At 41.4% G+C, this 144,179-nt stretch overlaps 1 protein-coding gene and 1 long non-coding RNA gene across 2 annotated transcripts; both read right to left on the bottom strand.

Annotated features, from left to right (window-relative positions):
- Nucleotides 1-33,320: 33,320 nt before the first annotated feature.
- GPR157 (G protein-coupled receptor 157) lies at nt 33,321-80,284 on the bottom strand. Its single transcript, XM_003765511.4, has 4 exons — nt 79,310-80,284; nt 55,379-55,592; nt 37,458-37,652; nt 33,321-35,840 (listed from the first exon to the last, which is right to left on the bottom strand). Exons 1-4 carry the CDS (start codon nt 79,702-79,704, stop codon nt 35,649-35,651), a joined length of 996 nt encoding a protein of 331 aa, XP_003765559.2. The 5' UTR covers nt 79,705-80,284; the 3' UTR covers nt 33,321-35,648.
- Nucleotides 80,285-100,417: 20,133 nt separating this feature from the next.
- LOC116422854 lies at nt 100,418-142,904 on the bottom strand. The gene is made up of 3 exons (XR_004233390.1): nt 142,654-142,904; nt 131,038-131,282; nt 100,418-100,657 (listed from the first exon to the last, which is right to left on the bottom strand). It is a non-coding gene; the product is annotated as an uncharacterized LOC116422854 (long non-coding RNA).
- Between the last annotated feature and the right edge of the window lie 1,275 nt (nt 142,905-144,179).

Genomic DNA, 144,179 nt, shown 5'->3' with positions numbered 1-144,179 from the left:
GTTAGAACCCATGGTCCCTGACTCTAAACACAGTGTTCTTTTCCTACTTGGGGGCAGAGGGAGTATAGATACACAATACACAAACAAGGAAAACAGAAAGCATGTCCTAATCACTTATTTTTATTAGAACTATCAATACCCAGGCTGGGCAGGTGCTGCAGCCTCAAGGTAACTCACTGTTCAGGGCTAAGTGGAAAGAGGAGTAGGGAGGAAGGACAAAAACATGATTGCAGTTGACCTTTCCTTTCCACCTGATTTTTATGTCCTTGGTAGTTTGGATAAAACAGAAACTGCTGTGCTGGGAATGTAAGGTCCTCCATAATCTGGCTCTAATTTATCTTTCCAGAGTGATTTCAGATTACTCCCCTTCAAGGATTAAACAGTCCAGCTAATCAACCTGCTGCTGCTCCTCCAATGGAATATGTCACCTCTCACCTCTGCACCTTTGCACTGCCTGTGCACAGGCCTTCAACTCCCTCCCTCCTCACTTTCAATTTGGAGAATCCCTGATTTAATCCACTCAGTGGAAGTGCTATGAAGCCTTTTCCAGAGCCCTTGGGTCTTGGTACCCCATCCCCACCTCTCATCAACCTATTTACTCTCCTCAATAGATTATAAGATCTTTGAGGGCAGGATCCCATTTTTATTTTTGTACTTTCAGTGCTTGGCACATAGTGGGAGTTTTGTTGGTTGTTTCATTAGCATGTTTGACCATCTTTTTTTTGGGGGGAAGGGGGTGAACATTGTAGGATTAGATGAGATCATGTGGGTAAGGAATGGGGCACTAGAGAAAGCCAAGAACAGAGTTTTTTGGAAGATGCTGGAACTTGGGAAGAGATCAGGCTGATCACAAGGGAGGACTTGCATGATGTAGTATCAGAAGCCAGACAATTCTTCAGCCATTCAATTAACTAACATTCATTAAGCTATTATTATGTGACAGGAGTAGTGCTGGGGAAAGAAGGAAAGGCAAAAATATAATTCCTGCTTTCAAGGAGCATGAATTCTAATAGCGGAGACAACATGCAAATAACTACAAACAGGCAACTTATACACAGAAGGGAAAGAGAGAGGGAGGAAGGGGGAGAAAGAGAGAGATTCAGAGACACACAGAGAGGGAGAGACACAGAGAGAGACAGAGACAGAGAGAGGAAGAGACAGAGACAGAGCGGGGAGGGAGTGAGTGAGGGAAGGAAAAGGGAAGAAAGAGAGGGAGAAGGAAAGGGAGAGGGGAAAAGGGGGAAGAGGAGAGAGAGACACACACACGAGAGAGAGAGAGAGAGAGAGAAAGAGAGAGAGAGAGAGAGAAAGAGAAGGAGGGAAGGAGGAAAGGAAAGAAAGACAGAGGGAGGAAGGAGAGAGAGAATGGAGACAGAGAAACAGAAATAGAGACGGAGAGACAAAGAGATATGACTCCTAGGATGACTAGGAAGATGGTGATGTCCTCAACAAAAATAGGAAACCTTAAAAGAGGGGAACAGTTGAGAGCAATAAAGAGTTTCTTTCATAGATTTAGAACTTCATAGAAGGGACTTCATAGATTCTGGTCCAATCCATCCCATTTTGCCGATGTTGAAATGAGGCCTTAAGAGCTGAAATGACTAACCCATGGTCACACACACACACACACACACACACACACACACACACACAGAATGGTAAAAGCAGAAGTAGGATTTGAATCTTGGTCTTTTGACACCAAACCCAAGATTCTTGTCACTATAGCACTGCCGCCCAATAAAGGGGGCACTAGCCATGGGACGCCACACCTGCTGCGTAAATCCCCAAAGGCCATTAAAAGCCCAACAGCCTTTTCTGACAGGTACAGAGTTTGACCTCACTATCAGGCAGTGAATCAGCAAGGAAAGGGTGTGTTGGGAGGAATCACGGTCTGGAGGAGTGAGGTACCTCATGGGTGCTCAGTCCAGGCCAAGGGAGCAGTGCCCATTGGTTACACATTAGCTGATGTACCTACAGCTAGCTTTTATCACGGAGAAGGAGGCAAGGCAGGCAAGAAACCACATCAACAAAGATGCGGCCACTGAAGAAGGTGAAAGTACTGGCCCAGGGGGCATGTAGGCACATAGTGAAGCACATGTGAGACCAAGCCACTCCCCAACTGGTCTAAAAGCCCATGACTGTCTCGCTCTAAGCTGTCTCTCCAGGCTGATTTTACTTCATTTCCCTTCACCCGATGTAAGATTCAGCCAGCCTAGCCTAATGTTCTTTCCCCTACACAATATCCCATCTCCCACCTCCATGCTTGAAAAACTCTCCCTTTCTCTTTTTCCCTCTTGAAGTGCCTTCAGTATTTCAGTTCAAGGTCCCCTTCTACAGGAGACTTTTTCATATTACTCCTCCTCAAAATTATTTTATATATACTGTATTGACATCCCTTTGTGTATAAATTATATTGATTTATACTTTTGTGTACACATTGTATTGACTTATCCTTTTATGTATACATTGTATTATTATCCCTTTGTATGTATATCTCATGTTCATTTGTATGAATATTGTATGTACATTGCATTGACATCCCTGTATGTATACATTGTATTAACATCCCTTTAAATATGTATATTGCATTGATTTATCCTTTTGTGTATACATTGCCTTTACTTATCCGAACACATCCATTCTCCCAGTATAATGGAAATACTTTGAGGACTGAGTCAATTGGTGGCTTTTCGCCTTTGCATTCCAGCAGCCAGATAGCCCCGAACTGAATTGAATTCCATTCTTTGGCTTGTTTTAGGAATGGGAAAGATATTCACTTTCCCAAATGATTTTTTTTTCCATCAAAGATCTTACGTTATTCAGTCATCTCTCTATATCTTTGCTCAGGCGCCCCCCACTCCCACCCCAGCCTTTCTCATTGCTGCCTCATCTAAATGTTAAGGACCACGTCCTCTTCACTCCCTACAGGACTGGTCATTGACCCAAAGCAAGAAGAAAACTCCAGAAGACAGTTAGTCAAAATTCTCTTTACATTTCAGATGAGGAAACAGAAGCTCAGAAGTTATTTTTTCAAGGTCACCTGAGGAGTAAGTAACAGGGATAGAATTTGAAACCAGATCCTCTGACTCCAAAGCCAATATTCTTTCTTTCTTTTTTTATTATAGCTTTTTATTTACAAGTTATATGCATGGGTAATTTTACAGCATTGACAATCGCCAAACCTTTTGTTCCAACTTTTCCCCTCCTTCCTCCCACCCCCTTCCCCAGATGGCAGGTTGACCAATACATTAAATGTGTTAAAGTATAAGTTAAATACAATATATGTATACATATCCATACAGTTATTTTGCTGCACAAAAAGAATCGGACTTTGAAATAGTGTACAATTAACCTGTGAAGGAAATCAAAAATGCAAGCGGACAAAAATAGAGGGATTGGGAATTCTACGTAGTGGTTCATAGTCATCTCCCAGAGTTCTTTCGCTGGGTGTAGCTGGTTCATTTCATTGCTACTCTAGCCAATATTCTTTCTATGGTACCATACTGCCATTAGCTTCCAGTCAATAACATAGGTAGTAACCAGGTAGTACAAAGACTTGAGTGCTAGACTTGGAGTCAGGAACATCAGAGTTCAAATTCAGTCTCAGATATTCCCTAGCTATGTGACCCTTAATTGTTCTGTGAATCCTAATCTTCCTTAACCTCTCATATTCTAAAAACCTGTTGGTCAGTGGTACCCACTATCCCACACTACCTCAAAACTTGCAACACTGTGGAAACCCAACTTTTCAGCATTTCTCACCACAATGTACCTTGTATTATATTTATATACATATGTGTGTATGTTCTAACTTCTTTCTCATTCATTCTCAACTTCCACACGTGCAAGGCCTTTATTGCTTTTAATTTTTGCCTCCTAAGTGACTATGACTACTATTACTACTGCTACTAAGGCTTTAAATTTTGAAAAACACTTCCTTAAGTTATTTTACTTGAGCATCATAACTCTGTGAGGTAATTGCTATTTGTATTATACCCATTTTAAAGATGAGAAAATTAAGACTCAGGGAAGTTAAGTGACTTGCCCAGGATTGGACAGTACCTGCTTTTACTTTTGTATATGTGTTTCCAGTGACACAATCTGGCTGGTGGTAAATTACTGATAAATGGTTTTTTCATTCATCCATTCATTCATTCAATCTAGTTCCTCCCAAATTCTGCTAATAGTAAAACCATCAGTCATTTCCCAAAGTGTGTTGTGAATTGAATGTTGACATCAAGCCAGAATTTTTTTTTTATTATAGCTTTTTATTGAAAAAACATATGCATGGGAAATTTTTCAACATTGACCCTTGCAAAAACTTCTGTTCCAACTTTTCCCCTCTTTCCCTCCCTTGCTCCTTTAGATGGCAGGCAGTCCCATACATGTTAAATATGTTAAAGTATATATTAAATACAGGATATGTATACATATTTATACAGTTGTCTTGCTACACAAGAAAAATTAGATTAGAAGGAAGGTAAAAATAACTTGGGAAGAAAAACAAAAATGCAAACAGACAATAACAGAAAAAGTATAAATGCTATGTTGTGGCTCACACTCATTTCCCAGTATTCTTTCACTCGGTGTAGCTGGTTTTCTTCATTATTTTTCAATTGGAATTGGTTTGAATTCTCTTATTGTTGAAGAGAGCTACTTCCATCAGAATTGATCATCATATAGTATTGTTGTTGAAGTATAGAATGATCTCCTGGTTCTGCTCATTTCACTCAGCATCAGTTCATGTAAGTTTTTCTAAGCCTCTCTGTATTCCTCCTGCTGGTCATTTCTTACAGAACAATAATATTCCATAACATTTATATACCACAATTTACCCAACCATTTTCCAATTGATGGGCATCCACTCAATTTCCAGGGCTGCCACAAACATTCTTGCACATACAGGTCCCTTTCTCTTCTTTAAGATCTCTGTGGGATAGAAGCACAGTAGTAACACTGCTGGGTCAAAGGGTATGCAGAGTTTGATAATTTTTTGAACATAGTTCCAAATCGCTCTCCAGAATGATTGGATCTGTTAACAATTTCACCAACAATGCATCAGTGTCCCAGTTTTCCCACATCCCCTCCAACATTTATCATGATTTTTTCCTGTCGCCTTAGCCAATCTGATGGGTGAATAGTGGTATCTCAGAGTTGTCTTAATTTGCATTTCTCTGATCAATAATGCTTTGAGACATCTTTTCATATGAATAAAAATAGTTTCAATTTCATCATCTGAAAATTGTCTGTTCATATCCTTTGACCATTTATCAATTGGAGAATGGCATCAAGCCAGAATTCTTTAAAGTCAAGTTTAATATGACTATCTTCTAGATAATTTAGTTTCTCTTAATTACCTCCTTTAACAAACTTTTGAATTATTGAATAGCTGATACTAATTTATATTTATTTATTATTGTGGAGATTGCTAACAAGATTAATTAATTATCCCCTTCAACAAGCTTTTGAATTATTGATTAGCTGATATTATTTTATATTTATTATTTTACATGTATATATTTTATATAAAACATATAAATGTAATTATTTATAAATGTTATCTATTTATATATTATGTACATTATTTCTACATTATATACTACTTTTAGATGTGAAAAGCACTTCAGAAACAGGTGGTGCAATGGATAATGTATCAGGGTCAGGAATGAGGAAGATCCAGATACAAATCTGGTCTCAAATACTTCCTAGCTGTGTGACTCTAGGCAAGTCACTTCACCCTGGACTCAAATTCCTCATCTGTAAAATCAGCAGGAGGAAAAAAACCCACAAAACCACTCCAGCACCTTTGCAAAGAAAACCCCAAATGGAGACACCTGAAAATGACCAAAGAATAACAGCATCGCAAATAATCTCTCATTTACCCTCACAACCATCCATTTGATGTGGAACAGGGTTAAATCAACTTTCCTTTATCAGTGGGGATGGACTAGTCCCACTGGAGATTTATTTCTCTAAAATCTGACTCACCTTATCTGATGAGACCTCTCTTTCCTGATCAAATCTTCTGTCTCATCCTTGACTGAGCCTGGCTTTCTTTATCAGGAAAATTGCAGGACCCCTTTCTTGACCCAGTTCTTCACAATTATTCTGATGAGGACACTTTTTTTTCTTCTCTTTTTCTCTGTGTGCCTCATTGTTTAAACAAGTAAATGCATATCTTGTTATGGACAGTGAGTTCTCTGGCAAGGCACACCTCTGTGTACCTTGCAGTTTAAACTAGTAAATACATGTCCAGTCATAGATTGTGAGTTTTATAAATGCATATTCAGCTATGAACTGTTTCCCTTCCCCCATTTGTATCTGTCTTGTTTATGACTGTTTGTAAAATGCAGAATGTCTGTGTTGGGTTGGTGCTGTGAGCTAGATTGTGTTATCTTGACAGATTTAAAATGAAGTCATACAGAAAAATTTCTAAGCGTTGTAGTTAGGGAGAAAACTAGGAATGATTTGTTAACCTTACTAACTTTCATCTTAGGCTTTCATAGGCCTGTTTTCTTATAAACAGGGCAAGCCTTTAAGATTTCTTTCTGTGGTCCCAATATTAGCTGTGTTGGATTAAAGTTAGATTATTAAAGTAGTAGAACTGCTCAAAACATCCTAGCAGATTCTGGAAATTTTGAGATGAATCATTAAGTAGTTTAGCAATTAGTCATTTTTAAGACTGCAGGAGAAAATTCCTGAGACTTTAGGGGTAATTCTAGGAACTTATCCCTTTCCAAAACATCTTAGTAAATTTTCCTGTATCACTCTGGAGAATTTATTTAAGGAAAAGTAAGGATAAAAACCTTAGAAAAGTTTTAAAGTAATTGACAAAATTAATAGCTTCATTTTTCTAGGGCAGTGAAAGAAAGTTAGTTGGCAGAAAGCTCAGAAATGAAGAGAGTGGGAAAAAATAAGTAAGTAGCAACCTCTTATTAACCCTTCCTTGACATCATATTTTGTCCCTGGGTTCTCTTCTGCACTATTAGGAAAGGAGAATATGCCCCCCCCCCCCCTTCAAACAAAGGTTAAGGAAGATGGTGGAAAAGGTGAAAGCACCTCAAGTTATGGTAATGTGGAGGACCTTCCCCCACAACCCCAAACATTTAGCATGTCTTCTTCCCTTCCCTCAGAGTCATGGTTGTGTCTCAGTTGTGAAGATTGCTAACAAGATCATTACAACCCATGTCTCTCTATTAATCTTTCTCATATGTAAAAGGGAATACTGGAAACTTGAATTCTGCTCCAACTGGTAGAAAGAGGGGGCAGCAACAACAGCAGCTCCCCAACTCCAGTACCTGTAGTTGTGGGGGTTGGGGTGGGATCAGGCCTCATGGCTAGCATTTCCTGAGCCTTGCCATCAGGAATTATCACCAGTGGGAAGGTCCCAGCACTACCCACTCCAGCCCTTTGATAGGGTGCTATCAGGTGGCTAGAATCCTCAAAGCCTCTTTGGCGGGCTCCAAGTGTCTCTAAGGCAGGTAGGTCCTTGGCAGGCCCCATACAGCTACTGCTTGGGAGAAGCCAGGTGATCTTGGCAGTACCTAACATGACAGTATGAGGTGGAGAAACCATACAGCTTCTGCCTTCTCTGTTCCAGTTGCAGAAATTTATTAGGTGTGAAATGTATGGCAAATTGTTTTTAATCTCTGTTTGCTCCAATATCCTGATTTGTAAAGAGAAAAATAATGATTGTTGCTGTAAGATCAAAATGATATGATTGTAAAATGCTTAACACAGTGACTAACATATGCTAAGCACTGCATTATTATAATTTCTCTAATTGTTTCACTTTTGATGACTTTAAAGTGTTTTTTTTAAATGTCAAAGGTAATACGATTAATGATTTATATATATGTATATATATAATATATATATGTATATGTATTATTTGGCAATCTAATTGATGTCATCTGAAGTTTATTGCTTGCCTTATTATTGTATTTTTAATTTATATCATTAAATTTGTGAGACCCATTATAAACAGAAATGCTTAGATAAAACTTCTTTTAATTTAAATATTGTTATATGTGAATTGGGTGTTAAAAGGATGGGATTTTTAAAAATTGAATATTTGAAAACAAATATTTAATGAGGTATATTTAGTTATAAACAGGTAATAATAACAATTACTGTAATAACACATTTTCCATGTGAAAATCTTGACTATTAAGAAAGCATATATTGTAGTTTTAAGATGTAACTTCAACATATTAATGATGAATCAAATATCAGGTATTTGCTGAATGTCTGAAGCCCCAGAATATGGATAGCTTTAATTTATAAGTAAAAGATTAATGAAATATTAACTGTTAGGGAAACATCAGGAAAGATTCAAACCCAAAATTGTAGTTAGTGAAATTCTGCTATTTAAGGTAAAAATTTCTGGAACCTGTGACTTATTGTTTTGAGGTTTGATTACTAGAATAGTTATTTGAATTGTCATAAAACCAATAGTAGAAAACGGCATGTGAAGCAATCTAAGGACTGCTAAGGTGGATGTTTGTGCCTGTGAGGATGACTAAGACATGGCCCAGGTAGTATCCTCCTGACTCTATTTCTCCATTGTGCTATTTACTTTCTGGAAAAGGAAATAGCTAATTCTGAGCCTTGCCTTTGACACTATGATTATATGATTGGCTGTCTTATATGATTCATGCTTGGAATCAAACAGAGGTAAGGGATCTTTTCCCCCAAGAGAGCTAAAGGAATCTTCTCCCTGCTATGATATAACTATGTCCCTCTTTTTCCTTTTATAGCAAAATTCTATAATCAAGAAGTTTTGTAAGTACAACATTAAAGCTATTAAATACTGTGTATTATATTGGAACATCTGAGTTATTATAATAGGATTCAAGTATGAAAACTTTATAATTTTAACCTATATTTGTAATATAGGAATGATATCATCCTAAGGGGGGAATGATTAGACAAAGATGTAATGAAAAAGTTTAAATAAATGGAATGTAAAATTTGAAAAATAAAACAGAATTACTGTTCTCTAAGAACTATATATATATGTATATGATTGGCTTCCAAAATTTAGCGATCATGGAAATTTAGTATGTACTGAATTTTAAGTATGTATTGGTAATAAATTCTAAGGTTTTCTTAATTGAGGATTAGTTGAATTTTTACTTATATTTTATTGATAATGATAAAGAAGAGGAAATTATTTTTTTCCCACCTTTTAGTATCTTCAGATAGTTTTAAAAGATAGAACAGGTCACAAATGCACTTCCTAAAGAAGCACTTGAACCAGACATATTTACAAGAGAATTCTATCAACCATCATATCAAATACAGTATTTAGATAAGGATAGAAGAAGAAAATGATATATAAACTGAAATGCTCTGAAGTGTCAAAATTGAAGAACCAAATTTACATGATTGTATTAGATTAAATCAGAACCTATGGATTTGGAACCAGAGAAATAAAGACCCTTTTAGAGTAGTCCTAAGAATAAAGTATATTGTCACATGTAAATATCTCTTCTCAGAACTAGTCCATTGTGTAATGTGATCTGTGCCTGACAATGTAATTATATAATTATGGGAACTGGGAGAAAAATTTTTATTGCATTGTTTAAACCTGGATCATCTGAAGAAAGCTCCTGCTCCCAAGTGGATGCATCCAGAAGTAATCAATGTCCAGATGAGACAGTTGTCCCAAGATTTTGGACAAGCACTGAATCTATTGTCCTCGGTTTTTTTCCTCATCCTTTTTGCTATGTACCAACCACCAAGTCCCTGATTCAAGCACGTGCTGGCATTTTCTCACTCTTGACCCCGTTTTCAATAAATTACTTGGGACACACTTTCCTGGCAGGTCCCCTCAAGGAACTAACCCTCTGGGCAATATCTTGTGGTATATAACTCCCTCTCCTTCATTGGTCATAAGGGTAGGGGTTCTTTCAGATCCTCGCCCTTTGGTCAAAAGGGGGAAATATCAAAATATTTTGGAGACATTCTGTTTCTCAGAGCTAAGACCCAGCAAGCAGGCTGGCATAACAATAATCCTTTGCATTCTGGAAAGATATCACCCTCTGACAAAGTTTATTGCTTGGACCAGCAGCCGTGTTTACTGAGGAATTTAGCTTCTCCTATTTCCCAAAGCTGTTCATCACATATTCACAATCCCTCTTTCTTGTCACTGATAAGTACTAAAACTCCTATTCTTGTCACAGAACTCTGGTTCTATGCCCTACAGGGTAGGCACAATCCCTAAGACTTGAGATAATATTGTTCCCACAGACTCATGAGAATAATTTGAGAGCTGAAAATGATTGTTACAATCCAGTCCACTTGTAGTTTATAAGACCTGTCTTTGGCCCAGAATGTTAAGCCTTCCTTCTTAGGAAAGTGTTCCCTTTTGTAAGCACCATTTTCTTCATTCTGAAATTAATTAAATTTCCTGTCTCCAGCCTGCCACCTACAGGTTAGGGGCCACTCCTGTATGGTTAACAGAGTTTGTGGATTAGATTTTCTTCTTTATGGACCATGCTCATCACTCTGGCTCTCATTTATTGGTCAACAATAGATCCCAACTCAAGACTCACTTGGTCATTGTTTGGATTCTGAAGGCTCAGAGTGAATGTATTGTTCAGAATGTATTCAGAGTGAAACAATTGTTTCTGTTTGGGCCAGAAATTCTGAAAATCTTCCCCTTCCAAATTGATTTCTTTTTTGTTCCCAAAGTAGGCACTTAATATAATGCTCATTCCCTTCCCTAAATTCTTTGAGAGCCTGGACTATCTTCCTATTCCAGTAGTGCCTGACTCATAATAGATCTAATAGGTATTAAATGTCACTTGATTGATTAAATGATTGGTTCACAGAGTAAGTGGTTGTTTAGACCTGTCCTGATCTGTAACTGGCCACTGGACCCAGACTTCAGAAGAGCAAGTAAGGCTGGTGACTGCGCACAGCCCTCCCTCATTTAAATTTAATTTCTCTGCATGTCACAGCATCACCTCCCTGATGTCATGGTCATTTTTGAGAATGAAGGACAAACAACAACAACAACAACAGTCTTAAAATGAAGAGAAGGATTTCAGAAGGTTGAGATGAGGAGGCAATGGGATTATAGGCCTAAGAGACAACCATTATAAATCCAATTTCCACTGCATATAGAAGGCAAGGAAGGGATTTGTGTGAAATAAGACTGAAAAGAGGTTCACCCAACTGTGATAGCTAACAGAACTTGCATTTTGTCCTTTAAGCAATAGGAATCATTGAAGATTTTTGAGTAGGAAAAGAATATGATGTGTACATGATGAAGAGAAATTTTGGTAACTATGCCAATGGCTTGGGTAAGAGACCAGTAATGACCATTCATTCTTTTTTCTTTTTTCTTTTTCTTTTCTTTTTTTTTTTTTTTGCTGATGCATTTGGGATTAATTGACTTGCCCAGGGTCACACAGCTAGGAAGTATTAAGTGTCTGAGATCAGATTTGAACTCAGGTCCTCCTGAGTTTAGGGCTGATGCTTTATTCACTGTACCACCTAGCTGCCTGATAATTCATACTTGAAAAGGATTAAAATGACATCACTATGTTAGAATCAAGTTACAGTGTGTCCAATTGGCTGATAGACCAATCCAAGCTCAGAATGCTCTACTAAAGGTCGGACACAAATAATCCATGTGAACATTTGGGGTAAATTCATTAAATTTGCTCATCTCATATTCCTTTTGAACTTCTTCCATTCTACTTTGCTCACAGAGCACACACTATTCTGGGGGCTCCTGTGCCTGAGTCTCTTTAGAATCAATTTCTTCAGAGAGAACTTGAGAATGTTGGTTTCACTTCTTCTGACTTCCCTATCTTGTGTGAGTTCTCTGTAAAATAGTCTTTTAGAAAAACAGATGCTTGACATTTAAACAACATGACCTGCCCATCAGTGTTGAACTTGGCAGTTCAGCTTAAGAAAGGATTTCGGCATCCAGTACCTTAACTTGACAGATGAGCTTCAGAATCTTCCAAAGATAATTCAAATAGAAGCCATTCACTTTCCTGGCATGGCTCTGGTGGAGTGAGTAAGGTTCACAGATATACAACAATGAGATCATCACAATGACCCCTGTAGACCTTCAGTTTGGTAAGCAGTCCAATACCTCTTTTCCTCTATAGTCTTCTGCCAGAATGGTAACTGTGAAGACTATAGCTTCTTGGAGCCACAGTGGATCAGGTAGATAAAGGGGAAAGCAGCCCTAAAAAGGGCTCAGCAGCCATAGCACCAGAGGTACTAATCTTCCCTGAACATACTTTATACCCATATTATGACAATGGTAAAGGGTAACAATTGATGAGAGTTTGAACTATGACTGTGTAGATAGAGGGACCAGATATGAAAAATTATGAAAGAAGGATTAAGAGATTTAGCAACTGACTGGTTTAAGGAGACAGCAACGAGAGGTGAGTATCAAAGCTGATGTTATCTGGAAAAGAGTGAGGGGAATTGTCAAATAGAGTAGGTGTACCATATACAGCAGTAAACAATCATAGTTGATTGGTTTGTTGTTGACTTTCTTGAAGAAGACCAAAATGACATCATTATGTCAAATAAACATGGCTGACTATGGCTGATCAGACCAATATAAACTCAGGATGCTCTGCCCCAGGTTGGACACAAATAATCCCTATGAGCATTTGGGGTGCATTTGCTAACTTTGCACATCTCATTTGCACATTTCTTCTGAGCTAAATCAATTCTGCTTTACTCAGAGCCCAGTAGCTTCTCTGATAAGGGCATGCCATGTTGGGTGATCCTTTGTCAGTGTTTCCCATGTCATACAATCAATTCTAAAGTTCTTAAGAAATATCTTGAGAGTATGTGTATCAAAGGCCTTGATTAGATCTACAAATGTTGCGTACAGATATTTCTTCTGCTCCTGGCACTTTTCCTGGAGTTGTTGGTCAGCAAACACTATATTAAATGTTTCTCAGCCCCTTCTGAAGCCACACTGGCTCTCAGATAGATGACCTTCTTCTGGGTACAGGACCAGCTGGAAAATAGTCTGGCATAAACTAGGTACAGATCAATATTTTACACCATTTTCTGAGATAACGTCAAAATGAATACATGACCTAAACATAAAGAGAAATGTAAGTTAGAAGAGCATAGGACATATTACCTGTTAGATTTATAGGTAGAAGAATTTGTGGGTAAACAAAAGATAGAAAAGATTAAACTGAGAACATAAAAATAGATCATCTTGGTTATATTAAATTAAACAGTTTTTTGTAGAAATAAAACAATGTAGCTGAGATTATGTAGAAGGCAAGTAGAAAATGGAAGAAGTTTATAAGTGGTTTCTCAGATAAAGGCCTCATATCTCAAATATATGGAGAATTAAATCAAATTTATAAGAATATGAGTCATCCCCCAATTGATAAATAGCCAAAGGATATGAAGGAACAGTTTTTTGAAGAAGAAATCAAAGTTATTTATAGTCATTTAAAAATACTCTAAATTATTGACTGAGAAATTCAAATTAAAACAGCTCTGAAGTACCACCTCACACCTATCAGAGTGGCTAATATAACCCAAAAAGAAAAAGGCAAATGTTGGAGGGAATGTGGAAAATTGGGACACTAATGCATCATGTTGGTACAGTTGTGATTTGATCCAACCATTCTGGCTGTACCACCTAGTACCCCTGGACTGTACAATCGTTAAAGTTGCTCCCAGTTCTAAATCTTGTTTGTTTGTTGTTGTCCTTCCATTCTCAAAGAGGACCAAAATGATATCACTATGTTAGAGTCGAGTTACAGTATGTCCAGCTGTGGCTGATCAGACTAATATGATATCATTATGTTAGAGTCAAATTAGTATGGCTGACTATGGCTGATCAGAACAATATGTGCTTAGAATATTCTAACACAAATAGTCTCTCTAAACATTTGGGGTGTATTTTCTAACTTTGCACATTTCACATTTCTTCTAAGCTAATTCAATTCTGCTTTATTCACAGAGCATAGCACCTTCTGAGGGCACGCCATGCTGGTCATACAACCAATTCTAAAGTTTTGTTTTGTTTTGTTTTTAAAGCTTTTTATTTTTCAAAATATATGTGTAGACAATTCTTTAACATTAATCCTTGCAAAACCTTGTGTTCCAATTTTCCCTCCCTTCCCCATGTCCTTCCCTAGATGGCAAATAGTCCAATATATGTTAAACATGGTAGAAATATATGTTAAATCCAATATATGCATACATATTTATATAATTATCTTGCTGCACAAGAAAAATAAAATCAAACCAGTAAAAAAAGGAAAAAGTGAAGCAAAATAAAATGCAAGCAAACAACAAGTGAATGGGAATGCTCAGTTCCCACAGAAGGAACACAGAAGGAACATTTCAAGGCCACCACCAGAGTTTGAGATTCCAAATTCAGCCTCTTTTCTACTGGAAAGATTTCCCTTTAAGAGACTATTATCCCCAAATAATTAATAGTATTTAGTAAGTGTTAGCTATTTATGGAGACAAAAAGGCAAAACCAGTTTCTGTCCCTTAAGTGCTTAAACTATGGAAGAGGGAAGAAATTGGGAAACGCAAAACTGATTGGAAAGGAACAAGAAAAGATTACAGCTGTGAGAATCAGATTATAAGGAAAGGTTTTGCGAGCCCCTTGGCTAGCAGGAAGATCAAATCAGTCAATATTTAAAGAAATTAATTTAGTCTATTCACTGAAAGTTCAAATACTGAAGCTGAAGCTGACATACTTTGGTTACATAAATGAGAAGGGACTTATTGGAAAATTTTGGGAAATATTAGAGGCAAAAAGGAAAGGGGGACAGCGGAGGATGAAATGAATAGATAGTATTATGGAATCAGTGAACATGAACTTGAACCTATATCAGATTGCTTGCTCTCTTGGGGAGGGGGGGGCACGAGAACGGGGGCCACGAGAACAGGGGCCACAAAGTCTGATCTGAGTTTAAGGCTTTAGTTTAAGTTAGAGAAGTAAAATTTAAGAGTATGTATTAAAATTACCGTTATAGAAAAGGTTATAAAAAGAACTAATAATCTGTAAAATACATGAAAGAAAAAAAATTGTTGATGAGACTGCTGCAGGACTTTAAAACCAGCAGGAATCATTGCATTCCCTGACACATGAAGTAATGGACAATTGATTGGTTTTGGACTATCTCTTGGCTGCTGAAGGAGGTATATGTGTGATTGTTATTTATACACCCTCCTTCTAGGACTTAGACATGTATAATTCCTCATATTGATTCATGGTTTTTGTTACATCACTACTAGCCTGTATTATATTACTATGTGCTTGTATAATACCTCCCATGCTGATGGATTTATATATAACTGTTTCAAAAAAGACCCTTCAACCCACAATGGACCTCCTAACAATATCTGGCTTGACTTCCCATTTCCCTTTGGTGTTTTCACCTCCCTTCTTGAGAAGTCAGGAAGGGCATGACCACCTGTGTTCTAAAACAAAAGAATGCAGGAGATGTAGTGTGCCTGGAACTCTGGAAGGGTATATTTGAATCAAGGACAGCAAGGTACCTATAATTAAGCACCTGCTCAGTGTGATTGATGGGATAATGGTTCTATACTTAATGTGATGTAATGATGTAATCATTTTAGTTGGCATATAGTGATATGGTCATGTAATGGACAGTTGGCACATGTTCAGTTGTTGTAGTGATGTAATCATACTGAGGTATTTAACGGCTGAGAGGACTGGGAACTGAGAGCCTCTCAAGCCACAGACACTCCATCTTTGACCAGCCTTGTGATGACTCTCCTGTCTTCATTACTTCTCTATCTTGGTCTACAGACTAAGGCCTGTCCAGAGATCCTCCAGAAAGCTATACTGGACATTACACTAAACATTTATGCCCCAAGTGGTATGGCATCCAAATTCTTAAAGAAAAAGTTAATAGAGTTGGCAAGAAAAAATAAGACAACAAAAATATGCTAGTGGGGGATCTCAATCTCTTTCTATTAGAACTACATAAATTGAACCACAAAATAAACAAGAAGTTAAGGAGGTGAATAGAATTTTAGAAAAATTAGGTATAGTAAGTAGCCCTTTGGAGAAAATTGAATGGACAGAAAGGAATATTCTTTTTTCCTCAGAAGTACATGAAACCCTCCCCAAAATTGACCATGCATTAGGATATAAAAATCTCACAAATGCAAAAAGACAGAAAGAACATTTAAAAAAATCATCATACATTAAAAATTCTATAATAAAGGGCTGTGGGAAAATAGATGAAATATTAATTGGAAACTAAATAACCAATGTTAAAGAATGAGTAAGTGAAACAATAAACCATAGGAACAATTAATAATTTCATCCATGAGAATGACAATAACGAGATAACATACAAAAATTTATGGGATGCAGCAAAAGCAGTTCTTGGGGGAAATTTTATTTCTCTAAATGCTTACTCGGATAAAATAGAAAAAAAGAAAATTAATGAATTGGGCATGCAACTAAACAATCTAGGGAAAGAACACATTTTAAAAACCCAATTAAATATCAAATTAGAAATTCTGAAAAAGCAATTTCTTGGAATTTTGATTGATATGGCAAAATAAAATAAAATATCTGTAGATAATATAAAATATTTGAAATTCTACCTGCCAGGATAAAGCCAGAACTATATGCACAGAATTAAAAAACTCTTTTCACACAAGTAAAGTTAGATCTAAACTACTGGAAGTCTATAAAGTGCTCATAGGTAGACCAAGTTAAAATAATAAAAATGAGATTTCTACCTAAATTAATCTACTTAGTTGGTGCCATACCAATCAAACTGCCAAGAAATTATTATACAGAGCTAGAAAAAATAACAACAAAGTTCATCTGGAAGCACAAAAAGTGTAGAATCTCAAGGGAATTGGTGAAAAAAAATGCAAATGAAGATGGCCGAGCTATACCAGACCTAAAACTATATTATAAAGTAGCAGTCATCAAAACCATTTGGTATTGATTAAGAAATAGAATAGTTGATCAGCGGAATAAGTTAGGTTCACAAGACAAAATAGTAAATAACTATAATAATCTAGTGTTTGATAAATCCAGAATCCAGGTTTTGGGAAAAGAATTCACTATTTGTCAAAAATTGCTGGGAAAACTGGAAAATAGCATGACAGAAAGACAAAGATAAGATTGAAGTGGATTCATGATTTAGACACAAAAAGTAATACTATATATAGCAATACTATAAGCAGATCTGTGGAAAAGAATGGAATTTGTCACCAAATACAAATTAGAGAACTTTATGAAATTCACAATGGATAATTTTGATTATATTAAACTCAAAAGGGTTTGTACAAACAAAACCAATGCAGCCAAGATTAAAAGGGAAGCAGAAAAATGGAAAAGCATTTTTTTTTTATCAATAAAGGTTCTGATAAAGTCCTCATTACTAAAAAGAATTGACTCAAATATAGAAATACAAGCCATTCTCCAGTTAATAAATAATCAAAAGATATGAACAGAATTTTCAGGTGAAGAAATTAAAGTCATTGCCAGTCAAATGAAAAAATTATCTAAATCACTATTGATTAGAGAAATGCAAATTAAGACAACTCTGAGGTACCACTTCACATCTCTCAGGTTGGCTAAGATGAGAGGAAAAGATGATGATAAATGTTGGAGGGGATGTGGGATATGGGACAAAAATACAACTAAGATAGAAAGATAGAGATTGGAAGAGGAAGCTTTGAAAACTTATAAATTTGATAAGTTGTATGGACAGATGAGAATATAAAATAATTTAACAATGTTGTCTTTATGCAGGAAGTCATAATCAGTGACTAAACTAAAGAAATGAATATGAGAAAACATTCTTTTTAGTTAAAATCCAGAATAAAGCTTGAAAATCCAGGCCAGATTAAAAAAAAAAAAACTCAAGGTGTCCTCAGCTGTTCTTCCTTATCTCTATCCTCCAAGGATACTGTTTAAATTTCACATACCTCTATTCTTGGTAACCTGCAAAAGTTTCTCAAGTAGTTCCCAACCGTATTTTTAAAAATTATTTTAATTCATAATCATAATTAATTAGTAATTTTTGATAGATGTATCATCACCAATCAACAAAAATAGCAGCTGATATTTTCTATGTGGAACAAATTTCAAGCCTTTGGTGACACTCTTGAGATTCCATGAAGTCAACACTACTTGTCTTCTTTCTGAAATGATCATCTGATAATCACATCTCTAAGGGAAGAGAGAATCTTGAATCTATAACAACTTATGTCTGCAGTGCTTGAGTAGATAGGATCTGCAACAAATATAAACCTTTCAAAAGGAGAAGAGGACTGTGGCCAGGACAAGAATTCAAGTCTCTCATCAGTCTCCTGGCTCAGCCCTTTGATGTGTTGGCCTATTTAATTATCCTGAATAAAAATTCTTACCGGGACTCTTCTTCCTTAATTCTGGAAGGATCCTTTTCACAAACAGCTCTGGTTCTTCTTGTAATTCTTGCCCCACATTCAGATGCCATATGTTGGACTACATGGGAGAGCTGCTGGGATACACGGGAGCCACCTGACAGTGGCTGCTGGAGAGCCAACCTAGAATGGATCTTATCTTGTGAGAAGATCATACAAGGAGACTGAGAGGCCAGTTATCAAACTGTGCATACCCTTTGATCCAGCAGTGTTTCTACTAGGCTTATACCCCAAGGAGATACTAAAGAAGGGAAAGGGACCAGTATGTGCCAAAATGTTTGTGGCAGCCCTGTTTGTAGTGGCTAGAAGCTGGAAACTGAGTGGATGCCCATCAATTGGAGAATGGTTGGGTAAATTGTGGTATATGAATGTTATGGAATATTATTGTTCTGTAAGAAATGACCAGCAAGATGAATACAGAGAAGCTTGGAGAGAATTACATGAACTGATGCTAAGTGAAATGAGCAGAACCAAGAGATCATTATATACGTCAACAACGATACTGTATGAAGATGTAATCTGATGGAAGTGGATTTCTTTGACAAAGAGACCTAATTCAGTTTCAATTGATCAATGATGGACAGAAGCAGCTACACCCAAAGAAAAAAAAAACACTGGGAAATGAATGTAAACTGTTTGCATTTTTGTTTTTCTTCCCGGGTTATTTCTACCTTCTGAATCCAATTCTTCCTGTGCAACAAGAAAACTGTTTGGATCTGCACACATACATTGTATCTAGGATACACTAGGACATATTCAATATATATAGGACTGCTTGCCATCTAGGGGAGGGGGTGGAGGGTGGGAGGGAAAAATCGGAACAGAAATGAATGCAAGGGATAATGTAAAAAAAAAAAATTACCCTGGCATGAATTCTGTCAATAAAAAGTTACTATAATAAAATTAAAAAAAAAAAAAAAGAGACTGAGAGGCCGTTGCTGTTCTCTGACCTCCGCAATGAGAGGCCATTGCCTTGTCTGACCTCCCTCCTGATACCTCTGCCTCCAATTTATTTCATTCCCAATCCACAAGGAACACCTGTGTCAGCAAAGGCTGCCCTGCAACTCCTTCAGATGCTATGATCCACAGCTGTGGAGACTCTTGGAGAATTTACCTGTCCTTTAACAACTTTCCAATCCAAGAATATGTCTTTCTTTAAGTAGAAATTGGGCCCCAATAATCAGCCCTTTTAGAGAAGGATACATAGCCAATGAGCAGTATTAGATAAAGATTCTGTTCCAATATTAATATCTTTCAAAGTAGGGAAAACCAAAGCAGGGGGAAGGTTTTAGCCAGCCATTTGATGTTCAGAAAGCAAAATAATACCTCTAGGAAATACAATAATCTTTGTTTAAAGAAAGAAATGGAAAAGTGAACATTTAACTCCAGTTAGGAGATTGAATTAATGGATGAGATTCTACCTTGTTTCTCCTGGAACCATAATTAAAATTTCTCCAAAAATTTAGAAATGAGATGACTACAACTTTCCTGAGGTCACAGAGTGATGGAAAGGAAACCAGCACACTGGAGTGGAATCACAAAGGTAACGTTTTTTATTCCTATGAGACTTCCCTGCTTCGGTTTGTGTAGAATAGAGAGATGAGGTGTGTGTTTAAGATTTGGGATGGAAACTGTTAAATTGTGCAATTATTGCTGTTATGGATGTATGGGAACTTTATATGTGGTATGGCTATTTGATACTTTAGCTTAGAAATCCCTTATTCTGTTGGAATTGCTCTGGCAGACTGTTTTCTGATTGCCTGTTTTTAGAAAATCTCCAAGATATAGACACCCATCTTGGGACTGGCAGTCTCCAGCCCTGTAACCCCAGTCTCTTAATTGGTATCTCAGCATTTTCAGAGGACACGGCAGTGTTGCAATCAAGCCTCTAAAGTTCGGGGTTTGCCTGCCTTCATGATCTAACTGTGCATAATCTGCTCAGAATTCCTTTCTAGATCCTGGTACCAGCTCTTGTTCTATCAGAGGGGACAGGTAGAGCTCCTCCAGGCCCCCACTCTTTCCCTCCTTTGGAATCCCTGACAGACTTGGGGTGCCCCTCCTACCATGGGGCTGTCCTGAGCATCAGAAAGAATACCCAGAGCTGAGAGATGGAGTGTTTTTTCTTTCTTTCTTTCTTTTTAATAACTTTTTATTGACAGAACCCATGCCAGGGTAATTTTTTACAACATTATCCCTTGCACTCACTTCTGTTCCGATTTTTCCCCTCCCTTCCTCCACCCGCTCCTCCAGATGGCAAGCAGTCCTATACATGTTAAATATGTTACAGTATATCCTAGATACAATATATGTGTGCAGAACCAAACAGTTCTCTTGTTGCTCAGGGAGAATTGGATTCAGAAGGTATAAATAACCTGGGAGGAAAAACAAAAATGCAAGCAGTTTACATTCATTTCCTAGTATTCTTTCTTTGGGTGTAGCTGCTTCTGTCCATCCTTGATCAATTGAAACTGGGTTAGATCTTCTCTTTGTCGAAGAAATCTACTTCCATCAGAATACATTCTCATACAGTATCGTTGTTGAGGTATATAATGATCTCCTGGTTCTGCTCATTTCACTCAGCATCAGTTCATGTAAGTCTCGCCAATCCTCTCTGTATTCATCCTGCTGGTCATTTCTTACAGAACAATAATATTCCATAACATTCATATGCCACAATTTACCCAACCATTCTCCAATTGATAGGCATCCATTCATTTTCCAGTTTCTAGCCACTATAAACAGGGCTGCCACAAACATTCGTGTTGTGGGTCCCTTTCCCTTCTTTAGTATCTCTTTGGGGTATAAGCCCAGTAGAAACACTGCTGGATCAAAGGGTATGCACAGTTTGAGAACTTTTGGGGCCTAATTCCAAATTGCTCTCCAGAATGGCTGGATGTGTTCACAATTCCACCAACAATGTATCAGTGTCCCTGTTTTCCCACATCCCCTCCAACATTCTGCATTATCTTTTCCTGTCATTCTAGCCAATCTGACAGGTGTGTAGTGGTATCTCAGAGTTGTCTTAATTTGCATTTCTCTGATTAATAATGATTTGGAGCATATTTTCATAAGGCTAGAAATAGTTTTAATTTCTTCATCTGAGAATTGTCTGTTCATATCTTTGACCATTTATCAATTGGAGAATGGCTTGATTTCTTATAAATTAGAGTCAATTTTCTATATATTTTGGAAATGAGGCCTTTATCAGAACCTTTGACTGTAAAAATGTTTTCCCAGTTTATGGCTTCCCTTCTAATCTTGCCTGCATTAGTTTTGTTTGTACAAAAACTTTTCAATTTGATATAATCAAAATTTTCTATTTTGTAGTCAATAGTGATCTCTAGTTCTTCTTTGGTCATAAATTCCTTCCTCTTCCACAGGTCTGAGAGGTAAACTATCCTATGCTCTTCCAATTTATTTATAATCTCATTCTTTATGCCTAGATCATGAACCCATTTTGACCTTATCTTGGTGTACAGTGTTAAGTGTGGGTCAATGCCTAGTTTCTGCCATACTAATTTCTAATTTTCCCAGCAATTTTTGTCAAATAATGCATTCTTATCCCCAAAACTGGGTCTTTGGGTTTGTCAAAGACTAGATAATTAAAGTTATTGGCTGTTTTGTCCTTTGAATCTAACTATTCCATTGATCAACTAGTCTATTTCTTAGCTAATACCAGATGGTTTTAGTAACCTCTGCTTTATAATATAATTTTAGATCTAGTACAGGTAGGCCACCTTCATTTGATTTTTTTTCATTAATTCCCTTGAAATTCTTGACCTTTTGTTTTTCCTTATGAACTTTGTTGTTATTTTTTCTAGGTCATCAAAATAGTTTTTGGGAGTCTGATTGGTATAGCGCTAAATAAATAGATTAGTTTAGGTAGTATTGTCATCTTTATTATATTTGCTCACCCAATCCAAGAGCATTTAATATTTTTCCAATTGGTTAGATCAGACTTAAATTGTGTGGAAAGTGTTTTGTAGTTTTGCTCATAAAGTTTCTGATTGGGAATGGGTCACTTTTAGAAATCCATCTCATCTTCTCTGTTCTTGCCTCAAGGAAGTTAACTGACCATATGAGATGAGTGTGAACTCACCAGTTCTAATGTCTTTATACCACCAACCTTTCCTTCAAGGATTTCTTGGTTTTTATGGTTTTTATGCAGCTGGACTCTCAGAAATAAAGGAGGAGGTTGTTGCCGAACACTATTACCAAATTTCCAATCAATCACAAGAAGCCTCAGCTCTGCAACCAGTCATGTTGCTATAAACTATATGAAGTCTCAATCATGTTCTGTTCTTTCTTTTGAACTCTTCCAAACCAATAAAAGCAGAAATATCTTTTTATTCTGAAGTTTTGGCATAATTGGAGGCAAGCCACTGACCTATTTCCCAGGCAGCATACCCCCCTTCTATTATTAAAATCTTTTATTTTCAAAACACCTGCCTAGATAATTTTCATCATTTACTCCTGCGAAACTTTGTGTTCCAAAATTTTTCCTTCCCTTCCCCTAACCCCTTCCCTAGATGGCAAGTAATCAATATATGTTAAACACATGAATTTCTTCTATACATATTTCCACAATTATGCTGCACAAGAAAAATTAGATCAAAAGGGAACAAAACGAGAAAGAAAACAAAATGAAAGCAGATAACAATAAAAAAGTGAAAATACTATGTTGTGATTCAAACTCAGTCCCCACAGTTTGCTCTCTGGGTACAGATGGCTCTCTTTATCCCAAGACCATTGGAACTGGCCTGAATCATGTCATTGTTAAAAACATCCATCAGAATTGATCATCATATCATCTTGCCGTTGCCAGGTACAATGATCTGGTTCTGTTCACTTCACTCAGCATCAGTTCATGTAAGTCTCTTCAGGCCTCTCTGAAAACATCCTACTGATCGTTTCTTATAGAACAATAATATCCCATAACATTCATATACCATAACTTATTCAGTCATTCTCCAACTGATGGCCATCCCTTCAGTTTCCAGTTTCTTGCCACCACCAAAAGGGCTACGGCAAACATTTTTGCACATGTGATCCTTTCCACCACCTTTAGATCTTTTTGGAATATAAGCCCTACAGTAAAGCCACTGATGAAACAAAGGATATGCACAGTTTGATAGCCATTTGGGTATAGTTCCTAATTGCTCTCCAGAATGGTTGAATCCGTTTACAACTCAACCGGCAATGTATTAGTCACCCAGTTTTCCCATATCCCCTCCAACATTCATCATTATCTTTTCCTGTCATGTTAACCAATCTTAGAGATGTGTAGTGGTACCTTAGATTGCATTTCTCTGATCCATAGTGATTTAGAGCTAGAAATGGTTTTAATTATTTCATCTGAAAATTATCTGTTCTTATCATTTGACCATTTATCAGTTGGAGAATGGCTTGAATTTTTATAAATTTGAGTCAATTTTCTATATATTTTAGAAATGAGGCCTTTATCAGAACCCTGGTTTGTAAAAAAAAAAATTTCCCAGTTTATTGCTTCCCTATTAATCTTGACTATATGGGTTTTGTTTGTAGAAAAATTTTGACTTTATATAATCAAAATTATCCATTTTGCATTCAAGAATGCACTCCACTTCTTCTTTGGTCATCAATTATTTCCTTCACAGATCTGAGTGTCCTTTGTTCTTCTAATTTGCTTATAATATCATTCTTTATGACTAAATCTTGAATGCATTTCAACCTTATCTTGGTATATGATGGTAGAAAGTTTCTGCCATATTAATTTCCAATTTTCCCAGAAATTTTTATCAAGTGCTGAGTTCTTATTCCAAAAGCTGGAGTCTTTTGGTTTGTCAAGCCCTGAATTACTATAGTCATCGAGTATTATGTATTGTGAACCTTACTTATTCCAGTGATGGACCACTCTATTTCTTAGCCAGTACCAAATGGTGTTGATGACATCAGCTTTATAACATAGTGTTAGGTCTGGTACAACTAGGGTACCTTCATTTGCATTTTTTTCATTAATTCCCTCCCTTTAAATTCTTGATCTTTTGTTCTTCCAGATAAACTTTAGTATTATTTTGCTAGTTCTATAAAATAATTTCTGGCATTGAATAAGTAGATTAATTTAGGTAGTATTGTCATTTTTATTATATTAGCTCAGCCTACCCATGAACATTTTCTATTACTGATACTTATTATAAATGAAATTTCTCTTTGTATTGCTTGCAGCTAAACTTTGTCGGTGATATATGAAAATGCTTATGATTTATGTGAATTTATTTTGTATACTGCAACTTTGCTAAATTAGTATAGTATAATATCGTACAATATACTATATATTATACAATTATATACTATACAATATAGTATATATATATATATATATACAGTATAATGTAGGATAGTATAACAAAATGTAGTATAACGTGGTATAACATAGTACAGTATAATATAGTGTACTATGGTATAGTATAGTATAATATAGTAAAATATAATATAGTAGTATAATATAGCACAGTATAATGTAATATAACATAATATAGTAAATATAATATAACGTAGTATAGTATAGTATACTAAGTAGTATAGTACAGTATAATTATATAGTACAATATAATGTAGTATAATATAGTATAGTTATATATATTTTATATTATTTATATTTTATTATTATATTAATTAATATAATTGATTAATATCATAAAATATAGTACAGAATAATGTAGTATAACAGTATATAATATGATAATATAATATATGATATGATATGATATGTAGTATGGTATAGTGTATAATGTAGTATAACATAGCATAATACAAATGAACTTACAAAGTACTTAGTGAATATTTCCTCCCTTTCATCAGAAACCTCTCTTCAATAAACACTGAATTTCCCACAAATGGTTGCTTCCCATTTTTACTGAATTTCTGACCTTGGAGTCCACCCAGATCTCAGAAGGATTCTCTTTCTAACAGTGCCTTCTAGTGGTTGTCTTTCCTTTCCTTACTAACTTCCAGCCTGAGGACTCCACTTCTGCAGAGCTTTCACTGTGAGACAGCTTGGACTCCAAGCTCTCTTCTGGTTCTAGCCCTAGAACCCAGAATCCTCTTCTCCTAATGACTAGGAAGATTTTCAGGTCTGCATTGGCCAGTCTGCTGCTCCTACCCATTGTTCCTGGGGCCAAGTAATAGATGGCTTATTCTTCTTTCATAGGAAGGGTTTCTTTTTTGGACAAGCTATTTTCCCCCTACTAGTTAATTAAGCTTTAATTTCTTTTTTGAAGTGGGGGAAGGGACAGAGAGAAAAAGGAGAGGGTAAGGAGGAGAAGAGAGAAGAGAAAGAGGAGAGGAGGGAGATGAGACAGAGGGAGAGGAAAGGAAGAGGGAGAAAGGAGAGGGGGGAGAGGGGAGAGAGGGAGAAAAGGGAGGGAGAGATAGAGACAGAGAAAAAGAAAAGACCAAGGGAGAGGGACAGACAGACAGAGACAAAGAAAGACAGAGACAGAGAGAGACATACAGAGGGGGGGAGGAAAAAAGGAAGGAAAGAGGGGCAAGAGGAGAAAAATAGGGGAAAGGGAAAGGGGAAAGGGAAAAGAGAGGGAGAGAGAGGGAAAGGGATAGAAAGAAATGAAGGGAGGGAAGGAGGGAGGATGTAACAGATTTTATGAAAGCCAAGAATGCAGTGTCTCAGATGGTGACAAAGGACTTTAAAAATTATTTATATATACTCTAAGAAGGAATGATTTTGCTAGAGTGGGTCCTCCCTGTGCAGATGTAGAGTTCAAGATTTCCCTCAGCTTCCCCATGCCCTGAACTCAGAAGGCACATCTGTTGCACATCTGCACTGCTGCCCCTCCTACTCTGTCACTGGTCACTGGCCCCAGAACAAAGGTTCTTCTGGGCCTCCTTCAACTTTGGAAAGAGCCTTGGGCCTTGAGGGTGAGTGCTTTAGACATGCCTCAGCCTTCCTATACCCAGCCAAGCTCCAGGACGCCACTGTCCCCTTCCCTGACCATTGGGAAGGACCAAAGACTAGACATCATCTTTGCCAAAGCTTTTCTCACTTGCTTGGCACTGATCACTGAAGCCACATCTTCTGCCAAGTGTGCCAGTCTGCAGCCCTGTGGTTCCACCCAGGAAGCTACCTAGGCCCAAGGACCCTCCTCTGAGGAACCTTCCACTTTCTGCTTCCTCAAACCCATCAGTGACAGCCCCAACCCCTTTGTGTTCTTATCCTGCTCTTCCTGACCTCTAGAACCTCCTGTTCTACACCCAACAACCTGCCCTTCATACTAGAACATACCCCTCAACATACATACTGTGTATAAGCTATCAAAGTTTAACACTGCACTGAGACTTTTGGGTCACCCTGTACCTTGTACTTCCCTCTACGTTTCAGGGATGAGCAATAACATCTGCAAATACAGAGAGCAGGAAACTGAGGTCCAAGAAGCTGCAGCATGCACAGTGGCCGGCCATACCCTGGTAAAACTCTCCCAGTATACAGGCTAAACCAGGTTGAGGGCCACTGACAGACTTCCAACCTGTAGGTGAGTTAGGCGGGTGCCTGCCCTGAGCAGGTGAGGACATCCCCTGGCAGAATGGGCAAATGAGAATGGTTTGTTTGAAGAAGGCTGAAGCGGGCACCGTGGAGAACTTTGACCTTGCTCAGACATCCAAGATGTCTGCATCCTGGGCCATCCTCAGTCACCCTGATGTTCATTCTGTCCCTGAATTCTGATAATTCTAGAAGAGAGAGTGAGGTGGATCACTTAAATCTAATTCATGCATAAGTCAAGACATCACCCTATGATATCACTGATCCTCTCCAAAAATGAAGGACGAACAACAACCCTTGTTGATGTTTTGAAGGCTCCTTGAGGAGAGGAACTATTTTATTTTGTAACCTTAGTGCCTATTTAACACGACACATAGTAACTGCTTAATCAATGATGATTGATTGACCAATGTGTCTGAAATAATAAATTAATAAATATAAGTAAATGTTCAGAGAATTGAATAGGATTTATAGCTAGGAGGGGATTTTAAACATCATTCATTTTACAGAAGAAGAGACTCAGATCCAGAGAAGTCAAATGATTTTCCCAAGTTCGTTAAATAATAAGCAGCAGCAGGATTTGAACTCAGATCTACCTTGCCAAATCCGGCACTCTTTTCTTTCTTTCTTTCTTTTTTTTTTTTTTTATTACAGCTTTTTATTTACAAGATATATGCATGGGTAATTTTGCAGCATTGACAATTGCAAAACCTTTTGTTTCAACTTTTCCCCTCCTTCTCCCTACCCCTGGCACTCTTTTCTATGGGACCCCTTTTGTTCTGGCATCCTCAGCAGAGTATATTGGATAGAGCTGAATCTGGAGTTAGGAAGTTCTGAGTTCAAAACTGGGACAGTTCCTTAGCTAAGTGATCCTGAGCAAACTCTTTCTTGGTGTGGAAAAAGGAGGGATTAGGAAGGAGCAAGATGATGCAGTGGAGAGTAACAGCATTCCTGAGTCAGGAGGACGCGAGTTCAAATTTGGCTTCAGATACTCACTAACTGTATGATTATGGACAAGTCATCTAATCCCATTGCTTTAAAAAAAAAGTGGGAGTTAGGACCAGACAACTGCTGGCCCTTTTTCTTCCTTCCTTCCTTCCTTCCTTCCTTCCTTCCTTCCTTCCTTCCTTCCTTCCTTCCTTCCTTCCTTCCTTCCTTCCTTCCTTCCTTCCTTCCTTCCTTCCTTCCTTCCTTCTTTCCAAGGCAATTGGGCTCAAATGACTTGCCTAGGGTCACACAGCTAGTAAGTTTTAAGTGTATGAATACAGATTTGAATTCCAGTCCTCCTGACTCCAGAGCCTGACTCCTGACTCTATTCTGCTGATCCTTTTTCAAATTTCAAATTATATATCAGTTCCACCCAGGGAGAAAATTTCATTAGATTTTAAAGATAAACAACTACTCAATACCCACTCATTTTCTTTAAGGCATAGGATGACCCCTGGGTAATAAAAATTCAGGAAACAAGAAAATTAAGTCCTGAATCTGCCACCCACAAATGAATGAATCACCGGTTTTTTAAAATCATTAACTTTTTAAGTCTATGTGTCTAACTTTTCACGACCCCATTTGGAGGTTTCTTAGCAGAGATACTGGAGTGGCTGGCCATTTCCTTCTCCAGTATAGTTTTACAGATGAGGAAACAGAGGCAAACAGGGTGAAGGGACTTGCCCAGGGTTTGAGGAAGTGTCTGAGGCTGGATTTGAACTCAGTAAGATGAGTCTTGCTAGGCCCAGCGCTCTATGCATTATGGCACCCCTTATTTGCCCATAAGCCTATGAGGTACCCAAAATGGTTTTAGTAACCCAAGATGAAACTTAAGGAGGAAGCAACATGAGGACAAGTAGTGTTATATAATGGAGACAGAACTAGACTTGGAGCCAGGAGAGACCCAAATGCAATGTGAGCCCTCCCCAAAATTCTGGGGGCTCCATCTTTGCTCCCATCTCCCCTGCACTGCTCACAGTGTAAGTACCACAGTGGATGAATTTTATTTAGGAGAAACAAGCCAAGCTTGGTAGAGTGTATGGGTATGTGTGTGCATTTGCTTGCCCTTGTGTGGATGTGAGTGGTCCGGTGGAAGCCACAGGTCTGTGACTCTACTGTGGAAAGGCCCTGCCCGGCTCTGATGTTCTCTGCAGAGAAAGCTGTGCTGGTTCCACATCTGTACCACACGTGCTCTCTGCAGACACCTGGGAAGAGCGCCCACCAGAGGGGCTGAGCACTTGAGCCCTATATATATCCCTACAAACAATGCTGCACACCCCATGGGAAGAGCTCTCCGTTGTCCCATCTCATATGGTTAAGCCTATGTTTCCCCTGTCTAGAACAGGCCGCAAAGAAGACTAGAAGGCAGATTCAGACTCCAGAGGACCTGGATTTAAATCTAGGCCCAGAACCCTAGATCCCAGTGTCCTTTCTTATAAGATAAACTGTAAATCTACGATTCTGTGAACAGAGATTACCAAAGCAGCTTCATTAGGGGAAGATGAGAGGGGGGAAGAACATGGCAGAGGGATGGGATGGCAAGTAGACAGAGTTTTGGCTGGATAGAGTTGTAATCCCAAAAGGAGAAGCTGGCAATGATGGATCTTTTGGGCTCAGTTCTGAGTTTCAGTAGGTTAAGCCTATCTAGAGTCCACATTAACTTCTACATTAATATGGTAAGCAGCTGGAGAGCAGAGGGGGGCATCAAGTCAGGAACAGAGTAAGTCTAAATACCCATGCTGACAATGATAGTAATAGTAATAACAGCTACTATTAATATATCACTTAAAGGTTTTCAAACGTTTTATTTTATCCTTAAAAAATCCTGTGAGAAAGAGACTATTATCCCTATTTTACAAATCAGGAAACTGAGGCAAACAGGGTAATGTGACTTTCCAGGACCACTCAGCTAGTAAGTGTAAGAGGCTGGATTTGAACTTGGCTACTTCAGATTTCAGGACTAGGGAGCTATCTAGTTCTCCACTTAGATGCCATCATTAAGGAATCCAGCATTGAGTGGTCTTTTCATTCCTTTCCAGTCTTAGCAAATTAGAGAGAACAAAGGGAAAGGAAGAAGGAAGAAAAGAACTTATATGGTGTAGTATCACACATGAGGCTTGTAGCAGAACCCAATGCAAATATAATTGGGAAATATTTAACAAAACAAAGCTAATAAAACAAATAACAAAATGAACAAAATAAAAAAACAATAGAACACAGATCATATTAATATGTGGTTTTCTTAAATCAATAAAGATTCACAACAAAATGGTAGAAAAACATTTCATTATTTGAGTTAACTTTTTTCCTTGATTTGAAAAGATAGCTCCAAATACTTCAATATTTTTAAAAGTTCAAAGACTAGATGAGGATATTATTGTTTGAGAAAAAAAGAAAGGTGCTCTTCAAACATCTCTCAATGACTTTTTAAAAAAAAGTTTCACAGGCAACTGCTAGTGATAAAATCGATGTGCTCTGAGTGAGGAAGGGGCAACAAATTGTAACGTAGATTAACTTTAAAATAAAAAACTTTATCATAAACTTTACCTTTCATAATTTTGATTATCATGGTATAGCATTTAACATGTGCGCATTTAAGTCCATCTTATGACTTGCATAAAAGTATTTTTTGGATATGCCTTTGGTTTATAGACTATAAAATGAGCTAGAGAAGGAAATGACAAATTATTCCACTTATCTCTGCCAAAAAAATAATCCCACATGGGGTCACAAAGAGTCAAGACACTGTTCAACGACTCTGTAGGCTAAGTGAAGTAGGTGAGCAAGGGCAAATTCACATTAAGTAAAAATCGCTTTAAGTAGAGGTCCACTTTGTAACAACCCAGATGGGTCAGTATTACCTATTAGATTTTTGTTTATTTTGTTAAATATTCCCCAGTTATATTTTAGTTTGGTGCTTAATGTCTCTTCTTTAGGGGAAAGGTTTGAATCCATTAAAAGTCATTTCACCTCTGGGTCCTCAGTTTCCCTTTTCTGTAAAATGAACAAGTTAGTTCATTTCTTCCTTCTCCTTCCCTTCCCTTTATTCTCTCTAACTTGCACAGGCTTGAAGTGAGTTGAGAGACTACTGTGGTGGGTTCCTCTGTGATGGCAGCTAGATGAAGAATTAAATTCCTCCCTGAAATCCGTTTCCAAACCCCAAATTCTCTGTGTTTCCTGATCTCCCTTCCTACCTGGAATCAGTGTGGCTGTTTCACCAACAAATACAGCAAGCAAATACATCAACACCCATGAACACATAGCAATTTATTAAGTTACAACAAGGACTTTATAAAAATGTATTTTTTCCTGTAGTGGACAAGAAGAAATAAAAATCATTTCTTTACAAAAACCATTCCCCACAAAGAAATAGGTATTTGGCTGGAAATTGGGTTAGAAAATGAGAAAGGATCAGACTAACATCCCAAGAGGGATCTTGAAACACCCTCCAAAATTTGTGTTCCGGATGAACACAGTTAAGGGCACTTTGGAGAAGACAGTGAAATTCACTGCGGGGAGGGGTGGCCTAAAACTTCATCCTATAACACCAGGGTCATTCGGGTACTCCTCATGGCTGTTCTGACCACAGGAAAGGAAGAAGGGTAACTCTAAGGTGCAGACTCCATCCAGAATCTGTGGCTCTGGTGCAAGAACACCTAGTAAAGGCCTATTATTTATTCTAGAGGTTTGTAGTGGTTGTTTTTTTAAACCTTGCTTAAAAGAGATTTATATTTTAAATGAAATGCTATTATATTCTCCAAGAGAAAAGGCCCACAGGACAGATTTTGAACAACTGCTGTCCTCTCAGCTTGCCCACAACGTTGCACCAAGGGTAGGGCCAGGGCTGAGATTTCCTGCCAGTCTGCCCTGGGCTTGGCAATTGGTGCCAGCATGCACACCTGGAGAAAAAGGATTCTAACTGTGGGTTTGGTGGGGAAAAGGATGTGGGACAGAGGCCACTAAAGGGGGAGGGTGTCCAATGAGCAGATTGCTGAGGACCTCTGGGAAGGAGCTGCAAGGAGAGAAAGGACAGCCAAGGATAAAATCTCCCTCCCTTTTTCCCCAGGGGGGTTGGCTCTTAGAGGGAGGCTCCTGAGCCACTGGCTCCATCTGCAGGATACGTTTCAAAGTTTTATCTGTTAAGGAAAATGGAAGATAATAGTAACAATAAAAATAATAGCTTAGATTTTTATAGCACTTACTACATGCCAATTTTAAAAATTATCATCTCCGAGCAGCTAGGTGGCGCAGTGATAGAGCATCGGCCCTAAAGTCAGGAGGAATTGGGTTCAAATGTGACACTTAATACCTCCTAGATGTGTGACCCTGGGCAAGTCACTTAACTCCAATTACCTCAGCCAAAGGGAAAAAAAAGAATTAAAAAAAGTAAAATTATTATCTCAGTCCTTACAATAATCCTGAGATAGGTACAATTATTATCTCCATTTTGTAGATGAGGAAACCGAGGGAACCAGAAATGAAGTCACTTATTCAGGATCTGAGGCAGGATTTAAAATCAGGACTTCTGACTTTCTATTTCTCCAAACAAGACGAATGTCACAAGAACAGAGATTTCTACACAGATTTCTAACAGAGTAGAGCTAGAAGGTACCTTAGTAGCTATTTAGTCCAATTGTCTGCCCATTTTACAGAGGAGGAAACAGAGGCACAGAGAGATAAAATAACATGCCCGGTAAGTGTCAGAGGGAAGAGCTCTCCTATCCACACTAAGTCAGGATGTCTCTCATTTTGCAGAGATTAAGAATTCTATTGGGGGGGGGGGCAGCCAGATGATGCGGTAGGTAGAGCACTGGAGTCAGGAGGACCCGAGTTCAAATTGGACCCCAGACACATAACATTTCCTAGCTGTGTGACCCAACTGCCTCATAAAACAAAACCTACTGGATCACACATTTAGAACTCTAAGAGTGTAGAGGTCATATATGCCACTAGGTGGTGCCATAGCACATAGAACTAGAGTCAGTAAGAGTTCAAATCCTGCCTCAGACACTTCCCAACAGCATGACGTTGGTTTTCTCCTCTGCCTCAGTTTCCTTATCTGTACAATGGAGCTAATAATAGTATCTACCTAGTGAGATTTTTGATGAAGATTAAATTAGTTAATATTTTTTTGTTGTTGTCGAGGCAAATAGGCAAAAAGTTACTTCCCTAGAGTCATACAACATGGAAGTGTTAAGTGTCTGAGGCTCGATTTGAACTCCGGTCCTCCTCAGTTCAGGGCCGGGGCTTTATCCACTGCAATCTTCTAGCTGCTCCTAAGCTAATATTTGTAAAGCACTTAGCACAGTATCTGGCACATAAAGAGTTATTTAATAAAAGTTTTTAATGAATTTAAGATTTTGGTTTCTTTTTTTTTTTTTCCTCCTCTGCCAAAGATAATTCCTGCTCACTTTCATAAAGGGAACTGTTTTAAAAAGCAACCAAAAATATTATTATTTATCTCAACTCACAGGTCTCCTCCTCTCTCTGAAAAAGGTCATTATCAGTAAAACAGGAATCAAAATTAAGTGAGGCTATGGTTTTAATTCTGAGTGTCAGGAAGGGGAGCAGTAATGTTTCAGCTTCCTTTCTGTAGTGCCCAGTCACCTGAGTGAGAAACCACAGAAGATAAGTCTTCAGGCTCACTTCTCCGGCCTGATTCCCTGTGGGAAGTTGCCAGTCCCACAACCCCTTTTCTCCAATCCAGCTAGAATATCCAAGTGGTCTTTGAGCCAGAAATCCCACGTCAACTCTTTATGACCCTATGCAAGTCACTTCTCTCTAAGCCTCGGCTATCCCATCTGAAAAACAAGGGGTAATAATAGCAATTATATCACAGGAGCAAATGAGACCATGAACACAGAGTGCTTTACGAACTTTGACAAGCTATTATTAGCCATGTCCCACAGAACAGTCCGTAGCCCAACCTGGTATTTGCTGGAGTTGATCCCATTTCTCTGGGAAGGTAATACAGACTTAGGCCCAAGCTGGCTGCTTGGTGGCCAGGATGTCAGAAAACTGAGTTTCCGTTAAGATAACTGGGAGAGAGAGAGTGAGAAAGAGGCCATAGCAGTTGGTGGAGAGGAAGGGGGGAAGTAATTACTTTCCGGAATTTTAAAAAAAAAAAAAGAAGAGGAAGTTAGGCTAAGTGGTTACATCCAGAGAAGCTTATTCCAAGTCTTTTTGTCCCCTGAAACTTCAGGGGCTGGCCGTGGGGCCCATGTCATCACTTCCTCCCCAAATGCGCCAAGCCAGCAAGTCTATATTCAACCTTCAGCTTGCCTGCCCCCCCCCCCCCAATCCTGCAGTATTTATTAGGGGATGGGAGGAGAGGACTCAAAGAATTAGCAGGTCATTCATTCATCTGCCTTCTGGATGTCTTTTTCCACCAAAAAAAAAAAAAAAAAATCAGTGTGAGTTAGCAAACAAAACAAAACAAAATAAAACACAACACATACATGAGAAGGCTTAATGAACTAGATTTCCATTGCCCACAAAAAAGTAACTTTACTCTTCAAGTATGTTCTTGTAATACCATTCTCATAAAAAGGGATGATGGGGGCCTCTAGAAAAGGGCTCCTTAAACCAAAGTCCAGTCCGTGGATAAATTTTGGCAGCGTATTGGGGAGACGTCTGTGAATTTGGAGAAGGAAAAAAACAACACATCTTTATTTGCACTTAACCTCTTATTGAACTTTAGCATTACCTGCAATTACTTATAAAACATTTGCTGGAAAAGAGGTCCAGAAGCTTTCCCAAGCTGCCACAGGAGTTCCTGACACGGAAAAAGTCAAACACCTCTTCTTTGTCTAGCTCTGATCAGCAAACAGGGGTGTGAAGCAAGTGCCTGTGCCAGAAGTATCCCATAGAGGGTGCTAAGTGCATCAGGAGATTCAGGGGTCTCTTAGAGACCTAGCAAAGATCCCTCCCCCCTGCCCCCCCCCCAAGGGGATTAGCAGTACAGGTTATGGTAGCAAACAACTCCTGTTATCAGTTGGAATGTTCCTTATCAGACACTCTCAGCTGGGGTTTTGCTGCAATTAGTCACCCAGAAACTTCCTAGAAATCTTCCTGCTAATTCCTAGAATGGTGAACACTTTGTGTAAACTGAGACTGAGAAAATTAGGTTTCTTTCAAGTTTCCTGGCGTGGAGTGGAAGGTCGAAATCATCTGGTTGTGGGGAGGGGGGGCGGCTCCATCTACCACCAACTTCTCCCCCACCATGCTCTCTGACGGAGGAAAGCACACAGCTTCAGAAAGATGAATAAACCTTGATCTGTACGACCCTCCGAGAGCAATAATACAGAATATCAGACTGGTGAGACCCTGAGATATGGCTTCCTCTTCTCCACCTACTGAGCTCTGTGTGTGCTCCAGTCTGTATTCGGCAGGCAGAAACTCTCTAACCTCCCATGGGGCAGGTCACATGGGAAAGCATTGCCCAAGAGTTCCAGGACACAGTGGAACTGGAGCATACAGCCTCCACCCCCACGCCCGGGAACACAGACTGATGACCTATGAGCAGCAAAAACACACTCAATGTGCAACCCAATCCTCTGCCCAAAGTCACCTCCCCCAGCGGGGATTCACCGCTCAAGGGGGAAGGGGTGTGCCTGGAAACCAGAAACCACCCAAAGATTTAGCCATGAAGAGGCCTGGGGCCAGAAACTCAGGTGCTTGGTGGGTCAGCTGGGGCCTATTTAGAATGCTGGGACTCTCCTGTCCTTGAGGGCAAGGGGTCCCTGTAATTGCCATCAGGATCCTCCAGAGAAGGCGTCAGGCGTCGGCAGCAGCAGCAGCAGACAGAGAAGAGCCGGACTCGGATGGCTTGGGTACAGAGAACAAACATGATGCAGTTGGCACCTCCTTGGAATGTGTTCCCGATTCCCTGCCAGGACAGAAGAGGAAAAGCATTCACCTGAAGGTCGGAAGGTGCCCTTCCAGATGTGGAAAGACCAAGACTCATTTGTTCCTTCCTTCCATCCACCTCCCCACCTCACAGAAAGTTGGCTGTTCCTGGGCCCTCTAACTGTAAAAATGAGCTGCTTATTGTTGTTTTGCTTTTGAATTGGGTTTTCTGGGCAGAGATACTGGAATGATTTGCCATTTTCTGGCTCATTTAACAGACGAAGAAACCAAAGCAAACAAGTAAAGTGAGTTGTCCAGAGTCGTACAGCTAATAAATGTCTGAGGCTATATTTGAACCTTCTGCCCCATCACAATGCTGTAAAGTGAAGGGATTGGACTACATGGCCTCTGAGGAATCCTACGGTCCTTTCCATCTTCAGCCCCCTAGTCCTAGAGTAGCCCTAAATCTGTTCACAATGATCTTCCCAGGAATTTCTGAATTAGAAATATCTGGAGATTAGATTAATCCTCTCTAAAAACAAACTCTTCCTCTCACCAGCATATATCATCATCATCACTATCATCATCATTATCACCACCACTAATATTTCTGTACCTTTAAGGTCTGCAAAGCACTTTAGATAAGTCCTTTCATTTCATCTTCATAGCAACCCAGTAAAGGAGGTGCTATTATTATCCCTGTTTTACAGATGAGTAAACTGAGTAATTTGCCAATGATCATTAAACCTTACTAGGCTTATTATTCATTATTTTCCCTTGATGAACTCACTGTCCAGACAAAGTTTCCTTGTCATTGTCCTTCATACATGACATTCCACTTTTGCCCAGGCTGTCTCCTTCCTGAAATACCCTCTCTCTTGACTGCCACCTCTTAGAATCTCTCCTCTCCTTCAAAGGCCAGCTGAAGTACCACTTTCTAGGAGAAGGTTTTTCTGATCCTCCAGCTGCCCCAAAGTATCCTGCATTTATTTTGGGTACACTTACATTATATATATCATTTAATGATACCAGGTACCAATTATAATAATAGCTCACATTTCTATTGCTCTCTAAACTTTGGGAAGAAGTTTGTATTTTATTTCATTTGATCCCCATAAACAACCCTGAGAAGTAGATGACATTAATATCCCCATTTTATAGATTAAGAGATTAAGGCAAAGAGAGGTTAAATGACCTGTTTAGAGCCATACAATTGGAAAGTATCTGGCAAGATTCAAACTCCAATATTCCTCACTCCTTGTTTAGTGCTCAACTTTTATATATATTCCCAAATTTCGCTACTTTTTCCTTCAATTATCAGATACATACTGGCTTATCTTCCCTTCCCCAGTAGAATATAACTCTGAGAGAAAGATCTGCCTCCCTAATTTTTGTAGTCCCTCATTTTGTACTCCAGCTCTGAGTACAACTTCAGAAAAGGTATAGGTATAGAACAGTAGGTGTTTAATAGATCAATTAGTGGTGATCAATTAGCAGTAGACCTGTACTCCATGCCTCAGTTGGAATCCAAGTGATTGCTAGAGGGGGAGTGAGGGAGAAAAGAAGGAGGGAGAGAGGAAGAGACAGAAAGGAGAGAAAAGGAGGGAAGAAAGGAACTTGTTCAGTCAGCATATCAGAAGCAAGGCCTCCAACTTACGTGTAAGACCACCAGCACAGGGGTTTGCACAGCAGGGGAATTACAGAGAGTCAGGATGAAACGAACTGTACTCCAGACCCGCAAGCAGATGAAGATGAGGGGGATGAGAATGAGCTTCTTATCGGCTACCGAGGTCCGGTGCTGACAAGCATGGGTCTCGGCCAATAGGGGTCGGTACTCGGAGAGTGCAGCATGCTGTGGACAGCAAAAGAAAAAAAAAAAAAAAAAAAAAAAAGGATGTTCCAGGTTAAAAAGACCCTTCCCGCTCTCCCGTACTCCAATACCCATGTTATCAAGTTCTCTCTCTTAAAATGAGATGTCACAAATTTGATATTTACCTAACCTTATACATATAAGAACGGAAACTCTTTGAAGTCAGGGTCCATTTTTGGTGCTTGTATTTTTAGTGCCTGTCACTTGATTAAGGCTTGCCAAATTGAATTAAGGACAAATAAGAGAAATTTCTAATAATACTTTCTCCTTCGTAGTTTGGATTTTGCCTGCATAAGGCAACTGGTGGCCTTCCCCACTGGCCCTCTAGAAAATCGGGGTAGGTGGAAAAGCAGTCACATCTGTGGAGCGACATTTGCCAAGCCCCAACCTCGAGGAACAAGGAGCCAGGGGATAGCCCCTGCCTACAGCTATGGAGGAAAATAATCAAGATGCATCTGTTATGACTAATATGAAAATATGCTTAAAATGATTGTACATCTTTGACCTATTCCATATTGCTTGATATCTTTGGGAAGTGAGAGATGAGGGAAGGAAGGGAGAAAAAAAATTGTCACTCAAAAATCTTTTTAAAATGAAGTTGAAAACTATCTTTACATGTAATTGGAAAAATAAAATACTATTGAAAATTTTTTAAGTAAAAAAAAAGTTATCTGTTAGCTTGGAACCTGTTGGAAAGTAACTGGAGGGAAGGAGAGAACGTAAGCTCTTTGAAGGCTAGGACTCTTTTATCTTTTTCTTTTGTTTTGTTTTTCTATTCTCAAGATCTGGCAGATAGGAAATCTCTGAAGGCTTGGGTAGAGCCTGGAATGATGGTGACAGACTGCAGTCTCCTCAGATACCTGGGAAAAGCTGGGCTAGATTGTTTCAGTCCTAGTGTTCTGAGCTTCTCTAAGGTTAAGCCAATCAGGTGTCTAAGCCAAGTCTAGCACCAATATGGTGATTCCCTGTAGGAAGGATAGGCTACCAGGCTGCATGAACCAATACAAGAGAAAAAACCAAAACATGTTAAAGCTTTGGAGCCAATTGGTACTGGGATCTAGCACTTCCAGCCTGGGTGAGATAGGAAAATCCAGTATTTTTCCTATCTGCCCCCCCTCTCCCTAAGCTTATTAATTAGCAAAGTACATAGTAGGCATTTTATTAATGTCTTTTGAATGATTCCTAGATCAGCTACTAAGAAGAGGCAGCTTGGTACAGCTGCATCTGCAAGGGGATCCGAGTTCAAATCTTGATTTTTGAGACATTACCTCTGTGACTAAGGCAAATCACTTCACTTAAGAGGAAGCTAGGACCCATTCTAACTTGGACCTATTAGGACCTCTTAAGTCTGGATTCAGGTCTACTACCTCTCTCTATAATTAGATCTCTGTTTGAACTAGATGACTTCTTTTTGCTTCTAAATCTAAGACCCTAACTTTAACCCAAAGGGAAGCTCAATCCCTGGCTCCTTTACAGCTATCCCACCTCAGCCATTCTTAGGGGATGGAAATCTGTATTCATTTGCTCCTCTGCAAAGGAGCTCACTTCAAGTGGAGCTCCAACTGGGGAAGCAGGACAAATGACCCAGGCAGAACTTCGGAATGCACTAGATTCCCATGCAAAACATATTCTTGTACCCAGGACATTTGTTTGTAAGTGCTTTATCCTAGCTCAGAGTCAGGAAGACTAGCCTCTGCCACATACCTGGATTGTGTGACCCTAAATAAGTCCCTAAATACCTCAGCCCTCTCCCCCCTACCTTGTGGGGGTAGGAGTTTTATGGTCTGAAATTCCCCAAGAGTCATAGCACTGATTCAGATGAAGAACTGCTTATGGATCATTCTGCTGACTATTCCCATGGTTTCCTTGTGGGTATTTCCTGCAAGAAGCCAGACTGAAGCACACCTATGCCTCTCAAACTCGGATAGTCCTGATCACATGACTCAAAAAGACCTACCAAGCGCCACACAACATATCTGACCCTTTTCTTTATCAACTCTGCTAAGCAGATTATTCTTAGCTCTCTGTGTTTCTTCCATCATATAGTTTCTGGATTATAAATTTTTAATGCTACTTCCTGGTCAACCAGCACAAGATCATTCACAATCTGGAGTGATGAGAAGACCTCACCATCTTGGGTATCTCCCCATTCCCTTTGGACTTAGTGTCAGATCTTCACAGTGATGATGGAGACACCTTTGGGGAACAGATTTCTTTTTATTTTGAGTGTCATGATATTGATAATGAATAAATTGCTGAATGAAGTTCTCCCATGTCATTAACTATGACTGAATCTTGTATGATCTTAAAATATGGGAGACCCGTTGATGGAAAAGAATTTGGACTTAACTCTATTGAAAGCAGCAAACATTTCAGAAGTACCTTCACTGTGCCAAGTCCATGGTAAGGGAATGGGGAAAGTGAAATAAATGCTGTCTCTAGGAGCTTAAATTCTATACTGGACTTGACCCTACAGGGTCAAGCATTTTTTTTAAAAAAAACTATTTATTAGGTATGAGGAATTATATTAAATACTGGGCTACAATGACAAAAATTAAATAGTGCTTACTTTACCATATGTTCTATCAATGGGTGAGGGCAGAAAGAATAACATGTATGCAAATAAGCACATACAAGTATATGTCATCTATAGCAACTATGATGCAAGACAGCTAGGTCATGCAATGGATAGAGTTCTGAGCCTGGAATCAGGAAGATTCAAGTTCAAATCTCGTCTCAAACACTTCTCAGGCAAGTCACTTAATCACTTCTTGCCTCAGTTTCCTCAACTGTAACATAGGGATACCTCCCAGGGTTGTTGTGAGGATCAAATGAGATAATATATACAAAGTACTTTGTAAATCATTCAACATTAGCTATTATTATGGTTGGGGAAGAGCTAGATAGTTCAGTAGATAAAATGCTGGGTATTTAGTCAGGAAGATCTGGGTTCAAATATGGTCTCAGATGCTTCCTAGCTTTGTGACCCTGGATAAGTCACTTCACCCCATTTCCCTTAGTTTCCTAATCTGTAAAATGAGTTGAAGGAAACAGCAAACCAACACAATATCCTTGCCAAGAAAGCCCCAAATGGAGTTATAAAGAGTCAGACACAACTGAAATAGGTGATTTTTGTTATTATATGCTTACATTTATTATCATCATTATATATATAACATATATATATATATAAAATAAATAATAAAAATATATTATTATATGTAGCCACAAAGGCTTACATATGTTTTATAAAATTTGCAAATCACTTTTTCACATATTGTTTCATTTAGTTCCCATAACAACCTTAATTTGACTCAACTGAGTCAAATGTTTCTTTTAACAATCACTAAATAATAAATTTAGGATGATCTTGTATTCTCTGAACTTAATTGCAAATTACATGACTGAAGACAGTTCACGAAAAAATTGCTCTGTTTTCATTATTGATTTAAAAAAATATATATATATTTAAAATATATATGTAACAATATATATTTAAAATATTTTTTAAAAGTCAGGTGTATATTTAGTCTTACTGGGGTAAAAGAGATGTTCAGCTTAGATCAGAGAGTATCCAGGAAAGCCCGTGAGATGGTCTTAATCACAGAAGATCAGCAACCAAAACTCTCAGTTCTGGCTCAGTAGCAAAGCAGACTAGTGGAAAAGTCTCCAGTCCCAACACAGAAGGCAAATTGCCAGCCAGGAAAACCAGGGTGTTGCATGGAGAGAGCACATAGGGCTACCCCTTACTGTGAGCAAGACACCAAACCCAGAGGGCCCCTGTGCTCAAAGGCAAGATTCAGAGGTGCACAAGAAGCTTGGTATAGCATTCTCGGTGCCCTAGGAACAGTGTTCAACCTTAAAAGTCACAAAATAGGGACGGGGGGGAGAGAGAGTGAGAAGAGAGAAGAGAGAGAGAGAAAGAGAGAGAGAGGGAAGAGAGAGAAGAGAAAGAAGAGAGAGAGAGGAGAGAAGAAGAAGAGAGAGAGACAGAGAGAGAAAGAGAGAGAGAAGAAAAAGAAGAGAGAGAGAGAGAAGAGAGAGAAGAGAGAGAGAGAGAGAGAGAGAGAGAGAGAGAGAGAGAGAGAGAGAGAGAGAGAGAGAGAGAGAGAGAGAGAGAGAGAGAGAGAGAGAGAGAGAGAAAAGAACCTTAACCATAAAAAGCTATTATGGTGACAGGGAAGACCAAAACACCAACTCAGAAGAGAACAAGATGCTCACATGGCAAATCTCAAAGGGTGATATGAATTGGTCTCAGGTCTAAAGAGACTGCTTGGAAATGCTCATAAAGGATTTTTAAAAGGAAATAAGAGAGGTAAAAGAAAAAATGATTAAAAATGAGAGGTATGCAAGAGAGTCAACAACTTGTAAAAGAAAGGACAAAAATTGACTGAAGAAAATAATCCTTTTAAAAAGTAGAATTGGCTAAATGCAAAAAAAAAAAATCCACTGAAGAAAATAACACCTTGAAAAATAGAACTAATCAAATGGAAAAAGAGATACACAAGCTAACTGAAGAAAATTGTAGGTTATAAACTAGAACTGGGCAAATAGAAGCTAATAATTTTATGAGACATCAAGAATCAGTCAAAAAAATGAAAAAGAATTTTAAAAAACAAGGAAAAATGTAAAAAAGCTCATTGGAAGAACAACCAACCTGGATAATAGATCCAGGAGAGACAATTTAAAATTTTTTGTTCTGCCTGAAGGCCACAACAACAACAAAAAAGAGCCTGGATAACATTCTTCAGGAGATCATAAAGGAAAATTGTCCTGATATACTAGAATCAGAGGGCAAAATAGTCATTAAAAGAATCCACTGATCATCTCTAGATCCCACAAGGAAAACGCCAAGAAATAATGTTGCAGACCTCCAGAATTATAATTTCAAGGAAAAAATATTGCCAGGGGAAAAAAATTCAAGTATCAAGGAGTCATAACTTCTACAATAAAGTATCAGAGGTCTTTGAATACCATATTCCAAAAAGTAAAGGACCTGGGGTTACAACCAAGAACCAGAGACTGAACATCATCTTTCAGAGAAAGAGATGGATCTTTAATAAAGAGACTTTGAATTATTTCTACTGAAAAGACCAGAACTAAACAGAAAATTTGATCTTCAAACACAGGACTCAAGAGAAGCATAGAAAGGTAAACAGGGAAAAAAATTATGTAGTTTAACTATTAATATCTCTAGATGGAAAAATGATACTTGTAACTCTTGAGAATTGTATCTTTTATTAGGGCAGTTAGAGGGGAACATAGACAGAAGATGTGAATGTAAATTGATTTCTGATGTAATGATATTAAAGATATTAAAAAATAGAAAAAGGATTATGCTGTGAGAAGAAGAAAGGGGAGATAAAATGGGATAAATTACATCACATGAAGAGACACAAAACACCTATTTCAATAGAGGGGAAGAAGGGAGAAGGATGGGTATTATCTGAAGCTTAATCTCATCAGTTTTGACTCAAAAGGAATAATATACATACCCAGTTGAATTTGGAAATTTGCCATATCCTATAGGGAAGTAGGAGAAGAAAGGGAAGGACTAGATAGAAGGGTGAGCAGAAACATTAGGAGAAAGGGCTAAGAGAAGAGAGGAGGGATGCTAGAATGGAGGGTAGGTTGAGGTCAAGATGGGTCAGAAACAAAACACTAATATATAGGGACAAGGTGGAAAGAGAGAATCAAAGTATATACAGGGTAGAAAATAGGATGGAGGGAAAAACACACAGTAATCATAACTGTGAATGTGAATGGGATGAACTCTCCCATAAAACTGAACTGGATAGCTGAATGAATTCCAGAATCCTACAATATGTTGTTTACAAGAAACACATTTGATATAGAAAGATACATACAGAATAAAGGTAAAAGGCTGGAGCAGAATTTACTATGCTTAAGCTGAAGCAAAGAAAAAAATCAGGGGTAGAATTCTGATCTCAGATAAAGCAAAAGCAAAAATAAATCTAATTTTAAAAGATCAGGAAGGAAACTACATCTTGTTAAAGGATACCATAGACAATGAAGTGGTATCAATACAATTTTTTTTTCATCAAATGGTACAGCATCCACATTTTTAGAAAAGTTAAATAAAACAGCCAATAGCTTTAATAATCTAGTGTTTGACAAACCCAAAGACCCCAGTTTTGGGGAAAATAATGCATTATTTGACAAAAATTGCTGGGAAAATTGGAAATTAGTATGGCAGAAACTATGCATTGACCCACACTTAACACCATACACCAAGATAAGGTCAAAATGGGTTTATGACCTAGGCATAAAGAATGAGATTATAAATAAATTGGAAGAGCATAGGATAGTTTACCTCTCAGACCTGTGGAAAAGGAAGGAATTTATGACCAAAGAAGAACTAGAGATCAGTATTGACTACAAAATAGAAAATTTTGATTATATCAAAAGAGAAGTTAAGCCAATCGCAAGAAGAAATTGCAGCAAAACTATCCTAGTAGGGGGACCTCAACCTCCCCGTCTCAGAATTAGATAAATCTAACCAAAAAATAAAAAATACACCTTTGATACATATGTAGATCATTCTCAAAGATTTTGTAAGAATGGAAAAAGAGGCAGCTAGTTCTAATCTTTTGGCACTAATAATACCATGCACAATCTAGGCAATAGACATTCTTCAGTCATGTGGATTTTCCAGTGTGAAGAGACTTTTTGAGTAATTTCAGACTTCTTCTAGAGAGTTCCACCAAGAGGATTCTCTAGAGGACCTCACTAACCATAGGGAAGACCTCTTCATTATAGGACTCTAAATGGTATCTTCCTGGTCTATGACACCAACATACATCATGTTGGAAAAGAACCTTAAGAAAGTGTTTTTCTCTGTTGAATCAAAGAACTCTTCATAAGCCTGATGTTTATCAGGCACAAAAGGAATTCATATTCTCTATACCTTTTCGTCAATTGTGAAATGGTAAAGCTGTGACCCATCACTGAACATGGTTTTCAAAAGCTTGCTTGTCCCCTATTAATGATCTCTCTGAGGGTGTTTCTTTTTGTATATGAATGGCTAGCATAATGATTTTACATAATTGGGTGAGTAAGATATAGAGCTAATTATTGTTTTCCTGGTTATCCTTCCCTTTTTTGGCATTAACTATGTCAGAAATATCTTCCCCATGCTATTGCTATTTTTTTCTCTTCAGTCCCTCAGTCTCTTCACAATTGTGTCTTCTTCAGCATAGATCTTTTCTATATACACTTTTCCTATTCCAGTTATTTTTCCCACTTTTTAGGGCCATTTCTACCAGAAAACACATCTGCCAGTGAAGGTAAAGTCCATGTGTAGACTTCTTGGTAGTAAAAGTAGTTGGCAATTCCATTTTCCTCTTGGAAAAGTTGTTGATCTCCCGTCATTTTCATCCTTAAATGCCCTCAGGATTACTTTATTCAGCTGGATTTCTTGCCATACTCTTTGTTAGACTAGCTTGGACTTCCACTGCTTCTCTCTTCTTCATTATCTGTTTAGTCATCTGTCATCCATCATCATAAGGCTTTAAGAGAGGTTGTCCCTGGTAGCCATTTGTCTCTGCTTGGGAAGGAAGTCAGAGGTGGTATTTGAATCCAGGTCTTCACAACTTCAGGAGAAACTGTGAAAATCCCCCTCACATTGGGCGGAACCCTCATGGTGACCTTATGGAAGGATATGAGTGCCACAACTAAAGTGTAGGATGGACAGATTGAGAACTATACTTTTGTAAGGAACTTCCAAGTCAATGAGATAATAATGAATAGTGCACAATGGACACATGTATGGCACTCTAATATTTACAAAGCAATTTACATATGTTATTTCATTTAATCCTTGCACCTCATTCCTGTAAGGTAGGTGCCATTAATTATTCCCATTTTACAGATGGAAAAAAAAAATTCTTCAATGCTTTCAAAAGTATGTTGTCAGTTCAGAGAAGCAAGTCATTTGCCTATAATTAACACAACTAAAAAGTACTAAAGATGGGAATTGAACTCAAATCTCGACTTCAAATATGGGATTCTAGCTACTTTATGGCAGTTGCTTCCCATATGGAAGATATCCTGATTAAAGCAATTAGAGCTCCCTGAGCTTAGCAGGAAGCAGCTCTGTGGACAAGGACAACAGACAGCCCCAAAAAGAGATGAAGGAAACACTACATTCAAAAGTCTTGAGAAAAAAGCCTTCTTCACTAGGCAATAAATCAATGAATTTGGAATGGGCTTCTTCTTCATTGATAACGATCATATCCCTAAATAATAGTTTTCATGATTCCCACTTCATATATAGTTATACAAACACACACACACATACACACACAGAGTTAGTATGTAGGACTATAGTTCTATAGTTTCACCAGTGTGGGTACTCCTGTGTACAAATGCCTTCTACTGATGATGCAATGTGGTCATTTATTTCCACCTTTGAGTTTTACAGTTTTCAGGACACCAAAATATTCCTGCAGACTCTCTCTCAGCCTGTTTGTCTCTGCCTCTTTCTGTTTCTTTCTCTCTCTGTTGCTTTCTTTCTTAGCACCTAAAACAATGCCTAGTAACTAAAGGGTGATTAAATAAATGGTTGTTAATTAAATAGTGGGAGATGGTAAACTAGATGGAGCCATGGACAGAGTGCAAGAGGCCTGGAGTCAAAAGGACACATCTTCATGAATTAAAATCTGGCCACATTTACTGACTCTAGGCAAGTGACTTCACCCTGTGTTCCTCAGTTTCCTCATCTGTAAAATGGACTGGTAAAGAAAATGGCAAACCACTCCAGTATCTCTGCCAAGAAAACCCCAAATGGGATTTCAAAGAGTCAGATGCAACTGAAAACAACTGCATAATAAATTAACCGACTTAACCACCAAGTAGAATAACAATAACAACAATAACTAATTTTTATATCGCGCTTTAAGGTGTGCAAAGTGCTTTACAACTATTATCTCATTTATCCTCACAACCACCAGGGGAGGTGGATGCTCTTATCTCTATTTCACAGGTGAGGAAACTGAGGCAAACAGAAGTAATTTGCCCAGGATCACACAGCTAATAAGTGTTTGATACTGAATTTGAATTTAGGTCTTTGTGACTCCAGACCCAACTTTCTATTTCATATACATCCCCACTTTATGAATGAAGAAACAGACTTAGATTAAGTGACATACCCACAATTATATGGTTTGTATTTGTCAGGGGGAGGCCTGAACCCAGATAAATCTTGACTCCAATGCTAGTCCTCTCTAGGAGGTCATGGAGCCATGGTGCAGAGGAAAAAGATTAGTAGTAGGAAGGCCTGAGTTTGAATCCTGGTTCTTCTTCCTAGCTAACCTTGGGGGAGTCAGTGCCTCTTTATGGCTCCTCAGTTTTCTCAGTTATAAAATGGGGATGCTGGGGTCTTAAATAGCATTGAAGTCCTCTCATTTCATATTTATGATCCTATGTTTCTGTTGATTTTTCAGCCATGGTAACATAAGAAGGATTATGGGATCACAGATTTCAAGTTCATTTTGTTAGAAAAACTTCCCACCCTCTGGGCAGCACTGATAAACCTGTCCAAAATCAGCCAAGCTTGTAGAGACATAACACAATCCCACTGCCAAGTTCACATTCAAGACCCTACTTTTGTTTTGAGAGCATGTACTCAGTCAGCACAGCCTTTGAGAGTTCCCCTGAGAATCCCCCATCCCCTCTTTGCCACAATAGGGTCCCGGGGTAGGTTGGTAAAGGAGAAGGTTAGATTTGTCCTATTCTTGAGATTTTTTTGTGGGGGAGGTATATCCACGCTTAAGGGTAAATAAAACTGCCCATAACAGCTACTCTATTTTTAAAAAAAATTTTATTAAAAACCTAAAAACCAAGTGTGTATATATATATATATATATATATATATATATATATATATATATATATATATATATATTTCCTCCTGGAGATACTAGAAAAATAAAAATAAAGCCAAAACTATTCCCAAAGGACTATAAAACTGCACTTACTCTTTGATCCAGCAATGTCTCTACTGAATCTTTGTCCCAAAGGGATCATAAAAGGGAAAAGGACCTACATGTGCAAAAAAAATGTTTATAGCAGCCATTTTTGTCATGGCAAAGAATTGGATATTGAGTAGATGCTCATAAATTGGGGAGCGGCTAAATAAGTTATGGCATATGAACATTACATTCATTATTATATATTATGTATATATTACGTTATTATTATCCTATTAGAAATGACGAGCAGGCTGATTTCAGAAAAGCCTGGAAAAGACTTATGTGACTTGATGTTAAGTGAAGTGAGCAGAACCAAGAGAACATTGTACATAATAACAAGATTATGTGATGATCAATTGTGATGGACGTGGTTCTTTTCAACACTGAGGTCATCATTCAAGACAATTCCAATAGACTTGGGATGGGAAGTGCCATTGCATCCAGAGAGAGAACTATGGGGACTGAATGTGGATCAAAGCATAGTATTGTCACCTTGTTGTTGTTGTTGTTGTTATTTATTTGCTTGGTCTTTTTTTTTCTTTTTTTACCATTTGATCTGATTTCTGGGGGGCAGATGACAAACATGGAAATGTTTAGAAGAAATGCTCATGTTTAATCTATAATAGTTGTTGTCTTGGGGAGGGGAAAGCGAGGGAGAAAAATTTGGAACACAAAGTTTTGCAAGGGTGAATGTTGAAAACTACCTTTGCATGTATTTGGAAAAATAAAATGCTATTAAAAATCAAGCCAGAGGCAGCTAGGTAGAGCACTAGCCCTATCATGAGGACCCGAGTTCAAATTTGACCTCAGACACTTAATATTTCCTAGCTGTGTGACCCTGAGCAAGTCACTTAACCCTTAATCCCAATTGCCTCAGTAATAATAATAATAATAAAGTCAAAATTATTGTAATATATAAGAATAATTAAGCAAAACAAATCTCTCAAACTGGCCTTGCCCCCAAACTCATTCTGCAAAGCTTTTTATCAGGGATCCTCTGGAATTATGGTTGATCCTAAAGTGTTGATTAGAATTCTTAAGTCTTTCTGAAACATTTTTATAATGTTAATGGATAACTTCCTCTCTTTCCCATAGAGTGGCCTGGGCCACTGAATGACTTATCTAAGGTCACAGAACCAGTATGAGGCAGTGGTGACACTTGAACTCAGACCTTCATGATATCAATCATCTTTTTATAATCCATCATGCCATCTCTTTTTAGGAAGAAAAGATTTAGGATAGGGAAAAAATAGAATGAATGGCTTATATCCCAGATGTCCCTTGATGCAAGTTAGTGCCTGGCCCTCAGCAGGAAAGGCCTGGTGAGGTGGGCTCAACTTCTATGTACAAGCAGAATGAAATTTCATAATTTTCAAAAGGAGCAGGGCACAGCCCAGAATGCTTTGGTCTGAAATACTGGGCACAGATCAAACTTCCTGATGGCCACCGACAGCTGCACAGAATCTCGGGCCTCTCCATTAGACAGGACTGCTGAGCTTGGAGTATTCAGAACCACAGAAGTAGCAAGACCTCAGAGGTCACCTGGTCCAACTCTGACCTGAAATAAGGGTTCTGGGACAGCGTCCCTGCCCGACACATGATCGTCCAGTCCTTCCTGTAAAGTCCATCACAGGCAGAGAACTGAACTACCTCTCCAGACAATCTATTCAAATCTGGGCCAGTTGTTAGGAACCCAATCGTAAGGAATTGTCTCCCGGTTCGAATGGAGGCTTTTCTATCTTCAGTTTTTACCTATTGCTGCTATTTCTGCTCTCCAGGACCAAGCAAAACAAGTGGAATCCCATTCCCATATGACAGCACCTCCCATGCTTGAAGACAGTTATCATGTTCTCACCAACCCTTCTCTTATCTAGCCTTAACCATCCCCACTTCCTCCTCCTCCTTCTCCTCTTTCTCCAATTTCTTCTTTTTCAATTTCTTTTTCTTCTTCAATTCTCCTCCTCCTTCATCTTCCTCCTGTTCTTCCTCTTCACAACTGACATTTACATAACATTTTAAATTCTGCAAAAGGCATTTCCTCAGTTATCCTCATCTGTGAAATAAGGTGGCCTCTGAGGCCCCTTTCAGGTCTAATAAATATAATACTATAATCCCATGATTATGTCAGTTAAGCTTGACAACCACCAGACACTGAAGCTATTTTTACCCCCCCCTTTTTTCCTTTTTCTGCCTCCCCATTTTATTAGAAAATACATTTTCTAAATTTATTTATTTTTAATGCACTTTACTTTATGAATCATGTTGGTTGGGGAAAATTAGAGCAAAAGGGGAAAAAAAAAACCATGGGAGAGATACAAAAACAGCAAAAAGAAGTGAACATAGCACGTTGATTCACAGTCATCCTCCCTGGTTCTTTATCTGGATGCTGATGGCATTTTCTGTCCAAAGTCTGTTGGGATTGCTTTGGACACTGAACTACTGAGAAGAACCAAGCCTTTCTTAATTACTCTTCGCACATTCTTACTGTTTCTGTGTACACTGTATTCCTGATTCTTCTTGTTTCGCTCAGCATCAGTTCAGATAAATTTTTTCCAGGTCTTTCTAAAATCAGCTTGTTCATTTTTCAGAACAATAATATTCCATGACCTTCACGTACCACAACTTGTTTAGCCATTCCTCAATTGATCGTCATCTGCTCATTTTCCAATTCTTTGCTACCACAAAAAGAGCTGCTACAAACATTTTGCCCATGTGGAAACTTTGCCCTCCTTTAAGATTTCCTTGGAATATAGACTCAGTAATGGCTCTGCTGGTTTTACCCTCTTTTTAACAGATAATTGAGGATCATAGAGGTGAAGTGAGTTACCCAGGATCATGCAGCTAGTACAGATCAGGGATGGGGGCTGACCCCAGTTCTTTTTTACTTCAAGCCCAGACCTCTTGTCTCCTTCATGTACTCTAATCCATCGACATCCCTCCTGGATTGTCCCAGAACTAGGTACAGTGGTTTGACCAGGGTAGAGCATTGATTCCTTTCTTACCCTCATTCTTGGGACCATGTACATAATAAAGACCTCATTGTAATTAAGGAACATGGGCTGGCTTATGATTGCTTTATTTCTTCCTTTGAAGATGAAGCTTTTTTTTCCTTTTTGGATAATAGCTTTTTATTTTCCAAATCCATGCAAAGATAGTTTTCAACATTCACCTTCACAAAACCTTGTGCTCCATATTTTTCTCCCTCCCTTCCTTCTGCCCCCTCTCTAGACAGCAAATAATCCAATATATGTTAAACGTGTAATTCTCTATATATTTCCACATTTATCATGCTGCATAAGAAAAATCATATTAAAAAGGGAAAAAAATGAGAAAACAAAATGCAAACAGCAACAACAAAAAGAGTGAAAATGCTATGTTGTGATCCACACTCAGTTCTCACAGGACTCTCTCTGGCTGCAGGTGGCTCTCTCCATCACAAGACCATAGGCACTGGCCTGTGATTTCAACGGTATAGGGGGAGCTGTCCAACACTCACAATGGTGCCAGCTGCAAAGCTCCCAGGGGCTCCCAAACCAGATTGAAATATAATTGGGAAATATTTGTCAAAATAAAGATACCATAGAAAACAGAGCACATTAAAAATGTTGTTTAGAAGTCAATATGCAGCTGGCAGAAATCATTATGTATTGTTTAGTGGCTCCCTTTTCTATGTGAGTTTGGTCCCACTGGCACATAGAGAGTGAGAGTCTCTCAGGAAGACCCTTCCCCCTAGAGAGCAGGGTAGTGCCTCAGATAGTGGGCCAAAGTACTGAGGTGTGGTCTGGGAAATGGGAGACCTCCTCTTCTCACCTCTGCTTTTCAGATCCTTTTTTTTCTTTCAAGGTTTAGTTCAAGTGCCATCATCTCAATGAAGCCTTCCAGAAGGGGTTCTTGTGCTTCTCTTTTCTCTTCTTTTCTATTCTATTCTCACTCTGTTTCTCCCTTCTCTCTCTGTATGTGTGTGTCTCTCTCTATCTTTTCCCCCTCTCCTTTCTTTTCATCTCTTTCTCTGTCTCTCTCTTTGTTCTGATTCTGACTCTCTCTATCTCCCTCTTTCTCCTCTTCTCTCTGTCTCTCTCTGTGTGTCTCTCTTTTCCTCTCCTTTTCACCATTTCTGTCTCTCTCTGTCTTTGTGTCTCCTCTCCTCCTCTGTCTCTGTCTCTCTTCTTATTCTGATTCTGACTCTCTCTGTCTGTTTCCCTCTTTCTCTCCTTCTCACTCTCGGTGTCTCTCTGTTTCTCTCCTTTTCACCATCTGTGTGTGTGTGTGTGTGTGTGTGTGTGTGTGTGTGTGTCCTCTCTTCCTCTGTCTCTGTCTCTCTCCCTCTCCTCCTTATCCTAGGCTCCTTAAGAGAGAGATGGTTCCTGATGGACCAGGACTATAATATTCCTGTTACTCCTTCTGGTGTGCTTCACATTATTGTTGTCAAGTTCTTTTAATCATGTCTGACTTCCATTGAGGGGTTTTCCTATCAAAGATATGGGAGCGGTTTGCCATTTCCTTCTCCAGCTTGTTTTACAGATGAGGAAATTGAGGCAAACAGGATAAAGTGACTTGCCCGGGGTCACACAGTTAGCAAGTGTCTGAGGCTGGATTTGAACCCAGGAAGGTCAGTCTACCTGACTTCAAGCCTGTGTTCTGGGCACTATGGCACCACCAGCTGCTCTCCACATAGTAGGTGCTTATTAAATATTTAAATGAATCTGTGCATTGACATCTTTCCATTGATTTTTTAAAATTCTAATGTAGGACTTCACATTCTTCTTCCCTATTAAATTTCACATTCGAATCTTCAGCCCATTGCTCTAGCCTGGAAGACTTTCTTTGGGGTTGGGGAAATCCCAGTTCTGTTTCCAGTGAATAAACCATTACTCCTAGTTTTTAATCCCCCTGCTAATGTATTAAGCAGAACATCCACATTTAAAATAGATGTAGGAAACCCATTGGATTTGGGGGGAGGGACAATTGGGGTTAAATGATTTGCCCAGGATCACATAGCTCGTGAGTGTCCCAAGACCATATTTAAACACATATCTTCCCGACTCTGGGGCCACTGCACCACCTCGCTGCCCCTCCCTTTGGATTCTGAACTCCAAACTCAAGTCACCAGGATTTGTTGGGCCTCTTACAGGAAATTACTTCATAAACTTTCAAGTTTGGAAATCTTTGTCCAAACGCTTGTAAACTTGTGGGAACAGAGGCCAGAGTCTTAACCTCCACCTATCATAGCTTGAGCTTAACTGGATTTGAGGTTCAGATAGCAGGATTGCAAGGCTGGGGGGTTGGAAAAACACAATGGCTTTTTTAGAAAAAAGTTCACAGACCTTCTAGGGAACATGATTAATGACTGAATGTTTTTGTTTTTTTTTTAAACCAACCATTTATCATAAAGTTTCAGAGCTGAATCCTGGGAGGTATTTTTCAGAAGATCTTACATTTCTTCCTATCTAATCTTTCCTCACTAGTCTTACCTTCCTATAGGTCTTACTAATACTCCCATCATTCTCTAGCTCAAAAACCTTCTATAGCTCCCTACTGCCTATAGGTTAATACACAGAACTCCTCAATTTGACATTTGAAGCCACACATAGTGTGGCTCTGCTCTCCCTTTCCACCTCATTTCACATAGCTTCTCTTCACACCCTCAACCAGTCAAACAAGATTCTTCATAATCGCGTTCTGATATCACCCTGACATCTCCCGCCACCGACCTGGCGTTCACACAGGCACTCACCCAGGCCTAGAACACACCCTTGTTTCGTCTCTGCTTGTTGAAATCTTTTTCCTTTTAGCCTCAAGACAGATGCTGCTTCCTCCATGAAGAAGCTTGCCCTGATTTCTCCAATGGAAAGTATTATCTCCCTCCTGAAGAATTCTGGGATGTCTTGCTCTCGTGGCCCTTCACGAGCCACACTGTACCATTCTTGTCTATGGACGTGTCAAAACAAGACCAATAAATCACCATTTATAGTGAGGTCTGCAATGAGCTGGATATATTATTATCATATTACCTTGATAGACTGTAAGCCCTTTGAACAGGGGCTAGATTGTTTTTCCATCTTTATAACTCCTGCCCCTCATAGCCTTATATATACAATAGGTACTTAATGTATGTTGATCTGACATGAGCCTTGTCTTGTTTTACTCCTCCCCATCCCCACCTGCTTGTCAAATTCACTTGTATTTAATATACTCCTATGTGTATATGTTATTTCCCTTTTCAGAACAACAAAAGAGAATTGTTCAATTTTTGCCATTCTATCTCTTGTGTCTGAGACAATCAGCAAGCATTTATTAATGAATTATTCCATAGACTAGGCACTGTACTAAGTGTCAGAGACAAAGGGAAAGCAAAAACAGCAGGTGACTAAGAGATGCATTTATTACTTACTGTATGCCACGCACTGTGCTGAGTGCCAGAGAGACAAAAAAAGCAAAAACAGCAGGTGACTAAGAGATGCATTTATTAAACACTCTCTGTAAGCCAGTCGCTGTGCTGAGTCATAAAGGGATCAAAAAAAAGCAAAAATAGGAGATGTCTAAAAAATGCACTTACTATGCCCATCAAATGGAGAATGGCTAAATAAATTGTAGTATATGAATATTATGGAATATTATTGTTCAGTAAGAAATGACCAACAGGATGATTTCAGAAAGGCCTGGAGAGACTTACACGAACTGATGCTGAGTGAAACGAGCAGGGCCAGGAGATCCTTATATACTTCAACAACAATACTATATAATGACCAATTCGGATGGACCTGGCCATCCTCAGCAATGAGATGAACCAAATCAGTTCCAATGGAGCAGTAATGAACTGAACCAGTTATGCCCAGCGAAAGAACTCTGGGAGATGACTAAAAACCATTACATTGAATTCCCAATCCCTCTATTTTTGTCTGCCTGCATTTTTGATTTCCTTCACAGGCTAATTGTACAATATTTCAGAGTCTGATTCTTTCTGTACAGCAAAATAACGGTTTGGACATGTAAACTTATTGTGTATCTAATTTATATTTTAATATATTTAAATCTACTGGTCATCCTGCCATCTGGGGGAGGGGGTGGGAGGAAGGAGGGGAAAAATTGGAACAAAAGGTTTGGCAACTGTCAATGCTGTAAAGTTTACCCATACATATAACCTGTAAATAAAAGGCTATTAAAATTTAAAAAAAAAAGAAATGCACTTATTAAACACTCACTGTAAGCCAGTCACTGTGCTGAGTGCTAAGGGGACAAAGAAAAAGCAAAAACAGCAGATGGCTGAGAAATGCATTTATTAAACACTCCCTGTAAGCTAGTCACCGTGCTGAGTGCTAAAGGGACAAAGAAAAAGCAAAAATAGCAGATGACTAAGAAATGCATTTATTAAGCACTTACTGTAAGCCAGTCACTGTGCTAAATGCTAGAGACAAAGAAAAAAAATCACAAAAAACAGTAAGTGCTTAATAAATGTTTGTCTGTCAACTGATTTCACCTGCCTTTCCCAGACATACCAGTGGGATTCTACTGTCTTTTGACTTCACTACAGCCTTTACCACAAATACCTTTTGCAATCCCTTCATCCTGTAAAACCACAGCCACACATCTCACCCAAGATGGTCACCTTCTATAGCAGGTAGACTGAGCCCTAGGGAGCCCAAGCCGGTACGCATGGTCCTAGCCAACATACGTACACCCGATCGTTGACGCTCAGTGACAGTGCTAGGGACCTACCGCCCGGCTGATGTGCTTCCTGATGAGGATGTAGAGGATGGGGAGCACCAGGTACGCCAGCAGCTCCCAGACTTTTCCCGCCAGCAGCATCCACAGCAACCGGTCTTCGACCTCAATGTTGATCCAGCACCAGCCCACGGACACGTCGGAGGCGTCATAGCCGATCTTCTTCAGAGCAACAGCAGCCGCAGTGATCGCCAGTGGGACGCCCCAGCTTTGGAAGAAAACAGAAGAACGAATGCACGTAAGGGACTGGAGGCAAGCCAAGACCATTGACTTAGGGCTTCAAGTCACTCAGTCAGTCAACAATCATTCATTAAGTGCTAGGCCCTGTGCTAAATACTGGAGATACAAAGGAAGGCAAGACCAATGTCTGCCTTAGAGAAGGTTACCTTCTGGGGCAGCCAGGTGGTGCAGTGCATGGATAGAGTACTGGCCCTGATGTCAGGAGCACGGGAGTTCAAATCTGGCCTCAAACATTTTAACAATTTCTAGCTGTGGGACCCTGGGCAGATCACTTAACCCCAATTGCCTCAGGAAAAAAAAAAAGTCTAAGAAGGTTACATTCTAATGTGGAGACAACATGTATATAATTAGGTGATATTTTATATTATTCCATTAAATACATAATGAGCTCAGTTTTGGGCAAATGAATTTGAAAACAGTCATCAGAGGCTCCACCTTTTCTTCCCACTTCAGAGAGTTTGAGTGTCTGGCCCAAGGTCAAGAAAGCAAATAGCCAGAGGAGGACCTGATTATAGGCTCACTGATTCCAAGTCCATCAGAGGCTTGAGATGTAGATGTTATGCCACAGTTCTCTTTTATTGTTCTGACTCAGTTTCCCTAATTATTCTGATTCAGTTTCCCTAAATTGTCTTGCCTGTTCTGCCTCGGCTTATAATTGTTCTGCTCAGTCCTGTAAAATCACCCCTCCCTCTTAATCAGAATATTTGAGAAGGATAAAAGATCTTATATTTTAGAATATCAGAATGACTCTCCCCATCCCAAGCTTTTAGAATATCAGATACCATCTTATCAACATGCCTCTCCTCACCTCTGGGGTGCCTCCCCCATTATGTCATCCCATCTCCGGTGACTCGCCCCACCCTGTCAGAGTTCCCATTCCAGCTCTCAACATCCTGACTCCACCCCTGCCTCAATCTACCCCCTGTGTCTGAGCCATGTGTATATAAGTCATTGAGAACTCACACTGTCTGCTGGATTCTTGGAGACGATAGTCTCATTCAGCCCTGGGACCAAACCATGGCTCCATTTGGTCCCAATAAATCTCTCCCTTTCAAATGAAATATTAAATACTCTCTAATCTCTATTTTGCTTCAGTTTCTCCGGCATTACATAGAGAAAAGATGGAAATCGTTGGGTCCTAGATCTAAAGCTGGAAGGTGCGTCATAGGTCACGTCTCTAGTCAAAATCAGATGAGGCTCAGATAGGGTGGGTGACTCGCTCCAGAATTCTCTAGCCCAAACTTGAATCACTGGCTCTGAATCCCTGGGTTTCATGTGGTGAGAGCATCTAGCTTGTCTTACCTGGTCCTGAGCCCACTATGCAACTGCCGGGCCATTTCTAAGCTAACTGCCCTCTCCTGACCTGCTTTCTTCTTGCTCCACTTTCCAATTCTTGCTCCTCTCCTTTTCCTCCTTTAAGAATATGCACATATTCTTTAATCTAACAATGCCATTACTAGGCATGAATCCCCAAAGAGATTTTTTTTAAATCTCTTAAAATCTTTTGAAAAATGAATAAGGACCAATAGGTGCAAAAATATTGATAGCAGCTCTCTTCTCAGAGCAAAAAATTGGAAACTGAGGAGTTATCCGTCAAGTGGAGAATGGCTGAATAAATTGCGGTATGTGAGTATGATGGGACATTATTGTTCTATGGGAAATGATGAGCAGGATGCACTCAGAAACACCTGGAAAGTCCTCCATGAATCCAAGCAAAATGAAACATACTGTGTACAAAGTAACAGCAATGTTCTGGTAAAACAAAGTAACAGCTGGGAATGACTTTGCTATTCTTTTATTATTATTAGTATTATTATACTAATTATATATTAGTATTAGTATTATTATAGTATTATTACTATTATTATTATTATTATTATTTATTATTATTATTATTATGTTTTTTGTTTTTTTGTAAACCAATTGGGATTAAGTGATTTGCCTAGAGTCACACAACTAGTGTTGTATCTGAAGCCAGTTTTGAGTCTGGATCTTCCTAACTTCAGGACCAATATTCTATCCACTGTGCCATTTGGTTGTCCCCGATTTGCTATTTTCAACAATACAATGATCCATGACTACTCTGAAGAACTTATGAAAGATCCTATCCATACCCAGAGAAAGAACTGATTGTGTCTGAATACAGATTGAAGTTCACTCTTTTTTTTAACTTTATTTTTCTTGAGGATTTTTTAAAGGGAAGGAGATCTATGTTTTCTTCTACAACATGATTTTTAGGGAAATGTTTTTGCATAACTTTACATGGGCTTTCTTAAAGGGAGCTGGAAGTGGGGATAAGGGAGAAAATCCAGAACTCAAAAGTTTTAAAAACAAATGTAAAAAAAAACTGTTTGAAATATAACTAGGGAAAATATTTTATTAAAAGAAAAGAATATGCGTGGCTTGAATTCATAACTCTGGTGCTTAGTACAGTGTGCTGGACACATATTGTTATTATTATTGTTGTTATTGTTACTATTATTATAATAGGTATCTAATAAATGCGGTTTTTTTTCATCCATTCATTCTGGAAGAGTATGTCAGCATAACCCAAGCTTTCACAACTCCAGTTAAATATTCCCTTCTTTCTCTGTCCCTCCTCCTCGTCCTCCTTTATCTTCATCATCTTTTTCTGCTGCTGCTTCTTCTGCTTCTTTCTTCTTTTCTGATGCTCTGTCTCTTATCTCTCTCTTTTTTCTATTTCTCTCCCTTCCTCTTCTTTTTCTCTCCTTTTTCCTCTCTTTCCTCTCCCATCTATTTTTCTCTCCTTTCTCTCTGTCTCTGTCTCTCAATATCTCCCATCTTTTCTCTGTCTCCCCCTTTCTCTCTGTCTCTGTTTTTTTTTTTTTGATTTCTCCTATCTTTTCTCTATTTCTCTCCCTTCCTATCTATTTTCTCTCCTTTCTCTCTGTCTCTCCTTCTCAATTTCTCCCATCTTTTCTCTATTTCCCTTCCTCTCATATATTTTCTCTCCTTTTTCTGTCTCTCCCTCTCAACTTCTCCCGTCTTTTCTCTATTTCCCTTCCTCCCATCTATGTTCTTTCCTTTCTCTCTGTCTCTGTCTCCCACTTCCTCCCTCCCTATCTCTTCCCTTCCCCTCAGAAGGTTAGCATTTTAGGCATCACTCCCTACACAAGCCTTTTTGTGATTCCCCCAGAATCAGAAGGAGACTCTTTTTTTTTGTTTGTTTTTTTTTTTTTTGGTGCCATTTTTGATATCCTGAGCTCTTAGCACAGTACCTGGTACACAGTAGGTACTTAATAAATGTTGGTTGATTTGAATAATAGGATCACAGGTTTAGAGCTAACCACAGACCTCTGAGGTCATCTGTCCTTCACTTATCCTTTTTTTACACCTTACATCTATAAAATCTCATTTTATAGATGAGGAAATAGGGGAGGGGATAAAAACTGAGTCATAGACTATACATCTAGAACTGGTTGAGCCCATGGAAGCCTCCTACTGATGAGGAAACTGAGGCCCAGAGCAGTTAAAGCTCTGATCTAAGGGTATGTTCCAGAGCTGGGATTCAAATCCTTTGTCCCTCATTCCCACCTTCTTGGTTCATTCCTTTGTGTACATGTTTGTACTTCTCTGTGTACAAACCTTCTTTTGCCAGGAGAAGATAAGCTCCTTAAAATCTGGGATGTCCTTTTTTTATCTTTCTATCCCCTTAAGTAAACAGTAGATGCTTAACACAAGCCACTGCAGACAATAATAACAACAACTAGCATTCATATACTGCCTACTACAAGGCAGGCAAGAGCACACATAACTCATTTCATTTGATCTTCACAACAATCCTGGGAAGCAGGTGATATTTATTATCATCCCCATTTTACAGATGAGGAAACTGAGGCAAAAGTTAAGCAAGTTGGCCAGGGTCAGGGTTTGACTGACTTCAGTCTCTTTGGATCAGACCCCACCTTTGGCAGTCTGGTAAAGCCTCTGGATCTCTTCTCATAATAATAACATTTTTAAATACATAAAATCAAACACACAGGTTTATAAATGAAAGTAAGCATACTGAAATAAAGATGTCATTTTTCCCCATCCATGTTCAAGGACCCCCCAGATCTTAACTTTACACACTTACCCCACCTTTGGAGTACTGGCTGTCCCTTTTCAGATGATCTCCAATCCCCCCTCCCCCCACTATACCCATATCTAGGATTGTTAGTTGCTATCAGAAGGAAAGGAAGGGGAATCTTTTTCCTCTAGAGGGTCCTGCACACTTTGGACATCTCAGAAAACACGCCATATCCCAGAGCTACCGAAACACACAAATGCTGCACAAAGAAGCACATTTACAAGGATGCTGTGGGAGCGGCCTGGGGAGCTGGGAGGGGGTGGGGGGAGGGGAGGGAAGGGAACATGCTTGGCTAATCCTAAGGCCGCCACACTGCTCTCCCTTTGCAGATTTCAGCCCTGGGAACAATGAACCCTCATTGTTCCCTGGGAGGGAAAGAGGCACAGGATGTGGGAGAAGCGGAGGGAGTGAGCCCCTCGTGGGGGGAGGACACAGAGTCGTGGCTTTAGAGCCAGAAGGACAAAGTTTTCCAAAGAGGAAACACAGTTTTTTTAAATGACTTTTGTTACACAGAATTAAATCTAGAGGCAAAAAACCCATCCCTTTACCTTCAAATTTAATATTAATAATAATAACAGCTGGCATTTTATGGCACTTGAAGGTTTACTAAACTTTTAAATAAATATTACCTTATTTTATCCTCCCAACAACCCAGAGAAGTAGGTGTCATTACCAGCACTAGTTTACAAAGCAGGAAACTGAGGCACACATAGGTTAAATGAATTGTCCGGGGTCAATTGTGTCAGACGCGGAATTTGAACTCAGGCCTTTCTGATTCTGATTCTACTGGGCCCCTCGTTTCTTCCTCTATAAAATCTGATGATTTCAGAAGTCTGATGAATTAAAGGAGTGAGTTTTCTAAAGAGTTTGTGAAAAAGGCAGATGGCGAAAGGATAAGGGGCAAAGAGGGCAAGTAGAGACAGCCCAGCATGGCAGACCAGTGGCAGGGTTTGGGAGTTAGTCATCAAACACTGACTAAGCAGTAAAGATGCCCTAGAGAAAGACAAAACAGAGATTCTGCCCACAAGGAGGGTATACTCTATATAAGCAAAATTGTCACCACCACCCCCAATTCTATATGCAAGATACATGCAGTATAAAGGATCATCCAGTGGCATTTGTAGGGGCAAATCTGGACTCCTACACTCACCAGCTGTGTGACCTGGGCCAGGCACTGAATCACTCTGCATGTCTATTTCCTCATCTGTAAAATGGGAATGATAACAACACCTGCTTCCCAGGGTTACTGTGGGAATCAAATGGGATAATATTTATAAAGCATTTAGCACAGTGCCTGGTATATAGTAGGTGTTTAATAACTTCCTTTTTCTTCCTTTCTTCTCTCCTTCCTTTTCCCCCTTTCTTCTTTCATTCTTCCTTTCTTTTTTCTTCCTTCCCTTTCTTCCTTTTCTTTCTCTCTTCTTTTCTTCTTTCTTCCTTTCTTCTTTACTTTTCTTTTTTCCTTCCTTCCTTTTCTTCTTTTCTTTACTTGCTTCCTTTTTCTTTCTCTTTCCCTTTCTTCTTTACTTTCTTTTTTCTTTTCTTATATTACTTCATTCCTTTTTTCCTTCATTTATTTTTTCTTCCTTTCTTTTCTTTTTTCCTTTCTTTTCTACTCCCTTTCTTCAATCCTTCTTTTCTTCTTTACTTTCTTTTCTTCCTTCCTTCTTTCCTTTTCTTTCCTTCCTTCCTTCCTTCCTTCTGTCTTTACATTTCCAACAAGTGGTCATACAATTTCATAATCAGTAATTACCTCCTAGATATTGGGGTTACAAAGACTAGGGTCATGGTCATCATCATCATCAACATTTATATGGTGCTTTGAGGGCAGCTAAGTGGTGCAGTAGACAGCACATCATCCCTGGAGTCAGGAGGCCCTCACTTCAAATCTGGCCTCAGACTGTTACTAGCTACGTGACTCTGGGCAAGTCACTTAACCCTGTATGCCTCAGTTTCCTCATCTGCAAAATGAGATAGAAAAGGAAATGACAAACTACCCCAGTATTTTTGCCAAGAAAACCCCAAATGGGGTACCCCAAGAGTGACCATCACATAGCTATAATGACTCAATGACAACAACGAATAGATGGCACTATCAGATTTGTAAAGCGTTTTATTCCCAGGATCTCATTTGAGCCTTACAATAGCCTTGTGCCATTATGTCCATTTTAGAGATGGGGAGAACAGAGACTTAGGGAAAAAAAAAACCGGCTTGCCCTCAAGCTGTTTCCAGTCTATTGAGGGTGCAGGTAGGGGAAACAGCATAGATCAAAAAGCATTTATTGTTCTAATTATGTGCCAGGCACGATGCTAGGTCTTACAACACAAATAAAAACACATGAACTGATATATAAAAATACAGATAAGAGAAGGTACAAAGTAACTTTCGGGGGGACACACTGATCTAGGGGATCACAAACAACTTCTTCATTATTGTGCAGTCATTTCTGAGTCTCTATGACCCCATTTGTGGTTTTCTTGGCAGAGATACTGGAGCACTTGGCCATTTCCTTCTCCACCTCAATTTAGAGATGAGGAAGCAATAAAGTGAAATGACTTGGCCAGCGTCACACAGCTAGTAAGTGTTTGAGATCACATCTGAAGGCAGATGCTCTATCCATTGAACCACCTGCCCCCAAAGGCCTCTCTAACCTGGAAGGAAGCTAATCTGTCAGAGAGTGAGGGGGAGAAGAAGTGAACCCCGTGCCTGGAGGCCCACGCAGAATATCTGGCAAGAAGAGGCAAGGAGGTTAGGGTGGCCAGGACAGAGAATTGGGAGGAGGATATAGTTAAGTCCAGAAGGGCCAGCCAGGGCAGACTGGCCAAGGGAACGCCAAACAGAGTGTGTATCTCATCCCAGACACAACAGGAAGTCCTATGGCTTCTGGACTCAAGCAGTGATGAGGTCCGTCCTGGGCTTGTGATTCAGCAGTTGGAGGGGAAGGGCTGGAGAGAGCAGAGGCTGGCCAAGCGTCCCATCCTGGAGGTCCAAGAGGGACCTGTAGTTCTCCCGCAGGCCTCAGAGCCAAGAGCAGCCTGGGATTTCAGCTTGTCCCAGACAAACAATTGGCTTTTTAGAGCAGTGAGCAGCCTGGCCACTGGAGAACATCTGACAAGTACTTGTTGGTCAAGTTAAATCTCACAGCTTGGGGCAACTGTGGCTCATCAGGGTGGGTCTGGCCCAGTCAGGGCTGGCTTCTCAGAGGCCCCACTGGGGCACGTCCACCTCCACGCTCCGGCTCCCAGAGAGCTGGGCTTTTAAGGTCGGGGACATTCTTCAGATCTCACTCTGCCACTTACTGACTGTGTGACTTTGAGCAAATCACCTCCACGCTCCAGTTCCCTCAGATGTCCAATGTGGGATGTGTGTAGGGCTTTGTGCATGTGACTTACAGGGCAGCTAGGTGGTGCAGTGACTAGAGCACTGGTCCTGAAGTCAGGAGGACCAGAGTTCAAATCCAGCCTCAGACCTTAATATCTTAGTTGTGCGACCCTGAGCAAGTCACTTAACCCCAATTGCCCCAGCAACAAAAAAATTAAAAATAAAGTAAATTACTTTTCCTCCGCTGCTTCTTTCATTCTATAATCCTGGCATCAAAATGTGTGTGACCTTTGGCAAGATAGTTCACTCCTGAGCCTCAGTTTCCCTTTTTGTAAATTGAGGCTAATGGATTAGATGGTCTCTTGGTTCCCTTGGGACCCTCAAGAACTCACCACTCACTTTTTCTCAGACTGTCCAAGGTTCCACTCTCCTTCCAACATGCCTCAGCAGGAATCCCCAATCTTCTGAGCAGGAAGCATTTTTTATTTTTCTTTATTAAAAAGTATTTTTAAATAAATTGCCCCGAAGGCAGAGAGACAACTTCCAGATCCTGGCTACCTGCACACACACCTCGGTCAGACACTGAAAAGGGACACCAAGCTGGACCCACAACCCCCAGGAGGGCAGGAGGGAGGACACCCAGCCAGCTTGCTTCTGGGAAATCATCCATAATTCTTTGAACAACCCCCTCAGAATAAAGGCTTCTCTCTTTCCTCACCAATATTCTCAGGTTGCTGTATAGCTGGGAATCAAGGTGCCCAAAGCTCTAAAGAACAAAGGCCATGGGATCACCCAGAGGGCAGGGGTGGGTGTGAGCAGAATGCAATACACTTACTAGCAAGGAGTTATAAAGGCGAGAAAGTCATCAGAGTCATTCCACTTCTGCCTGGGTGCTGTTGGGCACACACTCCCCTCCCCTGGGGAGCGGCCTCCAAGGGCCTGACTATAGCCATGTGGGCCTCAGTCTCCCCAGTTGTAAGGAGGAAGGAAGGAAGGAAGGAAGGAAGGAAGGAAGGAAGGAAGGAAGGAAGGAAGGAAAGAAGGAAAGAAAGGAAGGAGGGAGGAGGGACCATGATTATCATAGCTCTTAAGAATCAATTAGGTATAGTATTTTTGTCCCCATTTTACCAAGGGAGGAAACTGAGGCACATAAAAAGGTCCAAGGCCCTGTGGCTTCTAAAGGGCAGAGTGTGGATTCAAATCCAGACCTTTTAGTTCCTAGTCTTGAATTTCTTCCACCAAAAGAGGCCGCCTCTTCAAAATAACTGCCACTGATAGCTCACCTGAGGAGCTGTTTTCAAATTCTGCCTCTGAGGAATGCAAATTAAGACAACTCTGAGATACCACTGCACACCTCTCAGATTGGCTAAGATGAAAGGAAAGATAATAATAATGATGGAGGGGATGAGGGAAAACTGGGACACTGATGCATTGTTGGTGGAACTGTGAACGGATCCAACCATTCTGGAGAATAATTTAGTACTATACCCAAAGGGCTATCAAATTGTGCACAGCCTTTGACCCAGTCATGCTACTATTGGGCTTAGATCCCAAAGAGATCTTAAAGGAAAGAAAGGGCCCACATGTGCAAGAATGTTTGTGGCAGCCCTCTTTGTAGTGGCCAGAAACTGGAAACTGAGTAGATGCCCATCAATTGGAGAATGGCTGGGTAAATTGTGGTATATGAATGTTATGGAATATTACTGTTCTCTAAGAAATGACCAGCAGGAGGAACTGATGCTAAGTGAAATGAGCAGAACCAGGAGATCATCATACATGGCAACAGCAACAGAGCATTTCTGCTTTTTGCTATTTGTTTATATTTTGTTTTCTTTCAAATTTTCCTTCCTTTTTGATCTGATTTTTCTCGTGCAGCAAGATACAAACATGTCTGAATGTAGTGGATTTACATATATTTTTAACATATATTGGACTACTTGCCCTCTAGGGGAGGGAGTGGGGGAAGGGAGGGAAAATTGGAGCACAAGGTTTTGCAAGGGTCAGTGTTGAAAAGTTATCCTTGCATACATTTTGAAAATAAAAAGCTTCAATTAAAAATAAATATTAATAAATTAATTAAATAATTGATAAATAAATAATTGAATAATAAATAATAATTAAATTAAAAACAAAACACATCCTGCCTCTGAGGCACTGGCTGAGGTACCCGTTGGTACTTTCACTGCTCTGGTGGACATTCCTCCCAGGGATGCTAATGACTCCTGTCACACACAGTAAAGGACAGAGGGGCAGGAACCTCCAATCTGACGTCCTCAGCTCCAGAACAGCTTTCAGCTTCCCTGCTGATGGCAGAGGGCGCGTTCTCTCCTTCATTTTTACAATTCACCCTCAGATAGGGATTTACGGGAGACAGAGGAGATTTCTCACAGTTACTCTCCCTCTTCAGAGATGGGCAGGGCAGTGGATGAGAAAATTAGAGGCCTGCCAGATGAAAGAGACAAGCGGGGCCTGCCCTACCCGTTGGGGCACTTTTCTCCAAAGACCTCAGGATCCTTCTTTCACAGCCTGACACAAACTGGACTGGAATTCATAAGCAAACAGAGGATCCAAAACTGTGAAAGGTTAGTGCAGCAGGCAGCGAGCTCAACTCGGAGCCTAGAGATTCGAGTTCAAATCTCCATCTCTAACTAGCTGTATGACCTTAAGTGAGTCACTTGTTTAGGTCTTAATTTCCTCAGCTGTAAAAGGAGGAGAGTTGAACTGGATGACCTTTAAGGTGCTTTTCAACTCTATCTAGTCTATGATCTCACACTTAGTAAGAATAAGAAGCAGGATTCCAATCCAGGTTTCTGGTGAATTTTACACTCTTCCCATACATACATTCACACTGCTGTGTCTATGACTTCTTGTCTCTGGTCTCAGTTTCCTCATCTGTAAAATGGCCACGTTGGATCTCGAAGGCTCTATGATCTTAGCCCAACTTTTAATTTTGTCCCATCCTCACCTCAAAGAATATGGGTCTAAAAATCTGGAAAACTAAGTTTGGGGGAAATCACCCAACTGTGTTATCTGAATGTGAATGGGATATTACTGTGCAGAAGGAAATCTACATGAGGAAATCAGAGAAGCATCCCCAAACTTCTAAGAATGGAGGAAGGGCATAGGAAGCAGAGCACAAGGGTCACCGTGGAAATGACTAGATCACTAAAATAGATTACTAATCTCTGAGTAACTGATAAAACAAAAATGGCTCCAGAGAGGCACAGCAGCATGCAGCATGCAATGAGGTCAGTGCAATGTTTATTTTTGCTTAACTCTTTTTGATAACGAAGGAGGATTCCATTTGGGGCAAGTGGTATATTTAGAAACGATAAAAGGCAGCCATGAGTTTGGGGCATTTTGGGAAAATGCTAGTTCAATAGCCAAATTGTTCAGAATCCGAGAAACTTAAAGTTGGCGGGGACCTCAGAAGCCCAACAGGACAGAACCGAGCAAGCTATTAACTCGATTCAATCTTGGATGCTGAAAGAAACCCGTTCCCGTTCCCAACTGGTTCCTCGCAATACCACCAGTAAATGACAAACAGCAAAACACATCAGCTAAAAAGCCAGGTCACAAATGAATACTCTTGAACCTTGCTCCCCATCGAACAGTTCAAACAGAGGAACAGTTTATTTTGGGGACACCGGGAGAGTGTTTTTGTGTGTGCTAATATTTGCTTTTTTTTAAAGTGTTAACTCATCTTTTGCTGGTGATGGGGAGCTTCCTCCCACCCCCCACTACCCAACTGGGCTGTGGGAAGCTGATTTCAAGGAAAAAAGTCTTTACTCAGAGATGGGGACTTTGCTGATCTCAGCATTTCCTCCAATAGGAAATGGCCAAATAGCATCGCTATGTCCCTCGACCATAGGCAGACAAAGACCGGGGGCTCACTGTAATTACATGCTATCCGAGAAGCAATCTGGAGCCATTTCTGGGTCAGAGATACAAAGATTAACAACAACAACCTATCACCCACACTTTTTAGAGCAAGGAGTATCTTCAGAGAAGACTGGCCAACTAGATACCCCCATGAAGAAGGGAAAGCCAGAGCTGGAGTCAGGATGGCTCATCTTCCCCGAGTTCAAATCCAACCTTAGACACACACTAGCTGAGTGACCTGCTAGGACAGAGATGAGAATACACAAAGGAAGTGGGATGTCATTGGTGGAGGGGACTCCAGGATGGAACGCTCCACCAATGTAGAAACAACCCTGCAAATCCCTGTCTGATTCCTGGTCATCTTCCCCCAGGAATTCTTCCCGGAGCAGTTGCTGTGCCATGATGGAGGCCTCAGTCCCACCAGGGTAATGCTGGGGGAGCACTTGGAGGGAGCACCTGCTATTCCGGTGACCCTTACAAAAAGATAATCCCCATCTAAAGGTAATTGGTTCCTTGAAGATAATCCAGCTTTGGGCAAATAACTGCATGGAATTACTAGAGTGCTCCCTGATTCACATAAAAGCTAAATGTCTCCCGCTGATCCAAATAGAACTGGGCAGGAGGTGGCGCCATAGTGGATAAAGAGCCAGGGCTGGAGGCCGGACAACTCGTCTTCCTAAATTCAAATCCAGCCTCAGACACTCACTGGGTGACCCCAGACCCTTTGCCCCCTTTGTCTCAGTTTCCTCATCTGTAAAATGAGCCAGAGAAGAAAATGGCAAACCCAAATGTAGTCGGGAAAATTTGAACACGACTGAAAGGACTGAACAACAACTACAACAGATCACACCCTTTGAGATGATGCATTTATTAAGCACCTACTATGTATCAAGTGCTGTGCTGAGAATTAGAGTAGGTGAGCTCTAATTTTAGGTTTTAGAATAAGGAGCTATTGAAAGGGAGTATTCCTAAACTATCAGATGAGGGCACAAGGGAAACAGGGAGAATCTTCCAATAAGATTGATTCTCATCTGTGTGGGAGAGTAGTAGGATAGCAGAGTTGGAGATGAAAAGGTGATCCTAGGCCACCTGTCCAATTAATCAATAAGCATTTATGTAGCACCTACTGTTTGCCCAGCACTGTGCAAAGCACTGGAGATATATTAAAAAAAAAAAAAAGAACAGTTGTCACCCTTGAGGTACCCATAAACAAAGATGGATTTAACAGTCTACATCCCTCCTCATTTCATAGATGAGGAAATTTTGGCCTATGACAGCGGGGCCCAGAGGAAAGACTACCAAACTCAAAATCACAGCTTCCAAATCCAATCCTGATTTAATTCTTTTGCAACCTGAGAAGTCACTACCTCTCTGGGCCTCCTTTTCAATCCCACTTCCCGGGATGGCTGGGACTTTCAAATGAGACCCTGTTCCAGAAAACAAAGCTAAAGGCATCGTGGAAATAGCAATTATTATGTTATCACTATTACAGAGAAGATCTGGGGAGGGGGGCTAGTTCTTAACAACCAACCAACCCATGGAATGGGAGAGAATCTATGTCAATAGGGAAGGGAACCTGTTGAGCAGGTTTTTCCTTAATTCTCTGTTCTCTTTTCCAAGACATCAAGGAACCAAGGGCTGACAAAGAGCGCTAGCTTAATATACTTATTATAACATACATTTTCCCACCCAAACTCAGTCTAAAGCAGAGGTCACTCAGTGTACAGGTCTGCAGAGTGGGTTCTGTGTGTTCCTAATCAGACTGAACAGATAAGCTGGACAATATGCTTATCTCTCAGTCGGAAAAGGGAAGCCAGTAGAGTATTCTCCCTCCCCTCTCCTCTTTTTTTTCATTCCTCTAAAAGATTCTCCCAAGCAGGAAAAATTCCTCGAGAGTCCCTGCTGAGGAAAAATATCAACAGCATTTGAAAATGGTTTTTTTTTAAATCTGTATTTTGTTCCAATGGCAAAGTTGGCCCTACCAGAGAATTAGAAACAAATCTCTTGCGGCGGATCTCCCTGGATGCTTTAATCTCAAAATGAAAAGCGTGTATTTAATGAGTGATGTCACTGGTCCATAGCTATTCCTTCCCACGCCTGCTACCTGGCAAGTCAGGCATTTTAATGATTTCATCCCAAAGTCCATCAAAAGCAAGAAAAGCAGGAGGAGGGAAAGATAGAAGAGAAGTCCCTTTTCTTCTTGTTGCTTGTCCTCCATTTTTGAAGAGGACCATGACATCAGGGAGGTGATGCTGTAACATGCAAGTGAATTGGATTGAAGAGAGGGCTGGGTAAGGTCACCTGCCTCACTTTCCCCTCCAGAGCCATGGGGATATAGGTCAATTGGAAGTGACCATCTTTGGTGATGATTCCGACTGATCAGTGATGAATAGAACCAGCTACACCCAGAGAAAGAATACTGGAAAATGAGTGTGGACCACAACATACCATTTACACTTTTTCTGTTATTGTTTGCTTGCATTTTTGTTTTTTCTTCTCAGGTTATTTTTACCTTCTTTCTAAATCTGATTTTTCTTGTGCAACAAGATAACTGTATAAATATGTATACATATATTATATTTAATATGTTTAACATGTATGGGACTACCTGCCATTTAGGGAAGGGGGTGGGGGGGAAAAGTTGGAACAGAAATTTTTGCGAGAGTCAATGTTGAAAAATTACCCATGCATATGTTTTGTCAATAAAAAGCTAAAATTAAAAAAAGGGATATAAATCAGAATAACGCAATAGAATATAACCTCTTTGAGGGTAGGGATTGGATGTCTGTACCCCAAGCTCCCAAAACAACTCCAGAAAAAACCCAGAGGTGACTCTAATACACTTGTATTGAATCACTCAAGTAAAATTAAACTCTTTGAAGTCTGAGACCAGGTCACAGCCTCTCTCCCTATCTAGTGCCTAGCACACCATCCTAGACAGAGTCGGTGCTTAATAATATTTGTGACTAATGACAATGATAGGAAGCAGCATGGTGTGGTGAGTAAAGAGCCCCTGGAGTCAAAGGCCCCTGTTACTTACTCCTTGTATAGAAGCGATCACACTTCGGGTGATTTTAAAACAAGTCATTTAACCAACCTGTGGCTCAGTCTTCCTCCTCTCTAATGGGTTGTAGTAGACGGTTCCTAAGATTCCTTCTAGTTCTAAATCTGTGACAAAATTGTCCTAAGGTGACTTGGAGTCAGAAAAACCTAAGGTTAAAGTTACTTACCAACTCCCATAAAATAGGAATGATGATATCAGCCCTAACTCATAGGGTGTTCAGAACTTAAATACGATGATGTATTTAAAGAGTTTTGCAAACCTTAAAATGCTATATTATTATTATATCTTCCCTTTTTCCAATAACCTATAGCTTGAAACAATCCTGTTAGTATAATTATTACCATCCAAGAATTCCCCCAACCTTACTTTTCTGGAAGTTCAAAGAATTGAAAAGTTTAGTGTTTCAATTAAAACTGGGTGGAAAGGAGGCTAAAGAGAGTGATTAAGGTGCACAGGTTCTATTTTCAAAGGTGAGACCCTATTCTCACACCTACTTTTTTGGTGCATGTGTCAGTGGTGATGCATACAATAGTCAGATCAGAGAAATAAGAGTTTCTGAACCCAGCCCAATCTGGGCATGAGGGAAACAAATGTAGAAAAATAAGTTACATATACTTTATACTTTAACATATTTAATATGTATGGGACTGCCTGCCATCTAGGGGAGGGGGTGGGGAGACAGAAGGGAAAAGTTGGAACAGAAGTTTTTTGCAAGGGACAATGCTGAAAAATTTTCCATGCATATGTTTTGTCAATGAAAAGCTACAATTAAAAAAAAGAAAAGAAAAATAAGTTACCTCTCTGGCAATAGCACACTTTAAAATGTTTTTATTTTTTTAAATAGCCTTTTATTTACAGGTTATATGTATGGGTAACTTTACAGTATTGACAATTGTCAAACCGTTTATTCCAATTTTTCCCCTCCTTCCCTCCACCCTCTCCCCCAGATGGCAGGATGACCAGTAGATATTAAATATATTAAAATATAAATTAGATACACAATAAATATACATGACCAAACTGTTATTTTGCTGTACAAAAAGAATCAGACTCTGAAATATTGTACAATTAGCCTGTGAAGGAAATCCAAAATGCAGGTGGGCAAAAATATAGGGATTGGGAATTCAATGTAATGGTTCTTAGTCATCTCCCAGAGTTCTTTCACTGGGTGTAGCTGGTTCAGATCATTACTGCTCCATTGGAACTGATTTGGTTCATCTCATTGCTGAGGATGGCCAGGTCCATCAGAATTGGTCATCATATAGTACACTTTAAAATGTTAAATGACATTGGGAATTATCATTGATTTTCAAGGGATTGAAACTGAAGCTTGAGCCATTGAGATCTCTTTGATCAAATGAGACAATATCTGTAAAGTAAATTGCAAAGTGCCCGCCACATATATGATATATAATACTTATTCTCTCTCCCTTCTCTTCCCCTTGGGACCAAACTGCCTTATCTCTGGAAGCATGGGGGAGGTAGGGAAAAGGTAGAGGTTAAATGGGAAATCAGATGAGGTCAGGTCCTAAGGTTTAGGAGTTTAGATTTAAAGCTGAAAAGAATTTGAGCTCATTCAGCCCAGTCAGCCAGTCAACAAACATTTTTTAAGTGTGAGGCAAATGCTAAGCACTGGAGACTCAGAGAAAGGTGACAGATAGTTGTCCTTTTATTGAGATGCTGAATGGTGTTTTGAACCAAGAGGGACCACCCTCTGTAGAGGTCTGGAGCCATCTCACCTTGCCACCCCCTGTCAAAAATCCCAGTCATGTCCCTGAGGTTAAATTTCCCCTTTAAAATCTCCTTGTGGGCCATTCCATGGCCATGGCACTCTGCCTCATGGGGCCTTTCTCCTTTCTCTTCTCCCCCGTGCCTAACTCCACTCTGCTTCCCAACTCCACTTCTCTTCCTTAGAGCTAACTAATTCTTTTAGGGTGCTAAGAACCTTTCAGGATTTAGCCTGTCACTTAAGGCCATGGCCCAGCCTCATGGGATGCTGTCTTTCTACTGGGTAATCGTGAGTTCCCCTGAGGAACTTATCTTTCATGCTCTCCCACTCTATTTCATATTTACCATCCCCAGTGTCTATTATATTCCTTCATTTTGACTGTAACCTCTTCCCTAAATAAACTACCTTTTGCCAAAGAGCATGGCAACTATGAATTCTTCACAGGACTGAACCCCAACTTTTAGTGCCTGCCACCATTTGGTGCCAGATCCCACATCATAGATCACATGACCTCCACAAGGAGCTCAAAGCTTAATGAGGGAGATATACAAACAATTATGTACTAACAAACCCATATATAGGAAAAAATTAAAGATACTAAAGGGGGATGGGACTAGGATTAAAGGGATCAGGAGAATCTTCCTATACGAGGTGGGATGTTAGCTGGGACTTGAAAGAAGACAGGAGGGAGGGTATCCCAGGCAGAGAAAAGAGATAGAGACCAAGAAGGCCAGTATGGGTGAATCACAGCGTGTGTGGCAGGGAGTAATACAGTGTAAGAACAGAAAGGTAAGAAGTCTCCAGGGTAGGAAGGGCATTAAGACCCTGCCTCTAACTCTATTGTAGGTATTCTTTCAATGGAACTTTGTTATTCTTCTTGTATAGATTTTAAAAACCCCAAAGTCAGATCTATGCTTCTAAGGGCTTCTTCCTGTGTTGCTTGGGAAGTTTAAAAGTATCAGAAAACTAACATAAGTTATCGTCATCTTCTCTTTAGCTTCAGGCAGCTGTTGGGCTGGAAGGACCCCTGGGAGCTATGTCTTAATCAAGTCTTATTTCCTCTCTTGGAGTCTAAGTTTGGAACAGAAAGGGGCTAATCATTAGGAGTAAAAAAGCTGCTTGGAGCACTTAACTGTGGTGAAGAGAAAAGAAGAAAATATCAGTCCTACAAAGCTTCACCTTCAAGCTCCAAGCTCAGCTCAGTAAGGGCTAAGACAGCAGACTACCGCCAAAGGATTTTTAGATACCTTGAAGGCAGGATGATCTGATCTAAGTGTAAAGTCTGTAGATCCTAACCGGGGCAAATGTGACAGGCTTTAGTGGGCCCTGCAGCCTCCGAGGGGGATGGAAACACAGTCCCAGTCTCTTCTGTCAAGACAAAAGTGTTTAGTCTTCCTTTCAGCTTCCTATTAACTTCACTTCTTAGAAGCTTACAGATAGAGGAAAGAAAAAATAAGAACAACTTTGAGGTCCCTTTGGAACATAGAGAGAGCTTAACTTAAATCCAAAAAAAATCATAATTATAAATGTGATACTGACAACAGCATTTCTGAGAACTATCACAGTGGCCTTCTAATAGGTCTCTCTACTTCTGGAGCCCCATCCATCATCCTCTGAACAGCTGTTAAATGGATTCTGACAAACAAGTCTGATCAAGTCTCTCTACATAACCTTCAGGGGCCCCCTATTGTGCTAAGGATAAAATATTAACTTCCTCTGCTTAGGGTGTAAAGCCCTTCACAATTTAGCTCCAGTCTACTTTGCTTACTTTTTTGTTTTTTAATTTTTTTTTTTACTATAAACTTAACAGCCATCACCTAATATGAATATTTTAGTAAAGCAAGAAGAAATTGTTCACAAAATCATAAACTTCTGGGTTTTTCCCCCTAAAACAAAAGGTACACATCAAATTTAACATAGTAGTAATTACCATTTGTGTCTCCTGATCTTTTTTTTCCCCTTCTGTATATTTAATTTTTTGTTGATTTTCTTTTTGGTAAAAGAAAAAATTCTCTATCACCATCCACTAAATTCCTCCAAGCCCTAAGTACAATCCATTTACGTGGCAACAAATAAGTCTGATCAAGCAAAACAAATGAACACATTGGTTAAGTCAGAAAATGTATAACTTATTCTATACTTCTGTTGTGCCAAAGTTCCCTTTTAATGTCCCAGTGCCCCAGTTTTAACAATTGTCCTATTTAGTTATTCTGCCTCAAGTTATAACGTTTCCCTCTTAATGTTTGAGATGACGGTTTTATATCTTTAGGTTATAGACATTCCTTCTTAATGTTTGCCAAGATAAAGGTTTATCCATTTTCGATGTCATTAGAATATCAGCAACCTCCCTCCATTGTGTCATCCTAGGGGCCTCCCCCACCATTAGGTTATCCCCACCTAGGTCCCTCCATTATGTCATTGTTCTTGTTATTCCATAAAAAGCTCGCTGTCCCAATACTCGGGGCTAGACTCTTTGAGATGATAGTCTCGTTTAGCCCTGGGATCAACATGGATCCATTGGTCCCAGTATTTCTCTCCATTTAATAAACTATTAAATTGGACTCTAATCTCTTATCTTGCTCAGTTTCTTTGCCATTACACTTCTGGTCGGTCCATTGGCTGAAAAACAATGGGAGCATATTTGGCCATCAGTCCTTTGAAGTGCTGATAGTTCACTTTATTCATCAGAGTTCTGAAGTCTCTCAATGAGGATTTCCTTTATATTACAGTTACAACCTCCCGGCACATCCTTTCTTCTCCCCTTACATTATTCCCCTTCTCTTCACACATTCATCTTCCCAAACATTTCATTTTCTACCTGGCTGCATTCATTTAGGACTTCTCTACCATGCTCCCAGGAAGGAATCTCTTCATTGGAAAATCTCATCTTGCAAGATCCAATTAGCCTTGTTCCTCATCAGGATCTCCTAAGCCTCGACCTGGGGGGTAGAACCTTAAACTTTCATTTAAGGAAGGGGCACAGGAGAAACATCTCTCTCATTTTGGACTTCTTTTTTCCACCATGCCCTCACAGGTATATTCCTCACCTTCTCTCACTGCCTCCCTACCCCTTCAGGTTTCTTTTGTACATTGCCTTTATCCATTAAATGACAAAAGTTTTTTCCATCCTACATCTGTATCCCCAACTATTACCAAAATGCCTGGCACATAGCAGGCACTTAATAAGTATTTCTTTTCTTTTCTTTCCTTTCTTTTTCTCTTTCTTCCTTCTTTCCTTTCTTTCTCTCTTTCTCTCTTCCTTTTTTTCCTGCTGAAATAATTGGGGTTAAGTGATTTGCTCAGAGTCACACAGTCAGGAAATATTAAGTGTCTGAGGTCACATTTGAACTCAGGTCCTCCTGACTTCAGGGCTGGTGCTCCATCTGCTACACCAACTAGCTTCCCCCTTAATAAGTATTTCTTGACTATTGACATTTCCCCAGTAGCCAAACTAGCTTACTTCCTTCTCTCGGAATCCCATTTAATGACTCCATGCTCTTGCATGCAGTATACAGATCCTCTTCACCTCTGTCTTTTAGAATCCTGCACTCCTTAATAAATAGGTACTCTCAAATCAGAACCCAAGGGGAGATATTTCCCTACTACCCTTAGAACATTTTAGTACGTACTGCCTCTCTTCAAACAGTTTCTTATCTACTTTAGAATGTAAACTCTTTACATAGGTATTATTTCATTTATTGCATATAATCTGGCATATAGTAGGTGCTCAAAAATGCTAGTACATTTTCTGTTCTATGTTGTCTGCCCCATTAGAATGTAAACTCCTTGAGGACAGGGACTGATATATTTTTGTCTTTGGATCCTTAATATCTAGCACTCTGCCAGACACGTATATATCTTCAACAAATATTTGTTGAATGAAGAATATTGTAAGACACATATCTATTGTGATTGGAATAAAGAAAAAATAAAGGAACAGAAGATTCCAGGGAACATATTTCCTGCTCCCAGCACTGTGATTTACCTACCGACTGACCACAGGATATTTTCCCCAGACTGGAAATAATAGTAATAGCCAGTATTTCTATAGCAAAGTTTACAAAGCGCTTTGTACAAACATCTTATTTTATCCTAATAACCCTAGGGGGTAAATGCTATTATTGTCCTCATTTTATAGATAAGTGATTTGAAGTGAACCGGTTAAGTGACTTGCCCAAAGTCACACAGATAGTAAATGTTTGAGATAGGGTTTGAATTCAAGACTTCCTGGAGCTCTATCAGGCCACAGCTTCATAGGATTATAGATTTAGGACTAGAAAAAACCTTGGGGATTATCCATGTTCAAATCTCATTTTATGATGAAGAAACTATATAAAAAAGTCAGTCATAATTCAAACCCGAGTCCTAAACACCCAGAATTCTTCATACTGTACCACCTGCCTGCCCTATGCATCTTGTGTTTCTTTTTCATGTTCTTCCATGGGTTCTTCATAGCAGTGTCTCCCACCTTAATGAAGGACTTTCTTCTATTCCTCCTTTGATCAATGCTACCCTTAACACATACCCTCCTTAAAGTTAAATGGCCGTATACAAACAAAACATTTTTATGAAACAAGTTTACATAAGACCTGGGGAGCTGCCGCAGAGTCAGGGGTTAAGTGAGTTACCAAAGTCCCAAGGTTAACAGGTCAAATCTTGGATTCAGGGGCGTGGGGGCAAATGTTTAACAATCAGCTTTCCAAAAGTAAAAAAGTAGGTATTTTATGTCTAACCTACATTATTAACATTTTCTCCATCACTTTCTTAAATCTAGATAATAAACAAAATAATAAACCAAGATCTGATTTATAGAATTTGTTGCTTTCCAAGATATAGAGGCTCACGGTGAAATCAGTCTGGTTTGAACTGGCTCCAGCCCATTCCTGGATGGATTCCAACCTAGATTTTCCTAACTCTAAGATCAGACCCTTGATTCCTGACAATCCATTGTCCTTCAAAACATTTCTCAAACATTCGTGTTGTTTCCCATCAGAAAATATAAGCTCTATGATAGAAGAGACTGAATCATCTTTCTATTTTTTTTGTCTTCATCTCTCCAAAATTTAGTAATAAACAATGGATTGGACAGCCTGATTGACACTCACTACTCACATTTCATATTTCAGTAGAGATTTAAAGTGACAAGAGTGTTTTTCTCTATAACAACCCAGTGATGTACAGAGATTATTCTCCCATTTTATGGATGAAGTCTCAGAGCTGGTAAGCAACGAGAGAACTAGGATACCTCACTATGTTGCCCAGGGACATTGGTCTTGAAAACAACTGTTTTTGCCCAGATTAGCAACATTCCTTTCCTTTCACAGGTGGTTGATGGATCCTTAGATTGATTGAGATGAGTAGCACAGGATTGTAATGGAAAAGTCAGACATCAAAGAAATGCAGTGTGTTTCCCAGCTCTCTTACCAGGACCCCTCTGTCAAACCCTTCCTCCTCCATCCATAAATCCTTCCCTGGGGGAGACTACCATGCTAAGGGCTGGATAAACTGTGAATAAGGGGGAAGGAACTAGCACGTGTTAAGTACCTTTGAATCAGTCACTGTGCTGAACACTACAAAATCATCTCAGTTGAGTCACTAGTGAGAAGTCAACCACTTCTCAGTGGGAGTGTGAGGACAGAGACAGAGAGAGAAGGAAAAGAAGAAGAAAGAGGAAGAGGAGGAGAACAAGAAGAAGGGAGAGAGAAAAAAGAGGGAGAGAGAAAAGAGAGGGAAGAGAGGGAAAGAGAGGATGGAGAAGAAGAAAGGGAGGAAGGGAAGGAGGGGAAAAAGACAGAGACAGAGAGATGGGGGGAGAGAAAGAGAGAAACAGAGCTCTCTCTCTGGGAGGGAGAAGGAGGAAGGAGGGAGAAAGGAGGGAGGGAAGGAAAAGGAAGAGAGGAAAAAAACAGGAGGAAATCAAGAAAGCACTTTATTTTGAAATGAGACTTGGGTTTAAATCCCAGCTTTTCCACTTTTAACAAGTGTAATCTTGGGGAAATCATAATTTCACAGATCTAGAGTTGTAAGGGAACTTAGAAGCTATCTATTTTACTGGCTCATTTTCTAGCAGAAGACACGGAAGTCCAGGAAAATGAATGATTTGCTCATATAGTCAGAAGTAATAGAAGCATCAGGGGTACGGGGTCCCCTCTATGCTCCTTGGTTTCCACATCTGTAAAAAGCAGGGGGTGGACTTGATGATTGTAAGGTCTCTTCTAGCACTAACCCTATCATACTTTTCTTTCAGGGTCTTTAAGGGAGGAGCACATCTACAAAGTCAAGCTGGACAGATTGTTAAGAAGGCAACCACTCAACTTTCAAAAGCTAGAATGGCACCCTTGTTTCCTCTTCCCACCTAAAATGGAAAAAGAAGCCAGGGCAGGCTATGCTACTAATTTTTCAGATGACCTGACCTTGGTTATGCTCATTAGTAGCCTGATTTTGTAGGTGAAAGACAGACAATCACAAGATCTAAGAGATGGAAGGCACCTCAGAACTCTGAGGCCTTTTTAGGAAAATGAGGGGCTGGACCCTATTGGCCATCACTTCCTTTGTAGCTCAAAATGTATTTATCCTATGGAAAAGGAATCCCCTCTAGCATCTACCCTATAAATGTGCATATAGCCTTTGCTTAAACCTTATTTCTAACCCAATTAACTCCCTTAGCTGCTCATTCTGCTTGACAAAGTACTTGGTACAACAAATGATCTTAATAAATGCTCTCTCTTTATATCTATCAATCAATCCATCACGTATCCATCTCTCTCACATATCTCTCTGTCACTATCCAATTATCCATCTATCCATCTCCCTATCTATCTATCCACTTATCTATCCCTATCATGTTTGTCTCTACTCACTTCTCTATCCACCTGTCTATCCATCTATCGACCTATCCTCTGTGATTGTCTGTCCATTTATCTATTTATTCATCCATCGATTCATCTTCTATTCACCTATCAATTTGTCTATTTATAATCTATCATCTGTCTCTCTGCATTTATCTAGCTATCTGTCCATCTGTCAATCTATCCATCTATCTATATCTATCATGTTTGTCTCTCTGCATTTATCTATCTATCCACCTATCTATCATTTGTGTCTGTCTCTATTCATTTATCTATCTACCCACCTATCTATTCATCTATCCACCTATCCTTATCCATCTATATCTATCATCTGTCTGTCTCAATGCATCTATCTATGTATCCATCTATCTGTCTACCCAGGGTAGGGTGGGAGAGGATCTCTTTGGAAGGTTTATTTCCGGTAAGCCTCCTTCTGTTTCAACTTGTCCTTTCAAGCCAAGGAGAACACGCCTACTCTTTCCTCCCTAATACAGCCTGGAAACACCTCGAGAGCAATCAGTAACGCTAGGTGAAGGATGTGTCTCCTGCCCGTCTCCCCCCAGTTAATCCTGAAGCTTTTGCGAGCTAGAATTGTGTTCTAACAAGAGGGAAGTTGTGACTGTCCACAAGGAGCTTACACTGGAGGGACAACTTTGTGTAAAAAACCTAACCCCTCAAAACCCCCGCAGGGAAAGCAGCTGAGGACAGAAGGGTGCTCTCTGGGCAAACAGTCCCGGGAGCGTGACCCACCTGATGATGTGGAAGCAGTAAAGGAGCCGCGTCCCAGCCCAGGGGCCCTGGCCGCTGCGGACGATGGTGAGGTACAAATAAATCGCGATGGCAACCGTCCAGAAGAAGGAGCTGGTGTTGGCGAAGGTGGAGAGGGCTCCCTGCACCACGCAGTCCCAGGTGGTGTCCTGGAAGTTCTGGAGGACCCCGTAGAAGTAGGAGGCGGCGGACAACAGGTCGGCCAGGGACAAGAAAAGGAGCAGCTGCCGGGCTCGGCTCCTCAGGTCCGGCCACAAGGCATGGGTGCCTATGAGGAGGCTGGAGCCCAGGAAGGACAGGACGCAGGACAGCAGGACCACGATCTTCTCCGAAGGGTAGACCTGGGTTGAGGGCGCAGGCTTCGGGGGCTGCAGCATGGCCAAGGAGAGGAGGCGCGAAGGGAACCTGGGCCAAGGGACTTCCAGGAGCCGACAGCCAGGCAAGGGAAGGAGAGGAGATCGTGGAAGTCGCAGAGGGAGGAGAGATGGGGGCCCGGGAAAGATGCTGTCGCAGGGCCGGCCGAAGAAGGGAAAGAAGTAAGAATGGGAAGTGAAGCGGCTGCAGGGGAAGAGCTAGGACGTCTTGGGGAGGGAGGGAAAAGTGGAAAGGGCTGGAGAAGAGGGGGAGACGCAAGGGAGAAGGGATGCTGAACAAAGAGGCCCGACGAGGAGGACAGAAGCTGGGAGCCCGGAGACGGAGAAATCTGGGGGAGGCAGGACGGAAGCAGCGGGAAAGGGACCCAGCAACTTCAGCCGGAGAAAGTTCCCACTTGCTGTGGCGGCGGTGTTGCCGTGCTGCCGGAGCCGAGGGGTGCGGGGTGCTGCTTGGGGGGTCCCGAGGGACGGCTGCTCTAGCTGCTCCCGTCCCAGAGCCTTGCACCCGGACCCGCCAGTCCGCCCCCTCTCGCCGCGGGGCAGCGGCGTCATGTGAGCCGTAGCAGCGGCCGGGGCTTTGCCCCAGACTCGCCGGAGCTCGGCTCGACCCCGCCCCAATCCTGGTGCGGCCCCGCCCCCGGCCCGGTCCCGCCCCTGGCCCGGCCCGGGCCGCTCAGCTGGCTCCAGTTGCTGCTGCTGCTGCATCTCGAGGATAATCAACCCGGTTCTCTCGAGCCCCGACCTCCTTCTCCGGGGCCCCCCCCCCCCCCCCATGAAAAGACCCCCGCCACCTTTCTGAAAAAGCTTGACATTTCGGACACGTATTCTTTCGCTTTCTTTTCCTTTTTTTCCCTCCGCAGAGAAGCCTTGGCTGTGATCCCCCTGCCCTTTGTCGGTCAAAGAAACAAGAAGCAGGTGCTTTCTGTTCAAGTCACTTAGAATGGGTTGGAATTTCCCTAAGGACCCTCCCTCCTGAGCCCGAGCCAGCCCCGCAGCCATCGCCGGCTGGAGCTCCCTCCTCTCGCCCCGGGTGGAAGCCAGTGCAACTATGACCACCGTCCATCACCTCATTTTACAGAAATCTTCCCTGACAACCAGGCCTGTGCTCTGATGTGACAGAGACCATTTCTTTAAGGGGGAAGAGGAACAAGCTTATTAGGTGCCGTCTCCACTAGGCCAGGCACAGCGAGCGATTTACAAGCTGAGCTCATTTGATTTTTCTTTTGGTGCTTTTTTTCCCCCTCTTAAATTACTGTCAGAAAATATTTTCCCCACTTATTAAACGAGACGGATTGAAGAGAGGCCACCTCCTACTCAGGAAGATCTGAGTTCAAGAACTGCTTCCGACATTAGCTAACCATGGACAAGTAGGTCAAGAACCTCTCCGGGGCCTCAGGTAGCTCTCTAGGTCATCACTTAAAACGATTCCAGATCTTTATCCATGGAGGGTTCGCCCACAATGCGAATTCCCCATACAGAGAGAATAGTAAAATCCTAGATTTAGAACACCTTTAAAGACTACCTCAGTGGTCCTCAAACTTTTATTTTCAGTATCTTTATCCTATTAAAAATTACCGAGGATCTCTCCAAAGAGCTTTTGTTTATCTGGATTATATTTATAGACATTGACCATATTGGAAATAAAAACTATTTTTGAATTTGTAGACCCTCTAAAAAGGTTTCAGAGATCCCTAGGATTCTCTAGACCATACTTTGAGAACCACTGGACTACCTGGTTGATTCATTTTAGGAGGAAGAAACTGAGACCCAGAGAGGTAGAGAGTTTGCTTGAGTTCACACAGTTTCTAAGGTGAGACTTGAACTCCAGGCTGCCTGACTCTGGTGGATTATGTTCAATAATATGGTCTGAGTTCCTCCCTCCTCTCAATTTTTTTGAAAAGGACTGGAAATCACTTTGACATGCCCAGTTAAGAAGATGAACCCTATTGGCCTAGGGGCCTGTAGGACACTTGCTTCTTAAAAATAGGAAGAAACACATAAGCTTTATCTTTCCCTTCTCTCACTCAAAAAGCCTGCAAAGAAATTTAACAAACTAATAATTAACTGAGTTTTAATATGCAAAAATATTCGACATTCAGTTTTCCATTGTTAGGCTAGCACCATGATGTTAGGGCCAGCAACATATTGTCGGTGATAGTTATGAATTAAATGACTTCAGACCAGCCACAAGTTTGCTTTAACCATGATGGATAGACTACGCCTAGCAAAGCATCTTGGGCAAAAGACCAGGATTTCCACACACAAAATCCAGGCCTCAGATCCCATTCATATTTCCTCTGGCGAAAAGGCCATCCTCTGGAGTGGTCCCAACAAACACTCCACACACAGAAATTCAATTCAGAAAATATTTATTCTCATCTACTGTGGTCCAGGAAAGAGGAATACAGACAGGCAACTGGGGATAAAAATTAACCAGTCCTCGTCCCCAAGAAATTTACAGTGTGTGTGTATGGGGAGGGGAAAGGGGCAATAACAACATGTACATAAAGATATAGAAGAAGAAGGGCTGGATTTTTGATGTCATTGATTTAGGGAATCTGTGCTATTATCTTAGAGAAAACTTCTCAGGGTCACACAGTCTGTGTGTATGTCAGAGGTGGGATGAACCATGAATGTGGGGCTTTGGACTGTTTATCCCCTAAGCTACAGAGCCTCTCAGGCAAAGTATAAACAGTCATTTCAAGGGGGGGAAGGCTCATTACTAACTGCAATCAAAAGAAACTTATACAGGAAACACCTGAAAAGAGCTTTGGAGGAAGCTGGGGATTCTCAGGTAAAGGTGGGTGTGGTGATGTACAGTCAGGATCATAGGTTTAAAGCCAAACATGAACCTCAGAAGCCACCTTTAACACCCTCATTTTCCAGAGGAGGAAACTGAAGCTGGAGTGCAGTAATGAATCACCCAGGTGAGTTACATAGAGCTTGGATCACAAACCAGATTCCAACTGCCTCATTTTCCTGACGCACCTGGGACCACTCAGGCAAAGAACCCAGGAGAGGGAGTGCATTGTCCTGTTTAGGGAACTGCTAGTGACAAGACCCGTTTGATCTGAATGGAGTTAATATGGAAAAGATCTCTGGGACACCAGAAACTTGCAGCCATGCCGGGAGTTCCAGCTTCCTTTGAAGTCGGATTCCATCTACATAGCTACATTCTTTCTAGCTCTTCTTTCACAATCTTAGCACTCTATCATTCTAGGGGGAATTCCCAGGAAGCCAGATGGATTTTTCTGGTGCCCGACAGACTCCACTCTTGCTTTTGCTGTCTTATGTCAAAAGCAACTGGTGACAAAAAGGCACCCACCTTTCAGCTGTCCTTCCATTTTCAGATCGGACAGTCAAGGCATAACCTGTTAATATCACCACCTTGGTGGCAAATGGGACATGCACCCATCCCATTTGGGTATTGTCACCCATACACACACAAACACAATCACACACATCCAGTACCAGCCTTCACAAAGAGCTCTCTTCTCAACAGCACTGGGAACACAATTGGGATGGTGTCCAATCAGGGACAGTGTCCTGTCTTCTACAAGTTTCCCTAGAGACTTCTCCAATTTTTGAGCGGAACCTCATCCTGTTCTTACAGGGCCACCCAGTATTTTCTTAAACATGAACCATGAAGACTTCCCCTGGGGCTGGGGAAAATGGTGGAATGAGAAGTTGGTTTGTCCAATTTTCCTCTTTGGGTGTTTTGCCTCGATTCATTAGTACTACTACAAAGAGATTCCTACAATGTGATAGTGTGGGTAGAGAACTTGATTTCAGAGTTAGGAGAACCCATGTTCAATCCAGGCTTCTGACACTTCCTAGTGTGATGGCCTTGGGCAACTCATGTATTCTCTCACTGTTCCTAGGCAACAGGAAAGTATATGCAAAGTGTATTTCTCATCCCCCACCCCCCAACAACCCTGTGATGATAATAATTATTATTCTCATTTGACAGTTGGGAAAGCTAAGAGGAAACAGAAGTGAAGTGAGAACTCAGAGTCACACAGATTACATTTTTAATAGATGTGGAAACTGAGGTCCAGAGCTTTTGTATTACATGTAACCATTAAACATCTGAGGTGGGAAAACCCAAGTTTTCCTGACTCCAGGCTCAGTACTTTATCTACTTGACCACAATGGTCATCATTTCCTCAGCTCATGCTCTATCTATCACTAACACAAGATCCTGCTGGGATTCCCTCAGTCTTCTCAAAATGACTTTGCATTATTATATGTGTGTTTCTGTGGTGTTCCAACACTACCCTCCATTTTTCCCTTTCCAGCCCTAAGTAAAAATTACATTTTCTCTAGTGTCTAACTCAATACTTGGTGCAAGGTCGCAAGTTCTCTGTAGTCGAATTGGGACAACTGCTCAACTGGAACAAATTTTCTGAAAGGACTCGTTAGCGTTTTGTTGTGAAATAAAACAGACGTCTTTTCCGGAGGAGGAGAGAGAAAACTCTCTCACGGACCTCAGCAAGCATTGGGGCTGACTGGAGCAACAGCTGGATTGTTATCTGTGATGGGAGGGGTAAGAAAGAACCCGATTTCTTCAGTTCTGGAACTTGCTTCCTTCTTTCATTAGCCCAGTGATGGATCATGTGTTTCTTCATCCAGAAGTAGAATTATGCTTAACATAATTCAGAGATGATAATAGAGCAAGAATGAATTTTTTAGAAGTCATCTGGGCCAGACAGGGTTTTGTTTTTTTATCATGGATCCCTTTCTATGAACCCCTTCTTGGAATTGTGTTTCTAAATATCTAAAATAAAAGATATGGATTACAAAGGAAACAAATTAAATTAAAACAGTTATCAAAATATTTCCTAAAATTAATGGGCCTCATTAAGAACCTCCACCTCCCTGACTTGACATAAAAAAGCAAGCCCTGAGAGGTATAGACTCATAGATTTAGATCTGGAAGGCACCTTCTTTTTTAAATTATATCTTCTTATTTACAAAACATATGCATGGATAATTTTTCAACATTGACCCTTATATCTGTAAGGGACTTCTGTCCCAACTTTCCCCCTCCTTCTCCTCCTCCCCTCCCCTAGATGGCAGGTAGTCTAATACATGTTAAATATGTTAAAGTATATGTTAAATCCAATATATATACACAAATATTTATACAGTTATCTTGCTGCACAAGATAAATCGTATCTAGAAAGAAAGAAAAACACCTGAGAAGTAAAACAGTAACAAAGCAAACAGTAACAAACAGTAACAAAGAATGGAAATGCTATGTTGTGGTCCACACTCATTTTCCATAGTTCTCTCTCTGGGTATAGCTGACTCTCTTCATTACTGAACAGTTGGCACTGGTTTGAATCATCTCATTGTTGAAGAGAGCCACATCCATCAGAATTGATCTTTGTATAATTTTGTTGTTGCCATATATAACGATCTCTTGGTTTTGCTCATTTCACTCAGCATCAGTTCATGTAAGTCTTTCCAGGCTTCTCTAAAATCATCCTGCTGGTCATTTCTTTTTTTTTTTTTTATTGCAGCTTTTTATTTCAAAACATATGCAAGGATAATTTTTCACCATTGATTCTTGCAAAACTTTGGGTTCCAATTTCCCTCTTTACCGCCCCCCCCAGGATGGCAAGTAATATGTCAAACATGTTAAAATATATGTAAATTCCAAATAGACATACATATTTATACAATTCTCTTGCTGCACAAGAAAAATCAGATCAAAAAGGGAAAAATGAGAAAGAAAACAAAATGGGAGCAAACAACAAAAAGAGAGAAAATGCTATGTTGTGAACCACACTCAGTTCCCACAGTCCTCTCTCTGGATGCAGATGGCTCTCTTCATCACAAGATTATTGGAACTGACCTGAACCATCTCATTGTTGAAGAGCCACGTCCATCAGAATTGATCATCGTATAATCTTGTCATGTATAATGATCTCCTGGTTCTCCTCATTTCACTCAGCATCAGTTCGTGTAAGTCTCTCCAGGCCTTTCTGAAATCATCATGCTGGTCGTTCCTTATAGAACAATAATATTCCATAACATTCATATCCCATAACTTATTCAGCCATTCTCCAATTGATGGGCAGCCACTCAGTTTCCAGTTTCTATTGCAACCATTTCTTAACTACTCTCTCAGACTCCAATCTCTCCTCACTCTGCTCCTCATAAATACTCTCTCAGATTAATCTTCCCAAAGCTCCAATGTTATCATGTCACTCCTTTACTCAAAAGCTTTCAATGGCTCCCTCTCTCTTCTGAAATACTCAAAGTGATCTATATCACTAATGAAAGCATTTCTTCCAATGATGCAAATGACAACTGGATTGTAGCAGCCATCCTGTGCAACTCTTCTCTACATCCTCCCTTAAGCACACTAGAGGGGGTCCATTCAACTTGCAGGAGACCTTCCCTCCTTTCTCTTGAAATCACAAAGATGCATAGAATGGAGCACATGCACTTTTGATTGAGCAGCTATCACTCTGCCCACATGACCCTGCTGGTCATTTCTTATAGAACATTAATATTCCATAATATTCATATAATATAATTTATTCAGCCATTCTCCAACTGATGGACATCCACTCAGTTTCCAGTTCCTTGCCACTACAAAAAGGGCTGCCACAAACATTTTTTGCACATGTGGGTTCCTTTCCCGTCTTTAAATCGATCTGGAAGGGACTTTCAAGTTTTATTAGTCTAAGTCCAACATTTTACAAATGAGGAAACTACGACCAAGGGGACTTGTCCTAGATCACACAGCTAATACACAGGCCCTCTGATGTGAGATTTTCCAAGTTCTGGTCCTGACAAGTAAACCTTTGAAAAGGGTCTTTCTTTTTAGCCTTCCCCTTCAGAGAAACTATAGATGATGCTTCTAGTCAGTTCTCAAATACTTTCTTAATCCTCTTCAAAGAAAACCAGGTTTTGCAGATCTATCTTGATGGCTAGTTAAGATTTGGCAGTCTATAATCATTTCAGAGAAATGTCTGCCAGGGTTGGAGTTCTTGCTATTGACTTCCTCCTCAAAGGATCACACAGAGATGTTGTATTATGCTCTAGCTGACATTTAACAAGAGAGAGGAGGGCAGGGACCAGTCTGGGTGTTTATTGGAATGTGTTTGCTGTGTCAAAAATAATATTTAAATATGTGAAGCAGCTGTGAATTTGGAGCTGTGGGAACTCCCTCCACCAACTCAAGACAACAACTGTTTGTAACATAATCATGTCGTCACCTGTGGCTTACATTTGTTTAGTGATTTGCCCGCAGTCATAGAAAGAGGGCTCTAGCTTTGGCCTTCCTTAATTCAAACCAGCACTATTAAAGACAGAAAAATAAAATAAAATAAAATTGTTGCTACAAAATAGACACTATCCCTTCATTACTCTAGCAATGTTATGAATTCCAGGAGTGTCCTTACACTCTTAAGTTTAAGATAAAATCTACCGATAGAGCTGAACTACACCCGAGTCCCACCCTGAGATTCTTCCCTGTAAAGGAACCCAGCTCAAGCTGGATATTAGCTTTTAATATCCTTGACCCCTTTGGTTGGGGTTGATAGTATGAAGGGCAAAAAAGTAAGGGGTTTTCCTTACCTAGATTTCCAAGAGCCACTGGGATCTCATCATTGGGCTTTGCTACATCATACTACCTTCTCCCCTTCTCCTCCTAAAAATATAAAGAACCTTGCATGGGTCTATGTGTTGGAAAATCCACTGTGTCCTGCACTAATGGGACATCTCTCAAGGTAGGGGCATTTAACATCCCGTTACTATCCTGTTATCTCAATTAAAAATGCTTTATTCCTCAACTCATGTCAGGACTTGACAACAACTACTATATATATATATATATATATATATAAAAATATATATATATATGTATATATGGATATATATGTATATATGGATATATGGAGAGAGATATATAGATATACATATGTATATCTATTATATATATTCAGATAGACATATATGTATATATATATATATATATAATTAAATGAATCAGAATAGAAAGTATGAATTTTTTTTCTCTGCATTTTCTCAAAATGATACAATGAAAAGAGTATTGGATTTGCAGCCCTCAGATCTCAGTTTGAATTTAACTGCCTGTGAGATCGTAGGCAAGTTCCTTCCTCTCTGAAAGCCTCAGTTTCTTTATCTGTAAAATGAGACAGTTGGGTTAGAGGAATTCTAAGGTCCACACTAACTTTCCAAAGGAATGATTTTTTGCAGATGCTCTAAATTACATTCAATAAATCCAATTCTAAAACCTTTTAGTCAGTGCTTTCTATGTGCAAGGCACCCTCCTAGAGGCAGGAAATGAAAAGATGAATAATGCACAGTCCCTGCTGAGTTAGCTTGCATTTTAGTGAACAGGCCTAGTACTAAGCAGAACCTACATCAAGTTTCTGGTAAGCTCACGCTATTTTGGGTTAGGATCTAGAGAAGGAGAGGTTTCTGAAGTTAAGAATACTCATCTGCATGGCACACTGAGAAGTGTGCTGGTCTTACAGGGAATCCTGAGTTCAAATCCTGCCTCTGATACTTACTGTGACTTCGATGAGCCCCGGCTGCTGTGTACAATGCAGAAAAAACCAGTAGCACTTCCTTCATGGAACTGTAGTGAGGCTCAAATAAAATAATATGGCTTTGTAAGCCTCAGAGTTCTCTGTGTTAAATGCCAAAGAGCCACATATCAAATTAAGGAACCATTATAAGGGACATAAGACCAAGGGAATCATAGATTGTAAGCTCCTTGAGAGCTGAGGCTCTTTCATGATTTGCATCCTCAGCACCTAGGACAGAGGCTGACACATGTAGGGCTAGAAGTGAACTTGTGATTTTGTTGTATATGGAACTCCAGGGTGACAAAGGCCCTTCTATTAAGGCAGGTCAGCCCCTATTCTGCAAAACTCCTTGAGAGCCGAGGCTCTTTCATGATTTGCATCCTCAGCACCTAGGACAGAGGCTGACACACTGTAGGGCTAGAACTGAACTTGGGGTTTTGTTGGTATATGGAACTCCAGGGTGACAAAAGCCATTCTATTAATGCAAGTCAAACCCTACTCTGCAAATTATAGTCTGTGTTGGCTAAAGCTCTGGCAAATTAAGCATATTCAGAGGGTCACAGCCAGGAGGTGGTGGGAGCCGGTCCTAGTTTCAAGGCTGTGTGTCTTTTGAGCATCTCCCGCTGCCTCTTAAAGCACGTCAGTGTTGAATTCACTATATTTGGACCGGCTGTTTTCCACCAGTTCTTAGTCCACATTTACAGCATCAGATAGGAAACGTTTTGTGCATGTGATGTAACAACCACTAGATGTCACTGTCACCTAGATAACAACAGTATCTTTGGTCTAGCAGCCTTAAGAGCACAGATTGAGAACTGAAGAGGGGAGGAGCTCGCTTTAGAGAGGAGAGAACAGAAATCCAGAGTTGGGTGATTCCAAAGACTTGGGTCCACCAGACAGGCAGGCAGGCGGGCAACAAGCCTTTGTAATGTTCTAGGCTCAGACAACCCCTCTCCTCAAGGTGCTTCCATTCTAAGGCCACAGCAATGGCAGCTGAAGTAGGAGGGGATTTAGTTTGGAAAGTCAGAGGAGCAGGACTGAGAAGGAAAACTGGCCAGTCTGGGCCCCTCTCCCCCCAAAGGAAGCCCCAGGAGGGGCTAACCTAAAGGAGAAAGGCCTTTCTCCCATCACAGAAGGGATAGGAAATAAGTATTTATCTAGCACCTACTGTGTGCCTAATACTTGCTAAGTCTTGTGATTTGGGGATCCTCCTAATTCCGGGTCTATTGCTCTATCCACTGATCTACTTAAATAGCCCATGTTTAGCCATGTGGGGAATAGCTAAACCAGCTGTGACACATGAATGCAGTGCTAAACTGCATTCATTTTCTGTAAGAAATTACTATGGAGAAACCTGGGAATATTTACATGAATCAAAGGAAAATGAGCAGAACCAGGAAAACATAATGATTTAATATAAATAGAAAGAACCACTGGAGGCAGTGCCCAAATTGCAGAGAAGATATCTATTTTGACAGAAATTGTCAGAGGATTCGGTTGGAAGATATTGTACCAATCACACAATCAGTGACAACAGAGATATGGCAAAAACGTATTTATTGTGCTCAGAGTTTGACAAGCATTATTGCGTACACCCTGAGCAGCGGTTTTAAGCTGCATCATATACATTTTGGTTACATATATAGGAGGGCTACAATGTGAGCCCAAAGAGTAGCTAAAGAGTAATGATTTATGGACCAGTGAACAGATATTAAAAGAGGAAGATTTCTATAAAAGTAAACTAAGAAACTAGCCAGCTATAGCACTGGAGCTATAGTTGATGTCTCAAGCTGTAAATTTGCAAAGAACTAACCAGTTAACACTAGGACTATGGTTAATCTCTCAGCTTGATTCTGCAGACTATAGTAGTTACATTATCTATTCATCTTAAGTAAATGATGACAATAAAGTTGACCTAGAAACTCCCTTATCACAACGAGAAGATCCATTCCTCTTGAAAAGCCTTGGAGCCATTGGCATGGAACACTTAGCATACTGTCAAGTCTTGGTTGATATATTGGGTTAATTTTGTTGAACACTGATCACCCCTCCCCCCCCCCTTTTTTTTTTTTTGTTATAAGGGATAATTCCCTGGGAAAGGGAAAATGTAGGTGATAAAAACAAAAGATAAAAATTTACTTTTTTCAAAGACTGTACCAAGCAGGACACCTCCTGATCTTAGCATTGGTAGAAAAAGTAGAGTTCCTTCTAGCAATGAAGTTGCACCTGGTCCAAGATCCAAATACTTCATCTGTGTACAAGTTATAGCCCCTTCACATCTGCACTTCCCTCTCCAGTATAATGTAAACTCCTTGAGGGCTGGGACTAGTAGCTAACATAGGAGGCAAGGGTTGGATCCGTTCTTCAGCAGACTAAGAATTTTTAAGTATCTACACCTCAGTAACCATATTTGCTAGAAAGCAGGGCTTGGTTTATCATTTGGTTGCTTGTCTGGATTTAATTAGGAGTCAATAATAAAGTAACAATTTAAAAATTTGACTAATAAGTAGCTAACAAGAAATCAATTAATGATAATAATGGACAGTGTTTGTATGATGTCCCACCTCCCCCCTCTTGTTAAACATTTATCAATGCCCCCTTTTTGCTCTATAAACATTTTTTGAGTTTAACAGGATTGCTATAATAAAAAGCTCTGGGAATAAAGTTAGCACCAATATGGCATGATACTTGTAGACTAACCATACCAGACATTACGAAGTATTTTAAATTTTGTCAAGGTTTTGCATCCATCATCTCGTTTCAATTTCATGGCACCCCTCTTTAAGCCCGTATCTCACAAGGTGTTCAGAAAAAGTGACACAAGGACACTCTAGAGGTCTCTCATAAGAATTTTAGAATGGATTGTATGACGTGGGAGACACTGGCACAGGATCTCCCAGCACGGTATACGTTCGTCAGAGAAAGTGTTGTGTTCTATGAGCAAAGTAGAACTGAAGTAGCTCTGAAAAAACATGAGATGGGCAAAGTTAGAGAAACCCCCCCAAATGTTCATAGGGACTATTTGTGTCTGATTTCTGGCAGAGCACTCTGAGCTCCTCGTGGTCTGATCAGCCATAGTTGGACACACTAATTTGGCTCTAACATAATGATATCATATTTATCTGATCAGCCACAGTCGGACACACTAATGTGACTCTAACATAGTGATGTTGTTTTGTTCCTCTGTGAGAATGAAGGGCAACCACCAAGCCCATATGCTTTGGGCTGAAGGCCCTTGAAGATAGAAAACAGTCAGTTACCTGTTTCCTAGACAACAGGCCTTCATCTCTGCTCATGGTGGCCATTTTTGAGCTACCATTCCTCAAATTATTTTTTCCTCCTGGGCGTCCATGGGTGACCACCCCCTCCAAGGGATACATGGGAGCCACTTTGCCCAACGCCTGAAGGAAGCTCTATTGTATATTTTCACAGGCAATCTGCAACCTGGTTAGACTGGAACGGCTTGAGGAGAGCTTTCTGAAAACCTGATATGGAAATATTTGGGGTGGGAGGTGGGTGGGGGAAGGGTGCCACCCAAACCAGCAGGAGAGTCCAGCCCAGTTCTAGCAAAGGATAATATCAGGACAGAGTTCCTCTTAGCATAAGCAGAAATCAGAGGAAAACTGCAGATGTGGAGGCCTAGATTTTGCATGAGCCAGAGTCTTGGGTGAACCTCTGTTCACTCCAGGAGAGAATGACAGCTTTGGTTAAGACTCTGGACTGGTATTCTCACCAGCTTGTTGGGTGATACCTGATAACACTTGAGGGAGCACTAAGGCCCTCCTTTCTCTTTTAAAAAATTTAAGAAATAAGATATTCTCTAGTCTCAAGTCATTCCCAGACATCAAAATTAGGAAGACCTTACTGGTTTTTACTCATACTTAGAGGAAGGAAATGCTTTATACCAAGCAAATCCTGTCCCCCTTTCTAATGAATTCTTTCAATTATTTTCAATAGCTTGTGCCTCAATTTCTTTATCTGGCACAGGTGAGGGATTGGACTCTGAGGTCCCTTTTAGGTCCTATATGGGGAGCTGCAGGAAAACGGCAGGAAAAATATGGTCAAACAACTCTAAGGTCTGGAAAATTGAATTAGAATGCTGATCAAACTTAGAGGGACAATGTCAGCTAATTAAAGTCATAACCTGATTCTTCCCTGGATTAGACTGAATGGTTTATGAAAAAGGTTTTCCAGGATGATGTTGTTCAGTCATTCTACTACTTTTCATGACCTTATTTGGGGTTTTCTTGGCAGATATTGGAGTGGTTTGCCATTTTCTTCTCCAGCTCATTCTGCAGATGGGGAAACTGAGGCAAACAGGGTGAAGCGACTGGCCCAGAGTCACACAGTTAGGAAGTGTCTTAAGGCCAAATTTGAATTCAGGTTTTACTGACTCCAGATCTGATACTCTATCCACTGTATGACCTAGTTGCCCTCTCCAGAATGACTGATATTTTAAGTGACTACGTCAGAGAAGAATAAAAACTGCTGACTGAACTTTTACCTAAATTCTTTAACAGATTTATTATATTATAGATTGTTTGGGAAAGGAGGAAACCCTGCCTTTTTTGGGGGGGAAGGGGTGATTTCTCTCCCTTGAGGGCAGGGGCTGTTTACTGTTGTCTATGAATCCCCAGTTCCCCATATGGGATCTGAAAGGGACCTCGGAGTCCAATCCCTCACCTGTTACAGGTAAAGAAACTGAGGCACAAGCTATGAAAATAATTGAAAGAATTCATTATATTTGTACCTCGAGCTCCTGGAAAAGTGGCTGGTGGATGTTAGGCTCTTATACATAGTAGGCACTGTCTAAATGTGGAACAGGCACTATGCTAGGTCTAGGAATCAAGGGCAAAAATTAAATGTTCTCTACCCTCAGAAAGCTTATGTTCTTGCAGGGAAGACAATATATACATATTAAGTATATAATAAATACAGGCAAAATAAAGACAAGTTAGAATTTTTTGATGGGAGATGGAATAAGGAAAGGCTTGATGTAAAAGATAAGGCTGGAGCTGAACTTTCAGGGATAGTAGTGTGTCTCTTACAGGCAGCACACTAGAGTGTGGTCCAGAAATCAGTAAGACCCGATTTTAAATCCAGCCTCAGATACTTCCTAGATGTATGACCCTGAGCAAGTCGCATAACCTGTTTGCCTCAGTTTCCCCACATGTAAAATGATAATACCTCCCTTGCATGGTTGTCCTGAAGATCAAATGAGATAATTATATAACTCAGTGCCTGGCACACTGTAGGCACTACTTAAATTCTGGCCATTATGATCATGATTATTCTCTACTTGGTGATCAGTTATACTCACGGACACGGGAGATGGAGTGCCAGGTTTGAGGAAATACAAGAAGGCAGTATCTGGCCAGAGGACAGAGATGATGAAATCCACCTAATTAGATGCTAAACATATGGATTCTGGCTTTGTTGAGAAGTATCTCAAGACCACCACATGGTGGCAGTCACTTATTTCTGTAATATTTCTATAGGATTGGACTCTATATATGAAATACACTCTCCTTTCCGACTTATTCTTTGTGCTTCATTCAATTCAATTTTTAAAAACATTAATTAATTGGGAATTGTGTTGGGAGGGGTCATGTTCAGTTATTTTTCATTTGATATCAACTCTTTGTGACCCCATATGGGGTTTTCTTGGCAAAAATACTGGAGTGGCTTGCCATTTCCTTCTCTAGATCATTTGACAGATAAGGAAACTGAGGCAGAGTTAAGTAACTTGGCCAGGGTCACACAGCTAAAAAGCGTCTGAAGCCATTTTTAAATTCATGAAGATGAATTTTCCTGACTCCAGGGATGGTGCTCTATCTGCTATACCACCCAACTGCCCCTCAGGAAAGTATACACCATGATTGCATGAATTGGGAAGCCCCAGTGTAGAAACTCCTTTCACAATACAGACCAGTAGCAGTTCTTCTGTAACTTTTCCTTTACAGGATCATCTTGGGGAAACTGAGAGATTATGTGGCTCTAAAGCTATAAAGACAAGGATGAGAATAATTCCTGCCTTCAAAAGAGCTTGAACCTAAACAGTGGGAAAATGTCCCGCTAATGTGGATCCGCCATGGTCCTCGTCTGCATTTGGGAGAGATGGGTCAAGGAAAGGGACAATGGAGGACTTGTTTCCAGCTAGTTACTGGACACCATCTGATAATATCAACTTGCATTTCTGCAGGGCTCAAATCTTGACAGGGCTCTCTTCACCCAGACCATGTGAGATAAGTAGAATGGAGTACAGTCCATTTTACAGGCAATCAATAAGCATTTACTATTTGCCTATCAGGGGCCAGGCATAGTCCTAGGCACTGAGGATACAAGTGTGGGGAATGAGACAATCTTTGCCTAGATGGAGCTTGTGTTCTTATGGAGGGGGGAAGGAGGAGACCCAACTATATATAAAAATATACAATATATGTAAAAGGTAAAAAAAGAAATATATAAAAAAAGGTAAAAACAAATAATAGTATATAAAATATACTTTTTGTGTGCTTTTTTTTATTTTGTTTTTTCTGTTTTGATCTGATTTTTCTGGTGCAGCATAATGATATGGAAATACATTTAGAAGAATTGCACATGTTTAACCTGTATCAGATTGCTTGCTGTCTTGGGGAAGGGGGAGGAGAGGAGAAAGGGAGAAAAATTTGGAACACAAGGTTTTGCAAAGGTCAATGTTGTATCTTTGCATGTAGTTGGAAAAATAACATACTATTAAAATAATAAGAATATGTGCAACTGTATAAATATGTACACACATATTGTATTTAACATATACTTTAAGAGATTTAACATGTATTGGGACTACCTGCCATCTAGGGGAGGGGATGGGGGGAAGGTGAGAAAAGTTGGAACAGAAGTTTTTGCAAGGGTCAATGTTGAAAAATTACCTGTGCATACATCTTGTATATAAAAAGCTATAATAAAAATTAAAAATATTGGAAAAAAATAAGAATAGTTAGCATTTATACAACACCTATTATATGCTAGGTACTATGCTAAGTGCTTAATGATTACTATGTCATTTGATGCTCATAATAACCCAAGAGGGGGTGCAATTATGATCTCCATTTTACAGCTGAGCAAGCCGAGGCAAACAGAGAGATTAAGTGATTTGACAAAGGTCACCAGGCTACTAATTATCTGAGGCTGGATTTGAATTTAGGTGTTCCTGCTTCCAGCTTAGCACTCCATCCAATGTACCACCCGTTTCCTTATCTATAAAATGGGGATTGCGATAATAATTGTAATGATAATAATAATAATGATAATACCTACCTCATAATGCGATTGTGAGAAACAAACAAGATAATGTACTTAAGAGAGCTTTGTGAATCTTATGGTAGCAACATAACTATTAAAATAGGAAGCTACTCTTCCCCAGCTTGAGCCCCTCCTAGTGGCTTTCATGACTGTGGCCTCATGGGTAGAGACAGAAACTCATCACCCCAGGGTTTCTGTTCCAGTCCTGGGGTCTGGAACCCTTTCTCAAGGTCTCTCCTTTCCCCCCCTTCAACTATATTGTTCTGAAAATTTTGTCTTTAAGGCACTCACCTAGGTATGTCCTATCCTTTCCAGCTCGGCAGAAGCACGGTTTAATGGATTCTCCAAATACCTGCCTCCTGCTGACAAAAAGGTGGGGAACTACCAGGGCAGAATGCTGCATACCTTATCAAACAGAATCATTACACTGGTTGTTTTTGTTTTAATTTTTTCTTTATTCTAAGGGAGTCGTCAATTTTGGTAGGGAAAACTGGGATATATCCAGAAATGACAGATGTAAAAATAAAAGGCATGCAATAAAAATTATTTTTAAATTAAAATATTTTTAAAATTAAGTAATACTAACAACTGCTGGAGTTAGAAGAGGCATTCATTACAAAACTTTTTTCAAAATAGCTTTTTATTTACAAGCTATATGCATGGGTAATTTTACAGCATTGACAATTGCCAAACCTTTTGTTCCAATTTTTCCCCTCTTTCCCCCCACCCCTCCCCTCAATGGCAGGTTGACCAATACACATTACAAAATTAATACCCAAAAAAGACTTTCATTATTACCAAACTATTCCATTTTTCATCTTTTTTAAAAAAAATAGCAGCTTTTTCTTTTATTCTTTTTTTCTAAATTTAATAATAACAAAAATAGACAGATATAATAGCAGTAACAAATATGTATGCAAAAGCAATCTGTAACATTGTTAAAAATAAAACTTGCTTATTTATTTTCTTTTTTTTAAAAGCTTTTTTTTTTTCCAAAACATATGCACGGATAGTTTGACAACAGTGACCCTTGCATAGCCTTGTGTTTCAGATTTTCCCCTCCTTCCCCCCACTCCCTCCCCTAGATGTCAAGCAATCCAATATATGTTAGATCCAATATGTGTAAACATATTTATACAATTCTCTTACTGCACAAGAAAAAGAAAGTAAAGGAGTAAGAAAACAAAATGCAAGCGAGCAAAAACAAAAAGAATGAGAATGCTATGTTGTGGTCCACACTCAGTTCCCATGGTTCTCTCTCTGGGTGTAGAAGGCTCTCTTCATCACAAGCCCATTGGAACCGGCCTGAATCACCTCATTGTACCAAACTATTCCCAAATCATCACGACAAACATCACACTCATTTGACAAAGTACAGTTTTTGTGACCTGCTCCAGGTCACACAGAAAGCAGGCGTGAGCTTCTCCATCCCAGCCAACACTCCTTCTTCTTCCCAAACAAAGCAGTACGGCTACAACCTCCAGGACACGCAGCCCAAATTCTCTGGGGTCCCCACCGGTGAGTCCAAGTCTCTTCAGACTGAGTAAGCAACATTTTTGCAAAGACCTGAGTCAAAGCAAAGGAAGTCTCTTGGCTCGGTCTCCCTGTTACCCAGAAACCCTCCAGGCTCTTTTTGGAGTTTTTTTGTTGGCATTCTTGTTACCAAGCTGGGAAAGCAACAGCCTTCTTCTCAGATAGAGAAAAACAACATGAAAAGAGACCGGGATGGGGGGAGCAGAAATAGGTTATTTGCAAACCTTTTGACCTGAATTCCAATCAGCCGGGCCTGTTACTATAGAAAGCCTGTGGCCCCTTGCATGTGGCGGTGGCAGGCGGGCAGAAGGCAGGCGTGTGGTGGGGACTGACATTCCTGAGCCCTATTTAAAACTGGGAAAAATGCAGAGAGCTCCATCCGCAGTGATCCCAAGATGCTGCTGCGGCGGCGGTGGCGGGGGCTGGAGTGGAGCCTGTCCCAGCAGCCCACATTCTGGGCATTCCATCCAGTCCGTGACAGCCCACGCCCACCTCCAGCCGACTGCAGGCTCCGGACACGGGGCCGGGGGGCTCGCTGCCGGTGGGGAAAGGCATGCGCTTTGCGGAGGGGAATTCCATCTCCGAGTCGCCCTGGGCTCCAGGCTCTCGGGGTAAACAGAACGGCTCCGGAAGGGCCCTGGCTTGGCCAAACACGGTATCCACGCCTCCGCCCCGTCCCCCTTCACACTCTGGTGTTACAGAGGAAGTTACTGATAGACTTGAGGGCTATGTCGCTCTTTGGGGAGGGGAGGGGGTGTAGTCTGCTGGAAAGAAGGCTTGAGTTCAGATTCTGAATGTAACACTTCTGATTCATGTGACTGAATAAGTCATGTCAGCTCTCTCTTTTTCTGTAAAAAAGGAAAGAAACGGACTAGGAGACTTCGTGAAGTCTTTTCCAAGTCAATGGCCTTGAATTTCCTTCAACTAGGAAGAGAATCTAAGTGTCTCATCTCCTGATGTCTTCAGGTGAGAGAGCCCAGGAAGGTTTCTCCAGTATTGGCCCAGAGGATGGGGACTCAGCACCTGCACTAGAGTAGGGATCCAACGGGGATTCTGGATGGAGAAAGGGACAGGGAGAGAGTGGGAAAAGCTGTGGCTTCAGAATCTGAGATCTGGATTCAAATCCTGCTTCTCAGACTCTGTTGAATGTGAAAAATGAGGACGCTGAGGTCTGTTCCAGCTCTGTGATGCTGTGACCTCTCAGGGTTTCATTTAAAAATTGAAGCCATTGAAGGAGAAGGTTGCTGAGCCTGCTTTCCCCTTTGGATCTAGGACCCTCAATTGAATCCTGGCTCTGCTGCGTGACTTTGGGTCAGTCATTGTTTATCTTTGAGTCTCAATGTCCTCTTCCAGAAAATAAGCGGTTTGGACTGAATGGCCTCATTATAGAAATGTGTGTTCTCATTTTCCTCGTCATCATTCCAGGACGTGGCTGTGATGGGATGGAGGAAGAATACAAAAAGCTTGAAAAGGAACCAATGGCAAAGAGCCCCGAGTCCGGATCACAGGCCGGATGGGTGTGGTCTGGGAGCGGGTTCTGCCAGGGACTTGGAGCTGAAAGAGATCCGGAACCAGCGTCCCAGCCGCGACTCCCCAGGGACCCTCGATGGGATTTTGGCTGCAAGAGTTCATGAGACACACAGCACGGGTGCTCAGCTTTTGCAATGATTCCCATGAGGTGTGATACAAAAGGAGCAGGAGGAGAAGGATCCGATGCAATGTCCATGGGGGACTGGCTGTAAGACTCGGCTGGAGGGGCTGCATCCCCACCAGAGTGACCTCCCGTTTCCGGGGTGGCTTGTGACCCCCGACTCTGAAGCAGCTCCCCAGATGCCCCCACACTCCGGCTCTGGGCTCTCAGGCTCTATCCTTGTCGTCATAGCAGCTCAGCAGGCCTTGGAACTCAATTGACCCCCACAAACGGGGAAGGAAGCAGAGGCCGGAGTCCCAGGGTGGCCAGGCTGACCCTGCTGGGGAAGGCCTGAGAGGGCCTATCCCACGAAGGGTCACCGGGGCAGAGAATAACGCTTGCTTCTCTCCAGTCACAGGCCCGGGGCCCGGCTTGGAGTTAATGAGAAAAAAACCTTATGATGCTTCTCCCAACACCCACGTAGGAATTACTATTTTCCTGCCTTACTCGCCTCAATTGGAATGTGTCCTGTGGGAAATAAAGCCGTGTGTGTGTGTGTGTGTGTGTGTGTGTGTGCGCGCCCCAGATTATGTCCACTCCAAGCACATGCTTATATGTACCTTCACCACCGTCACTGTAACAATAGCTATTATATGATCAAAATTACCCAGTATTTATTTTACACGTATTTATGTGCATATTTCCCCAGGTCTAATGTAAGCTCCCTAAGGGACTGTTTCACTTTCATTAGTCCTTTGGCAGCCCTTATTAGCATTGTGCTGAGTATACAGTAGATGCTTAATATGTGCCTGTTAATTGGTAGATTCATTGATCTTTAGAGCTAAGAGACCCTAGAAGGCATCCAGTCCAACCCCCTCATTTTACAGATGAAAAAATTGAGGGACACAAAGGGAAAAGGATAATTCAGCATGAGAGAGGCAGGGTCTGAACCTAGGACCTTTCATTGCAGAGCCAGCATTGTTTGCACTGTCTCATACATATAAGCAAACTGCATTAAAATCTCATTCAGCTGGTTCTATTTGTATGCCCTGTGCATAACATGGTGATTTTCTTTTTTTTTTTTTTTTTTTTTTATTTAATAGCCTTTTATTTACAGGTTATATGTATGGGTAACTTTACAGCATTAACAATTGCCAAACCTCTTGTTTCAATTTTTCCCCTCTTTCCCCCACCCCCTCCCCCAGATGGCAAGATGACCAGTAGAACATGGTGATTTTCACATAAGAACTTAATAAATGGTTTCTTCCCTCCTTCCTTCCTTCCCTTCCTTTCTCCCTCATTTCCTCTCTTCTCTTCCTTCTTTCTTCTTTTACTTTCTTCCCTCCTCCTTTTTTCTTCCTTTCTTTCCCTTTCTCCCTCCCCCCCTCCCTCTTTCCTTCCTTCCTTGTCCCTTTTATTTCTTCATCGACACTTTCAGCACCACATGATTGAGAGCTAGAAGGAACATTGATACCATTTGGTCCCTGCTCATTTTACAGAACAGAAAACAGAAGTCTGGGACAGAAACAACTTACTCAAACAAGTCATACACCTGGTAAGTCCCCAGGAGAGGATTAGAATCCATGTCCTCTGCATCCTCAAGTCCAGCGTTCTTTCCACGGTCTTCTAGCTGAGTGAGACCTCTCTGGAGAGTGCCCACATCCGCCGCCTTCCTCACCCTCCACCAGAAAGCACTTACCTAAGGGACCCGAATGGTTCCTTCTTGAGCTCAGGCTGCGGGGTCCGGGTCTCCGACGATGGGGTCCCAGGCTGGCCTCGTCCATCCTCACAGGCCTAACAACGTGTAGCACTTCTAGGGCAGTATACTTGCTGATTGCTTCCTCATCTATTACTCACAACAACCAGCTAAGACACTGCCAAAGAAACACTCACAGCTGGCCGGCCAGCCTCCCCATGCCGCCTTCTTGTGCTCTGGGATCTAAACCGAGGAGAAAATCAAGGGAGAATGTAGGGGCTGAAGAGGAATGATGAGAAGGGCAGGTGGAGACGGGCAGATGTTGGGGAAGAGTCCAAAACACACAGGGGAGAAAACAGTCATTCAATGAACAGATTCAGAAGACATCCAAGGGAGAGAGATGACCAAGGAGGGCACATTCTGATTAGAAGGTGAGCTCTCTGAGGGCAGGGATTTCTATTTTTGCCTTTTTACCCCCAGTTCCTGGAACGCTATATTCCAGGCTTTAGATTCCTACTTATCTCTCCAATCTTTTTCCTCTCCTTCTTCCCTGGATATTCTCCAAAGCAGTGACATCAGTCTACTTGTTATTTCCCCAACAAAACTCTCGACTCTGGGCATTTTCCCTGGCTATCCCTCATACACCTGCAATTCTCAACATCCTCATCTCTTACCTCCTGCCTTCCTTCAGCTAACATCCCATCTTCTGCAGAAGACTTTCTTCCTTTCATGCAAGTGCCTTCCTTCTGAGAGGATCCTTTATTTAGCCTAGCTATATTTCCTTTGTACCTAGGTACTTGCCTGCTGATTTCTCCCTTTGGAACATTAGCAACTTGGGGGCAGGGATTACTTCATATTTTTGTCTTTTGCATAGAGCCATGTATACATTAGGTGCTTAATACATGTTTACTGGTTTTGTGAATTCCCTTTGCACTAATAGATTCTCTGAGTGTCAGGGCTAGAAGGAAACTCACAGTCCAACAAGTCTTTTCCATACTAAATGAGACTCTTCTCCACCACAAAACCATAGTCTTTCATTCCCCTACACAGCTTTGAAAATATACATTTTTAAAATTCCAGTCTTTTATAGTAGTGATGAAGCAATCCTGCTGCTAAGGTACTGTTTAGACTCCAGCTTCTTAAACTGTGGTTCATGACCTCATATGGGGAGTCTCATAACTAAATGTGGAAATCACAAAATTATGATTTATTATCAGGAAATATTTGATTTGTATACCTGTCTTATATAACTATATATCTGGGGTTATGTAAAAATTTCCCCAGCAGAAAGGGGTCACAAGTGGACAGAGTTTAAGAAGCCCTAATCTAAGCAATGATGGCAAATAAATAAATAATAATAAACAATGATGGTAAAAATAAATAATAAAAAACCAGTGGCTGTGACCCCAGACATGTTTAACTACAAGTCAAGATTCTAAGTTAGAGAAGAAGTACTGATCTCTTTTGAGAGGAAGTTTCCCTATTCAGTTCCTTCCACCAGGGAAATCACAGATTGGGTTAAAAAAATAAAACACTAAAATAACCCTCTCCAGGGCTTTACAATTTACCGAAAACTTACGCTGAACAGTATAAATATGACGAGGGCCATTTTACGAATGGGGAAGTCAGAACTGAACAAGACTTGTTCATGCTACCAAATAGAATAGGGATGTGGAACAAGGTTTTCCTGGAGTGAGAAGTCTTGAGTTTCAGAGCCCAAACCCTAGCCTACTATCTTCCCCTCCCTGGATCCCCAAATGATAACAACACTTCATTTACATAATACATAAACTTAATTTGGCATTTACATAATATTTTAAGGGACATAAAGCCTTTTCCAATTATTGTCTCAGTTGACCTTCATGGCAGCCCTGTGAGGTGGATACACTTATTCCTTTCCCCTCAAGAGGCTTATCAGTCACACAGCTAGGATATGTTAGAGGCAGGATCCTCTGATTCTGGGTGATAAGAGGGAACCAGCAGAGAAGTAGGAGGAAACATACTCAGCCTATCAAGAGGTCCCAGAAATGTCAATTTTAGGCTGGAATGCACAGTTCAAGGGAGGGCCAATCTGCAAGCAAGGAGGAGGAGGTCCATTTTCAGGGCCCTAGAATCTACCTAGAAAAGACCTGTTTTAATGTTTACTAACAGTCTAGAAATCCTCTGGCCCTTCTATTATTGTTGGGGAAAAGGAAGGAATTCTGGCCTGTCTACAAAAAAAAAAAAAGTCTCCCACAATTCAGCAGCATCCTTTCCCCCTCTCATCTCATCTCATCTCTGCCACCTCAACAGCGAAGCTGTACCTGGGACTAAAATAGTGAACATTACCAAACTTGATTAAAGAAGGGAACTTTGCTAAACTTGACTAAAATAAGGAATTGGGCTAAACTTGACTAAAGTAGGCAACTTTATTACACTTGACTAAAGCAGGGAACTTTGCTAAACTTGACTAAAGTAGGGGAACTCTGCTAAACCTGACTAAAATGGCAAACTTTACTAAATTTAACTAAAATAGGGAATTTGGCTAAACTTGATTAAAATAGGGAATTTTGTTAAACTTGACTAAAATGGCAAACTTTGCTAAACTTGATGAGAATAGGGAACGTTGCTAAATTTGACTAAAATAGCGAACTTAACTAAACGACTAAAATAGCAAACTTTACTCAAGTTGACTTAAAGTAGTGAAATTTGCTAAACTTGATCAAAGTGGTAAATATAACTTTTTAAAAGTTCAAAAGAGCCAAGATTTCATTACTAAGTTTCTGGGCAGAAAGGAAAAAAACAAACTTGCCAATCACTAGAAGCAAATTCTACAAAAAATGGGTAGCCTTGGATGGCATAAGATCACACATACACAAGCAGCTTTCCCTATTTTAACTGAACATGAAAACAAGGTAGACCTCCCCAAACCCTGCTTTTCTTCTTGTCTCTAACTTCCCAATAACATCCAATAGCACTGAGGAGGGTGGGGTTCCAAACTAATGGAGACCCAGGAAGTCAAATCCATTTGTGATTCAATGATCTGCAGGATGTAAGCTCTTTAAGGCCAAGGGCAGGTAATTTTTTCTTTTTTCTATTTTCTCTTTGTATTTCTAGCATCTTACACAGATTTCATTGGTATAGTAACTTCCCAAGTCAGGAACTTGTTACTACTAATGCAGGTTGCTACTCCTGAAGCTTAAGAGACTTATAGAGATACCTAGAATACCTGTGTAGTATATATGCACATGTATATTATAATAATTACAAAAAATTTTAAAAATTTGCAAAATCCTTCACTCATGTGAACAACAAAGCAAGGTAGATGCCACAGGACTTATCTCCATTTTACACAGGAATTGTGAATTTTAAGAGTTTCTAGTCCAACTCATCCCCAAAAGCAATTCATGAGATTCAGGGATGACGTATTCAGGAAGTCATCCAGTCCCTCCTTAAAGACAGCCAGAGTGGTGTGGACCCATTGGCCAAGGAAGCCAATTCTATTCCTGAACAGTTCTAGTTATTAAGAATTTTTACTGCTATCAAGCCTAAATAGGGAAAGCAAATTTCCAAGAGTTTAAGTAACGCATCCAGAGTCACACAGCTTGCTAGTACTAGGAATCAGGATTTGAACCCAGGTCTGCAGAATTCATTATTATCCATTGTCCCTTTGTTGCCTTTCAGTATAAATCTTTCCAGCAGGAGGGGATATGGAAAAGTTGGGACACTATTGGTGGAATTGTGAATTGGTCCAAACATTCTGAAGGGTACTTTGATAGAGTCATAAAACTGTCCGTATCCTTTAACCAAGCAATATTACCATTGGTCTGTATTCCGAAAAGAACAAGGAAAAAGGAACAAATCGTAACAAAAATACTTATAGCAACTCTATTTTGTGGTGGCAAAGAAATTGATGCTCATGAATTTGGAAATGGCTGAACCTAGGAGGTTGCCAGATTGTGATGGAATACTTTAAGAAATGACAAGCAGGTGATTTCAGAAAAACCTAGAAAGATTTGCATGAACTGATGTAGAATGAAATGAGCAGAACCAAATCATCGTATATATGACAACAGCAACATTATAAGGTTGAGACACTGTGAATGACTTAGCTATTCTGATCAAGACAATGATCCAAACTATTCCAAAGGATTTATGATGCAAAGCTCACTCATCGAGAGTGAGATCTGATGAGCTCGGAGTGCAGATCGAAGAATACTCTTTTCAATTTATTTTTCTTGGGGGTTTTTTGTGCGTTTTTTTTTTGCAAAATGGCTAATGGGTAAATAAATGTTTCTCATGACTTTCACATATATAATTGATATCATAGTTCTTGGTTTCTCAAGGAGTGAAAGAGTTTAGAGCTCAAAATTTAAAAAAAAAAGAATGTTGATTTTTAAAAAATTAATTTAGTAAAATAAATGAAAACATATTAGGAAAAATAGATGAATATATTTCCAAGTCAAGCCCTTCTGCTCATCTATAAGATGATAATAGGAGATCAGAACCCTCAGATCTTGTGTTATGTGTCATTGACAATCACAATGCTGATATAGGGGTTAATACTAACTAACTTTTACATAACTTTTAAATTCTACAGAGCTCTTCACATGCCTTATCTCCCTGGAGACGCCACCACCGGTCACAAAGAATGTTACCTTGCAGGTGTGAGGACCCATACATTCCATTCCCAGGGTCAAGGATCTCCGAGTTTGGGTGCAAATATGTGCTAGATTTCCACTGGCTCTGCCTCTGGGCAAGCCCTGAGATAAGGGAATGGGAGGAAGATTCAGGGAAAGAAGAAATCTGACATCCAAAGGAAGATAAAAGGAGAGGATCAGTCCAGAGCAAGGAGAGAAAAGAGAAAAGTTATAGGAAAAGAGTGGAAGTCAAGGGTAGGGGAGAGTGAGGAGAGAAAATTCAATTTAAATTAACTGCATCCTTCCCTATGAGGTTTCCAGAAATAGCAATTACTAGTCAGAGCTTCTGTGTACAGTGGAAAGAACAATGGATTGGTAGATCATGGTTTTAGCACCCAGCTCCCTCACTAGCTATGCAGCTCTAACCTCCCTTATTTATCAAAAGGCAGGACTGGATTAGGTCCCCTCTGAAGTCTCGTCCCACTCTAAATCTGACCCCATAACCCAAATATTTCCATCTGGACCTCCAATTTTGAAATGAATTCAGCAGTAAGTGAAAAACAGGACTAAGCAGTAAATATGACCACTTCCCACAAAGTACCAGACATAAAAACTTGGGAGGATGTTAATGGTCTCAGAGTCAGGGAGACACAAGTTAAAATCTCAGCTCCATCATTTACTCAACTGAGTGAACTTGGACAGGTCCCTTAGCATCTCTGAAGCTCAATTTCCTCATCTGTAAAAAGGGAATATCTGCACTGCTACCTCACAAGATGATTATCAGAAGAGCATCTGAGAAAAACCCCAAAGAGATAAGAGATGGGTGCTGCTATTATTGTTGGCAAGGGCTAAAAACTTAGTCCCTGTAAAGTTTAGATGTTCTTCCAGCCATATTATGAAACTTGTGCCTTAGTGCAAAGTAAATATCCATGAGATTTCAAGCAGAAGATAATCTCTCAAGTCTACCATAAAGGAAGAGGCAAGGAGGAAGTTCATTCCAAGCTTGGGAGATGGGTGTGAAGAACAGAGAGAAGACCAGTGTGGCTCATCACAGAGACTGGGAGGGGGTGTGACGTATAATGGGAATGGAAAGATAGGGTGGGGCTTGAAGAGCTAGTTGGACAAATTTACATTTTATTCTAAAAGCAACAGGAAGTCAGTGTATTTGATGGAATAGAGAACTCATTCAGATTCATACTTGGAGAGCCAAGTCTCCCTCACTATATTGATGAGGAAATGGCTGCAGCGATGTGTTAAATGAGTTAAATGACCACCGGGGAGCTAGGATTTGAACCCAGGTTCTCTGATTTCAAAGCAGAACTCTTTTCACTCTTACTACACCACAAAACTTCCCAAAATCTGGTTCTTTTGCCTCAGGGCCATTCAGAAGTTTGCTGTCTGAGGGTCGGATCCCAAGATAATGACATCACAATCTCCAAAATCCTACTACACACTAACCATTCTTGGTGGGGGTTGGGACAGGGGCACCTCTCACCACTGTCTCTCAGATATTTGGTCCAGAGGTCCCGATATCCAGACTGCCCATTGGCCCGAGGAAGCCTCTTCCCAGGAGGCTGCTGACTCTCAACAACCCTCTGGAATAGTCTTTCTTCCTGTCTAACCAGCACCACGGTTTTTTCATATTTTCTTTTGGTTCTTTTAATGTTTTCTTTCCCCATTCCAATGGGAGCTCTGTGAAGACAGGGGCTTTTCTTTCCATCCCTAGTACTTACCAGAGCCTGGTACAGGCATCTTGTCTTGACCAGCCAGCGCCAAACACACCCTCAAGTCAATTTTGTAATGTAAATGAGATTGAAAAATCAACAAAGAAATAATGAAGACAAATGCACTTGAGTGGAAGGGAAAACTAGTCATTACAGTGACTTACGGGAAATGAAGAGCTAAGGCAGGTGAAATCATGACATTAATATGAATTAATTTGGGGGAGCTGTCCAGACCTATAATTTCACCAATGTGGGAAACTCCCAGTATGAAAATTCCAATCCAAATTTGCAACTCATCTGTAAAAAGTAGACTTAGAGATATTTGAAGCCCTTGACAGACCACTGTGTTCAAGACAGAACCTGAACTCAAGAGAGCCTAATCTAAGATTACCTCTCTCTCCCCTAATCACCAGGCCTCTTTTCTGATGAATTATGTATACAGATTAGGGGTAAAGGGGAAAAAAAAAGTCTTTCAATTACAGGATTCAAGATATTACCGTCAGAAGGTTAAGTGACAGACACTTCTATCCCAAAGATCTTGGGGGAGTTAATCAGTAAAGGCCTTCCAAGGTCAGATGGTCCACACTCTACACCATAGACCTGTAGACCCAGGAAGAAAATCCTAAACCATTTTTTCACCAGTGTAGATTAAAGATAAAGATGAACTTTACTTTAAAGAGTGGGTAGAAAAGAGAGCTGCTAAGAGAAACAGGAACATTCCCTATTTATTTGGGGACACTAAAATTTACAAGGGAATCTCTCAGAACACCTGCTAGCTGATCAACCCAACTTTCTCATTTCTGTCCAAGGCATCACCATCTGTCCTCCAACCTTAGTATCATCTTCAACTCCTCAGTGTACACATGCCATCAGTTGCTAGATCCCATTCTTTCTCTACCTCTTTCTCTTTCTCTCTCCGTTTCCCTCTCTTCCTCTCTCTCTCTGTTTCCCTCTCTTCCTCTCTCTACACACACACACACACACACACACACACACCCTTCTCTCTATTCATATTTGTTGTTGTTTGGTCATTTCAGTCACTCTGCTGCCCCATTCGAGTCTTCTCCAAGATACTGGAGCAGTTCACCATTTCCCTCTCTAGTTCGTTTTACAGATGAGAAAACAGATAACAGGGTGAAAAGACTTGCCCAGGATCACACACCTAGGAAGTATCTGAGGCTGGATTTGAACTGAAGAAGATTCCAAGCCTCACAGTCCATGCATTATGCACTACTGACCACCACTCATATAGCTACTCAGAGGGTCGGGAAGATCTGAATTCAAATTCTGCTCAAATACTTATTAGCTATATGATTCTGGGCAAGTCATTTAACCTGTTAGTCTAAGTATCCCTATCAGTAAAAGGAGAATAATAATAATAGCACTTACTACTTCCCAGGATTGTTGTGAACTTCAAAATAGCACAGTATAAATGCTAGCTGCTGAAAACAAGTATGAACCAGTCCCCGTCCTCAAGGAGCCTAGAATCTCCTGCTTTTGTGTTCCACAAAGCAGTCAGCACAATTCTAGGCACATAGTATAGGAAATACTCAATAGTTCCAACAATGAAGGGAGTGTGATCTCTAAAATGTTGATAACTTAAATGAGATAACAGAAAGTGCAGTCTTATGTAGGAGAAAAGGCAAATTCATCCGGTGTGCTTGATATAAAAACACACAGGATAACAATGAGCCTTAGTTAGGGTCACTTTGGCTTTAGAGCATCTCTATCTTCAAGGATCGGAGGGGATTTTTAACCCAAAAAATAAAGAAACAAGAGCCCAGCTCCATTCTGCTTGGCCCTAAAGGACAGAACCAGGCACTTCGGGTGGAAGGTAGAGGGTAGAACATTTAGGCTTCCTAGCAGGAAAAACCTGCTGAACGATTATAGGAATGCAGAGCGGAATAGGTTACTTTGGGAGTCTTTTGAGGTGTGCCCTCATTTGCAGGCTTTGGGCAGAGGCCGGCTAACCACTGGTCAGGTTCTATAACATTCAGGATTCTTTCTCAGGGATGGGTTGGACTGCACTGCAGTCACTTCCATTGAAGAGATTTCACGATTTATGACTTAATGATGACTAAGAGACAGGAAACCAGGGTGGCCGTGTGGTATGCGGTAAAGAAGGTGGAATTTAGAGCCACATACCCCGAGTTCTAATCCCAGCTCTGCCTCTTTCATTTAATCTCGGATGAGTTTTTGTGCCTTGGTTTTCTCATCTATAAAATGGACTGGATGAACTAGAACTCCCCCAGCTCAAAATATATGATCTTAAGAAACGAATTTTTTTATTTTTGTATGTCTGGTACAGTGCCTGGCATAAAGGGAGAGGAACTGGGCCTGTGGTCTTGGTGAGGCTCTTTTTCTACCAGTCAAGGTTGATGCCTTCTCTGCAACTTACAGCCTTAGGAATTTTCTGAAAAAACCAAGAGGGTAAGTGAAATGATTTGCAAAGGGTTATTGGGCTTGTATGACCATCCCCAAGACAGGTCTTTTCTGGCCCTGAGGTTCCATGCTGCCTCTCCTACTCCCCATAGTTATTTAGTTGTCTTCACCCCATTTAGGGTTTTCTTTTTTATTATTAAAACTTTTAATTTTTCAAAACATATGCATGAATAATTATTCGACATTAACCTTGCAAAACCTTGTGTTACAAATCCCCCCCTTTCTCCCATTCCTTCCCCTAAATGCCAAGAAATACTGGAGTGGTTTTCTATTTCCTTTTCCATTTTTTTTATAAATGAGGAAACTGAGGCAAACTGGATTAAATGACTTGCCCAGGGTCACACAGCTAAAAAGTGTCTGAGGGTAGATTTGAACTCAGATCCTCCTGACTCCTGCTCTATCCACTGTGCCACTTAGCTGCCCCATGCATCTTAAGAGTCCCATCATATTGCAGAGATCCCATGAACTTAGAGAAGTCAGCTTTGTTGCTCATTTCATTTTTTAAAAAGCCATTTTCCTGAAGGAAAGGAAGGAAATTTAAAATTTAAATTTTTCAATTTTCATTTTAAAAGTCTCCAAACATCTAATTGGTCTCACTCTATTGGGAAGTTTAACTGTTCTCTCTGAGCATTTTGGTACCACAATGAACTGTTCTTTACACTAATGCTGGGGGGGTTGGGGTGGGGGTTAGGGGTGGCAGGGGCAGAGTCTAAGGAACATGGGGAATGAGTGTTTCTGTCTTTCACGCACTCAATCTCATCTCTTTGAAAGGAAACATCTGATGCCTTTAACCCCAGTTGAAAATGTTCCTTTTAAGTTTCAAAATGACATTTGAAAAAGTGAATAGCTTATTTTTTTTTCTTTGAGCCTGCATCCATTTCATTCAACAAACAGGTCTGGATGCAGGCAAGGAGGTAAGGGCTGCGATGATGAAAAGAACCACTCGAGATCTGAAGAGGAATTACTGTTTCGTTTACAGGCTGCGGCAGCGGTGGATTATGCCAGAGAGGAAGAAAAGAGGTTTTCCTTTGGAGGGGCTGAGAACCTGCGTTTTGTAGAACGGTTGGCAGTGGCGTGCCCGGAATGATAGGCTCTCTTGTCAACAAACCAGAAACAGTTGGGAACTCGAGTCTAGTTTGAGTTTTTTATATTTCAATTTGACCGTTTTTGCTGATTGTAATTCAGTATTTATTTATTTTTTTTTTACCATTATATAAAAAGTAGTAATAAAGTAGGATTTGAAACTGGACCTGCATTTGACTGCTACTTAACATAACCTGGGAGAGCTGGACATCAGTTTTCACATCTGTAATAGGAGAGTTGGACTAGATAATATCTAAGGAACCATCAAAATTTAAGTATTTTATATGACCATGGTCCTGTACAATAATACATCATACAAATATACATCATCATAGGTATATTCTCTGTCTCTGTTATTTTTACTTAACTGTTGGGGTTTTTTTGTTATTGTTATAAAGTAAAATCTAATTCCTGAAAAGGGAAGGAAAGATTTTTAAAGCAAATACTATGTGCTAAGTGCTTTACAAATATTATCACATTTGATCCTCGCAACCAATCCATTTTACAGTTGAGAAAACTAAGGCAGGCAGAAAACTAAGTAATTTCTCCAATCACATAGCAAGCAAGTATCTAAGACCAGCTGTAAACTCATGATTTCTGATTTCCAGGCTCAGAGCTCTACCTATTGTACCCCTTATACTCTACAAGTATATAAATAGAAATAACTGATATAAAAACTAAAGTGATCAATAAACTTATAGTAATAAGTTAAAAAAAAACTATAATCCTGTGATTTGATCTTGTGTAGAGAACACCATTAAGTACTTATTTGCTCACACATTTATTTTATTGTGGTTTGCTTTCAGTATTTTTTAATGATGGTTTTTTCCTAGAAAAAGAAGCATTTTAGTGGTATTCTCAGTGTTTTTGCTTCAGAAAGTCTGGAAAATGGGGAGAGCCAATAGTACTTGACTATACAGGATTTGCTTGGCTGAGGAGCTGTCAAGCTGATCTGATACAAAGAATATCTGGGGGGTCAGAGCTTTTATGGATGTTACTAATTGTACATTTTTTGGAAAGGACTCAAGAACCTGCTCTAGGCTAAAACACTTCAGCAGCTAATCTTGATCTGCACCTCCCTAATAGGGAGAGGACTAATGGCCCATAGGCCTGGGGTTCCTGGCAGGAGAATCCCTTTGACCTCAGAATTTCCCGTACCCTTTCGGTTCTCACAGGGGTGTTGAGCTGGTAAACCAAAGGGTGCTGTTTACTCCCTTTAGTAGCTTATCTCCATCTCCAGCAGACAGGTTTTTCCAAACAAGGGCCCTTTGGATTCTTTCCACCCCCAGATGTTAGCACAGAGGAAGGACAGAGGCAGAGTCCTCAAAGAAAGGTCACAATCTGAACCAGCCCAAGTGGGAGGAGACAGGGATGGCCAGGGAGAAGCAGTCCTACCTACTAGCCCGTTCCTCAGCTACACCTTCCTGCCAACTGCAATAGCAGAGGCTCTAAGCTCCAACTTTTATAAGCGCTAGGATATTTCTGCAGCCTTGCCCTCATCCCAAAGTCCCTAATGGATTAGGAGCACTCGAGGCCCTATCAATTCAGTTCAATTTAATTAATTGCATTGTCAATTATGCAATAAATCAATGCATTTATCAAGTGACTATCCACAAGCAGCTTCTAATCTACTAGTTCAGAAGGAACAAAGGCATGGGTAAAAGTTCAGCCAACTACTAATTATTTTCAGTGTCTCAGGGATCCTCAAACTTCTTAAATAGGGGGCCAGTTCACTGTCCCTCAGACTGTTGGAGGGCCGGACTATAGTAAAAACAAAAACTTTATTTTGTGGGCCTTTAAATAAAGAAACTTCATAGCCCTGGGTGAGGGGAATAATCATCCTCAGCTGCTGCATCTGGCCCATGGGCCATAGTTTGAGGACCCCTGGACTCTAAATCAATACACAAAAAAAAAAACATTTATCAATCATCTATCGGGTCCACGGTGTGAGGTACCACGCCATTTGGTAGAGAGCTAGCTTCAAATAGGGAAGATCTGAATTCAAATGTCACCTCTTGAACTGGGATGTGTGATCCTGGAGTCAGCTAAACTTTTAGCATTCCAGGCAACTAACTCTGTGCAATCTCCTAGATTCCAAGAGTTGCCTGTTTTGAGACTCTGTGTTGTAAAGCAGGAACCCACCAGCAGATGCTACAAGACGTTTTCACTCTATATTCAGAAGAGCACACAGATTGAAAGGTTTAGGCCCAAAACGGGTATAGGAGATGACACTTAGTTCTGATTCTATGCAGAGGTGGGGCTACTCCAAGAGGGAAGCTGTCCATAACGTCAAAATTGCGTGATATGTTGGTAAGTTTTGTGAAATTGTCTTTTTTTCTTTAAATTATTTGTTATAAGGAATGGCTCTCTGGGAGGGGAAGGGAAAACAGAAATGGGAAATGTAGTTGATATAAAAGTGAAAAATCTCAATATACATTAATTTTTTTTAAGTTAAAAAAAAAAAGTCAGAAGGGAGAAACAATCATAGTCTACTCCAAAACAACATGCCAGCTGCTGGGGATGCAAAAACAAAAAGTAAATCAGTCCTTCCCTTCTTAGAGCTTACATTCTACTGTTCCAGATTCCTTGCGGGATGAGCGTAGATGGCACACCGATCTGGGGGCCCGGCTAGAGGATCCTTTTGACCAAAATACTTCTCTCGCTGGGGACAATTGCATAAAGTGCCAACCCTGGAGCCAGGAAAACTCAATTTCCTAAGTTCAAATCTGGCCCCAGCCTCTTCCTAACTGCGTGACCCTGGGCAAGTCACTTCACCCTGTTTGCCTCAGTTTCCTCATCTGTAAATTGAGCTAGAGAAGGAAATGGTCAACCATTCTAGGATCTTTGCCAAGAAAACCCCAAAATGGGACCACAAAGAGTCTGACGTGATCGAAAAGTGACTAAACAATTTCTCCCCGTCTTGAGACAGGTAAACCAAAGAAAGGCAAAGAGTATTTATTCTGAAACTCTTCCTGTCCAAGTTCTCAGAGAAACCTAGCTTAACCAACTCCCTGATTCAGCTGGTTAATCAAGTTTCAAGGAGCTTAAAAAATCCAATTATCTAAGTCATCTGTGCACTAGAGATGGGAACTCACTGTAAAGTGAAATAACTTTCAAGTAATTATGCTGATCATAAAAAATAGCTAGATGGCTAGCTATTCATGGCCGGCCTCACAAAGAGGAAGGAAGATCTCCCTTTGAGTCTACACGCGTGGCGACTATATGACCCTGAACAAGTCATTTAATTTAGTGCACCAAGAATGACAAAGTGGATGCTGACTTGAATTGGTAGGGGCAGCTTCCTCACTGGGAATTTCCCTAGGTCAGTAAAATCCCAAGTCAGGTCAACAATATAGAAGTAAGTCATCCCTAATCCTTGGAACTTGCAATAAGCTTATGAATGGGTATCATTTTAGCACTAAAACAGCAGGTCCCAAGGAGCAGCTCTGGGTGTGGACAAGTCACTTATCCTATTTCTTCATCTGTAAAATGGGGATCATAATAGCACTTTCCTTGCGAAGACTTAGTGAGATTATATCTCTAAAGTACTTTGTAGACCTTAAAGTGCTCTGTAAGTGAGAACTGTTATTACCAGAAGACCAAGGGTTCTTAATTTTTTTTTTTGGGGGGGGGCATAGACCCCAGTGGCAGCCCGGAGAAGCTACATACTCCTCATGACAATGTGTAGGGTTTTTTTTTTTTAATTCTTAATTGAAAGAAATGCTAACTTTCAGTTTGAAATCAGTGAAATCAACGGGCAAGATTTTTCCCATACAAATTCACAGTCTGTGATCATCAAGAACCCCTAGGTTGAAGTTTCCTCCAAATCTGGAATCCCAGGACATCCTGCTGCCTGAGGGCAATTTGTCCTGCCAGATCCCAGAGGGTGGAAGATGTAGAGAAAAGGTTGACTCGATGCAAAAGAAAACTTTCCAACAGTTACAAGTGTCCCAGAGTGAACTGGGAGGTCCTGGGCTCCCCATTACTGGAAATCTGAATGGCAGCTATTTAGGACGCAGATGAGGGGGTTCCTACTTAAGTGTGGATGGTACTAGAAGGTCTCTGAGGGCTTCTCCAAGGCAGAAATACTAGAATCCCCAAGTACTCTGTTCTCCTAAATGGAAAGGCAGGTCAACCAAGTGGAGAGAGAACAAGCCTCAGACAGGGGAGGCCCAGGGTTCAAATCCCACCTTTTGACACATCCTGGCCATGACATCCTGGCCAAGCCACTTATACCTGTACTTCCCAATTTAGGCTATTTAGAGATTACAATTCTCTTGGGATTGGCCTGGGGAAATCTCGCAAAATCAAGGAATTACATTACCCTACACTAAATATCCCCCAAATGCAGGCTTCAAATTTACTGAGTCATGGCACAGTGAAAGTCCCAGACAGACGTAAGGGAACAAATAATGTTGGAGATAAGAGAGCAAAGGCAAATAACTGTTTTACGCTTTTTTCTATGTCCTAGACCCACTGGTTAAGTCAAATCTAGAGTAGACAGTTTTTTTCTTATCTTGTTGAAATCTATGGGACTTTCCCTTACATGGGCGTGTGAGAGAGAAGGGGGGGGAGAAAGAGACAGAGAGACAGATACGGGGAGGGGGAGAGAAAGATGGGGGAGGAAAGGAAGGAGGAAGGGAGGGAGAGAGAGAAAGAAGAGAGAGACATAGATAAACAGAGAGAAAAAAGTGACAAAGACAGAGATAGAGACCAATAGAGATAGAAAGACAGGGAGGATGGAAAAAGAGACAGAGACAGAGAGATCTGGAGACAGAGAAAATCAAAGAATCATGACAGAGAGATACATAAAGACAGAGATAGAAATACAGAGCTAGAAAGAAGACAAACTCTGTGTGACAGTGCTAAAAAAGGCAGAAGAACAGGTTTCCCCCAAATCTCACCCACTCCACAGGAGATGCCCTTTCACAGGGAGCGGGGCAGAGAGAGAAGCACCGAGAACAGTTTGCCGGAAAAGTAGAAAACTGGAAGCCTGCGGCCTTTCCAGAAGCCCGTTTCCCTCAGGAGAGCAGCCATCACACTCTCAAGATCCCCCACTGCCCAGATGCTAAACAATACCCCCTTCTCTTCCCCTCACTCCCTTTTCTGCTCCTCCACCCCCACAGCCTCTTCTTTCAAAGGGAACAGAACCCAGCCAGGCCCAGCCAGACAGCCCTTGAATTAGTTTCCTGAGAGTTTTTATCTTCAGGGGGTTAAAAAAAAAGATCGCCTGGTGACAGGATTTGGCCCAACTGGCCACAACTAAGGAATCAGGTCCAGGAATAAACCCTCGCTCTTCTTAAGCCTTGGAAGCACAGAAGCGCCTTTCTCATCACACTTTCCCCACCCCAGCAGTCAAATTCCCTGCAAAGTTTGCTCTTTCCTTCTTTTTCCCTTTTTCTTCTCTCTTTTTCTTCCTTTCTTCCCAGAAAATTGTTTCCCACCCACCCCCCAATCTTGAAGAAAGGCTCTCTCAGGAGAGGGGGGAGGCAAGAAAGGTGGGAGGGAAGGAGAGGGGAAAAGAGAGAAAGAGGGGGGTTAAAAGAGAAACAGAGACAGAGATAAGCAGAGACAGACAGAGAAACAGAGACAGAAAAACAGCCAAAGAGCAACAGACACAGCAAGGGAGACAGATAGACAAAGAAAGAAACAGAGAAACAGAAAGACAAAAAGAAGAGACAGACATAGAGACAGAAATAGAGACAGTCAAAGAGAGAAAGAAACGCAGTAACAGAGAAAAAGAGAGACAGACAGAAAGAAGAGACAGACAGCCAAAGAGAGACAGAGATACAGCAAAAGAAAGAAACAAAGACATAAAGACAGAGACAGAGACAGAAAGAAAAGACAGACAGAGATAGTGGCAGCCAAAGAAAGAGAGACAGAGAGAGGCTTTTACCTGCACTTCAGCTGAGGTCCTCAGCCGGGAGCTAGGAGCAGACAGTCCACTCCCACCTCTCTGACCTGTTGGACTCATTCACCTGCCTCTGAGACTGGTGGAGCTGCCAAGCGCCAAGCTGAGTGCCAGCACCGGCCGGCCACCCTCCCTCCCAGCCAGGAGCCAGACAACAAAAGACACCTGCCTGCTCAGTGCTCAGGTGGACCCACCCTCCAGGCAGCCCCCACACCTGCCGGCCCTGACCAATGAGCCAGAGACATCTTTCCTATGAGTCACTTGGTTTCAAAAAAACTAAAAGCTGATGAAGACAAAGGAGGAGAGAGGAAAAGCCAGGGGTGGGGGGAGGATATTGGGTTAAGAGCTGCAAAGGATCACAGAGATCAGCTAGTCCAACACCTTAATTTTACAGAAGGGGAAATTGCGTTCCAGAAAAAGGAAATGATTTGGCTAAAGTCCTACAGCCAGTAAGTGACAAAGCCAGACTTGAACCCATGATTTCTTTCTAGCAACTTTCCTCCCCACTTCACCACCAGAGAACCAAGAGTTTAGCACTATTTGGGAGAGATCAGACAAGAGCATGGGAACCGTGGGCCCAAGCAGATACAGATGGATGCAGAGGCCAGGGTGCCCCAGCTTTGAATCCTGCCTCAGCTCCCCCCTCTGGGTATCAATCGTCCTGAGGGGATCGGATTACATAACCTGAAGTCCTTTCCGACTTTAAATCTAGAATCAGTGATCTCTTTGGAGATTAAAATTAAATTAAATTTCACTGGAGTCCATGAAGATGAAGAAATGCACATCCCTCTTTTCTATAAAGAAGTGGGGGGCTTTATGCACAGAATGGTTTCTACAACATCAGAAGAGACAGAGACAGAGAAACAGAGAGAGACAAAAAGAAGAGACAGAGAGACAGAGATAGAGACACAGAGACACACAGAGACAGAGAGAGACAGACAGACAGACAGATAGACAGACTGTGTTCATTGGATTTGCTTAACTTTAGCTCTCTGATGCTCCAAGGCATTTCATATCTTTAGGTCACAGTTTCTTCATCTATAAAATGGGAAGTAAGTCTTTCCTCACTCTCAGTCTTTGATTCTCATCAGGTAATATGTTTAGGTTATCCCTGGTACCCAGAACACCCTCCTTCTCCATCTCTGTCTTTTGGAATTCCCACTCCCTTTGAGGAGCCCCCTCCTACAAGAAGTCTTTCAAGCCCCCTTTGCCCTCCCCCAAACTGCTCTGTGTTGACTCTGGCTCTATTCCGTATGTTTGATGTTGTCTCTCCCAGAGGCATAAGCTCCTTGAAGTCCAGATCTTGTCGCCCTTGTCTTTGTACCTCTAGAACTCAGCAGTGTTGAGAGGCAGGAATAAATAAAGGTTTTTCGATGGTATCTGCTTGATCGGTTCCAGGCTCCCTGTAGCCCCTCCAGGTCTGCTCCTGGGAGTCTAGAAGCCAGGCTAAAGAGAGGCCGTAGCCCCAGTGAGCCACAGAGCGAACAGGGTCAAATTCCAGAGCTGTCAGCTGGTGTCTCCCTGTGGGTGGCTATTTAGGGAAGGAAGCTTCATTCCCGAAGCAGACAGACTGGCTGTCACTGACAGACGAATCCAGGAAAGAGGCAGCCCAGGGCCAAAGCCAGCACAGGTAGCCGGGCCGGAGAAGAGGCCCAATGGAAGCACAAGGCCAGCCGGGGTTGCTCCCGGCTCCCCCTATAACCTGTTCCCGGCCCCTCATCTACAGACCGATGGCTCGCCGAGCAGGACCCTGCCCCTCTCGGGCACATCCCCACCTCCTCCACCTCCCATCACCAAGGATCACTGACTAAGCAGGGCACTGTTTGTTCTCGGCAGAGGACTCAGCCTGAATTATGGCCCTGGGTGCCGGCTGGTACAGCTGATGGGGCGGCCGGCGCTAAATCTTGCAGCATTACCCAGCTGTTGCCCTGCCATCCCAGGCTGAGAAGGCAGAGTCTTTAGCTTTCTCCTTTTCCTTTTCATCCTCCAGCCTCAGCTTTGCAGGGACTCTGCAGTCTCTGGGGGTGTTACTATCTGCTCCAAATACTGTGCTTATGCAGAGAGAATCCCAAGTTGGACACTGAAAAACTAAAACTCCCAGCCTTCAGTTGGCTGAAACAGAAAATATGGACCTTTGGAGGTGGGGGAGTGTCAGCCTAAGGGAGGTCTATCACTGTTGTCATTTGTCCTTCGTTCTCCAACAGGACCATGACGTGCAAGTGAGCTGGATCTGAGCGAGGGAGGGCTGGGCAAGGTCACCTGCCTCAGTTCCCCCACCAGAGTCATCTGGGTCTAGTAGTCAGACATTGATCAAGACAACTAGAGATGGCCCCAAAGAAATGGGCGGCCTTGCTTTGTTAAGCTGAGGTCTTCAACAGGTCTCAGTTTGACTGAGGCAACACCCATTCAGTGGTTAAGGCTAGGGAGCAATTGAGGCAAAGAATTTCCTAGTTCACCTAGTTCAAAAAAAAAAAAAATCTAAGTAAATAAAAAAAATGAATGAATGAATCTGAGAGGGAAACACCCTCAGGTTCAAAGCAGAAATAATTGTTACTTACATTCAATCCTTAGAATCAATTTAGTCAATATGAACAGGACCCGAGAATGCATTAAGTTGCAGAGGTGGGAGGAAACCCAAAAAAATAGAAGAAGAAAAATAACTTACTTCTTTCTATACAAGTGGGGGACTGCAGGTATGGAATGCTGCATACACTGTTACATATATTCACCGTCTTGATTGGTATTGCTAAACTGGTATTCTTTGTTAGAGATGAAGTTCACTGAGGGTATGTATGGGAAATTTCCTTCTTTCTATAGAAATGGGGGCATACAGGTAAGGAATACTGCATACACTATTAGATATATTCACTGGGTTGATTGGTATTGCTAAACTGTTTTTTTTTTTTGTTAGAGAGGAGGGCTCACTGAGGGTATGTATGGATAATTTCCTTCTTTATATAGAGGTGGGGGCCTACAGATAAGGAAGACAGCATACACTATTAGATATATTCACTGGGTTGATTGATATCATTGAACTGGTTTTCTTCGTTAGAGAGGAGACCTCATTGATGGTATGGGCATGTTTAAAAAAATCAATAAAACTTATTAATTAAAAATTTATAAAATGAATTTCCTGGCGGACCCTACAAAATTGAGACAATTAAGTCACAAACAGGATAAACGGCGGTGAGCTGCCCAGAAGACTGCGGCTTTAGGCTTTTGCACATTCAGCAAAGCATCTCCTCCTCTGAGATCAGAAGTCATTGTGCACACGGGAAGGGAAGAGAGAGAAAAGGCAGAGTCTGCTCATCCAGAGCTCCAAATGGAGCCTACTTTGGGTGGAAGGGGTCAATCTCAGTTCTGCCCATTGGGCATGGGTGGGCAGATCTGCCTCTGGTTGCCAGGCGTTGTCTAGCAAGTCATGAACAATATGATCCAGGCGCTCATCTTTGCTCTTAGCGCAATAACACGCCCTTCTTCCAGAGATCTCCAGCCCTCACCAAACCACTGCGGAACGCTCCACTGCCCGAGCAGCTCCCGAGGAGCTCATCTTTGGCACCCGGGAGAAAAAGCCCCTGCCTTGATGCCCCTGATATACAAGGGAGGGACATGACTGGAACCTCAGTGTGCCCAATGTTCCAGTTAAGAGCCTATTCTTTAGTCAATGCCCTTAATTAGAAAACCATCCAGTACTCTCCTCCCCATTAGTCACCAAAGGAAACTTTCCAAGCGTCACCTTGACCCAAATGTTTCTCCACACTACCTTCTATTCACAGAGGCCCAAACAACTCACCCTCTGGGAGGAATGGCTCACTTTCAGAGACCTGGCATCCATGATCATCAATGTGATCAATGGACAGAGGAGCGGGGGGCTAGGGTCACAAGCCTGGCTTCAAATCCTGCCCCGACACAGCAGATGGGTGACCTCTTGGAGCCACCGGCAGCTCGGAGACTTTTTAACTCTGTTACTGACGGCCTGCCAACTTGGAACACTTTGACATTTTAGGAAGCATAGATGTAACAAAAGTGTTCAATTTTTAAAGAACAAAAAAAAAAGTTGTTTTCTACTTTTAAGCAGTTCTAAAATAGGCTAAAATAAGAGTCTAGTTGTTTCTTTCTCCAGTTTCTTTTTAAAATATTCTCTTCATAAATAAGAAAAAAACCACCCTACTCCCACACCAGTATTAGAGGTGGGGGATTAGGGATGTGGAACGCTGCATATGCTGTCAGGCTCAAGATATTGGTTAGTTTGGCTACACTGCCTCCTTCCCCCCCACCCCCAACACACACACACACACATTCGCTCATTGGGCAGGGCATTGGGGGAGGAATATATTCAGGAATGAAGATGATATAAAAAGAAGAGTTGGGAATAAATATTTTAAATTTAGAAAGAAAAGAAATCCCTAGTTAATATACAATCATACGACAAACCACTGGAAACAGCCAGAGGCGGAGAGTGAACGATGGCATAAATCCTGTGAAAAGCCCAGAAGGTGAGCAAGGCCCCAGCCGCTAGCCAGGCCAACCATGCCCAAAAAGAATCCCCGCTCTTAACATTTGGGACAAGGGGGATGTTGATAATTTCAGAACCAAAGTGGGAAAAGGATTGAAGCATTACAGATTTCGAGCTGTAAGGGACCTTAAAGACCATTCCTTAACAGAGAGGGAAACTGAGGCTCAAAGTGGAGAAGTGACCTCTGCATGAAGTCTTTCCTGATGCTACACCCTCCCTCCCAAGCTGCTGTGTATATTACGTCTTTGTCTAAATTTCTATTTATTCACTTGATATTTTTGACAGACAGACAGACAGACATGTTTCTTGTCTTCCCCTTTAGAATATATGCTCCAGGTGAGTAGAGATTTCATTCTCTGTGCTTGATTCCCCCAAGATTAGCCGTGGCACATAGTGGGTGCTGAACATGGGCTTGCCAATTGACTGCCCAGAATTATCCAAATAGCCAACAGTACTGCCAGGATTTGAATACAGACCCGAGAATTGTATCTAGGGTTCTTTCCATGATCAAAGCGATATCATCTGAGAAACTCAGCATAAAAAGGGGGAAAAAAATCTGTCTCCTGTCTCTCCTTGGAAAATCGTGGGGCGATGTTCATTCAGAGAGAACCTCTAACAGCCACAAGGTAGGGATCCGCGTGTCAGACAGCTGGGCTCATGGCCGCCAGAGGGGCCCACTTCCCATGGGGAGAAGGGAGATGAGAGATGGCCGACAGGCAGGAGCTGCTGAGCCCCAGATGGACATCCAGATCGCTCCGGCACCGACACAGAGAGATCCAGCGGCTGAGACCCAAATAGATAGCTCCCTGGGGGATGGATCTTTCTGCTCTCCTGAAAAGCTAGATCTGTGCTATATGAACACGGGGGTGGGGAGTGGGGTAAAGAGACAGGACAGGGACACACAGAGAGAGACAGACAAACAACAGAGACACAAAGGTGGAGATAGACAGAAGAGACAGAGAAAGAAAGCGGGGGGAAAGAGAGACAGGCAGGCAAAAAGAAAGACAGAAACAGAAGGGGAGGGGGAGAGAGATAAAGAGAGAAACTAATGGAGTGAAATAGCAGCAGATAGGGCAGAGAAGTGGAGAGAGACAAACCCAATGAAAAAATTGAGAGACCAGCAGACAGAGGAGGGGAGGAGGAAATGGGGAAAGAGAGAGACAGAGATGGAGCCAGAAACAGAGAGGAAAGACCCAGAGGGAGACAAACTATTAGAAGGAGGAGAGGTAGAAAGAGAGAAAATGGGACAGAAATCCAGCAGCCTTGAGACCCAGCCCCATATAAAGAGAGATCAAGTCAGAGATAGAGAGACGGAGACAGACAGATAAAGGAGAGACGCAGAGGCAGGCAGGCAAGCCCGACAGAGAGTACATGCTGAACTTTTCTATGCAAGGAGACACTGTTGCCAGTGGGCCAGGACAAAAGGGAGTTTTAAAGCAGAGACAATCTGGAACCAGAGAGGATACAATTTAATGAACATTCCAAGGTCAGATAAGAGAGACAGAGACAGAGACTTAAGTGTGAGTGAGTGTGTGTGTGTGTGTGTGTGTGTGTGTGTGTGAGAGAGAGAGAGAGAGAGAGAGAGAGAGTGAGTGAGTGTGTGTGATCCAATTGCCCCTTCAGTTTTACTAACAGCTCCCAAAGGCTGCTGGGGAGAGAGCTCTTCTCCCTCTTACCTCAAACCCCTCCACTCTAACGAGTGGCCACCCACCCAGTCTCCCCAGGCGCTACCCATCTCAGGCCTGACTCAATCAGCAGCTGTCCTGTCAGGGGAGATGAGCTATTCTCTCTCTGCTCCCCTCTGGGCAGACGCTGCAGATCAGATTACCAGAGCCCTGGGTTCTGCGGAGACTGGGGTGCTGGAACAATCAGGACACGACAGAGCCTCCTCCCTCCCTTCCTCTGAATTCTGGGTTTGGGCCTTGAGGCTCTACAGTGGGCAGAAACAGAGCACCCATCTGATGTAATGCTTTCCTTTTAGAGAGGAAGAAACAAGAAGGATTTACCCAGCATCCTACAGGTAAAGAGGATGGCTGAGCAGGGCTGGAATTCAGACTGCCATTCCTAGATCTCAATGTTCCTTTCACCACATCACCAGCCCTTAGTCACCAAAAATAATCCGAGACAAGTTGGATCTGCCCATCCTGTCCTCTGCCAGGCCTCCCTGTATCCCTGCACAACCCCACTCCTGTTCCCTATGCCGGACATTTCCCTGACCTTCTTCTTGCTGTAATGCTCCCCTTCCTCATCTTCAAATCCCAACTAAAATCCCACAGCCCGGAAGAAGCGTTTCCCAGTCTCCTGTAACGCCACAACGCCACTGCCTTCCCTCGGTTAATTCCCTCCCACTTCTCCTGTCTGTGTCTTGTTTGAACACAATATTTTGCATAGCGTCTCCATTAGACTGTAAGCCCCTTGAGGGGAGGGACTGTTTTTTGCCTCTGTATCCCCGAACTTGGCCCAGTACTTGGCACACAGTAGGCACTTAATTGAACACTTGTTGGCTCACTGATTGCATGTGTCCACAGACAATGGACGTGTCCCATACCCACTCTCCCTAGAGCCTCCTTCCAAAGACTAGGCACCCAGGACAGTGAGGAAAACAAGACTGGAAACAGACAAAGGAAAGGGAGAGGCTGAGTCTTCAAGGAGGACATGATGGGGTGGTTACAGAGCTGGCCCAGAGTCAGGAAGGCCTGGCTTTGCACCCTGTCTTGGATGCTTCTAACTAGTCACCCTGGACAAGTCACTTACCCTGCCTGCCTCAGTTTCTCTCAGAGCTGTTGTGAAGATCAAATGAGATACATGTAAAACGCTTAACCAATCTTCTATAAATGGGAACTATCATCTCCATCCTCAAGTATGTGAGCATCTATTGCCCAAAAGAAGGATTAGCTTTGTTCTGCTTGGACCCATAGCAGAGAACCGGGAGCACGGGGGAGAAATTGCAGAGGCAAAATTTTGGCTTGAGATGGAATCAAACTTCCCGACTGTGAGTGTTGCCCAAAGATGGAGTGGCTTCCTGGGGTTATGGCAGCCCCATGCCTTAGCTATTCCATCAGTGGCTGAATCCCATTGGGGGAGGGTTAAAAGAGATTCTTGGCCTCTGAGCCACGGGCCAAATCTGGGGTCATGGCCAGATTCAGGGGCTGCATTTCCTCTGTGCACGGCACGGCATTGTACCCCAACCTGGGTACAGTGGGGAGAGGTCTAGAAGTACCTAACAAGGACAGGGAGAGGGAAGGAAGGGGAAAGGGAAGGTGGGGCAAAGGGAGAAAGAAAGAGAGGAAGAAGAAGGAGGGAAGGAAAAATGGAGGGAGGAAGAAAGTAGGAAAAAGGGAAGATAGAGGAAAAGAAAAGGGAGAGAGAGAAAAGGGAGAAGAAGAGGGGAAAAGAGAAAGAGGGAAAGAGAAAGAAAAAGGAGAAGAGAAGGAAAAATGGAGGGAGGAAGAAAGTAGGAAAAGGGGAAGACAGAAGAAAAGAAAGGGGGAGAGAGAGGAAGAGAAGGGAGAGAGGAAGAGAAGGGAGAGAGGAAGGGGAGGGAGGGAAAGAGGGAAGGAAGAAGGGGAGGAAGAGAAGGACGAAGGGAGGTTGGGAGGGAAAGGAAGGCAAGAAAGAGCAAGAGGATGGAAAACAGGGAGGAAGGGTGGGAAAGAGGAAGGGAGAAGAAAGGTGGAAAAGGAGGAAAGAGGCAGAGAGGGAGAGGAGGGAGGTAGAAGATAAGGGGAAGAAGGGAGAGAGAAGACAAAGAGACAGAGACAGAGAGCCCGCACAGGCCAGGAAGCAGAGAAGCTTCCCTACCCACAGCCCTGCATGGCTCCCACCCACTCCCCGGGCTGAGTCACTCTGCCTTTGTGGCTGAGGTCCCTCAGTAGACAATAGTACAGGATATCAGCCCTGAGGCCCAGCCCCGAAAGTCCCCAAACTGGACTCTCCAGGACGGGTACAATCCGTCAGTGTGGGCAACATTAGCAGCCCGCCTGGGACGGGAGTGGGGGGTGGAGGGGGGGAACGAGGACAAGACAGAAAGCCCAGCCGTGTTGGGATCGCAGACTGCCTTCAGGCCTTGGCGCCTCCGCCAGTGGATCCCAACAGAACCTACGTGAAGTCTAAAATAGGCGCCCGGGGAGCGGGGAGGTGGAAGCGGCCAGACATGGCTGCAGTTATTCTCACCGAATCTGCCAATGCAGCCCGTCCCTGCCTTAGGAAACAGGGCCGGCCCAGCCCAGAGACTTAGAGGACCAGGATAAATCACAGACTCAGCACCTGAGAACAGGATCTGAGAGTCACTGGATGACTTTTCCCTGAAAATGGAGATCCAGCACTCACACATACGTCTCCTTATTGGATGTAAACTAACTGGCTGTCCCAGAGGCTTCTCAAACTCAGCACTTCTGAAAGGCGGCTCATTATTTTTCCTCCCAAACCCAATTTGCTTCCAAGGCCAGCCGGGAGGCTCAGTGGGTAGAGCACTCTGTCTGGAGGCAGAAAGACCTGAATTCAAAGCCACCTGTAGACACTTAATAGTTGTGTGATGCTAGGCAAGTCCCTTAGCTCTGCTGTCTCAGTTTCCTCAACTGTAAAATGAAGGTAATAACAGGATCTTCCTCATTGTGAAAATCAAATGAGTTTTTTTTTCTTCCCTGAGGCAGTTGGGGTTAAGTGACTTGCCCAGGGTCACACAGCCAGGAAGTGTTAAGTATCTGAGAGCAGATTTGAAATCAGGTCCTTGAATTCAGGGCTGGTGCTCTTTGCCCTGCACTACTTAGCTGCCCCCAAAATGAGATATTTGTAAATATATATCATATATAAATATAATTTAATATAATAGTGATACATAGCAGGCACTATAGAGTACAGCTAGGTGGCGCCATAGTGCAGAGGACCACATCTTTCTGATTTCAAAAATAGCCTTTAACGCGTCCTAGGTGTGTGATCTTGGACAAGTCACTTCACCCTGTTTGCCTCAGTTTCCTCATCTGTAAAATGAGCTGGAGAAGCAAATGGCCAACCATTCCAGTGCCTCTGCCAAGAAAACTCCAAGTGGGGTCACAAAGAGTTGGACGTAACTGAAAGGATGAAATACCACAACAAAGAGACTACAGAAATACCCGTTCTTGTCTCTTCTTAAATTCTGTATCGACATCCAGGACACATTTCACACTCCAATCCATCCTCCACATAGTCGTCAAATGACATTCCTGCAGATGTCATCCCCTGCTCAAAACTCCATGGCTCCCTATTACTTCTCAAGTAATCAAGTCTCATCAAGACATCAAGACAAATTTCCCCATTTGGCGTTATAAGTCCTTCAGAGCCTTCCCAGCCTTCCTTCCAGCCTCATTATACATTTGAGGCTCTATGGTTCTGCCAAACAGCGTTTCTTGCTGTTCCTCACGCAGGACACTCCACCTGCCATCTCACCTTTTGGAAAACGCCTAGTTTCCAGTAAAGCTCATCTCTTCCATGGGAACCTTTCAGATTCCCCAGCTGTGACTTCCTCCCAAATTACCTTGCATGTGCACGAGTGCGTATGTCTGCTTGTACCCATGCCATCATGCTCTGTATCTGTGCATCTATCTCTCTGTCTCTGTGTCTCTCTCAGTCTCTGTCTCTGTCTCTGAATCTGTCTCTCTGTCTCTTCTCTTTCTGTGTGTGTCTCTCTTTCTTGGTCTCTCTGTGTCTATCTGTCTCTCCCTCTCTCTTTGTATGTCTCTATTTCTTTGTCTCTCTGTGTGTCTGTATCTGTCTGTCTGTCTGTCTCTCTCTCACACACACACACTCTCATTAGAATACAGACTCCTGAAGGGGAGGTACCATTTCCTTAATTGTACCCTCAGCACCATGCCTGGCATATAATAGCCACTTAATAAATGCTTGTTACTTGACTAATACCATGCTTTAAAATGTTTAAATTGTTTTCCATACAACTCTGTCTTTTGAGCATCACAACAGTTCCATAGGTAGGCCTTTTAGTTAGTATTTTCCTCCTTCCATAGATGAGGAAATTGAGGTTGAGAAAAGTTAGGTCGCTTGTTTATGGCCATCAACCCCTTTTAAGTGTTAGAATTGAGATCTGAAGCCAGTCCTTCCCATCTCTCAAATCACTGCTCCACCCTCCTCTCACTAACCTCTTTTGGTTGCTTCTAAACTCTTTTTTTTTCAAGACCAAACTCTGAGACCAAGCTACCTTCCCTTCCCAGTCATCTACACCCTTCTTAGCTCCATCAATCTGGTCTTCACCCTCATCACTCTATTGAAATTGTATTCAATAAGTTCTCAAAGACCTGCTTGTTAAGATCCTCCACACCTAATTTGTGACCAAAGAACTGGAGCTCATTATTGAACACAAAATGGATAATTTTGATTATATTAAGTTAAAAGGTTTTTGTACAAACAAAACTAGCAAACAAGATTAGAAGGGAAGCAATAAATTGGGAAAACATTTTTACATTCAAGTATTCTGATAAAGGCCTCATTTCTAAAATTAGAGAGAATTGACTCAAATTTATAAGAGTCTGAGCCATTCTCCAGTTGATAAATGGTCAAAGGATATGAACAATTTTCAGATGAAGAAATTGAAAGCATTTCTAATCCTATGAAAAGGTGCTCTAAATCACTATTGATCAGATAAATGCAAATTAAGACAACTCTGAGGTACCACTACACACCTCTCAGATTGACTAAGATGACAGGAAAGATAATGATGAATGTTGGAGGGGATGTGGGAAAACTGGGACACTGATGCATTGTTGGTGGAATTGCAAACTGATCCAACCATTCTGGAGAGAAATTTGGAACTATGCACAAAGGATTATGAAATTGTCCATTCCCTTTGATCCAGCAGTGTTTCTTAAAGGAGATCTCTTAAAGGCCCTCTTAAAGGGGCCCTCATGTGCAAAAAGATTTGTGGTCGCCCTTTTCATTGTGGGGACTGAGTGGATGCCCATCAGTTGGGGAATGGCTAAATAAGTTATGGTATATGAATATCATGGAATATTACTGTTCTGTAAGAAATGATAAGCAGGAAAAAAACAAGAAATGATAAGCAGGTAATTGTACAATATTTCAGAGTCTGATTCTTTTTGTACAGCAAAATAACGTTTTGGTCAGGTATACTTATTGTGTATCTAATTTATATTTTAATATATTTAACATCTACTGGTCATCCTGCCATCTGGGGGAGGGGATGGGAGGGTAAGAGGTGAAAAATTGGATCAAGAGGTTTGGCAATTGTTAATGCTGTAAAGTTACCCATGCATATATCCTGTAAATAAAAGGCTATTAAATAAAAAAGAAAATGATAAGCAGGATAATTTCAGAGAGGCCTGGAGAGACTGACATGAACTGATGCTAATGAAATGAGCAGAATCAGGAGATCATTGGACATAGTAATAGCAAAATTAGATGATGATCAATTCTGATCTCATTGACAATGAAATGATTCAGGCCAGTTCTAATGATTTTGTGATGAAGACAGAGAGAGGACTGTGGGAACTGAGTATGAACCACTACATGGTGTTTTCACCAATTTTGTTGTTTGCTTGAATTTCATTTTCTTTCTCATTTTTTTCCTTTTTGATCTGATTTTTCTTGTGCAGCAAGATAACGTATGCATATGTTGGTTTTAACATATATTTTTGCCATGTTTAACATATATTAGATTACCTGTCATCTAGGGGAGGGAGTAGGGGGAAGAGGAGGAAAAATTAGAACCCAAGGTTTTACAAGGGTCAGTGCTGGAAAACTATCCTTGCATATGTTTGGAAAATAAAAACTTCAAGACACCCCCCCCTCCAATTTAAATATTTAAATGGGGGGGGGGTGTCTTGAAGTTTACATATATATATATATATATCCTCCACAACCCATCTCTTTCCATTTCAAACTCTAGGTCCCTTTTTTTGGTTACCTAAACTCTCCTTCCTCAGCTTCTCCAATAATACAATTTTCTGGATTCTGGGGTACTTTTTCAACTGGTCCTTCTCTATCACCTTTGTGGCTCCGCTCCCTCCTCATTAGTGGGGAGGAGGCCAGGGGAAGGATTAGTTCCACAGCCGTCCTTTTGGGCCTTTCACTTTTCTCCATTTTCTCTTCCTCAATAATCTCATCTAGGTCACCCAGTGGATAATCTCATCTCAGACACTCACCGAGTGACTCTGAGAAAATCACTGTACTTCTATCTGCTTCAGTTTCCCTAACTAGAAAATGGGGATAACAACAGCCCCATCTTTCAGGAATCTTGGGAGGAGGCCAACGTCTGGATTTTGTCTTACATGATCACACAAATTTGTTACAAGTTGGGCAACATGGTCTGAGTTGAGTGTCGATAAGATTATCTGGGCACTTTTGGGGGAAGGGAAGGATTGGAGAAAGGAAGAGCCAGAACACTGGGATATCATGTGGAAGACCACATTGGCCATTCAGATAAACAGGGATAATAAAAATCGATGCTCCTTTTCCTAGTAATCCTGCCAGAGATGGGGCTTGTAATCTCAATAAAATTGTGTAAGGGCACTGACAGACCCACATCAAAGTCTTTCTGAGTCAGTCATTAAGCTTTTGCCCGAGTTATCAATTAAGCCCAAAGCCAAGCCTTCCAGAGCAAAGCCTGGAACTGGCTGGAGCCATACTAGCTTATTCCCTAGTGCGGGAGGAAGGAGTCTTTGTCTGTATTGGCTAAAAATCAATGCAGATCAATGCTGAAAAATCAGCCATGCATATATCTTGTAAATAAAAAGCTATAATTAAAAAAAACAAAAATTGACACAGAAAGAGATTAAGTGACTTGTCCAGAGTGACGCAGCTAGTAAGTGACTGGAGTTGGATTGGAACTCAGAGCCAGCCATCTAATAATAATTTGCTAATAAACCATTGCCCAAGAGAAGCCCTTAGGGTTGTACAGTTAAGTTTATTTCTAATAAACATGTCATATGAGCTTTAAAAGGAGTCAGGAAGCAGTATGACTTTGAGGAAAGAACACCGGATCGTGAATCAAGAGAACTTGCGTTCACATTTCTGCCACCTGGCACCATTATGATCTTATGCCTCAGTTTCCTCATCTATGAAATTCAGGGGAAAGACTAATTGGCTTCCGAGTAAAAACTATGATCCTACCAAACATTAAATTCTCTTAAATCCTACTTCTAAAACTTGGGCTCTATGTGACCCTGGGCAAGATACTTAACCCCAATGAGCCTGTTTTCCCATCTCTAAAATGGGGGTGATAGGAGCTATAGTACTTCCCTTTCTCTCTCATAGGCTCAAAAGAAATCTGTATTGAGCACTTGGTAACCTCCACATGCTATGGAAATGCCAGCCATTGTGGTCATGTTTCATTTTTTCATTCTTACTCACTTTAGAAGCAGCTAGGTGGGAAAGTAGATAGGGTTCTGTGCTTGGAATTCCAACATTCCCTCAGACCTGAGTTCAAATTTTCCCTCAGAAATATACTAGCTGTGTGAACCTGGGCAAGTCACTTAACCTCTTTGCCTCAGTTTCCTCATCTGTAAAATGGGCACCTTTTAATAATAGCCACCTACTTTGTAAAGATCAAAAGTGTTTGTAAAACATTTCATAAATCTGAAAGCATTCTATAAATGCCGGTTGTTGTTGTTAGTAGTATCTTTTATTGTATTTTCATGGAAAGAGCAATGATAGATCAGAAGTCAGAGGATCTGGGCTCAAATTCTAATTCTGATACCTTCTCCCATAGCCACTTCTCCTCTGGGTCTCAGTTTCCTTTTCTAGTGTCTAAAGTCTCTCCCAGCTCTAAAACGATGATTTCATGATCCTATGATTTCCCTGGGCCTAGTTTCTGTATCTATAAAGTTTTTGGACTGGATGGTCCCAGAAGTCTCTTTGAGGTACTGATCTATGATCCTATGAGCTCTGTGGGTCTGCTGAGTTACTGATCTATGATCCCATGACCTCTCTTTTTCCTGCTCTGTGAAACAAGTGGGGATCAACTAATTGGTTTAAAAGTCCTTTCCAGCTCTGATTCTATGACTTCAGGATGTTAATTGAATGAATGATAGACTTAAGCATTTTAAACATTACTTGAATCATTTGTTTTCTAAATCTATATACATATATATATATATATATATATATATATATATGTATGTATATGGATTTCTTACCCTCTTTAACCCAGCCCTTCTCTGTAAATGAATTCAAAGTCCCCGAGCTAAGAATTCGAGTCCTTTTTAAGTCCCTCTGAAGACCAGACCTGAAAGTCTCATTTCTCAACTAGACGAGAAGGTCCGGGTTAATAAGAGAATTCAGCCAATTTTCTATCCTCCCGGCTTAGTCACTTATACACTCACCTTCTGTAAGAGACTAGCGATTAGCAGAAGGAGGAAACCGAGTCCATGAAGGGTAGCCGGTCAGACTGAGAGTCGGATGTCTTTCCTTCAAATGTCCACACCGAGTCGAGCCCCTCTGGGTCAGCAGCTAGCCTCTTCTCTCTGGTGCCTGTTAGATTTGGGTCCCTTCCCATCTCTCCTCTCCAACTGGAAGGCATCCTCCTTTCCTTTGCCAGGGGCTGGAAGGCGATGTTCTCTCTGGAGATCTAGCAGGGAAAATTAATAGTTAAAAACCCAGAAGATGGGAACGAAGAAGAAAGAAGAGGAGGAGGTCCTTGTGGTGGAAAGAGAATCAGCGCACCCCACTGGCCCCACAAGCTTGAAGAAATTATATGTCAATTAAAATATCTGCAAACTCCAAAAGTCAGTGGATTTCCTTGGCTTCCGCCCCATTCCCTTTGTTTAGCCTCCCTTATCCCCAAGACTACAGGAAAGCCAAGTACCAGGGTAGGAAGGGCTGGATGCCATACTGTCCAGAATCCCCTCCCTGAGACTTGAATTCGATGCAGAGTAAAGTCAGCAGAACCCCCAAAACAATAGGCACAAGGCTTTCCACGGAGTAAATGAAAAAGATCGGGAAAAGAAAGTTATGGAAAATAATGGAAAACCAAATAAAGTTCCCAGACAATAGATCTGGGAAGCCATTTCCCTCTTCTTGGCAGAGATGTGTGTGTGTGTGTGTGTGTGTGTGTGTGACTACTGAGGCAGAATACTGAATTAGTTGTCTGATATCGTCACCTTAGTGGGTATTTAAACTTGATAACTTCTCTCCGTTACAACGTCCAATTTCCCCATATTTCCATATATTTCTGACCAGTGCTTAGCTAGCACAGTGCCTAGTACAGAAGAAATGCTTATTCCTTTCCCCCATTCTGAAAACTAAATGTGCCAGGAAGAGGTGAAGGGCACGGGGCAGAAAGGTAGAAACTACTATGGGAGTCCAGATTCTTCCAAACTCTCCTATTTTCTAAGCTTCTTTATTTTTTTTTTTTTTGTATACACACACACACACACAATTTATTTATTTTGTAAAGCAAATTTTTACATTTGTTTTTAAAACTTTGAGTTCCAGATTCTTTCCCTTCTCTCCCCTTTCCTATTAAGAAGGCACACGTGAAGTCATGCAAAACTTTTTTTCCCTCTGGGGAGAGCAACTGGAGTTAAGTGACTTGCCCAGGATCACAAAGCTAGGAAGTGCTAAGTGTCTGAGGCTATATTTGAACTCAGGTCCTCCTGACAACAGGGGCGCCCTCTGACTGCCCCTAAAACACTTCCATAAAAGCCATATTGCCAAAGAAAATATAAATTTCCTTTCCCCCCAAATAAGACTTCTTTAGCAGACTTTGGCTAAGATTTCTTTAAGCCTGAGGATGTTTCTGCAGATACTTGTCCCATCACATCCTTAAAACATCCCTGATCCAGTTAAATGTAAACCCCGTGAGGACTGGAGCTCTTTTTCATTGTGCTTCTCCATGCTCAACCAGGTACTTAGTGGGAGTTTAACAAATACTTATTCAGTTGGATAGGACCGAAATCACAGTACTCTAGGAGGCAAGATTCGCAAACTTTTAATTTATTCCTCAAACAATCCGGGGGTCTGTATTATTTGCATTTCTCAGAAGAGGAAACTGGGGTTCAAAAAGATTAATTCAATTAATAATCATGAAGCACCTATTAGGTCTGGCATTTTGCTAAGGCTGGAGATACAAATAGAGGCAACAGACAACCTCTGCTCTTCCTCAACAAGGAGGAGTTTACAATCTAACAGGGGAGACAATATGTAAAGAAATACACACAAAGCAAATGCAAGGTTAAATGGGAGATAATTAAACAAGGGAAGGAATTAAGGGATCTTAAATAACTTGCTTGGAAATCACAATTCTGGGAACTTTGAGAGGCAGGAATTAAAAACATGTCTCAAGAGTGGATGCAGTGGATAGAGTACTGGAGTTGGGAGGACCCAAGTTCAAATCTCCACACTTAACCCTTACTAGCTGTGTGACCCTGGGTAAATCACTTAACCCTAATTGCCTTACTAAAAAATCCAAAACAGATCTCTGAGAAATCCTGGACTTTGTCCACTTGCTTATATCTACATGGGTGTGGATAGAACCTGGTTGTCGGTTATCTCATTCTTATCTAGCCCTTGGGCATTGAATGGGCAAAGATAAAACTGAAATCAGGGAAAGATCTTAATCCCAAAAAGCCAAAGACACCTCACCCTGGGCCATCCTCAATCACTCCACCTTTTTGTCTTGCTGCTGGTTTCTCTGAAGGAGAGGACAAGGCTGACAACTTTGCACAGCTCTGTCTCACTTCAATCTAATTCATACTCAAGTCAAGACCTGATTCTTGTGTGTCATTGGCCCTCTTCAAGAACAAAGAATGAACAATGACAATAGAGTCTCAGACACTAGCTGTGTGACCCTGGGCAAATCACTTAAGCCTGTTTTGCCTCAGTTTCCTTACCTGTCAAATGAGCTGGAGAAGGAGATGCCGAACTACTTCAGTATATTTGCCAAGAAAACCACAAATGGGATCACCAAAAGTCAGATATTTCTAAAATGACTCAGCAGCGATAACATTCCTTCCAGGGTTGTTAATCAATGTTTATTAAGCACCCACTATATAACAATTGTTCTTCAGACATTTTGGCCATACTGGAATGGTTTGCCATCTCCTTTTCCAGTTCATTTTACAGATGAGGAAACTGAGGCAAACAGTAAAAATGACTTGTCTCAGGCAACACAGCTAGGACATTTGACACCAGATTGGAATTTAACTCTATCCACTGAGTCATCAGTTGCCACTATGTATTAGGTACTGTGCTAAATGCTGGGGATACAAAAAGAAGTAAAAGTCCCTGCCTTCAATGAGCTTACAATCTAATGGGGGAAAACTGTGCGAACACACACACACACAATGAGACAATATACAAAAAGCACTCTATAATTACTAGTTGTATTATGTGATTGAATGAGAAGTTTAAGAGTAGACCAAAACATCATTTTTAAGACCAGCAGCTCATCCAAGACATCCGTTCTGAGATCAGCTCTGTAATAAGGAATTCTTTCACTTGGGGCAAAATAGTTGTTGAGGGGAAGGCACCTCATTCCCCAAAGAATCTGGAGTTCATAATCTTGTGGGGATCACAGGAAGCCTGACCATGATGAGGGATCCCTGGGAGAGGCGTTAGGCAAGGGAGGAGGGGGGCCAGGCAAGAATCATGGAGGATGTGAACTCTGATATAGCAAAAGTTTTCTCCTGAGAAAGAAGTGCACTCCTAATTGTTGGCAACCTGGGACAAAGTCCCAGTGCCCTACCCTCATAATGGCTTATCTATCCTAAATACAAAGTGTAACAGATTCCACCGATCACTGAAGTGAAACAAAGCAAAAAGACCCTTAACTGGATCCGGGATAAGGAGACAAAAAGTCTATTCCTGGCCTTGCTTAATCACCTTCTAAAAGGAGACGTCACATGCCCAGTCTTGAGCCTTACTTTCCCAAAATGAAAAATGAAGAGAAGAATCCCCTTTCTTTTTCTCTTACTTCATAGGAATGTTATGAGACTAAATCGGGCTTTCTGTCTGCGGTGTTAGAAATTCCAGGCATCCTTATTATTATTCTCTTGGCCCCGGGCCTTTATGCCTCAAATTTGGGGTGAAGTCATCAGCTAAGAGCCCAACAGAGGAAAAAAATCAAGACGACTTAGTCCATTCTGGGATATCTCCCTTATCTACCCTCCTCCCTACCTCAAAATAGTCTCTCTGGCCTTTCCTCTGATCTAAGAGTAAGAAAAAAATCTCCTCTTTCTTCCAAGGGCTCCATCTGGCCCCTGAAATGTGGGTATCATGTTCCCAAGACTTTGGTCCCTGCACTCTGCTTTTCTCAGAAAGTAGCAGCCAGACGACAGACCCGGAGCCATAGGATGGCAGATACTTGGAGGCCTTCCTAGTTTTACGTCATCTTTGCAGGTGAGGAAACTGAGGCTAACGAAGATGAATCAAAGGTCACCTAAGAAATAATGGCAAACCTCAATTTGAACCTAAGGCTTCTAACTCCAAATCCAACATGCTTTCCAACCCCCTTTCATTTGGCAGATAAGAGAACAAAAGCCTGGAGAGTTGACAGAGATTAGAAAAAGGCAGACACTAAATTAAAAACCCCAGGCCCCTGATGCTAAATTATTGTTTGCATATATAATCCACTTCCTTAGGGAGCAATTAGGAAACATTAAAGAAAACCAAATACATCTAATAGTAAAAACAAAAATATGCAAAAAAATATTTTAAGAAAACATATGATGAAGGAAGATTGGACCAGGAGATGGGAAAGAACCAGCAAAGAAATGAGATCAGTTATTAAAAATGAGTTCAGCTTTGATTCTCTAATGCCTTAGAGGGCAGGAGCTGTATTTTATGTATTTATTTGAGTCCAAGAATCAATCAGTTAACAAGCTTTGATTAAACCCCCACTGGGTGCCAAGCTGGAGGCAGTATGTCACTGGAGATAGAGATCCAACTTTGGTGTCTAGAAAGACCCTGGTTCAAGGGCTGGTTCTGATATGCTGTATGACCCACGTCAAATGACTCAACTGGAAAAAGACCTAGCTCAGCATGTGAAGTTCCAGGTCCAAATACTATTTCTACTCCTGTGCATCTGTGTGAGTCTGGGCCTCCTCTAGTAGCCTAGAAACTCAGTCTTTCAATGGCCACAGCAGAGGTAGAAGTGTCTCTAGTGGAAGAAATGGAAATGATTTGCATTGGAGTTTCCCTGAACCTATGAAATCACAGGTCTACCTTCCCACCCCAATCACGTACCCGGCTTTGAAAACGCAGAGACAAAAAAGAAAAGCTCCACCTTTCCTATAATAGCTTGTGTTCTATCAGGAAAGCAGCGGGCATATGAGTAAATTCAAATAAAATAAAATAATAGCTGACATTTATTGCACATTTCCAACATTTGCAAAATCTGTACATGTTGTCTCATTTGCAATTACAAAGGGATTTGCAGGGACACTAACAATTGGGGGAATCAGAGATCATGGAGGAGGTGTTAGAAAGCTCGTCTCTGTGAGGGGGGATAACCCTTTTGCATTTGCCACATGCAGCCTAGTTCTTTGAGATCATAGATACCAAGCTGAAAAGGACTTTGAGATCAGCGAGTCCTCTCATTTTAGAGATGAAGAAACATAGAGAAGAGTCGGATCTTCCTGACTATCATATATTGCGCCACCTAGCTGTGACTTAGTGTCACAGATCTAAATGCAGTGAATTCAGCTCCAGGTCTTAGAATTAGGGATTCAATCAAATTTAACAAGCATTTTAACAGGTCTACCACATGACAGACTCTGTGCTAAGTATCAGGAAGACCTGAGCTAATTAATAATTCTGCCTCAAACGCTTACTAGCCATGTGACCCTGAACAAATCACGCAACCTCTCTGTTAGACTCGGTTTCCTCAACTGTAAAAATAATAACACTCCCTGCCTCCAAGAATTAATGCAAAGAAAAAATGTGTAAAGGAATTTGCAAAGCTTAAGTACCATACCACAGTACACAATACTATATACATGCTATATGATATAATATGTGCACTGTACTGTATACATACTATAAGACAGCATATGGTACTATGTAAATATATATATATAAAATGATATAGGCTATTCCCACTATGTTATAGATACAATATTACACACATCACATATAGCCTCTGACTAAATAGTAACTAAGAAGAGACATTAGAGATTCTTCATTGGCAGAGGGAGTTACTAAAAGAAACACTCAGCCAACATCGGTTACAGTGTGTCAGGCACTGTGCTAAATATCTCAGGCTACAAAGAAAAGCAGACCACATAGTCCCTGTAATCAAAGAACTCATAGTCCAATGTGGTAGATGATATGCAAACAAAAAGAAACAAATCAGATCCACAGATACTCTGTTGTTGTTATTTAGTTCTGTTCATGCTGGATTCTTCATGACCCCATTTGAGGTCTTCTTGGCAGAGGCACTGGAGTGGTTTGCCATCTTCTTCTTCAGCTGATTTTACAGACGAAGAAGCTGAGGTAAACAGAGTGAAGTGACTTGCCCAGGGTCACACAGCTAGTGACTAAGGTTGGATTAGAATTCAGGCAGATAACGCCAGGCTCAGTGCTCTATTCCCTGTGCCACATGAGCATCCTACACAGATATTTTCACATTTTCCAAATCCTGATCATTGTAAGATACACAGTCCCTACCCTCAAACAACTAACGTTTTAATGCAAACAAATATTCCTGAGCCTCAAAAACATACACACAAGGACAACAAATATACAGAGCACACATTTGTAAGGAAATATGGAAAAGCCTATACAAAGAAATGCCAAGTGACATCACTTAATGCACATAGAGCAAATTTTGTACTTCCTGTAGAGTATGGAACATTGAGACACAGAGCTCACGTCCTGACTCCAAATGTGACCTCAGAATCAGTTCTCCTGAACCTTGGGCAAGACACTTAACCACCAGCTGCCTCAGTTTCCTCATCTGTAAAATAAGGATAATAATAGTACCTACCTCTCAAGTTGTTATGAGGCTTATAAAATGTCTTTCAAACTTAAAGCACTGTGTATATGCTAGCTATCACGATCAGTGTCACGGATTTAAAAGCTAGATGGACGGGACCGAGGGAGAGATGCTCAGAGATCCTTGATTTTATTGGAGATGGACTCAGAGACAGGTGAAGACTTGCTCAGGATCACAAAGCATCTAAGTGATAGAGCTGGAATGAGGACACAATTAGCTCCTACCTTATTTTAACTTTCTCTCTCTCCCCAATACTTACAGCTAATTCTTCCCTGAGTCTTCCTAATTCTAATGCCTACTCTCTATTGATTATCCTGTCTATATCTTATTTGTATATTGTCCCTGGCCCCTTTAGGCAGAGGGCCCTTTGAAAGTAGGGACTATCCTTTGCCTTTCTCTGTATTCCTAGCACTTAGCACAGTGCCTGACACACAGCAGGTGCTTAATAAATGTTTTTAACTTTTTTGACTGAGCTTAGTGCTTGGTACCCAACAAGTGTTTAATAAATATTTATTGACTTTTTTGATCCAGTTCAATGCCTGGCAAATACTAGGTGCTTAATGAATGTTTATTAACTTTTTGACTGTTTAGTGCTTGATACCTAATAGGTGCCTAATAACTGTTTTATTGAGTGATAAATAATCCATTAGTCTTATATTGCACCACTTGTGTATCTGCTTTTGTTTTAATAGTTCAGTTTAAGAGAGACTTGGAGAGACTTGCATGAACTGATGCTAAGTGAAATGAGCAGAACCAGGAGATCATTATACACTTCAACAACGATACTGTATGAAGATGTAATCTGATGGAAGTGGATTTCTTTGACAAAGAGAGCTAATTCAGTTTCAATGGATCAATGAGGGATAGAAGCAGCTACACCCAAAGAAAGAACACTGGGAAATGAATGTAAACTTTGCATTTTTGTTTTTCTTCCCGGGTTATTTCTACCTTCTGAATCTAATTCTCTCTGTGTAACAAGAGAACTGTTTGGTTATACACACATATATTGTATCTAGGATATACTGTGACATATTTAACACGTATAGGACTGCTTGCCATCTGGGACAGTGATGGAGAGAGAAAGGGGAAAAGTCGGAACAGAAGTGAGTGCAAGGGATAATGTTGTAAAAAATTACGCAGGCATGGGCTCTGTCAATAAAAAGTTATAATTATTAAAATAATAATAATAATAAATAAAAATTCAAAAAATAGGTGTTTATAACTTAAACAACATTTTTTAAGAGAGATGATTGGGCTACCATTAATGCTGGATGATGTGTCAGTGTCACTCTTTTAAAAATATAATTAAAAATGAATTCCCCCTATTTTGCCCCGGCCACTCACGAGCCAGATCCTACTTTATGCAGCAAACACAAGAGCTTACATTTCTTTCATTTCTAACCAGGATCAGCTTCCCCCCCTGCTCAAACAATCTAGTGGTCCCCTGATTCTTCTTTAAACTTATTTTTAATTGTTTTTTATTCTGTTTGAGAAAAGTAGATTACTCCTTCCCCATTCCTTCTTTGGCACACTGCAGGCCACTTCTTAGGGCGGCAGCAGAGAGTCACCAACTGTGGCTGCCATTCTAATCTAGTAAAAAGATCAGACAGGGCACAATTCTCCCATCGATTGCCTCCTGGCTTCCCAGCAAGGGTCCAGAGTGTCCTCTGCCAGGGCGCCCAGGGCCGGCCCAGTTCCACTGAAAGCCACAGCCTCCCTCCCTTCAGATCCTCCTGCCAAGGCCTGGATGAAAACGGCGGAGTTTCTAAACCTCCCTGTTCAGTATTCATCCTGAAGGCAGGAGGCACATTTCTCAGCTACCTACTGTTCCCTTACCACCCCCTCTCCTTTTATATGCCACAAAACGCCAAGTGGACAGAACATTGTGCCAGAGGATGAAATTTAGGGAAAAAAAAACACAAACTGGGCAAAACTAAAAATAAAACCCAGGAATGCCATGTCCTGAGAGATTGTTTGATAAAAGAACATCAGGGCTAGGAATTATTCCTATAGCTCTCAGGCTATACCACCTTCAGCAGGTATTTAGGCTATGCCACCATAGTGGTGTATGGAAATCCCAGAAAAGAAACTCACTCCACCTTGATCTGCAACTTGAGATCACAGATTTAGAAGGAGAAGGGACCTGTGGGATCATACACCCCATCTCCTCATATTACAGATGGGGAAAGTGAGGCTCAGAGAGAGGAAATGACCTCTTCTCCAAGGTCACACAGGCAGGGCTACCAAGTCTAATTCTTCTTCTATTGTCCCCAAGCCAGGGCTTTTTCCACTATGATATACTGCCTCTGCAGTCTTAGAAATTTGATTTCAGTAGAAATGAAAGGTCAAGTGATTTACCTATAATCACAAAGTTACTCTCATGTTCCTCATCCGTAAAATGGGAACAATTCCCAGGGTTGTTCTGAGGATCAAATGAATGAATATACAAAAAGTCCTTTGCAAGCCTTTGCTGCAGGAAAATGTAGTGATTACTTCAGGTTACAAAGAGGCTAAATAATCTGCCTATGATGCTCAGAGAGGTAGGAGGCAGAATTTGAATTGAGCAGGAAAGAAAATGAGAATTCTCTTCTCATTCAATCCCTTCATTTTATAGATGAGGACAAGGAAACCCAGAGAACACTTGCCCAAGGTTACAGAGGTAGAAAGGAATAGAGTCTGAACTTGGGGTTTCTAGAAGGAGACTTTTGGAGTTAAATGACTTACCTGGGTCACACCACTATAGAGTATCTGTGGTCAAATTTGAACTCTGGTCTTTCCTGTCTGCAGGGCCAATGTTCCATCCACCTAGCTGCCCCAGAGAACTGGAATCTGAATTTCTTTCTCCAAATCGCACACCTTTCCTATTGTATGTATCATTCTTTCGGCTTCAATTCCTGACTTCAAGGCCCCTCCCTTCTCTCAGAATAGCCTTCTAAAATTTGCCTCGTTCCCACAAAAACCCCACTCCTAGTAACTGCTAAAGATCTCATCCCCATTCTACAGATGAAGGAAGTGACTTATCCAGGATCACACAACCAGCACAAGTCAGAGCTACGATTCTGAATCCCAGACTCCCCAATTCCGAGTCCCTGAAATCCCAAGGCTTCAGCTAATTTTTGTAGCCGGATTAAACCTGCTGGTTTACGCAAAGGGAGACCAACGCACACAAAAAGTCTTTATCTCGGTTTCCTTGCATTGGATACTTTGTAAATTGACTGGTAGCCTCTGGCTTTCTCTCTCCCCCGCCCACCCCCGTCCCAGCCAGACACCCCGGGCCTCGGGGCCTAGGCAACAAAGCCTTTCGGTTCCCTCCCCTGAAGATCCACCCAGGTCTGCCCAGTCCCTGGGAGAGGCCTCGACAAGCCCAGGCAAGCCCAGACACGGCCTCCGAAATCAGATTTCCTTTCCCATTTCCCAGGCCCGGGTGCTGAGGCGGGGAAGGGGGGCGGGGAGGGGAGACCTCCCGCCTGTTGTCTAGAGGCCAGGGAAATTCAGGCCGTGGTTTGCCCCGGCCCCAGATGGAAGGAGTGGCCGCTGGCTGCAGCTTCCTTGAACCCACTAAGGAAAGCAGCAACGGGGGTGGGGGTGGGGGGATTGGAGGAGGGGACTGGGGCTGCTGCTGGTGCTGAAAGTGGAAGGAGGCAGGGATTCCTCAGCCCGGGTCACTGGCGCAGCCCGGGAACCCGCAACTCGGGAGTGATTGGAAAAAGCAAAGCTGGCGAGCGCGAGGAATACTGCAGCAATTACATCACGAAACCACCAGCCCCGAGAACCCGAGCTTCAGGCACAAGCCATTGATCCGGCCGGGCCCGGCTGAGCCCACTCACGCCTGCTGGCCCGGGCCCAGCCCCTCCGGCCTCCCCGGGCCCAGCCCCTCCAGCCTCCCCAGCTTCCTTCCCTCGGTCCCGGCGGTTGGGCGGCCCGCAGAGGGCAAGCTGGAGGCGGCCGGTGGGCGCCCGGCTCTTCGAGCTGCCCCGCTCCTCCTCTCCTCGCACCTGGGCTCCCCGGCCAGCCCGCGCGCCCGCCCTCCCCACCTCCCCTCCTTCACGCTTCCGCAGCTCCCCGGCCCCGGCCCGAGGCGGCCGATCGATCCCTTGGCCCGCGGCCCCAGAAGCCCGGGCTGAAGCTTGCCAGCTTCCCCTAATCCCCCATCACACCCGGAGCTTTGCGCAGCCACGGCCGCGAGAGGGGAAACAAGATTCTCACAGAGAAAAAAAAAACCCTGAAGTTTTCCAAAAGTGCTCCACCGCTTTCCTTTTTTTCCCCACTAAGAAAAAGGGGGAAGAGAAAAGAATCCTCAAGTTTTCCCTTTAAAAACTACTCTTTCCCTATTCATTTTCCCAATAGTCTGGAAGGGAAATGGCTAAAGAATTAGGCTCCGTAAAGAGCTTTGCAAAACCTTAATGTGCAACATTATTGGCATCTAGTAGTAGTAATAGTAGTAGTGACCGGAGGAGGGTAGCCCAGATCTGCCGTGCACACGTTTAATGGACGCACTGGAAAGGAAGAAAATTGACTCCAAGGCCAGCTTTGGAATCCCCAGCCCAGTTTCGGGCATACAAAAGGTGCTTAATAAATGCTCGTTTCTCTCTCCGACTTAAGTCAAAGGAAAGAAAAAGTCGGAACGTAAGGCACTGAACAGAAAGGGAACGCGAAGGTTAAAAGTCCCCAGCCCCGAGCTTTTATTAGGGTGGGGGGGGAGGAGGTCTGGAGAGGTTAATGAGTGGCCCGAGTTCACCCGCCTCGGGCTTGAACCCGGCGTCCCGGAGAGTTGTCCACCTCCGGCCAGCCCGGCTTCACCGCCCCGGTTCCGAACGAAGCCTAGCTCGGGGAAGTTCGGAGCCAGGGAAGGAGGAGGGGAGGCCCGGGCCCCGGCTGCGGCAGGATGTCTCGCTCCCTCCTCCCCCAGGTGAAGGCTCCCCAGGGAGGGGGGGGGCCGCAGGGGGGGGGTTGGCCAGCCGGCCGCTGCCCACCACCCGCCGCGGTTGGGGACCCGGCAGCTTACCCGAGCGGGCGCGCGGAGCTTCCTCCGGGGCCGGGGTCTCTCGGCCGCGGGCGGGAGGCGGAGGGGGCGAGCGGCAAAGTTGAGCGGCTGGTGCAGTGGCCGCCCGCCGCCCGCACACAATGACACGCTCGGGCAGCTCGGGCTGCGCGAACTGCCCAGCTCAGCAGAGTTCCCCAGTGCCGCAGCCCAGCCTGCAGGAGCGCCGCATCTTAGCATGTGCTGGGACTTTTAAAGGGGAACGCCACCTCTGGGGTGGGGGAAGGGGGAGGACGGAACTGGCGAGCGAGGGGGGGAGGGACGGGGAGGAGGGAGGGGGGAGGGGAAGGGGTAGCTGCGTCCCAAACGGCCTTACTGAATCTCAAGCGCAGGAGGAGAAGAGCCTCAAGGTTAGGGCCCCTGCTCCCTCCCGGCGCAGCGGCGAGGATCTGGGTTCTAATTTGACTCGATGGCTAACTGCCAGCGAGACCTTAGGCAGTGACTCAACCTCTCCCAGCCGCTTTTCGCAAAAGGGTGGGGAAGGGGAGAGATTGGAGGACTAACTCTAATCTCTCTTTAAAATTAAAATTAAAAAATTTAAAATGTCTTTGGCGCTCCCAATCTTTCAGGCTCCTCGTCACCCCACCCCTTTTCACCAATCCCCAGAGGGGAGCTGAGAAGAGGAACTAGACCCGAGTGAAATTCACCAATTCCGTTCCGGGAACCTTAAAAGGGAGCCGAGCTTGTGCCCGAGGCTAGGAGAGAAAGCCCAGGTCCCTTGCCTCCAGGGCACTGCCTGTCTAGTAGGGGGCCACGAACACGGATTTCCTTGCCAGCTGCTGGCGCATTTAGCCTTCTCTGAGTCTCTCTGACTTACTCTTCATTTATTCTCTATAAATATTCTGATTCTCTCTGATTTGTTCTTCATTTATTCTGTATAAATATTCGGGCAAATGAAACCCCTAGAGAAGCTGAAGCTCTACCTGCATTCCCAGGGTCCAGTGCAGTTCCTGGTACACAGTAGGTGCTCAATCAATGCGTGTTGATTGGGCGGGTTGAATTATATGTCCTATTCTGGGGGCCACCCGCAGCAGGGGAAGAAAGAATGCTGAGTTCTGGAGTCGGGGAGGGCTGGTCTTTCTAACGGTGGTGATCTTGACCAAATTACTTCAATTCTCTCCTTAAATGAGGGGGATTCACTAAATGTTCCCTAAGAGCTTTTAAGCTGTAGACATGACAATCTATGTCGAGCCCCCAGTCCTGGAGAAAACAGGTCTTGACCCTTCCTAATTGTGTGACTTTGGACAAGTCAGGTGAAAAGAGGGTTAATAATGTTTATGTTGCCTGTCCTACAGGATTGTTGTGAGGATTTGGTAGAAAGGACTGCAGAAATGAGAAATCTTATTAATAATTCAGTTCAGAGTGAGCATCTGCTAAGTCATGCCCTTATGAAAGGCATCAGGGATACAAACAGAACAGGTCCTGCCCTCGGTGGACTTCAATTCTACTGAGGAAAAGTGTATAAAAAGAATTAAGTGGAAAGTATATAG

This window comes from Sarcophilus harrisii, chromosome 3, assembly GCF_902635505.1.
Source record: "Sarcophilus harrisii chromosome 3, mSarHar1.11, whole genome shotgun sequence".
Taxonomy (NCBI): Eukaryota; Metazoa; Chordata; class Mammalia; order Dasyuromorphia; family Dasyuridae; genus Sarcophilus; species Sarcophilus harrisii.
The sequence above is the reverse complement of the archived record's forward strand: the minus strand, read 5'-3'. Positions and strand labels throughout refer to the sequence as shown.

What these genes read in the sequence shown, in the direction of transcription:
- GPR157 (XM_003765511.4), bottom strand. Translation starts at nt 79,704, where the DNA reads ATGCTGCAGCCCCCGAAGCCTGCGCCCTCAACCCAGGTCTACCCTTCG. An exon ending in TACTGCTTCCACATCATCAG is followed by an intron (nt 55,593 to 79,309) that starts GTGGGTCACGCT and finishes TTTCTTCCAAAG; the next exon opens with CTGGGGCGTCCCACTGGCGA. An exon ending in CTGTGCTGGTGGTCTTACAC is followed by an intron (nt 35,841 to 37,457) that starts GTAAGTTGGAGG and finishes CTGTCCTGGCAG; the next exon opens with GGAATCGGGAACACATTCCA.